This window comes from Lycium ferocissimum, chromosome 5 (assembly GCF_029784015.1).
Source record: "Lycium ferocissimum isolate CSIRO_LF1 chromosome 5, AGI_CSIRO_Lferr_CH_V1, whole genome shotgun sequence".
In the NCBI taxonomy this organism is placed as follows: domain Eukaryota; kingdom Viridiplantae; phylum Streptophyta; class Magnoliopsida; order Solanales; family Solanaceae; genus Lycium; species Lycium ferocissimum.
The window spans coordinates 17,235,596-17,378,603 of NC_081346.1; the positions used below are offsets into that span (position 1 = coordinate 17,235,596).

The following is a 143,008-nucleotide window of genomic DNA, read 5'->3' on the forward strand; positions in this document are numbered from 1 at the left end:
TAATGAATGTGTAATAAATTAGACGGAAGAAAGAAATCTAGGACCAACTTGAAAAGTAAACTCCAAATGGCCCGTAGGTGGATTTTGATAATGTCACTTGAACTACCAGTGAAATGAATAAGGCAACTAGAAATTCATATTTAAAATCAAATTATGCTAGTGATAGAAAAATTATGAATGAGAATATGAAAGTTTCTGAAAATTAATGACTTTAACATCTCCGATTTAAACTACTTTCTCCGTTCATTTTCACTTATCTATGTTTGACTTAGCGCACTCTTAAGAGCAATACGCAAAATGAAAATTTACACTATATGACTCCTAATTATTACTATAAATAATCTAAATAATTAAAATCAATCAAACATACTTTAAAAGTTTTGCATCTATTAATAATTTCTTGAAATTTCTAAATTAAATCACTAATAATAAAACCAAATATTATGTATGAACTAGTAAGTTATCTCTTGATAGGCAAAGTAAAAATGAACATGCTAGCTTTTTCCCCGGGATTTCTAAAAGTAGTAATACAAGAAAAAAAATAGAGATGCGACTGAATTTCTTCTGGAAACAAAGAGAGAAAAAAGAAAAAAAGAGGGGGACAAAGAAAGGGTCAATTATGATGTGTTATATTGGGAAAACAATGGTAAGTACCAAGAAAAGAGAAAAGGGAAGAAATAAAAGAAAGTGAGAGAGAGAGAGGTTGCCAGGAAAAACAAGGCAACCTTCTCTTGAACCACAAGTTGTACTCTTGTATATTTCTGTTTTCTGGATCATCAAATAAAAATAAAAAAAAGGTTGTGTTGTTTCATGTGATTGTGTGAAAGGCGGAATGGGACAAGCTTTTCGCAAGCTCTTCGATACCTTCTTCGGCAATTCCGAGATGAGGGTATTACAATCCCTCATTATTTCATTGCTCCTTTTCTGTACCGTCTTTTATTTGTTGCTTTACATTATTTGCCGATTTAAGCTTAGTTTGTTAGGAAGATGGATTAGAAGAAGCCAAGTGTATTAAGCTGAATTGTGCTGAGCCTTTTCGACTTCCTTTTAATAGAATTAGCCATTGTGTTATAGAATACACCCATCTATGCAACATTATGTTTGTTGTGTATACTTGGAAAACATTAGAGTGGACAACCTTTTTGTGAAGAGTGAATGAGCAAGAAACTGATCCGTCAAAAAGGAACCTTAACATAATTAAGTGTCTGATGGTAACGGATATTGGACTTTTTCATGATATGTACTGTGACGTATGATCCATCTTTTGTGTTAATAATTGCTACTTAGAAAGATTGATTGACATTTTTTTTTTTCACCATTAACAGACCAGTGTTAACATTATTTGTTTTGCACTTACTGGCTACTGCTCATGGTTAGAGACTGACATGTTGGTGTAGGAATGTGAGATTTTGAGAACCTTTAATTTCGAGAAATCTTAGTTTGCTTCAACGGTCAAATCACTTAGAATTAGAATGAAAGGAGCCGTAATGGAGTGTAACAGTCAGAGGATTCATATAGCCATCCCGAACTAGTTGGAATTGAGGTGGAGGTGAAAAAATTTGATGCACGACACTAGCTACCCAAATTAGAACTGCTAACTTGGATGGGTTTCCACTTTCCCCTTCAAGAAAGACCCTAAGTAGAGAAGGTAACCAGTTTAAATTCAGGGTGGCGAAAAACGTCCTTCATAAATTTCTAGTTACCTTCACCATGTCATTGATGATGTGATCGTAGTCAGCGTCATCCCCAGATATGAAATATCATCAAGTAAGATTTTCTTCCTTAGGTTAGTAGCCATTTAGTACAGCGTGCAATGTGTTGAAACATGGAGGGAATGGGATGAGAGTTTCTTCGAGGCAAAACCAATTTGCTTCCCCTAGTGACTATTGTCCCTCTCTCCTAACAAATAACTGCTTCAAATTGGTCTGGTTTTTGTAGCTGGAATTCAATTTCTGCAATAGAAGTGATGCATGCAATTTTTATTATCCATTCTTCAAGGACTTGCTTCTTTGCTACCTAAGTTCACCAACCTGAGTTTCATCTTGTTTCCTGCCGAAGCTCGATTTTATAGATATTTGATTTTTCCGCTTGTATTTGTAGTTATTTTTTAAGAATTTGTTATCTTGTTTCATATTGATGTATCTACTGTTATTTGCTCGTCTCTAATTCTAATTTCAACTGGAACAGGTTGTAATGCTTGGGCTCGATGCAGCTGGAAAAACAACTATATTATACAAACTGCACATAGGAGAAGTTCTATCAACAGTTCCTACCATCGGTATGCCGTCTTAGCTTCTGCTCACTGTCGTGTGGCACTTTGATTGTGAAGTTTGTATTTGTAAACTTCAATAGACCTACTCTTCATAAAAATAAAAATAAATTCAATAGATCTGCTTGGTAATATCTGTATCAGTTTGGGCATGTTCCTTTCTTTTTTGTTTCTCATTCCTTGACAGAGTTACGGGTACATGCGCTGGTGGGAGGTTGCAGGTATCCGGTGGATTAGCCGAAGTGTGCGCAAGGTGTTCCAGACACTATTGTTATAAAAATAAAATTAAATGAAGATGGGAAAGAACTCTTAGGAGGCCACAGTTTATAACTTTTTATTGGTCATCATTAGTTCATTATAATTCCCGGAAAGTGGCTGGTACTTACCACTTCACGAACTTACTTGACAAATTGAACGCTAACCAAAAAGTTAATAGAAGTGTAATGGAAGCTGGCTCCTCTTATCTAACTTACTTGCTCTTTACTTGCAAAGTGCCTCCCTGTGATCAGGTGCAACACTTGATTACATGGCATTCTTTCTACATCTTTTTTTTTGGGGGCGATAAATCACATACTCCCTTCATCTTTTCTTCTGTATGGTTAATCCTTTTCATTTTCGTAAATTACTTTGTTTATCACATCTGGCATCCCGGATTTTATCTTATGTGACTTACCATAGGTTATGGTTTTCTAATTCCGTCATTGCTTATAAACATAATATTTGCACAAGGGTAGTTTGAAATCTTGAGTTTGACGTGAAAATTTCTTCGTGCTTGTAATGTCATAAAAGTTCTCGGAGAAAAATGCCTAAAATACCTGTCACAAGCTGACTACTTCTATCATTCTATGTGTGTTTGAAACCATTATGATAGATGATTATATATGCATTTGTTGCAGGATTCAATGTGGAAAAAGTGCAGTACAAAAATGTAATTTTTACTGTGTGGGATGTTGGTGGTCAAGAGAAATTAAGGCCACTCTGGAGGCATTACTTCAATAACACAGATGGACTGGTAACTGCACCCATTAGATAGAATTTTATTTTTATTTATTTCTTTTGATGAAGTGGTTTCATTGATGGTATCAAGAATATGCAAATAGTACAAAAGATAAATAAGTACAAAAGTGAGTTTGTTAGCTCCATTACGTGGGGCCCTATACTAAAGATAGGGAGCTAATAAAGTCCAAAGAACTGTCAGGGGAGTTTCCAGGGTCTAGCCTCATGGGAGTGGCTTGGAGTTGGTAACTTGGTATTATTTCGAAACACCTTTTTTTCCTTTCTGTCCAAACACCACAACAGATACTGGTAGGGATAAGTTTCCAGATTTTCTTGATGGACCTACAAACTTTCCAAGAACTCCGGCATATATAGGACCCTTGATATTTTCAGGCATGACCCAACTAAGTCCAAAAACTGAAATGAACATGTTCCAAATATCTGCGACAATTGTACAGTGTAGTAGGAGGTGCCGGTTGGTTTCTATGCTTTGTTGACACGTATAAGATCTATTGACAATATGTATGCTCCTTCTGCTAAGATTGTCTTGGGTCAAACACGCTTCAATCAGTGCTGTCCAGCTGAAACAAATCACCTTTGGGGGTAACTTCATTTTCCAAATTAGTTTCCATTGTCAATTATCCACCATTTCATTATGGGCACAAAGAAATGAAATTTTGTGCTTTAACAAAGTAGAGGCCATCAGCTTTATTGCCCTATCTTAGTCTGTCTGATCTAAGTTCATTGACTTTGCAGCTACCTTTCGAGTAAGTTGAGTAGTTCATCAAGCTCCCAGTCCTGCACATTTCTTGATTTCTATTCTCAATAGAAAATAGATACCCCCTTTGTCCCAATTTATGTGATACTCTTTCATATTTAGTCAGCCCCAAAAAGAATGATACCTTTCTATATTTAGTAACAATTTAACTTTAAACTTTCATTTTACCCTTAATGAGATGATTTATAGCTACACAATTATCAATGGTTTATTTTAGACCACACGTTTCCAAAGTCTTCCTTTCATTCTTAAACTTCGTGCCCAGTCAAAAACCCTTACATAAATTGGGATTGTGGAGTAGTATTCTTTGGTTTCTACTCTTAATCTGCAAGTCATTTCTGTAGTTTGCAACTTTGCATTCAGTGGCATCTAACTCCTGATATCACATAGATGCCTGTGGAAAAAGTGAATTCTCCCTTGTATAGTGGGAGGTAATGTTGCCTAAAGGCAAAGAAGAATTTATTGAGAATGATGAGATTAATAATTAATGATTTAACTGTCTGTTCAATTGTATCCTTCTCCCTCCAACTATTGGGGCCAAGTTTATTTCCCCTTCCTTCTCAGCCCCACCTCTCCACAGAGGCACAGACCACACAGAAGGAAACAAGGAACAAGAAGAGATGGACATTTCAAACAAGATAACATATGAATTATTTTAATCCAAATGTTTGGAGTTGGTGTACAAAATAAGTATACAATATTAAATGTATAGGGCTATAGGCCCATTTCCCTATGATTGACAAAACTTACCACTTCCGTTGTCCATGTTTCAATTTCTTGTTTGGACATACTGTCTCTATAAACTAAATACCATATCGCTTCACTAAGTGTTTATCTTATGCAGATTTATGTCGTCGACTCTTTGGATCGAGAGAGGATTGGAAAGGCAAAACTAGAATTTCAGGTTGTTCCTCTAAACCTTAATCTTATGACTCAGGCTTCTTTGTCGGTGACATAATCTATGGCCTTTATCCTGTGTTTTCAGGCCATCATCAAAGATCCATTTATGCTTAATGCAATCATCTTGGTTTTTGCTAACAAACAAGACATGGTAAGTTTCTTTTTGTTCCAGTATGTTTCCTCGTCCATAAAATGCAATTGAATACTTATTTTATATTGTGCTCTTTTTACTTGATTTTTAGAAAAAAAAGTTTAGGCTAAAGCTAGTAAATGAACCCAAGAAAATAGAGGTTCAAAGGTATTGGGGATGTTATTGAGAAATATATCCATTGTTCTGGACTTTGAGATGTTCTGCTGTGTATTTTGTTAACTAAAATTTCCTGTGCACGAGGATGATATACTTCAGCCCTTGACTCCTTGATTACAAAACTTAGCTATTGTCCATGTCTCATAAGATAGGGTCTCCTAAATCTAAGCAGACTTAACACATGTACTCTGGTCCTTGCTTGGCGAAACCAAACTGGTTTTAGATAGTACTCAGTATTCTCCCATAATTAATGTAGGTTAATATGGTCTCCAATGAGCAAGTGCATACGACCGCCCTTATTTCTCTTTCTTGCTTTCCAGTTTCCACCAAAGAAACAGCTCATCTTTTTCCTTTTCTTTCTGTCTTTTCAACAAAACCTTCAGAAAGTTGACCTCCACAATCATTGAATTGCTTGGCTCCATCGACATGATCTTTAACTTGGCTGCTGATTCTTGTGGCTGGGTGAGCTTCTTGATAAGTGTTGTTAAAAGCAAGACAAGATTTTTGTCACTTAAAACAAATAGAGAGTCGTGAAGCAAGGGATCGTGCACCTAAAAGGTGAAGAAGTGCCAAGCAAACCAGGCGAGAATCTTTCACTTCTTTAGACCATATAAGTAAAAAAAAAAAAAAAAAAAAAGGAAAATTTGAGTCACATCTAAGCTTCAGCCTTCTTTTCCCTTCCAGTTTCTAGTGTGTGATGACTCTTCTTTGACTTCGGTTTCCCCAAAGCTTATTTAGCTCTCTTCTTTTTTCTCTTGATCTTTTCTTCTTCTGCTACTGCTTCTCATTTTCTGTTCCAGTTCTCTTTTCTACTAGCTCTCTTCATATGACGGTTTTGCTCACATACGGGGTGATTGTCACGAAAATTAAAAAGAGAAAGTAAACTAAAGGAAATCACATAATATTTTTTCTTTTAAATAAATAAAACGATGATGTATGTTAAACGCTGCAAAGTAATTCTTTGGCCAAATACATAAACAACCCCTTAAAGTTCTCACGATTTTTCATTTCGGCACTTCAACTAATGCTAGTTCCTATTACACTCCAACATCATTCAAAGTGTGCCTATTAAACCCTTTATAACTAAGCACCCAAAATGATATAATGCGTGAACTACACGCACGATGACTTGGCAAAAATGACAAATGAAAAAGAGCCATGTGGCTGAAAAACGGAATAAACTATGGCATTGGAACTTTTTGTGTGGATTTGTTAATATTAGCTTATATTATGTTGAATAGGGGTGTTGGTATTTATACTGTAATGTTAGCAATTACATGCTGAATAAGTAACATTACAACAACAACATACCCGGTATAATCCCACAAGGTGGGGTCTGTGAAGGATAGAGTGTACGCAGACTTTACCCCTACCTTGGGAGGCAGGGAGGCTGCAAAAGAAGGTGCAAAGACAACAATAATAATAGGCAGTAATAGCAACTGAATCAGTAACATTAATTGCATTATTCATGCTATAAATACTGGATTATGTGTTAGGTAACTTTTTGTATTTATTAAATTGTGTGCTTTGCCTCTCAGTGCTTCCTTAAAGTCACGGGACCTTGGTCGGTTTGTTGGCGCTTTTTACCTCTAGAAACATTGTTCCAGATATATTATATATAAATTACTAAAGTATCCTCCTTAATGGTTAGTTGCCTCGACTCTGGGGGTATGAAGCACACGTAAACACCTCAGTAAGAGCCCAGAAGTGGAATACTTCATCCCTAGATAAGCCAAAAGTGGTTTTAGACTGGAGCGTACTGCTTGATTGGTCAAGCTCTTAGTATTTCTGTGCAAATCCTAAACAAGTTTTTAAAAAAAAAAATAAAAAAAAAATATGATATCTTTAAATGTGCAATGCTTTCAACATTGAATAAAACTTTGGATCCGATAAAACTATCAAAAGAAAAAAAAATATTTGGATCCAACAAATTTGCAATCAATCATGTTTTAGCCACCTGTTGTGTGCACCAAGGTTTGTCCTCTGGAGATTTTGGGTCAGTGTAAGATGAACAGTCTATTACTCTCTTAACTGTGATCTGAAAAATTACATACCATTTGAGATGAGAGGGTTGCTCTGGTGGTAGAGCCCTTCACTTCTGACCATTTGGCTGGGAGTTGGAGTCACGTACGGGGGGAAAACAGTGGGCAACTACCGTAGCTTCCCAAGGTGGGGTGGGGTGAGGACTTGAGTAGATAGTGTAGGTTTTAGAAAAAGCCGTACCATTCTGTAACAGAAATTGATCTCTCTATCCTTGTGATGTTTTGAATCATAATGTCAGTTTTAGTTCCCTCTTGCGCCATCACCTGCTTCATGGTTTTACTTATGCTGGTTGTTTATGTTTCTAATATCACTATGTCTTGCAAAGTTATCTTTAGGATGAAAAGTTGTATGGTGGTAAGAAGTTGAAAGAGGGATATGATGGTTATCCACCTAATCCTTAGGAAGTGAAGGTGGAAAGTGTCTAATCCCTCAATAGCAGTTCTTTCTGACCCTTCAAAACGGTGGGAAGTGTCTACTCCCTCAATAGCAGTTCTTTCAGACCCTTCAAAACTGTACGGGGACGAGTCAGATCCAGGTGCTTAGCTGCAAGGGGGTTCAAACGATACCCCTTTACCTATTATACATGTAAATTACAAGTCAAAAATAATAAAAATGCAAGATTAATACAAGGATTGAATCCCCTTGACTTGTAACAGAAGCTTGATCTAGCCTATTTTTATAAAAGTTGGATCCTCTTGATGAAAACTCTGCTCCCCCAACTGGTCAGATACTCAGATTTCTTTTATGTCCCTCATAATCATACTAAAACAACATAAGATGAACATATCATGTATCACCTTATGGCAAGAAATTAAATGTTCATCTTTCCACATGCCATCTCCTCCCTTTAGAGTTGGATAGAACTTTTATCATGTTGAATGTCTTTTTTGCCAGAAAGGAGCGATGACACCAATGGAAGTGTGTGAAGGTCTTGGTCTTTATGAGCTTAAAAATCGAAAATGGCATATACAAGGTACATGTGCTCTTAGTGGGGATGGCCTATATGAGGGATTGGATTGGTTAGCCAGCACTTTGAAAGAGCACAAGGCCGCCGGATACTCTTCAATAGGTCCTTCATCCTTCTGAGTGATCAGGTTTGGACCTAGATTGGGTGTTTTACACAGTTATAGGTACTATCCATAACCTGCTGATCTAACTTCTATGACCTTTTGCAGGCTTACTAAAATTTGAATCTCTTTTTGAGGAGCAATACCGAATACCCGCCTGTTTATAAATTGGAGGATTATGATCTCACCACAATAGTTTTTACCCTTCTCATCTTAGGGCTGTGTTTTTATGCTAGTGGAGTAGATAAGGCACTTGTTTCCTGGTCTAGTGTGATTCTTGATCTTTGATTATGTTGTATATTGAAACTTGGGCCTTACAGTTGATGTTAACCAGTTACTATGAGTGCTTCTGGTGATTCCTACTGCAATATGCTTCCATGTGAATATGGTGACTAATCATCTAGTCTACCGGTTCCCAACAGGTGATTATTATTTATTCTTTTGGTCCATTTTCATTGTGCCAGCTAAAAATTGAATTGGTTAAATTTCTCTTAGCTCAAATTGTTTCATATTTGTTAAAGTTGAGGTGGGGTCTCTAAGGCAAGGCGAACGGTAAGTTCAGGAGAAATAAACGTAGTGTCATTATAAATATTTATTACAATTTATAAACCATTAGAATTATGTACGAGTGAAGTTATAAACATACCTTATTATTGATGTAAGCGTTTCCATAAAAATTTAGATTGATTAGTTTCACTAACATGACACCTGCCTATTAAAAAAGGAAAAATATCACATTCTTTTTATTTCTTGTTTTGGATAAGATGACCACATCACCTGTTCTGCTGGATCCAATTTCTTTTTATTTCTTTTTAGGTTCCCAGGGATAAGTAGGCGTTTGGCCATCAATTTTCAAACCAAAGATTTGAACATGCATTTTCAGTCATGATTTTAATTTTTTTAAATATAAAATTTAACTCATAAGTTTACATTTTGTAAAAAAAACGGAAAAGGCTCAAATATGCCATCCAATTATCAGAAATGGCTCATTTATGTCACTCGTCAATAGTTTGGCTCATTTATGCCATCGAACTATAGGAAATGGCTCATTTATGTCATCGAACTATAGGAAATGGCTCATTTATGCCATTCATCAATAGTTTGACTCATTTATGTCATCGCTTGTTATCAAAATGACTCATCTATGTCATATTTCATTAACGCTGGTTTTACAATATCATATATGACACGTGATCTCCAACTAGATTATGATTGTGGGTGGGTAAGGTGTATGGATCAGATTTTTTATTAATTTGGTATTTAAAATTGGACTGGTTTAATTAAAAGACGTAGACCTCTAATTGGAGGCCACGTGTCATATATGGTATTGTAAAACCAGCGTTAATGAAATATGACATGGATGAGTCATTTTGATAACAGACGATGACATAAATGAGTCAAACTATTGATGAGTGGCGAAATGAAATACCATTTCCTATACCATGGTATGATAAATGAGCCATTTCCTATATGGTTCGATGATAAATGAGCCAAACTATCGACGAAAATGGCATAAATGAGCCATTTCCGATAGTTGGATGGCATATTTGAGCCTTTTCCGTAAAAAAACCCATAAGTTGGTAGATATTTTTAACAATTACTCCATCAATCATTTACCAATCTCATTAGCTTCCACCAAATTTTATTTATGTCTACCAACTTTTTAATTTATATATGTCTACTAATTTTATTTATTGAACTAAAATTTAATCAATTGATGTTGTATTTTTTAGAAAGGTCTTCTAGTATTAATTTTGAGCCGGTTGTTATGAATTAGCATATTAATTTTGTTATGAATTATGACTTGTTCATTTGATAAGATTGTATAAGAATTGAGAATGTTTTGATAGTTTTCACAACTTGTGAGATTTTTATATCTATAAGAGAAAATATTTCTTAAATATTCAAATTGCATGTTCAAATATGATTTCAAATCATGTCCAAATGGGGCCTAAGAATCAACAACTTAATTATTGGGAAATTTAATAATCCAGCGTTTATTATCTGGTCTGACTCTGACCACCAAAGAAATGACGTGGACATGACCTTCAATACAATCATTGTTTTTTCTTTCTAATGCACAACGTAAAAGAGAATCAAAGTTTTGTTTTTTGTAATTTGTTGTAAGGAATGAAATGGGAACACAGTTGGCTGAAGAAAAACTATGGCATGATTGGTTGAAAAAGAGGGTTTTGATCAATTACGATGCTGCAAAAGATTGACTCAACTATGATACTACTGCATGCAGACAAATAACTAAGTATCAAGTCAGAATTCTATGTAAAAGCATCCGCACAGTATAAAGTCAGAATTTTCTATGCATGCACATATAACAATATTTCTCTATAAAAGCTAAATTTTTGCGGAATCGATTTTTTATATTATATAACAATATTTTACTTATAAAAACATCAACCAACTTTATAACATTACGAACTTTGTATAATTACCCACTATATAACAACTATCTTTTTTTTTTATAGTATAATAATTAATCATCTTTATAAAAATAATTTAGAATATTTATGATTATCAATAATAAGAATAAAGATTTTGACCAAATATTTAATTTGATACCTTAATATACTATATTTATGACAGAATATTACATATGAATACATATTTGTAATCTAACAATATCATTGTCTTCTATTTATTTTATAAATAATTTTCAAAAAGGAAAAATATGTGAATAAGGAGTACGAATCCTATTCTTTAGAGCAAGCAAAGACACAAATCTTTGATTCCTTCTAATCTTTTTTAATTAAGCTATAATTATAAATATCTTCCATCAATCTTGAAAGAATTTAATTTTCAAGTAGATTTAAAATTTGTGCCTTAGAGCTTAAAACTTTATACATTCAGTTATGAATTTATTGGAATTGTATTAACTTTCTTTAATGTTTAGTTTGTGAAAGATGCATATCTTTGATATTTAAAATTTAAAATCTTGTTATTTTTATCACATTAAAATAAAAAATAATATTTTATGCATTTTTTTGCTATAACAACCAACTATTATTTAATGTCAAATTTCATTATAGATGTATAATAACCATTCTTTATAACAGTTAAAAATTTCGAACTCAACGATACTGTTATAGCGAGGTTTGACTGTATAACCTTTTCTCTGTTAAAAAAGAAGCGAATATCATGGGTCTCATAGTCGCACAATTTGTTGAAAATTAAGATATCATATGCACAATTCAAGAAGTAAAAGAGAGAAAAAATTACAAGTCATGTATTAGGTACTCCCTCCTGTTAAAATAAGTGTCCACTTAACATTTTTATTTTGATTCAAAATAAATATTCACTTACAAAAACAAGACGGAATTAACTTTATTTTTTTTTTCAGGTTTATCCCTATTTACCTAAGGACAATAAATGAGCCAGAATCTTATCAATTAAGAATATTTTTTTTTTTTTTAGGAGTTGATAATTTTATTTAGGGGTGTGAAAAAGGTAAAGTGTACATGAGAGAGTAGATTGCAATTAGGTCGTAAGAGATTACCTTTATTTCAACATTTTTTAATAATATCAGCCATTATTACTATTTTGCAACTGGAACTATAACCGATTAACTGTCACTATCTCTCTCTCACAATCAATCAATAAATTAAAAAAAGAAATCACAACCACCAGTAACCAAAAAAAGGCGTCTTCACTTTGTACCACACATTACCTGCTGTTAAATCACACAAATCTCATGTTCTACTCCAATTTACTTGGAATTTAGATTCTTCCACACTTGTTTACATTTAATTCCATTTTTCTTCTAAAAAACTTAGATGCATTCATGTCAAAACAACTCCACTATGTTGCGTAAAAATCCACTGTTACTCTTTTTCCCTCGTCAAGGTCTTCGTAGAAATGCGAAATTCCGATGTGTTCTCCATCATATTGTGCCTAAATTCGCTGTTTCGTCTTCGCTAAGCTCCGTTTTGACTTCCGGCAACGCGATTGCTGCCGCGGCGGCGGTTAGCGGCGGTTCCGTTCACGGAGCTGTTTCGTCGGCGATAACTCAGGTTGCCGTTACGGCGGTGGCGATCGCATCTGGAGCTTGCCTTTCTACTAAGGTTGATTTTTTGTGGCCTAAAGTTGATGAACAACCTGGTGAGCTCATACTTTTAATCATCTGCGTATTTTTTTTTTTTTTTTTTATTTTTTTTATTTTTTTTTTTTTAGTGTTAATGGCCAAAAACAGAGGTGAGCTATCACTTTTTTGCGAGTTTTGATGTTCACTTCCTACCTGAACTATCATGATGTATGTATTAAAACACGCCTAGAAGCTGAGTAGGCCAACTATTAGATGTTCCATTTTCCTACCTGAATTATCACCATTTAGCATTAAAAAACACACACCTCGAAGTTGTCTAGGCCAACTATAAGCTGTTCCCTTTTCCTACCTGAAAGGCCGAAACACACCTCGAGGTTGACTAGGTCAACTATCAGTTGTTCTCTTTTCTTACCTGAACTATGACCGTATATGTGTTAAAACACACCTCGAAGCTGACTAGGCCAACTATCAGTTGTTTCATTTTTCTACTTGAACTATCAACTAGGTGTGTTTTAATACCTAGGTGGTGATAGTTCAGGTCAGGCTCTTCCCGTAGGAAGTTTCATCCCTAACAGCTCAAGCCTTGAGATCTGTCTTTTAAAGCCCACTCAAACGAGAAGCAATTGACCAGGAGAGGATCATCGGGAATGGACTAAGGCCCTACCAACCCTTTCTTAATCTAAGGCATCTACCCCTGGCAGAAAAGAAGACGGAAAGAAAGCCGATTGATACCTTAGTTTTGAACCAGCTTCTCCAAAGAGTCCTTCTTTACCACTTTTCAGATAGAGGGGGTGAGGGGGTGGTTTACATACAACCGAGGCAAGGTGTTTTATGAACAACAATTATTTCGAACTATATGGAGCTCGACTTTTACTAAGGGGGTTCAAAAATATAAAGAAGTAAACAAGAAGGAGCCAAGGGGGTTCAACATTTGCTATATATACATAAAAAATAATTTTTAACCTTGTATATTAGTGTAATTTTTCGCTGAAAGGGGTTCGCATCCCCTTGGCCCAACCTAGCTCCGCCCCTGGTTCAGGTAGGAAAAGGGAACAATTGACAGTTGGGGTATATAACTCGCGATAAAGTGATAGTTCAGGTGTGTTGTTGACCATTATCTCTTTATTTTATGAAAAGTTGCAGGAGAAGTAAATGGTCCGTCAGAAGTAAGTGACCCTGTGACTATGCCGGCAGTTTTTGTTTAAGAGAAGCAATTTTGACTGCAGTAGGATTTTAGAAGAATTTCTTTGTTTTTTAAATTTATGTGTTCTGTTAGACTAGAGAAAGTAGCAATTTATATTACACCTTTTAAGTTCAGGGATACTAGTTAATACTAGTTACAGTAGCGGAGATCTGTAAGTTAATTACTTATTTCTACCTTTTGTAGTGGATACCTTTTGCAGTGCCTATGGAGCTTTCTCCTTTGAGAAGTTTTTAATGGGAGCTTTCCCCAAACCTTTACATGTGTTGTGGTCTGAAAACTGCAACTGTCATTAGAACTATTGCCCGGACAATTCTTAGATATTATGCATTTTCTTACATGTTCAACTACTCTAGTAAAAGAGCAGTTACTTATTCCTTTACTTTGTTGCTTCTAATATGTACGTTCTGCACTTTTTCCCTCTATAGAATACATTAACTCTATAGAATTCATTGAAGTGTATGATTTATAGCATATGAAAAAGGTCTTATATTCCATTCTATATTTGGAAGTGCACGGATTATATGTGCCTGAGATGTTGAAAGGAGATCGGAAAGGTTCTTTAGTTATCTGTTTTTTGCAGGATTGAACTTGCTATTATATTAGCTTTTACTTAGTTACACATTTACTTCTTTTTAACTGATAAAGATTATACGCCAGAAGGGTTAGTAAGTAAGTGTGATTCTTCTGCAGGATCACTCTTATTGGATGGAGTAGATGTCACCGGATACCCCATTTTCAATGATGATAAGGTTTACCATCTCAACTTGCACTTGTCGATGACAAATAAACATTTGTCTATAGTGCGACTAAATTCTGAATCTGTGAAGGCAGGTGCAGAAGGCTATTGCTTTTGCACGAAAAGCTCACAATGGACAGCTACGTAGAACTGGAGAGCCGTATTTAACACATTGTATTCACACTGGAAAAATTGTAGCTGTCTTGGTTCCATCAACTGGGAAAAGGGTACAATTTTGTCCTTCCAATGGCAGTACTTTGTTGAACATATCATATAACTTGAAGGTCTATGTGTCTATTTACATATATTTAGCTAGGTTCCTTGTTATCTCATAATTTATGTTGGAAGTAATACATGAACTGCATTATGTATGTCTCCTAAGTGCATTTGCTTATTATAACTGCTAAATTTTTGTAGGCCATTGATACGGTTGTTGCTGGAATTCTCCATGATGTGGTTGATGATACAGGTGAAAGTTTGGATACTATAGAGAGAGAGTTTGACACTGATGTTGCAAATTTGGTAGCAGGTGTTTCGAGGTTAAGTTTCATCAATCAGGTACTGTATGCACTATGATCAGTAATGAAGGATTTTAAGTTACAACCATGGTTGCAGTCATAGCTTGGAATGGTGACATGAGTTTAACTCAGGACATTGTAAATACAAAACTTGATGAGTCAATGATATGCCTCAATTTAATTCTGAAAATTGTGGTCCCTCGAAGCCATATTATCTAGATTACTTGGAATGGGTACAGAACTAGAAATGAATCACTGTATTTAAATAAAAGTTATCCAAAAGAAGAGATAGTGACAACTCCTGTGAAAAAATGTATTTATGCGGTAAATACTTATGATCTTTGAAATAGACTACAGTGTAAAAGAAAAAATTTCTCTTTTAGACGAATGGACATAATATAATTATGGACGCCCTGAAATTGCTACAGAATTGGTGATTTGGGTGGAGCAGTTGATTTCATCTTCCTTGTCTTCTTCATGGTTCTCTGATCTGTTCTGACTTTTAAGTGAAATTTGCCATGCAGCTGTTAAGGAGGCATCGCAGGTTAAATGTGAATCAAGCTGCACTTAGCCATGAAGAGGTACTTGAATGCACGTTAAAATCATATAAAATGTCTAATATGTAGACATCTTGCATGTTGTTAAGATAGTTGACCGTTGCATAGAATCTGAAATAATGTGCTATCTTTTTTGCAATATGCTGGTAAGAAGAGCATCTCTTAATTCATTCTTGTGTGTTGTTTGATATTCTGAGAGTAGTCCTGCTACCAGCATACTCTTCTCATTGATTTTATTTTTTTAACTAAAACTGAATGTATGAATAGATATGGAGCCCGTTTGGCTTAGCTTATAAGTTGCTGAAAACAGCTTTTTTTGAGTGTTTGGCTGGCCAGCTTATAAGCTGCTTTTTTTAAGCTAAGCCAAACGGGCCCATGAATGTCCACCTTTTTTTTTTAAGGCAGTAAGTAAATGACATGTATCTCTTCTCATATTTTATATGTGTTCTCACTTTGAGCTCTGTATTATATCTGAAGTTATAAAACGAGTCTTGACTTCTGAGTTCCGAGAGCAGCGAAAAAAAGGGCTTTGAACTGTTCCTTTTAACATCATATAGTGGATAGAGCATGAAAGCTTTGTTTATTCCTGAAGTTAGTTGGTATGCACTATGCTTTATATTCTTATTTCATTGTATGTTTATTTATTTACAGGCAAATAATTTACGAGTGATGCTACTGGGCATGGTTGATGATCCACGTGTGGTGCTTATCAAACTAGCAGACCGTCTTCACAACATGAGAACCATGTACAGTCTTCGAACCAATAGTTTTAGTTTTTCTCATTAGTTGATTGTGGATGTGGCTATCCAATTTATTTCGATAATTAGGGACATGTTAACTTTTTATTGGAGTTGTTAACTTACTCTATCTTTGCAAATCCTTCATCCTAAACACCGGAGCATGATACTAATATTGATGTGGTTGATTATTTGTTCATCGAAACTCTTCTAGATATGCATTGCCTCCTGCCAAGGCTCAAGCTGTTGCTCAGGAGACACTGGCTATTTGGTGCTCACTTGCTTCAAGATTGGGGCTTTGGGCCTTAAAGGCTGAACTTGAAGATCTATGCTTTGCAGTGCTTCAGGTGTGCTCATGTTTTAGTCATTTATACAGCAAATGCTGTCATGTGAGAAGGCGAAAAAATTTAGTAACAGCATGAGTATATGATGCAGCCTCAAATATTTCTTCGCATGAGAGCTGACCTAGCATCCATGTGGAGCCATCCCAACAGGACAGGCAACACAAGAAAAATATATGGCAAAGCCAGCTCCCTTTTGCACCAGAGAATGAAATGTGTGACTGATGAGCATGAAGAACCCTCAGAAACTGATGAGCAAAACATATGCATGAAGGTGAAGACAGTTAGAAATTTAGTTTCATGTCTATCTTGAAACTTGTTATTGATGCATTGCATTGATAATTAACTGAAAATTTGGGTTTGTTCTATCTGTTACCGGTCAATCTACAAATGATCTTTACTCTGTTAAGAGAATCACCATATCATACAAGCTCATATGCTTCTGGTTTAGTTGATATTGTGTTTGCCTTGTCCCTCTCATTTTTTGTGCATAACTTGTTAAAAGAAACTTCTTATTGGATCTTTTCAAAGCATATCTGGTGCAAATTATCAATAGCATTTCCTACTGACGCCAAAGGTGGGTGATGAAGCATTACAAGATTGTGTTATGCTAAAAGTACAAGCTGATGGTCTTTTCTGAACTTGTAACTTCCTGATAGTAAATTCTGCTTATCTGGTCCTGCACAGTCAATGATTCATAATTTGACTTGAAGAAGAAGAAGATAATTTTACCCAGAACCTTTTTCCTTTGCCCCTATATGGGCAGGGGATGTCAGTATTATTCTTTCCTCCAACAGTTTTCTCTCACTCTGTTTCTATGGGTGGGTTGGGGCAGGTAGTTCCTTCGTCTGTGTTTATGCCTCCTTTTGTAGTACTAATAACAACTAGTAATAAATTTGAGTCTAACTATCCTCAATCTTCAGGTTCTTTTGCAAGCTGTACTTCCGTTTGATCTTTTACTAGATAGAAAGAAGCGTACAGACTATTTCAACAAGCTTGTGGCAAATTCAAGTTTGGAGACAACACCAAAGGTCGTCAGGGATGCTGCTTTTGCCTTGGGATCTCTGGTCATTTGCGAGGAGGCTTTGGAGCGTGAATTATTCATTTCTACCTCGTATGTTTTGCTCATAAATCAATGTAATACATCTGGAATAAAAGAAAAGGTCACATGGCCTATCATATTGCTCTTAACTTTGTGTATCGGTTTATGTTGCAGATATGTGCCTGGGATGGAAGTCACATTATCTGGACGCTTAAAAAGCTTGTTCAGTATTTACAGTAAGGTAGAAGGATAAATTCATAAAGTACAATAATGTAAAGTTGTTGCTTGTTACAAATTATCAGAAAAGTAGAAAATCTATTGTGGTGCTAACAATGCTTTAATTACTAAGACTCTGAGGTCTTTGTTGATCATCTTTCTTCTTTTTGCTGCTTCATAGTCGGATATCTTCTCATGCATTGCTTCTTTGTCATGTATACATTTTAATTTTACTTGACACAGATGAAAAGGAAAGAAATTGGCATAAACAAAGTGTACGATGCCCGTGCATTGAGGGTTATTATCGGAGATAAGAATGGGGCATTACACAGCCAGGCAGTTCAATGTTGCTATAATCTTCTCAACATTGTGCACAGGTTTGTATAGATTGGATATTTTTTGTTTAATATCACCTTTATACATATAGCTGAAATTAGATCTGCGAGCAGCAATGGCACAAAAAGTAAGGAAATGATTTCTGCCCTTCGCGGAATCTGTACATTTATTAGCAGCATACGTGTCATCTGCTTGTTTTAATTTACTTTTCAGATATCCCTTAAACTTTCTCAAGTTCAACTGAGTATGCATGTCGATACATGTACTTATAGAGGTTCAAACTTGACCTATTCTGTTTTTCAAATGTTTAGGCTATGGTCCCCTATTGATGGAGAGTTTGATGACTACATTGTTAACCCAAAACCAAGTGGCTACCAGGTTTGAACTTCTTATTTACTTCAATGATTTACTTGTTTCATTAATTTAGATTTTCCATCTTTGTGAATAAACACTGTTTCAACTGCTTTCCAACCTTGTATTCTCCTCCTGTTCTCAGTCCCTACACACTGCAGTACAAGGCCCAGACAACTCACCTCTGGAAATTCAAATAAGAACCCAGGTATTACATCCTCAAACCTTTTGGTTGATCATTGATAGTTATGCGCTCTCCTTTTTGGTGTTTCCCTTTTATTTACTTTTGTTAGTCGGTAGAGTGATGATTATAGTTATGTTTTATCTAGCTCTAAAATGCTGATCTTGAATATTCAGAGGATGCATGAATGTGCGGAACATGGACTTGCTGCGCATTGGCTTTATAAAGAAACTGAAGATAAGCTGCCCTTGGAAACCAGCGTAACTGGTTCTGGAACAACTGCACCCTCATATTTGTCAACAGATATTGAAGATCAAGGCTCTATAGAAGATGATGGATCACATAAGTATAGCTCGTTGAAAGTGGGACATCCTGTCCTCAGAGTGGAAGCAGGTCACCTGCTTGCTGCGGTTATTGTGAGGTAAATCATCACCGAATTCATAACATGTATCTTAAATGCTTTTCATTTACCTGTACCATGCATAATTTTGTTTTTCACCAGAGTGGACAAGGGTGCAAGAGAATTGCTTGTTGCTGTAAGCTTCGGTCTGGCAGCTTCTGAGGCAGTAGCTGATAGAAAATCCTCTTCTCAAACTAGAAGATGGGAAGCTTATGCAAGATTATATAAGAAGGTACTCTTTGGAAGTTTTATGACTTATCATGTCAGAATAATATGATTCTTATAACTAGCAAGTTCTGTGCTGAACAGTTGGCTGATCACTCATGTCTATTTGGCCTATTCATGTTTTGGTGCAAGTTTCTGCCATGGAAATATAAGTCACATCTCTTAGTAAAATCTTAACCGCTTCTCATTTTCCAATTCATTGACCTTAAAAAAAGAAGAGAGTGAGTTGATCTAGGCTGGATGAAAAGGAACCCTTATATTCCATCTCTTGTATAACCTGATAAGCTAGCTATCACCCACACTAATCATGAAAGTGTCTTTTAAGTTTGTTACCTGGAACTTTTCCTCTTTCATATTTCATTGACCTTAAAAACAGACTGCTTGATAAATACTAAAAGAATTGTGAAACCAATCTTGTCTCTTTAAATTACCTGATAGCTAGCTCTCTGACATCTGTGGTGATAGTATAGATATTTTCACGGTGCCCATAGATTGAGATATTATGGGGGAGGCCATTAGCATCCATATGCAAATGCAGACTGAGCAGCAGATCAAAATCCGTTAGCAGGAGTAGGAGGAAGAAGCTAATCAATCAGAATTGAGACAAGGTGGAGAGACAAAATTGACAGAAAGATATTACGAGTATTGGTAAAAATATGTAATTGGTCCAGTCAATCTGCACCTGATATAGCGACACCTAGCGTTCCGAATTAGCCCTTTTTAAGAATTGATAGATCAGATTCTTTATATTTTAGGGATATAGTGGAAAAAAAAATAGCCCTTTGATTAAGAATCGATAGATCAGGCTCTATATATTTTAGGGATACATGAAAAAATAATAAGTTCTTCTATTACTTATCAACAACAACATAACAATAATGATTATGATGATGACGACGATGATGATGGTAATGCAAGTTCCAATCTCTTCAAATTTCCGTTTACAATATAGATCTGTTTGACATATCAGAAAATTTGCAGGCAAATCAGTTATCTCTTAGTGCCTAAGATCGCCATATTTTTTAACGTTAGGATTACAACATGGTTTTTCAGGTATCTGATGAATGGTGGTTCGAACCAGGACATGGGGATTGGTGCACTTGCCTGGAAAAGTATACACTTTGTCAAGATGGTATGTACCACAAGGTATGGGAAGCCTCAGACGATGCATGGAAGTTTAATTTTAAGAATTCAAAGTTAAACCGTGATGTGATGTTTTTCCTTTGATGCTTCCTGAAGTACTGCTTGGATATGTTTTTATACTAGGATCAGCAAAATTACAAGTCAATTTATTAAACCCATGTGCAGTCAATTTTTGCCGCATAAAATGGGATGTATGGAGTAGTTGAGGCTGAATAATTAACATGTCTCTTTATCTTGCTGGAATCCCGTAACAACTATTACTTTGTTGATGCAGCAAGACCAGTTTGGGCGCCTTCTGCCGACTTTCATCCAAATCATTGAATTGATTGAGGAGGAAGAAAATAATTACTGGGCTATCATGTCTGCCGTCTTTGAGGGGAAACCTGTTGCTTCTGTTACATCTAACCCAAGTTTTGAGAATAAGCTGGGCTATAACTCTTCTAATTCAACATTAAGGGACTCTGGCATCAACAATAAGGTATATTGACTGCTAGTATGTGCCCAAAGTTCAGTAGCAATATGAGGAACTTGTTATGCTCTTATCTTATACTCAGGAGACATAATAATGTCATCAGTGACGATGAATGAAGTCAGCCACTAAACTGTGAAATGGACGTTAGGCATGTTTTTCTGATCAATGTCCATCCAATGTAGGGGAAGAGGCTAACCAAAGGGCATCACTAGTTATCCAGAAGTATTTATTGCTGGCACTGATCAGTGGTCAGGACACCAAAAGTTGCATGTGTGGGAAATTCATTTGCTTTCCCCTTATTATTTTGCTTTTTCCTAATTTATCACTTTGAGAGTAGATGTTGTCACAAGATAGTGTTTTGCTTCACGGTCAGCGAACGATGTGGTGGTTGGGTAAGAAAAGGAGGGAAAAGATAGAGGACGGATTGATTCGTCAAAGTAGTAGATTAACTCGATTGATAATACTTAAAAGCTGTTCTGTAAGGTCACTAAAGATTGTAGAACATGAACTTTAAAAGTACGGAAAAGAGAAGATTGTAGAACATGAAACAGTAACTTGATAAGAAAGCATTTGTGGGTCCTGTCTTTGTATTTCTTTTCAGCCTCAGGTGATCTATCAATTCCTATATCCTTCAATCTTAAACATGTCCCTCTTATGACTCTTAATGGTTCATTTAGCTGATAAATTCAGCTTGCAATTTTGAAAACCTACAGGTATATTTGCTGAGGACAATGCTTCAATGGGAGAAGCAACTGCGCTCTGAAGCAAGTCTCCAGCGAGTGGAGTATGCTACAAAACCATACGAAGCGAGCTCCGGTATGCTAGGCGAGGTGGTCATCGTATGCTGGCCGAATGGTGACATTATGCGCCTGAGCACTGGCAGCACCGCTGCTGATGCTGCTCGGAGAGCAGGGTTGGATGGGAAATTGGTTTCAGTAAATGGCCAGCTGGTAGTGCCCAATACAAAGTTGAAAGATGGTGATGTGGTTGAGATCAGAATGTAGATATGTCTCGCTATGTTCAATCAAGCAGAGTCTGTACATCATGTATATTCATTGCAGCTGTGGAAAAGCGCTCGCAATAGATTGAAGTTCTATGTCCTGGGTCAGAGTAATTCATTGACTAGCTGCTGAGCAAAGTCCATTTGTTTTTCATAGTCGGGCCTTGGAGTGGCTCTTCAAATTGTACATATTGTTAACTTTTAAGGCTCAAATGTAAAAAACTCTTGACACAGGGCGAGCGTTGTACCGTGTTAACAGAATCACAGGAATCCAATAATGATTCGAGTAATTCAATAGCTAGAACAGGAATTCAATGGAAGAATTCGAGTGAATAGCTCAATTTGATGGAAAAGATAGAAATGAGAGAGAAAGTAGAGTTCTTGTATTAAGAATCAAAGTAATATCAAGGAATGATTACAATTGTGGAATCTTGAACTACTTATAGCTAATTCTACAAAACAGCTCATAACCAACTCTAACCAACTTTCCCGCCAATGACCTATTCGAAATATTTCTAACTAACTCAACTAATTAATGGACTAACTAATTGCTGATGTGGACATGAGAAACCTCTGAACTGTTTCTGCAGCTTCTAATATCATGTATCAGTACTCCCTTCCTCAAAAGATCCTTGTCCTCAAGGATCAAAACCAGGAAATGTGGTCTGCAAAACTGTACTGTATTCACAAGTAGCAGCATCAGCTGGGAAATCCACAATTTAACCAAAGCCAAAATGGAGGGATTTTCAGAGGTTATATCATCAATCTTATCTTCATAAACTGCTGCCACAATTTTGTAAATGCTTCCCGAAGTAATTGCTATGTCAATTCTATAACCAAGGATGTCATAGTTTCCAGTAACGTCAAAATTCACCATTGGCTTAACTGACTTGATGTTAAACTCATGGTTAGCAATCAATAAACCTCCAATGTTGATATTATTTTGTTTCTTGGTCTCAACTTCAAATGCTTTACGCTCATCTAACTCTAGTTCCTCTAGCTTTTCTTCCATCAATTTAAACTTGTTGTTAAACCCATGGTTAGTAATCAAGATACCTTCAATGTAGCAGATTTTAATGCAGACAACACTAAGCTTCCCTTCTGAAGTAGCAGGACTGTTTAGCTCATCAGAGAGAGCTACTAAAGGCCTTTTAATCTCCATAACATGCTGTTCATCACGTTCCATTTCCTTGCTTTCATCTACAACCATTTCTATGTGAATTTTTCCATCAAGTGGTTTAACTCCAAATGCTTCACACTCATCTAACTTCAGTTTCTCCAGCTTTTCTTTGATCACAATAAAGGAATGCTCATCATTCATAATGCTATTCAATTCAGGCACGCCCATACCATCAACCCACGGTTCTGCAATTAGTTTAGGTGTTTCTTCTGTTATTAGGACGAACGACTTCTCAATCTTTTCCCATGGCGAGGTTCTCATATCACTCTCAAAGATGACCCATAAATTGCGAGAAGTCATGACCTTGGAAAAAACTAAACCAAAATGAGCTTGCCATGAGAGCACTTCTTTCCAATCACTATAAAAAGATCCTGTACCCATACCACTCCCATTATTCAAGGAAAGCCAACCAAGATGCATAGCTTCCAAAGTCGTCACATCACTCTCATTATCCACATAGAACACATCAAGAAAAAGGTTATTCTAAAGACTCTTTTTGGTTCATTCCATCGGATTTCACTAAACTTCCTTTGTTTCAATTGCTTAAAGAAAAAGACCGGAAAAGAAAAAGGTTTGTGATAAATTATATAAAGTTCATATATAAAACATGCTTCTGTAATAGTAGTTTATTAAGCAGTGACTTTTTTTTTTTTTTTTTGCTTTTCATATAAGGGTTTATTAAACATTATATAAAGTTCATATATAAATTCATATAAAATTTGCTTTTTGTTATAAAACAAAAACTATAAAGTGAATACACAGAAGAAATATATAGAGAGAGATAGGATTGTATTGCTTTTCTTTCTATTCTCAATTGTGTATATCTTTTCCATCTTATACAAATGAGTTACTATATATAGGAGGAAATGGTACTTGGTGGCCAAGTAACAAACTTGGTCACCAAGCTAATGATATAAACTTACCTATCAAGTTTACGTTGCCTCCAAGTTAATGGACAAACAAAATATAATATTTACAACACTCCCCTTTGGATGTCCATTTATAGATGATGTGCCTCATTAAAACCTTATTAGGAAAAACCCTGTGAGAAAAAGTCCTAATGAAAGAAAAAGAGTACACATATCTAGTAATACACTTTAAGAGTCGCTCATTAAAAACCTTACCAAGAAAACCCAATGGGACAAAACCTTGGTTAAGGAAAAAAAGTACGGACGTATTTCACTCCCCGACGAAGACCAAAATTCGGATGTCGGAGTCTTCGCATTCCAATCTTGAATATCATCTTCTCAAGAGTTGAAGTTGGTAAAGATTTGGTGAACAAATACGGGATTGTCACTTGAACGGATTTGTTGCACATCAATATCACCATTCTTCTGGAGATCATGTGTGAAGAATAACTTTGGTGAAATGTGCTTCGTTCTATCCCCTTTTATGAAGCCTCCTTTTAATTGAGCTATGCATGCAACATTATCTTCATATAATACTCGTAGGGTATTTTTGTATCACACTTCAAGCCACATCTTTCTCTCGATGAAATGTATCATCGATCTCAACCACACACATTCTCTACTTGCTTCATGAATAGCTATTATCTCGACATGATTCGAAGAAGTAGCAACAATGGACCGTTGTGGATTGCCATGATATAGCAGTACCTCCGCATGTAAATAGATAGCCCGTTTGAGATCGAGCTTTATGGGATCGGATAAATAACAACGCATCGTACCGCATAACCAACAAGATACGTACTACCTTTGTTAGTATAAAACGAGACCCATATCGCTGGGCTCCTTTAGATATCGCAATATATGCTTAACTCCGTTCCAATGTCTTCGTGTAGGAGAAGAGCTATATCTTGCTAGTAAATTTACGGAAAACGCTATGTCGAGTCTTGTAGCATTAGCAAGATACATAAGTGCACCTATTGCACTGAGATATGGTACTTCAGGACCAAGTAGCTCTTCATTTTCTTCCCGAGGTTGGAACGGATCTTTGCTCACTTCAAGTGAGCGAACAATCATAGGAGTACTTAAAGGATGCGCATTGTCCATGTAAAACCGTTTTAAAACTTTCTCAGTATAGATAAAAAGATTGATGGATAAAGATCCCTTTTGCGAAATGTTCAATTTGCGACCAAGACGAGTTTTGTCTTTCCAAGATCTTTCATCTCAAATTCTTCCTTCAAATATCCAATCGCCTTTTGGAGCTCTTCTGGAGTTCCAATGAGATTTATGTCATCAACATAAACAACAAGTATAACAAACTCTGAGTTTGTTTTCTTAATAAAACACATGGACAGATGGCATCATTTATATAACCTTTATTTATCAAGTACTCACTGAGGCGATTGTACCACATACGCCGATTGTTTTAGACCATATAATGATCTTTGTAATCGATTGAATACATTTCCCGAGATTTTGAACCAAATGCTTCGGCATTTTATATCCTTGAGAATTTTCATATGAATTTCATTATCAAGTGAGCCATAAAGATAATTTCGTAACCACATCCATCGGATGTATTTCAAGGGTTTCATATACAAATAAACCGATGAGATATCGAAATGTTATAGATCCATAACTGGTGAATACGTTTCTTCATAGTCGACGTCGGGTCTTTGAGAGAATCCTTGTGCAACAAGGCGTGCCTTATACCTCACAATTTCCTTTCTCTCATTCCTTTTCCGCACAAAAACCCATTTGTGGCCAACTGGTTTTACACCATTAGGCGTTTGGATTACAGGTCCAAAAACCTCACGTTTGGCAAGTGAATTCAATTTCGATTGAATCGCTTCTTGCCACTTTGGCCAATCATATCTTTGTCGACATTCTTCGACGGATCGAGGTTCTCGATCCTCAATGTCTTTCACAATATTTAGTGCAACATTATATGCAAAAACATTATCCACCATAATCTTCGATCGATTCAAATCTATTCCATCACCAGAAGAGCTCAATGATAGTTCTTTATTCACTTGAGTCTCGGATTCCCTAATATCTTCAGGAATATCAGGATTAATCAGATCTTGAATATCTTCATGATATTCTTTCATAGTGTCATTTTGATCATTTTTCACGTTTCTTTTTCTAGGATTTTTATCCTTAGAATCCAATGGCCTACCACGCTTCGGCGTGTATGGGATCGGAGGCTATGACACTAGTAGATTATCCCTTTGGGACATCAATTCGGATAGGCACATTCTCTGGCGGATATGTGACTTAGTTATCTTCTTCAAATCGGTAAATGCGTCGTTTGATTTGCTATTTTTTGCAAGTGAATGATCTTACGGATCTCCCCGTTCACATATGGGGGCACGTGGATCAAAATGAGACGATGGAACTCTCCACGCAATTTCTCTTTTGATTTCTTTTCTCTCTCCCCCTAATTGTGGAAAATTTGTTTCATCAAATCGACAATCTGCAAATCGGGCAGTGAATAAATCTCCCGTCAATGGCTCAAGATAGCGAATAATAGAGGGTGATCATATATTCCAAACCTTCTTTGGGGGCCCATCTTAGTGCGCTGTGGTGGTGCTACAGGCACATATACAGCACAGCTAAAGATTCAGAGATGAGCAATATTTGGTTCATGACCAAATACTAATTGTGACGGGGAGTATTTATTATAATGAGTCGGTGCTGAGACGAATAAGAGATCTTTGCGTATAAAGATAGCATGACCCCGAACGGTAGTGGCAACCGTGTTTTCATAAGTAGTGGTCTTGCTATCAATTGTAGTCGTTTAATAAATGACTCGACAAGGCCATTTTGGGTATGAACATGAGCTACGGGATGTTCAACCTTTATCCCAAGATAAACAATAATCATCAAAAGCTTGGGATGTAAATTCTCCGACGTTATCAAGACGTATAGCCTTAATAGGATAATCGGGAAGCGTGCCCTATAAGCGTATTATTTGTGCCAATAATTTCGCAAATGCCGAGTTGCGAGACGATACGAGGCACATGAGACCATCTCGAAGACGCATCTATTAGAACCATAAAATATCCGAATGACCCACAAGATGGGTGAATAGGTCCACATATATCCCCGTATATGCTTTAGAAAAGCGGGGATTCAACGTCGACTTTCATTAGTGATGGCTGGTTATCAATTTGCCACGATGACAAGCGGCACGCGAAAATTCACTACTTTCAAGAATCTTCGGGATCTTAAGTGGATTCCCATTTGAATTTTCAATAATTCGTCTCATCATTATTGATCCGGGATGACCCATTCGGTTATGCCAAAGCACAAAAGTTCTGAATCGTTAAACACGGTTTACGATTGAGTGTGCTTCAATTGTACTAAGTTTTGCATAGTACGAGCGAGAAGACAAAGTTGGTAATTTCTCCAAAACATATTTCGGCCGGAGACATTCTTTGTAATAATAAGATATTCATCATTTGTTTCATTTAATGTCTCGACGTGATACCCATTACGGCGGATATCTTTGAAACTCAACAAGTTTCTTGGGGATCTAGAAGAGAATAATGCATCTTCTATAACAAGTTTCGTCCCCCTAGGTAGAAATATAGTAGCTCTTCCGGAGCCTTCAATTAATTTCGAATTGCCAGAAATTATATTAATATTTCCCTTTTTCTTAAACAAGTGAGAAAAGTATTTCTCATCTTTGAATATGGCATGCGTTGTTCCACTATCAATCACACAAATATCTTCATGATTGGTCATTGATCCAAATAATATTTGAGGATTTTCCATATACTCTTCAAAACGAAAGAATAGACAAAGTAAACATCAAAGTAGATATTATGATTAGACAAAGCATTACACACGCTTTATTACATATATTACTATTAAACAAAGCATTACACACACTTCATTTACATAACTATGGAAACATAACCACATTAGCTAATACAAACGACATGTATTACAGATCCATCACCGATCAGATGATCTATTTTCCCTTCAGGGTGTTCAAAGAAATCCACATCTAGATGCATGAGTTCAACATTATCTTCAGAAATGAAATTTGCTTCGGCATTCTTTTCGGACTTTTTGAGGGAGGCTTGATACAACTCAACTAGGTGCTTTGGCGTACGACAGGTACGTGACCAATGCCCCTTCCCTCCACATCGGAAGCATTTATTTTCCGAATTTTTCTTTTACACTTTATGCTTTTCCTCCTTCTTTTACACCGGTGATGAAGGGTATTATTTGGTGCAATACGAGAATCATGATTAAAATTCCTTCCTCGACCACGGCCATGACCACGACCTCTCCCACGCCTAGAATGGCGAAAATTTGCCTTATTCACTTCAGGGAATGGGGCGGTACCAGTGGGTCGGTTTCCATGATTTTTCATTAATAATTCATTATGTTGTTCAGCCACTAGAAGATGTGAGATTAGATCAGAATATTTTTTGAACTTCATCTCTCGGTATTCTTCTATGAGCATACTCGAAGGTGAAAAAGTGGAGAATATTTTCTCCAAAGATATCATGATCAGTGATATTTTCACCACATAATTTCAACTGTAAAATAGTTTTAAACATGGCAGAATTATATGCCTTAATTGATTTAAAATCTTGTAGCCTTAAATGGAGCCAATCAAAACGTGCTTGTGGAAGTATGACCATCTTCAGGTGGTCATATCTATCTTTTAAATTATTTCACAGAGTAAGAGGATCTTTAACAGTGAGATATTCCATTTTCAAATTCTCATCAAGATGATGGCGGAGGAATATCATTGCCTTGGCACGATCTTGGTTTGATACCTCATTTTTATCTTTGATGGTGTGCGCATCCATCGCATTAAGGTGAATCTCGGCATCAAGAATCCAAGACATATAGGTAGTGCCGGATATATCTAAGGCTACAAATTCACGTTTAGTAAGATTTGCCATTAGTAAAGGGAAAAAGAAAGTCAATACCTTCGAGGCTTTTAAAGTACTTGCTCGAGATAACAGAGTCTCGTGCTGATAACGTGTTATAAAATAAAAACTATAAAGTGAATACACAGAAGAAATATATAGAGAGATAGGATTGTATTGCTTTTCTTTCTATTCTCAATTGTGTATATCTTTTCCATCTTATACAAATGAGTTACTATATATAGGAGGAAATGGTACTTGGTGGCCCAGTAACAAACTTAGTCATAAGCTAATGATATAAACTTGGCTATCAAGTTTACGTTGCCTCCAAGTTAATGGACAAACAAAATATAATATTTACAACACTTTTCAAATAATTTGGAAAAAGAGTAACTCTTTTTTTTTTTTTTCCTTTTCTTTTTCAAACTTCGCAAACAAATGAAATTTTGTTAAGCAGTTTTTCAAACAATGCCTTAATTTCTAAACTACAATTAGTCTTCTCGATCATGTGAAAATAGAAATTCTTTTTGGAGCTTTTGGTGGAAAAGTATGAAAGCTTCAACCAGGATCCCATTTGAGAGGTTTACAAGGACTGTTTTAGGTCACTATTTATATTTTGTTCTCGTTTTCTTTTTTTTTTTTTTTTTTTTTTTTTTTTTAAAAAAAGGTCTAATCCCAAGGCAGACTACCGCTTCCATCTTCACGTTCTTCCCCTTCTTTTTCCTGAGTTGGATGGAACACATTTTATTGAAGGATTAGTGATGGAATGATGGTGCCATAGTCTATTTTTTGTTTCCAAAAATGGTGTCATACTCTATGCACAATTAAATTTTGAATTCGTCTTTGATAAATATTTTATAATTAAGGAGAGTAATGCGTCACATTCTAAATCTTAGTGCGAGGATTGAGGGAGGAGGAAAGTGCGTCTATGGTATAGGGCGAACTTCAAGCCCCTTAGCTCGCTTGTATTGGGGAAGCTCACTTCACTTCTTTTCTTTAAATCGCTTGTCATGAGGGAAAAGCAGCAGATAAAGGGAAGGATAGACAGTCCAGCAAGTGTATAAGGATGAAGTGAACATGAATGGAGATGAGGGAATATCTACAATACCTGGATTTAATCAGATACAATTTGAAGGATTTTGTAGGTTCATTGATCAAAGATATATTCTTATAGCTTGTTTAGCCAAACTATTTTTTTTTTTTGGAAAACTGTTAATTTTTTTCAATAAGTGCTTATTTTAAGAAAAGTGAAATGTTTACCCAAGCTTTTGGGAAATATTAAGTGTTTTGGGGAGTAGCGAGAATACGTTTTTCGGTAAAAAAAAAATAAATTTTGCCCAAAAGTACTTTTGAGAAAAATATTCTTAGAAGTGCTTTCTCAAAGCTTGGCGGACACTAGTTCTTTGCTCATATTTTCAAATTAATTAGTCAAACACAAACTGTTTTTCGCTAAAAGTACTTTTCAAAAATAAGATGATTTTAGAAGTTTGGCCAAATAAGTTATTAACTACGGTCTTAGGAAGCCTACATAATATTCTTAAAATTACGATCACTACAAAATATATAAGTAGTGATCTCGGATTGAGAGGTTAATCTTACTTGATACAATTTTATGTAAAAGGTAGAGTTTGAAATGATATATTATGTATGTAGGTGGTTTAAAATAGTACTTTAAATGTATTCCAAGCAGTTCTTGTCCTTTAAGTTAAGCAAATTGTATGTTTTTGGTTTGTTTCAAATATTTAATGAACGCTCAGATTTGACCAGAGTTATGAACCAAAAGATATAATCAGAAACACCAGGAACTCCCATGAAATTCTAGAAGCTACAACCAAGGGCGGATCTACTTGGGGGCCAGGGTGTTCACTCGATCATCCTCGGCAAAAAATTACAGTGTATATATGGGGTAAATTTTCTGTGATTATGTGTATATATTAACTTTTGAACACCCTCGGCAAAAAATAACAATGTATATTTAGCTTTTTTTTTTTTTTCGAACACCCTGAATGAAAATTCTGGATCCGCTACTGACTGCAACACAAAAAATTAGCTAAAACAACACGACATGCTTTAAAAATAGTTTTTAAATAAAAATAGTAGAAATTGCAAAAAACTCCAAAACTCCTTAAAGGACTATTTTGAACCTACCCCAAACACAAGAGACCATTTTTTTTTTCTCTGAGGAGCGGGAAAAGGTTTTGAGGGACCATATGGTATACATTTCAAACGCAAGTCCACCTCACTCCTTCTAAAGTCTTAACACCAAAATCCACTGTTTCTCTTTTCGAATTTCACAAATCTCCAGCATATATTTCACACACCCTGTTGTTGCAGCCATTCATCAATTAAAGGGTAAATTCTCCACTCTTACTCGTACAGTAGAACTTGTAGATTAGTTTTGCACTTTAAATATGAAGATCGCTCTACGTTTTAACTTGTCCGATTCATTTCGATCTAAATTTTATTCGTCTCTAAACAGGAAGGAATCATTATTACATTCCGGCTAAATTAGTAATAGCTGCTTGTCTGCTTTAATTGCTCCGATTTTTTGGTTTTTGAAATTACTGCTCGAATTGTACTTGTTTGTGTCATTTTTCTCAAATTTTGTTTGCAATTTTTGAAGATGGGTGTGGAGAACTATCATGTGATAGAACTTGTGGGCGAGGGTTCTTTTGGGAAGGTGTATAAAGGGAGGCGAAAGTATACTGGGCAGGTACATTATTATCTTCTTTTCAGTTCAGGATAAGCATTCTTAGTGATTTTGCTGGTTATTCTAATTGTTGCTCTCACTTTTTATTTTGATTAATTTCAGACGGTTGCAATGAAATTTATTCCGAAACATGGGAAAAGTGACAAGGACATTCACAATTTAAGGCAGGAAATCGAGGTATTCTCCGTGCTTTTTACCTTTTGGGCGTTTCCGCTTGTGAATATTCATGTTTGATGATGCAGCTAGGTCTAAATAATGTGGTTCAAAGAAACATTTCCTTGGATTTTTCTGAAACAGAATGATTATTCTTGCTCTTTTGATCATAAGTTTTAATTCTCTCTTAATTGAGTTTGTGCCAGATATTTATGTTTCATCTAGATTACTGATTCTGTTGAAGTTTTGCTTGTGCTGTCTCTATTTTCTCATGGAGGTTATTCAAATGGTGCAGATCTTAAGAAAGTTGAAGCATGAAAATATTATAGAGATGCTCGATTCTTTTGAAAGCCCACAAGAGTTTTGCGTTGTTACAGAATTTGCTCAAGTAATTGGTCTCCTCTCTCTATTTCTTTGTCCTCCAACTGTTAGGCTACAATGCAATATGCACATTTCCTCCGTTAGGAGAATGGCTGCATGACTGACTAATGAAAATTATCATATCCAGGGTGAGCTGTTTGAAATTCTTGAAGATGACAAATGTCTCCCTGAGGAACAAGTCCAAGCAATTGCAAAGCAGTTGGTAATATTTAAACATTACATTTCTTCCATCAACTACTAATCTGCAGAGCAATTCCATCATTGGCCCATAATTATATCTTCTTTTTTTTTAATTTCTTTAACTTTGTTTTTCTGTTCATTTTTAGGTAAGAGCACTGCATTATTTACACTCAAACCGTATAATACATCGTGACATGAAACCGCAGAATATTCTCATTGGTGCTGGATCTATTGTCAAGGTTAGTTAGCCTGAGTCTTATGACTTGTTTATCGTATGAACCAGTAGTTTCATGGAATTGGGTTAGTATTAGTCTATTAGATATTACATAAAACACAATTCACAAAGTTTTTCTCATGGATATCATTCTAGTTATGATCTTGGTTAGCCAAGTTCTTGTATTATGATTTTCTCATTCAGAATGTTATGATTTCATGTAAAACTGCAGTCGCAGTAGTTCCTTCTTTTTTGGTTATGATTGTGTATGAGTGACGTCTTTCCTAACGTGCTTAGAAATTGAGTTAGAGTGGATAAGCACAAAACTTGAACAAACAAATACCGTACAGTTCTCTATTCACCACCAGTTCCTTTGTGAGTATAGTTTGACATCAGCCAGTATAACTGGAAGCAGTGGTAGAATGTTGAATCAGGTTCACATTTTGCATTATAGAACAATTGTAACACTGGCAACGCAATTCAGGAGTGGATGTTAAGATACCCACCTCTTAGGTCCAACATATCCAAAAGATGAGTGAGGCAAAAGTGTCTATTTTAAGATGGATATGCAATCATATAAGATTAGAATCACATTAGGCAAAAGGTTCAAGTAGCACATAGATGATAAGATAAGAGAAAGTCGCTTAAGATTGTTTGGTCATGTCCTACATAGACCTTTAGATGCACCAGTCTATAAGTATGAAATTATGATACTTGAAGGTGCTAAAAGGGGATAGATGTAGACATACAATCACATGGCATGGGAAGAAGTTGTCTTGAAAGACTTATAATTCTTAATCCACGCACCCTTAGAAAAAATAGAGCAAAATGGAAGAAAAAGATCCATAGAGGCAATACCAACAAGTTGGGATGTTGATATCCTTACTTTAGGTCCAATCTTCACTTGGACTTGGAGTCCTTTAGAGATTTGTATGCTACTGGAAAATGTTGAGAACTTCTACTGTTATAGAACTTCAAATATTGAGTATTGCATCGGGACGCGTCTAAATGGAGTGACATGGATAGTTAGGGTTTATATAGATTATTATAGCAGATCGCCATTGAGTGAAGTGTAGTTGTTTTATTGTTGTATTACCTTCATACATTCAACAACTATTTTTGCTAGGGATCTAGTCTTATTTTAGTTCCTTGAGGGAACATAATTTAACTTATTCATTGGTATTTCTGTGGCTATATGACAACTAGCCTGCTAAATTTGTTAAAGCTTTATTACAGTATGAGAACTTGTGATGATACTGGAAATGCGTTAGGGCTAGTTTACCTTCATACTTTTGTGGATAATCTGCCAGTGCATAACTGGTACTTGTTGTACTCTGTATTCAGATCAAAGATGTAACCCTATCTTCTCATGTCTCTTCTCTTTTTTCTTTTTTCTTTTTTATTTAACAGCTTTGTGACTTTGGTTTTGCACGAGCCATGTCCACAAACACAGTAGTCTTGCGATCCATAAAAGGTGAATTTCACTAAAGTCATAGTAGGATTGCTTTGTTTTCCTCAGTCTATAAATGGATATCAAGTGGTTGATACAAGTTACTGTTGGTCCACTCTGCACCTGATCCTCAGTTCTCTTTCCATTTTCTTAGGTACACCATTGTATATGGCTCCAGAATTGGTACGAGAACAACCATACAACCACACTGCTGACTTGTGGTCTCTTGGTGTTATCTTGTATGTGACGTATTTAACTTAGGAATGTTTTCAGTGTTTTGAATAACTTCGAAAAGATTCTGTGTGATTGGTGGAAACGAATTGCCTTCTAGCTGGAGGGAAGCTTGACCTTTTTTGTTAGACGAAATAAGCTCCTCTGGTTTTAAGAGAGAAAGAACAAACTTTACAGCTAGGAAGCATTAATAATTAGAACCTTTTAAAACAGGAACCACTGCCTGAATAGGAACATGCTTTTATAAAGACAAGGAAAACAGTTACAGACTAGTTCAATGATACTCTTTATTAGCATCTTTCCTTCTTCGGCAACTTTGTTTCTCCTTATGAATTTGATCAGCCGATTTTATGCAGATATGAGCTTTTTGTTGGTCAGCCTCCATTTTACACTAATTCAGTTTATGCTCTTGTTCGTCACATCATCAAGGTAACCAAGATTACGCTTGGATAGATTTTGGATCTAGAGCTGTGATTGATTAGACCATTAACTTGTAACACACTCATGCTCAGGACCCAGTCAAGTATCCAGACAATATGAGCTCAACCTTCAAGAGCTTTCTGAAGGGCCTACTTAACAAGGTTTCCCTCTTTAAAAATAAAAGCCCTTGCACTACTATGTTTTTAGCTCCCTATTTTGTGATCAAGTCATCAATTCTGTGAATCAGGTACCGCAGAATAGATTGACATGGCCTGCACTTCTTGATCATCCATTTGTTCAAGAAACATTGGAGGATGTGGAAGCTAGGGTAATTAGAGACATTGAAAAGCAACCTACTAACTTTTAAATCTGCCATTTTGGTCTTTCATTAATGGAACAATTTATCAAAATAACAGGAGATTCGTGCTGCAGCAGCTACTGCAAAGGGATCTGATGCAACTTGGAGGGGGAAAGGAGATATTCAATCAACTCAGCTGAATGTTGCAACTCCCGAAAGTAAGATTTCCATTCACATATCAGCATGGACGTCTAATTTGCACAATTCATCTATGTCAAGGGATATCATTGCAGGTAAAAATCATAGTCAAGCTGTAAGCGGAAATGGAAACATTGGGAGCCTTCAGACTGAGGTTCATTTGAAGAGTCCGGATGTCACAGTCAATGCTTCACCAGAGGAGTTCCCTGGTTTCTCACAGCCTGATGATATTGTACAGTCAGGTTAGTTTTGTTCTGATCTATAGAATAGGATAAATCTTCTACTTATGTGATCATGTTGCAGAATCTTGGGGTTTCTATGTGCTTACATAAAATGCAGCTGATATAGTTGTTCTCAACATAGGCAACAACGGAAGAGCTTTATTCTTGTATTAGCTCTTTGCAATTGCAATTTGAGTAAGATATATGACCTGTATATAGGTAAATTTTTTCAATTTTTTTTAGTATTACATCCTGAACTTTGAAATAATTAGGTCAATGTCACTTTAAAAAGTTAAACCATGACACGTAAGGGATGGAATAAACGTAACTCCTGTCATGACTTTCATTTAATTTTCTTTTTAAAATTGATTTAAAAGTGGCTCTATAGTTACTTTCTTTGTTTCTGATCATGCAAGTAACTGCATATTTTCTTGTTCCGCTTCTCTATGAGACAAACAGCCACCAACTGTAGGTTTTTCCTGAGGTACATTAGCTCCTATAAGTTACACTGTATCGCTGTCAGCCTGTCACTAGCATTGAGCTTTTGTCTGTACGAAGGACAGACACACTGTTCAACTTTTTGAAGAATTGTCTTTAGATGTCGTATATACATATAATACAGTATTTGCAATACTATTAGTTATCTGAATTTTAGATGCACAAGTAATAGCTCTTTCTTTCTCTGTCAGTTTCTCCAGCTCATCTATCTTAGCTTCTTATGACATTTGAATTTCATCACAAGTTAGTTCTCGATCGTGCTTCTAACTTTGTAGTTACGTATGATATCCTATTCATATATTTCTGTTCATCATTCTTGTGTTTCTTTCAGAGAGTAGAGGATCAAATGATCTTTACCAATATCCATGATATATGTTGTCTTTTCAGGTTGTCAGGTTTTGGACCGACTGGAAAGCAACTCCCGAACAGTTAAGGGTGCAAAAGTTATTGGTCAAGATAACGATGCATTATCAGCTATTTTGGTTCCGCTAAGAAACTTGTGTGAAGAATCAAAAGTTCCTGGCAGGTAAATAGATCCCTTTAAAAGAGGTGTTTATCATCTAATTTGATTTAGACATGATATTGTATATTTTACTTGATATTTCTAAAATATATGTGTTCAACAAGTAGGTATCATATTAATTACTTTGTAGTTTCTTGATTAATTATTCACCTTGTTTTGTGATGTTCTAACTGTCAAATTTGCCTTCAACTGAGGATACCTTCACCCTGCTACATTAATGCTACGAGAATGAATTCCATCTGCGTGTCTTTAAATATTTAAAGGAGATAGAATAATTTTCTTTTCCAGAGGTTTTGCTATTATGTATCACAATTCACACATATTAGAAGATCAGTTCACACACTGTTTGCTGCTTACTCTTGTTTGAATTTTGGTATCATTTATCAAGCCAAAGTTGGTAACATTTGATGGTTGACATCTGCTTGAAGTAAGCAGGACAAAATTGTTACTTTTGATATTACTAACCTGCTTGCTTCTTGCACAGGGATCATGATATTGTCATAATAAACCAATCACTTAGAATCCTTTCAAACTTAGTTGCAGCCGGTGCCATCAACTCAAGTGGGACTCTTGATCAAATTATATGTGTACTTCTTGGTTTCACGTCTGCTGTACTTAAAACCAGGTCATCTAATGGAGCTGAATTGCTGATGAAGGTAATTAGTGAAGTCACCTTCACTCACCAGATCGAAGTAAAAAGGAAGAGGTTTTGCCCTGCTATGGGTTTCTGTCCTTGTGAACTATAATTACACATCTTTTCCTTGGACTTCGATGAGAGAGCTAAAATCTCACACTTTGCAGCTTCATTCTTGTCCAAACTTTAGTGTTAAAATAAGAAGGAAAAAAAAAAAAAAAACTAAGTTTCACGAGGACTGCATTTTGAATAACATGTGTATCCTTCAATACACATTTCAGTAATATTCCTGATGCCGTTTTGCTTCCTTGAAAATTGATGATTGAGTGGTCCGACTGTAATGCAGAGTTTTTCAGTCACCAAAAAACTGTTAGATATCTGTGGAGGTGCTATTGGAAGCTCATGTTTAGGGCATTGGAAAACGCTTCTTGAATTGTACGCACAGGTTAGGTTTCCTAACATGGAAAATTATGCACTCATGTCAACTTGTATATTTGTTTTGAACTGCTATATGCAAATCTACAGGTCATAAATAGTCTGGATGATGCTTCTGGTCGAGTTCTGTCTGAGTCAACTGGTTGCATTGCAGCTATGTTGTTTCGAGTGGCTCAGGCTCTTAAAGTATCATCTTCTCCACCAACCCTAATAGGAACTCTAAAAGAGCTTCTAGACCATGCTAGCAGTTCTGGCATAGCGGACCTTTTGATTTCGTGCTTAGCCACATCAGGGTCAGGTTCCTCAAATTTACTGCGAGCTGCAGCTGAAGCCTGCAGGGCTCTTTGGTTGCTGGTGGACGCATTTGAACTTCTTTCTCTAAGAGAAAATAGATACCATTTCCCAATTAGCTGTTTGCGAAGTCCTTCTTTACATAGACTTGACATCAAAGACCATGTGCGAGGTCCATTGCTTGGAAGAGATTCAACAAAAATTATTGATGCCATGACAAAAGCATTTCTAAGATCCAAAGCCGTACAACTTGCTGTTTATTATTGTCTGCATCAGCGTCTTGAGGCTTCTATCTGTGGTGGAGTACAGGTGTCTATCTCTTTGCTGTTACTATGTTTTACTGGAACTTGCTTAATAAGTTTGCATTTGTTGGGGAATAATTGCTATCTTGTATAGCAAGCCAAAAAAAAATAAAAATTGCAGTTGTTGGAATTTTGTGTATAGGTATCATATGAAGCACAGTAACTTGGATATTTTATTTTCCCTGTTCTCTCTCTCTCTCTCTCTCTCTCTCTGTGTCTGTCTTAGTTGTATCTACCAATGTCCATCTCAGCTAACATTTACCATCTCTAGGCTAATAATTTTAGATCAAAATGTTCTGGAACAGTTATCAACTGACATTTGATGAAAGGTTCTGTGCTGTTATTATTATTTCTTTAAGCCATTGGCCAATAGATCTATTTGGTTGGTTAAGTACTTTTTTTCCTGCTTATGGCAAGTGAATGCAGTAAAGCGAGACTGTTCTCTCCTACATTTCTCCTAGACATGACATTTATTAATGTAGCATGAAAGGGAAGAATAACGCATGTCCGCTCAAAGTAGCAGGACAAGGTCCATTGAGCTTGAAGAGAGAAGTGAAGTGTGTGCTTCTTTGAAGTGAAACACAAAATTCATGGCATTAAAGTACCAAACATATATGAATTAAGTACTATAATGATCAAATTGCAATTAAAATGACTGTTATCAGTATCCAATATATAATAATGCTGATATTAGTCCAATTCTTCAAAGTTGAAATTCAAAGAACCGACCACTTCTAGTTAGTTTCACTTTGTTCATCAGTATTTGAAGTGCATATTTCTATAAAGCGATACCTCCTTGCTCCGCTCCGCTGCTTTGGTTTGAGCGATGAAGCAACGGTTTTTGATAACGTTGGGCGCATACTCTTTAAAGAAACATCTAATTGGCTTATTATATCTCATCATGAAAATTTATTTTGTTTTCTGTTTTACACATAAAAGAGCACTGTGAAAGAAGGCTAGGTTTTGTGAACGTTGAATAAAGTAGCTTATATTATGCCTTGTTCTGATCTCTAGTCTAGTCAGTAGTCACATGTCAAAATATTAATTTATTCTTCTTTTCAGCTTATTCTGAGGTGTTGCTTGCATAGCGGAATTGTTGGAACTATCCTGTGTGGTCTGCCTAGTTCTCTTCCTGTTACTACAGTCGTGAGTGGAGGAGGAGACGGCACTATTGTTTCAGAGCTTTTCTCTGTACTATCATCAGCTAAGAAATCACGTGGAGGAGAAGCAAACACCTTGGTTCTGCACTTAAGCCTTCTTCTTGCCACCATTGCACAATGTCTAAAGTCGTCAGGAAGGAATTCTGCATTGTTCATTCTAACTACATCTTCAAGAAAGCAGCTCACTCGGCTCTCTGACCTTGCACATTATTTCTCTGCTGATGTGCAATCATTATGCCAACCTCATTCTGCATCTGCTATGCTAGCTCTAGCATCCATTCTGTCTCTTGAAACTGGCTGCACAGTTGAAACTAACATTCTTGACATAGCTGTACCAATGATCCCTAGGACCGCCAAGCTATGTGAATACCTAAGGAATCCTGCTAATGAACAAGATGGAATAAGTATGTTTAGTGGAATGCTTTCACATTGGCATGGCCTAAGGGATGGATCTATTGGGTTATTGGACATACGACTGAAGAAGGAAGGACCATTGGCTGTGCAACACTCCTGCGCAAGTGGTATTCCACAGCTTCTTATTGATTTGTTAACAGGCAACATTACAGAGGTCTCTTCTGAAGAATCCAATTTTTCAAAAGATCAAATTGGGCTATCACCAACCGGAGTTGCATGGAGCATTTCATTGCTATGCCAATGCCTTACTGGGGGAGTGTCCACTTTTCGCCATATATTGCTTAAGACGGAGCACATCAAGGTCATATCAGATTTGATATTGGACATGCATCTTAAGCTAGTCAAATCTTGGAGTGGACCTGGTGGCGGGGTGGATGGGGTTAAGGATACAATAAATACAGTTATAGATCTTTTGGCATTTCCTTTTGTGGCTGTACAGAATGGTCTAGGTTTGCCATCTGCTACTGCTTCAGTGAATAGTGGATTTCTCCTTAATGTCGGTTCACCTGGTGGAAGAGTTTGTCCCGAGGACAAGGACATGGTGAAAGCAATTGAATCACATTTGGGAAAGTATACTCAAATCCTATTGGAGGTCTGACTTTGTATCTTCCCTTCAAATACTTAAAATTTTATTTTAAATAATCTGTACTTCAAGGATTAAGTTTCTGAGTGTCGTTTACAGTTTGTTGGCCAAATTCCTTAAAGGATATTCATGGAAATGTAAGCATGAAAGATCACAAGTACAAGCCAAGCAAATTGCAAGTTGGCCATTATGCAAATTAGGAGTCGTTATATGTCTCATTAGTATATGATTCTCCATAGAGTTTTTAAGCTTTGAATAAGCAAGTCTGTATAACGAGACATGCATTTCCTAGCATCTATCAACTGCATGGAGGGCATACATGATTTCCTCTATACCTCACCTTTTGTCCTCTCTATAGAAAATCAATGAGATAACATATCCTTATTGACATGGATGGCAAGTGACTTTGGCTTGGATAACACATGATAGATATACTTTGTGCTTGCAGGTAGGAGTTCCAGGCATTATTCTTCGGTGTTTGGAACACATGGAATCCAAAGATATAGCCAGGCCTGTTGCATTTCTTGCCAAAATGACAGCTCACCGACCTCTTGCTGTTCAACTATTGGGTAAAGGATTGTTGGATCCTAGGAGAATGAAGCCTCTACTGGATGGTTCATGCCCTGGAGAAGTTGTTCTGGATGTTCTTATGATTGTTTCAGATTTGGCTCGCATGGATAAGGTCAATTCTTAACTGCATGTACTTATACTATTCGTGATTTTTTTTTTTTTTTTTTGGCTATATGTGGAAAATAAGAATCTTTGATCTTTAAAGTTGTGTTTGTATGGTCAAAGTTAACTAAATTTGTAAAACATAAGTTTAAAGTTGGGTCTCAATTTAAGTGATCTTAAATATTAGGGTCTGTTTATTTTTTGTGTTTAAATGTGTTATCTACATTGAACGTAATATCATAGTCCAGTCAAGGATGTTACTCTTAAATCTTGCTCATGGGAAGCAGGTCATATGTTTGTATTGGTATTGAGGAAGTACCTTGTACTGTGAAATAGTAAAGCATAAGTTCTATGTTGTAGACTCATTTGTTGATACTTATTCGATAAAGATGTGCGTAATCATTGAAGAGCTTGATTGTACCATAAGTTTTCCTAACTATGCTGACACTGGTTCTAACTGTACACATGCATCCAGGCCTTCTATGAATACATTGATAGGGCAGCGATCTTGGAGTTTCTGAAGGGCCTTCTAACCGATAAAGATCCTAATGTGCGTGCCAAAACATGCAGTGCTATAGGAAATATGTGTCGACACAGCTCCTATTTCTATGCTTCGCTGGTAATCTTCCTGTATAACCTCAAGTTGCATCTAAATCTAGTTTAAACCAAAATGATCTTTCTTTCGCAGTTTTGATATTACTTTCTACTGAAGTTTTACAGTTCTAGAATTTGTCCCTACTCCATATAATTTTTTCGTCTTCAACTTCTCAACTTTTTTTTTCTGATCTTGTAGGCAAAATGTGGTATCATTAGTCTTCTCATTGACCGATGTGCTGATTCTGACAAAAGAACGCGGAAGTTTGCTTGCTTTGCTGTAAACCTTTTTTTTGCTTTCAAGCTGATAGAATCAAATTATCTTTTTTATCTCAATCAAATTATTGTGATAATTGGTTAGCTGAGGAATATTTTTCTCCATTTGTAGATCGGCAATGCTGCCTATCATAATGATCTGTTATATGATGAGCTCAGGAGATCCATTCCTCAGCTGTCATATCTGCTGCTTTCAACGGAGGAAGACAAAACTAAGGCCAATGCTGCTGGGGCACTGAGTAACCTTGTGCGCAACTCCAACAAGCTTTGCGAAGATATTGTGTCTAAAGGAGCCATGCAGGTTTTTCATGCCCCCATCATATTTTACCTTCGTCATTCCTTATTTGCAGAGCAAATCTAAACCTACCTATTCTATTTAGTTGCAAAGATATTGTTACTAAACCAGAAAGTTTTCTCATATCACTTTATACTAGTTTCAAGTGCCTGGATGGAAATGCCTTCAAACTTCCCTTAATGAAATTGATGGTGTTTTTTTTATTTTTTCCCAGGCGTTACTGAAGCTGGTGACAGATTGTTCCGTCGTAGCTCTGAGCCCCAGTAGAAAAGATACAATAAATGAGTCTCCTTTAAAGATAGCACTATTTTCCCTGGCGAAGATGTGTGCTCATCCACCTTGCAGACAGTTCCTCCGCACATCCGAGCTATTTCCAGTGGTTAGGCAGCTTCAGCAGTCACCAGAATCAACAATAGCTAATTATGCCTCTGTAATCGTCAAGAAAGTTGCAGAAGTTCATTGATTATTGATGTTGCTCGAAATCTGCCAGCCACAGAATTGAAGCTCATTTCTCATGCGCCAGTATGAAAAGGTTGATCCATCCTTGGTTAGCTTATCATGCATTGCTCTTATTCAGTTGAAGCAACCTTCATAAACGGCTTGAGGTTGCAAGTAAATATATGTAACTATGTACTAGCTTTTGAAACTTCTCCTATGTATCTCAAAATACAGTAACACACTTTCAAGCTAGTAAATTTTTTTGGTAGTTGCTCCATTGTCTTCCACTATGGTGTCTTCTTATGCGGTATAATGTAATGCTGTTATTCTTATCGGGAGGAAAATAGTGTAGTCTTCCATTTTTAACATGGATGCAAAGCCCTGCGTATCCTTTCATTTGGTTGCACTGGACTATAGCTCACCCCTATATAGTAACTTGCCTTAGATTTTTTTTTTTTTTTTTCATTTTCCTTTTGTTATTTATTTTAATGTAGTTAATGATGATAACCAACTCCCACAGGAGAATTTGTCTATCAATCCGGAAAAAAAATCATCTATCCATCAACTAAGTACTCTTCCTCGACTCCGTTGGGTTAAAGATAGTTGCTCCTTTCGCTTACAACGATTCCTCATGCTTCAAGCTGATTGATGATGCAGAACTTGAACATGTGTAAAATTTGTGATTAATTGTCCATAAGCATTATCTCTTGGCCATCATTTATCCAAAAACCTGAACTCTAACGCTAGGTCCGTCATGCATGCAAAAGTTTTTTAAAAAATAGCTGCAATACTACTTCCACAAATCAGCACTTAAACTTGACATATCCGTCAACCGAGTGATGTTTAATCTTTTAGGATGTGTGACTATTTTCTCCGGATTCTGTCTCAATTTGCTATTTATTACAGGCTGGGAAAAGAGTATATTTCCTAGCTATCTACCTTTTTAGTTTTGAATTCCGTTCTTCTCCACATCCTTTAAGTAACCTTTATTCACTTCTTATGATTTCAATAGATTCATCCAGTGTAGAGCCTAGAGTTTTGATCCTTCAAGACAAGGTTCAACAAACAACCATTACGGAACTTAGAACTGAGGGGCTTTGACCCAGCTATTAAAAATTAGTACAAACATTGAACTGAGAGTTGTAGGGCTTTAACCCTAAGGGAAGCCCTTTCAAAAATTCTCTACGGCCACAGGCGAACCCAGGCCGAAGAGGGGGTTTGGAAATAGTTTTCAACCAGCAATTGACGCGCCTCGGTTAGTACCTCACTAGCTGCGTCATTGCCCCAAGCGCAAAGATACTTTAATCTGTCTATTGCCTTCGCGTTTTATAGGCCTAGCTCAGATCCGCTTTCTCATCTATTTGCCGATATGGGACACTCTGAGCAAAGCTGTGACATGACTAGTACTAAAATCTAGCCGAAAAAAGGGTAAATATACGTTTCTTCCTAAAGGAACATTTGGGTGCCAAGATTAAGTAGGTCCTTGGCCATATATTTTTCATTTTATTTGCAGATCAAGTTGTGTTTGTTTATAGTTTTTTGCAAAGAATATTTGGATATTTGAATGTACTGAAGTGAAAACACAGTTTTACGTGTTTTTCAAATTTCAACAACTTCAAGTTGTATTTGGAATTTTCATGATCAAACGCTGATTTTCAAATAAAGTGAAAAAAGGGGGAAAAAGTGAATAATTCGAATAGCCAAACGGGTCGTTAGAAAGAATAAGTTCTAGCTATCGAATGCCAAGTTTAGTTGGCAATATTAAATAATGTTCATATTAAGTTATGTAATAAGCTGTGTATTATTTTAAAAGTGATAACATGTAGAATATGTACTTGAATTAGTAATACGTGAATGAAATAAAACAAATATGTCCTTAAAGTAAGTAATCCATGTATTACATTCGTGAAGTGTTATTCAATGCATAAGACTCCTAATACCGCATAACAGTTCCTTTATGGTCCTTTGCCCCATAAATAATGTCTAAATTATATTTTTCGTACAACTAGTATATGAACCAACTGACTCCTTATCTTATCTTAATCATCATACCTAAACACCTATGTTATTAATTTAAACTTGGTTTAAACATGTCCTTGCCTTATGTTATGTAATTTGAACCAGTTGATCTTTAGGGATATAAAGTTGGTCCAAAATTTTGAAAGCAAGAAACAAAGTGTTGGATTAAAAGAATAGAAACGGGTATTTATCTATCATACAGTCTGACATACTTATCAAGAGCCGGTTTGGATTAATGGATGAAAAGTAGGTCATACGCATTTAAGTGTTAAAACACTTTTGGGTCTTGAGATTAATTTTATAAATAACTAATTATGTATTTGGATAAATGTACTACATATAATTGATACCAAAAACGTTGATATCAATTTTTTTATTTAAATGACTAATATGCTTTTAAAGTTATTTACAAAAAATAGAAATTACAAAGTATCTATCCAATAAGAAGAACCCGGAAATGGAATAGAGAATGAGAAAATAGTTCTATTTTAGGAAGAGTATGTTGAGAATTAGAAAAGTATATTAGAGCTAAAATGGCAAAATACTTGATCAAACCAAAAATATTTATAAGCTGAAAATTATAAAAATACTTATAAGCTTAAAATCATAAATTGGAGGTGAATGACTTATGATTACTAAACATGTTGATAAGTTAGAAAGTAATTATGAACTAATTTAAAATTAGCTTTAAACACCCTCGTAGCTCAAAAATTTGACACGTGCTACCTTTGGGCTTTGACTCTAAAATTTAAACCGAAAAAGGATCAGATTTGCCTCTGTACTCTCACAAATAAGCTATATTTGCTCTTCGTTATACTTTTTATTTTTTATTTTATTTTTTATATATGCCCTTATCATCCAACTTTAAGGTCATAACTGCACCAAAACTTTACTTTCGGGCCATATTTACCCTTCGTTCGTTAAATCTCTTGTCCCCACCTTTATTTGCCGACGTTCCATTTTTTTCTCCCAATTTAAATCTTATCACAATTAAACCGACTCACTCATTAAGCCCTACCCTGTAATAAAACAAAAACCTAATTACCCCAGTTGTCTTCTCCCCACACCCCAAATTAATTCCAAACATTAACAGGAGATGAAAATGACATCTTCTAGTCTTGAAAGCGTTGAGTCGAAAAGATTTGTAATGATCTCTTTGATTTTTGTTGATATATGATATCCCTTAGCTGGTTTAGAGAGACACTTTGGGAAGTTAATATAGAGTTTCATATTTTTGCTTTGAATTACTTTACGTTAAAAGGTGGGGATAAGGGAATTTAACAGGCGGAGGATAAATATGGCCGAACATAACAGTGGGCAATTTGCACCATTGCCCTTACTCGGGGGTGGTCTTTAATTTTTTCCCCTCAAATTGGTGGTCTTTAATTTTTGCCCTTCGTTAAAAATCCCTTGATTCCGGATTCGAATCTCCACTCAGTTAAAAATTAAAAAAATAAAATAAAATCACAAAACTTTATCTTAGTTTGGATTTAAGACAGAAGTTTTGCCCTTCGCACAGACAAACTTTACCTTAAAGCGAGTTTGCATTAAGGCAATTTTTTTTTTTTACTCCCTGCAAAACTTTGCCTTAAGACCTAATTTCAAAATATAATTTTGTTATGAAACTCTACTTGCGGTTTTTTTTTAAGTGAGGTTTGACATTAAGTTAATTTTTTTTTTTTTACTCAATTGGAAATTTGTAAATATATCAAAAAATATAACGAAGAACAAATTTACCTCAAATATACCATCCAATTTTTGCCACCGTCAATAGTTCTAATTTTGTTATGAAACTTTATCTTCAATTTTTTTTTTATGCCATCGAGTTACCAAAATGACTCAGATTTTTTATTAACCCCAAACCTCACGTTATTAATTAAAGGGCGAAAAATTAAAGAAATACCAAATTAATAAAAATCCGACAAAAATTAATGACCAGTGCCTTTGAGGGGCAATCAGCACAAAAAAAGGGCAAGCATGGCCCTAAAGTTGAATGAAAAAATGCAATTTCCTATATTCGAAAAAATATAACAAGGATAAGGAAATATATAACTTATTTGTGGGAGTGAATGACAAATCTGACCCTTTACCGAATCTAAAGGGTCGGACAAGGAGGAGTCGGATTCATTTTTTAGATACATTTGGATCCTTAACGAAGAAGCTGAAACTGGAGTGGGCCCATTTGAGCAAAAGTGGGGCCCTAACAGACGCGCCTCACGCGTTGCCGTACTTGCAGAAACAACAACTCGTTCGGTTTTACTTTCTCAGACTGTTAATCACTGAGTCAAATACCCCACTGATTTAGACTTCCCTCTCCCCCTTCATCTAATCACTGCGCCTAAATACAATTAATTACTTGCGATTCTTCAATTCCTCAGTTGATCAATACATCTAATTTTTTCATAAGCTCATAATTATGAATTTCCCCCAATTTTGAATGGAAACCCTAACCCTAGATTTCAATTTTTTTATTAGATCTTCATCTTTTTCCCTTCTTCAATTCCAGTTTTCTCTTTTCTTTTCTGGTGGGTGACCGATCAAAGCCCCATGTAATCTTCACCTGATCGTTGAGTTCTGTTTCTTTGAAGACGAGTAGGTGGCCCTAATTTCATTAATTTGAGACGTATTAATTAGATATTGATTTAAAATTATAAGTACAGAATTGGGTTTGGTTTAAAAATATGAAACAAGGAAAAAAAATGTATTTTTAGTAGTATATAGATTGTAAAGATACTTATTTTAAGGAATGGGAAGCTCAGAAACTGAAGGAGGAATGTTGGAATGTGATACTGGAAGTATTGTTTGGGTTCGAAGGAGAAATGGGTCGTGGTGGCCTGGTAAAATATTGGGGACTAATGAGCTTTCGGCGTCTCATTTGATGTCTCCACGATCTGGAACTCCTGTCAAGCTTCTTGGCAGGGAAGATGCTAGTGTGTAAGTCCCTTTTTGGCTGCCATTTTTCTTGTTCTGAAAGAATTTGAATTTTGTTGAACAATATGACACCAGTGTTTAGACTTGTAATTAAAACAACTTTAGTGGTACTATGGGTTTTTATGACAAATGTGGAGTTTTTATTGCGGAGGAGTATAAGTTTACTGCCTTTTTCCGCTATAACTAGATGGACTTGCCATTGGGATTGCATGTGTGATCTTTCGATGATAAGCATATGTACTTCCTTTTTTTTTTTTCTTGGGGGGTTGGGGGGTGGGGTGATGCTGCAAAGTAAACTTTGGAATAAATGCAGTTATAACTATGTTGGATAATTGATGATTAGAGGCTCTTGGATCATCAAGATAGGTTAAGTAAATTCTGCCTCCAGGGAACGGGTCTAATGGCAAACGTAGTACAACGTTGCATGTGTGGTAGGTGCACGTCACGATTTGAATACTGCTGTGAGCTAGATGTCCGTTATTTTAGTGAGAAAGGGTAGGGGGCAAGATCATTATTCAGCAAGTTTCAAAGCTCAAAAGAATGGATTTATCGTTCACCAAAAGAAATAAGAAGAAGATAGGTAAGTGATTTCTCCACATCCCCCCCCACCCACAACCAAAAAACAAACCGCCAAACAAAAAAAAATGTAAGTATCTTTAATATGCTTCGTGCTTGGCTCTCCTTGTTGGATCCCCGTCTAGTCACTTGCCAAACTATGGAACTTGTCTTATGTTACTCGTACCACTAGTTCTTTGGCATCGGTAGAATAGATTCTCGAGCTGGAGAATTTTCAAGGCTATCAGTAACAGCTACACTACACACTTGGTGGATTCGAATGCCAAGTTTATTTAAAATGGTTGAGGAAATTCCTTTTGATTTGTGCTGAACTGAAAGGAAATGTTGTGCGTAGATTTTGCTAGGGTAATGGGCTATGTTCGCCTTTTGCTTATAGCAAGAATGAAGAAGCCAAAGATACCTAATAATGTCTAATTGCACCATTCACTCTTAATTACTAGAAATGATTTTGGTAATTGGTCAAATACTGCATTTACATTCCCAATGCCCTCTATCTTTATTACTTTTTGGCTAAAAGGTACAAACTGCTTATATTCTTAGTATGGTCTGTCATGGTATTTCTCTCTGTCATACCAGGGATTGGTATAACTTGGAGAAGTCAAAGCGTGTCAAAGCATTCCGTTGTGGTGAATTTGATGATTGTATTAAACGTGCTGAAGCTTCCCAAGGTATGCCTCCAAAGAAAAGAGAGAAATATGCGCGTCGAGAAGATGCAATACTTCATGCTCTTGAACTTGAGAGGCTATTGCTAGAAAAAAAATATGGAGCAGGTTTTTCATCCACTGTTAAGAGCAATAAATCTACTGCTGATTTTGTTGGAAGAGAGTCTGTGACATCATCAGAATACCTGGAAAATGGGAATGGGAGACACATAGAACCTAAGTCCCATCAAGTTTCTACTAGATCTGGTGTCTGCCTCGAGGACAAGGGTGCACTAAATATTTTATCTGCTGAGGTACCCAAAGATCGAAATCAACTTCGTGTGGATGTTGATAATTCTGGTGTACTTCCGAGAATGAGAGGTTTACAGGATATTGCTCTTAGTACTGCTGCTTCAGAACATAACCATTCTCCGTCACTTGCTTTAAATGGTACTGACCAACCTGTGCTTGATAGCAGTGCTCATGCTGTTCATGATGGGAGTAATAATATATATGGCCTGGTTAATTTTGAGAAAAGAAGTATGTCGGAGAAAAGAAAACCGTCAGAAGATGCATTGGTAGAAGATATCCTTGTCAAGAGGCGCGATAGGCGACGCCCTCTTGCTCATGTTTTGCAGGGTTCTGAAAATTTGCCAGTTTCTCTCCCTCAGCCGGACTCAGTTTCCGTTTCTACCTCTGATACAGGGAAGGAGCTGCCTCGAGTTGAATTGCTTACAAAGAATAGCAGGTCTAGGTCTCTGGCAGTTGAACCTAGCAACAGTTTATCTGTTGGAGAGAGTCATCGATCCCAGATTGAATTTCCAACATTGAAGGCCGAAGATAACAATTGTTCTCGTCCTGTTGGCTTGTGTCAACAGAATGGTTCTGGATCAGCAGAGTATACTGAAACTGATTCAACTGAGTCAGATTCTATGGAATCAGATACCGATGATGAGCTGGCTACACTCTCAGGTTGTCCCTTTTTTCTCTTCACCCTTGACTCTTACATGTGCATCATATACTTATTTTATTTTTTTCCAGTTGAAGATAAAAGAAAATACAAATTAAGAAATGAAGCCGAATTAATCTATTGAAATGTTTGACCTTAATAGCTCCCATAGTTAAATATTTTGAAGTATTTGAAAATTACTGGATTATCTGAACTATTCATATTTCTTTCTAATGCCTGAATCACTTTTTGCATGTTCTAATCTTTCTTTAGTAAAAGTGCTGAATTTTTCTGAAGGTGCATTTCTTGTTTGGTGTTCATCCCTTTCTATGCATCAAGTTGTAACTTAACTCCGGAAGTCCAAACACAAATTTGCAGCTTATATTGTATTTTCTGGTTTTTTCTATTAGTATGCATGTTTTCCCATGACCATGTTGTCCATTCGTGCTGGCGTACGAGTCAAAGGTTGTAAGGGGAATCCTTAGGGTAGGAAGTTCTCCAACATTCTTCATAACTAGTGAGCAAGCACTCTGGAGTTATCTAAGCATGTGCAAGTTCAATTAACGACCCCTCCATGTTATCTTAAAGATTTCACCTACCTGCTGAAGCGAGTGAAATTTTTTGTCTTAACTAATGTTATGTGGTTGGAGTTGTGGTATTTTATATTCTGTTCTGCAGTACATTCCGTGGTGGAGTTTATTGAAAAGAGAATTGGAAGCATCCAATAGAATTTATCAAAAAACTTAGTACTCCAATAGAATAATTTAGGTCCCTTTCTTGAAAAAAAAAAGGATCCCTTTCTTGAAGAATTCTCAGAAAGGGATTTTCTCTTTACCAATCAAAAAAAAAAAAAAAAAAAAAAATCTCAGAAAGGGATTGCCAGAATGGACCCTAATTACTCTGGGTCACATTATCAGCTTGATCCTGGTGACCTCCCTTGAATTATGCACTCACGTAGTTTGATGTTTCTTTGAAGGTAACTGATCAAGCTAGTGCTTAGTGCAAAATATCCAAAAGACAAAAAAGACTTGCAAAATAGATTTAACACAGAAAAGAACCTATTTTATTTTTGAGAATGTGAAGAACCTTTTTGAAAGTTCCCAGAAGGCATTATGATCTTTCAACATACAAGGGCTTAACCTTTTTTCGATAAGGTCAAGGACTTAACCTTTTAAGCGAGCACAAGTACTATTGGTCCAATTCTAGTTTACTCTTGTCCCTAGGTGGATCAGAAGGTTGATTCCCTTTTGTAGCCAGGTATTAAACTTGCAGTGATTTAGCCTTCTCAATTTCACTTATCCAGGGAAAAATGCTTTACCCTTCTCAAAGCTAAATATATGGGTTTAAGCGTACATGATAGATGATTGAAGTTAATTGTTGAGCTTCCTTCCATGATACCTGGTCCATATTCTATGGACTTACTATCACAAAAGAAATGTAGCAGTGTACAAAAAAGAAAGAAAAAGAAATGAAGCAGTGTCTGTTGTGCATAACAATTACAGTTTGCTGCTTGCTCAGATAACCTGTTCTCAACCATAGACTGGTTGAATTGGTAGTTTGCTTCATGTTCATACTTGGGATTGACGTCTTGGTGAACTCACATCGATACTAATGCTAGAAGTTAGGTATGTCGCATACAAGGTGCAGATCATTTTTTGTCAATATTTTGGTGTAAAATGGGTGGTATAATGCATTGATGTGGTCGTGAACTGAAAAAATACCTTGTCTGACGCGCCTGGTTCATGTGCCATTTTACCCCCATCACCCTTATGTACATTGCACATCAGTTTATCAAGACAATATGTCATAATCTGTTCTTCTGCACATATTTCTCCTTGAAATTCATGTGGCACTTTAGTAAATGAGATCACCCATCTTCAGGTGGCCTTTTTTCTCCCATTAAATGGAGAGGGCAAGTGAAGAATTATCTGCCTAGGTAGGCTAACGTAGCTTGTTTGATATGCAGATGGTGCTGCATCTATAGAGTTAGAACCCAAATATGTAGGAAGATCTGAAGCACTACCTGAACATGGAAGCATGAGCAGCGAGGAGGTGGATGATTTTACACTCGCAGAAGGCACGTCTCATCCATACCATCAGGAGTCTGTCTCTGCTGGATTTGGGGTGTCTAAATGGAAACTAAAAGGCAAAAGGAATAACCGAAGCCTTAACAAGAGGTTTGTTGATTCTTTTGATGGAGATCTTGCAAGGAGACCCCATATGTCTGCTTTCAAAGAAACGGGAGGTTATGCTTGTCTTCAGGATGATCTGGTTACAAGATCCAGGGTGCAAATGGCTGGATATGGATCTAAAGCTCCGGGTAGAGCTAGCCGAAACATGTTCAGTTGGGGGGATTTGGCTTGGGATGATCAACCTTCAGTTAGAGGATACTGGGAGGAAGCTAGTGAGTGTTTTGATCCTATGAACAGCTACCGTCATGTTGGTGGCAGGACCATGCTGGTAGATGTGGACCTGAAAGTCCAGTCAAGCTATCAGAGAGAACATGTGCCTATGATTTCGCTGATGAGTAAGCTAAATGGGCAGGCAATTGTAGGACATCCTATCCAAGTTGAAACCCTTGCAAATGGTTCTACTGAAAGCTTCCTTGGGGATATTGATGATGATTATCCAGAAACATTGGATTATGATACATCACTCCAACCTACATGGAGAACTGCTCGCAGGACTGCCAGTGTTCGTGTTCCACGGCCACATTCATCAGCATCAGATAATCCTGAAGGAATCAAGCGTGTCCAGGGTTCTGATCATCACAGAAATGTTCGAAAAGCTACTGTAGGAGGCATTCAGAAGGCAAACACGACGAGGAAGATCACTTCCCGGTCTCCCATAGAGAAAACATTTTCAAGAAAGCCGGGGAAAAGGGTTAGTTTATCTTCTAATCAAAAGATAAGGACGCTTTCTTCGATAGCCTCACAGCAGAAACAAAGTAGTGATTCCAACAGTTCTCTAGTGGATGGGGCACTCAAAGCAGAGACACTGCCAACTGTTGTTGCTTGTATTCCGGTAAAGTTAGTCTTCAGTAGGTTAAATGAGGACTTAGTGGGCCGTCGTCAGTAATAATTTTGTAGCAGGGACTAAAGGAAGGCAATACAAATAATAATATACAGTAACATGTAAAATTTTACAAGAAATAATCGTATACTTGCTAGTACATCCATCTCTTGCTAATCTTTTTGTCCAGGCAAATGCAGTCTCGTGTATCTGAGCACAGCTTGAATGTTAAGGCAAAGCAGGTAGGCTCTGCATTGGGACTCTGTTTAGGATGTTAACTTAGTTGTATATCAGGTTTCCTTATGTAATTTTTCTCTTTAGTTTATAAGGTTTGGTGATAGCGTGTGGCGCTCTGAAGTTGAGGCTGGCTAGACAGATTTTAGGTTTTTGGTACATATGAGATTATTATGAATGTAAATTGTAAAACAGAAATTATACTGACTTGGTGCCACAGACTTTGTGGCTTTAACTCTGCAACTTGCCTGCTGAAAAAACGCACCTTTGTCTGCAACATCTGCCTGTGTGCCTTCGCATTGGGATAGGGTTACTCAAATTCAGCTATGTTGTGTGAAGAGTTTGACTCAGTTGAAGGAACGTTATTCATTACTTTCTTTTTGATAAGTTTATTTATTACTATTTTGGAGTACTTTTTTATGTACGTAAGTGTGTTACCCACGGGCATGCATTATGTTTGTATAATTCAAACTTCTTTGTTTAAGAAAACGAATAGGGGCAAACCCCTCTTGGATCCATTGATTCGTCCATTACATGCTTATTGACGTGACATTGTTCTCTTTGAAATATAACTTGCTAAGATTTCTTAAACTACGACCATAATTTCTAGCAACTTTTGGCTTATGCAAGTAAACTCTGGAGACTGGTACACACATGAAGAATATTCACTAACAAAGGATATGCATTGAACGAGGCACAAAATGAAACGTGATTAATACACCATTATGTAACAAACATGGGTTCAAATTAGGCCTAATTATATGTTTTAATCTATAATATACAAGTGAAGAACGTCGAAGGATAGATAATTTTTATTAAAATAATTCGACGTAAAGAAGGCAAAGAAGAAATTGGGGGTTGTAGACAGATGGATTGTGATGACTTGGCAAATCTTAAGCTAAAGTAACTTGTTTTGTCCACAATAAGCCATCTATCACTCTTGCACCTTGTGTGGCCACTTCTATTAGCTTTTTGCACTATGATTTCTACCTTCATCTCTGATTATGTGTTGCGAAAAAAGGGGGGAAAGAATCTCTGATTATGTGTAAATCTCCACAGTGAAACTTTCAGATCGTAAGTTGTGATTCATTGGGCATTTTTGGAAGTGCAATTTTTGTTGGTTTAATTCACACCCCTTATTACCCCCAATTTTCATTGGATATCACCCTCATACACAACCACAGCTCTTGTGCTACAATCACCTTAGAAACATCACATTAACATGTTTATGTCCAAATTCAACCAAACACCATTAGATGACATTTCCTTAAATTGCAGTAAAGGAAAAGTAGACACCATTTCCAAAAATATTATCTCTATCTTGTGTTAGTTCGATGCTGGTTTTTTATTTCTTCTATAAAAAGCTGAAATTCTGTTACTGCGACGAAGAAAAAATATACGTCCAACAGACGGCACAACATATATTACAGTCGAGATTGGAAAGTCCGATGATAGATTGGCCACTCAAATGTGGGATTAATTATAGAACAGGGAATAAGTTCAATTTTGTTCTTATAACTTTGTGAGATTGTTCAAGTTTGTAAACACATTCTACCATTAGAAGATTGCGCCAAATATGTTTATTCACTAACAGCGGAAGGTCCCAACTCCCCACACATGGACTTTTTGTACAAAGAAAAAATGGTCAAGTTTGCCCTTGAACTAAGTGAAAAGGTCCATATTTGTACTTGGACTTTGCATAATTGTGCTGATTTCATTTACTCAGCTAGCATTCGTCATTGTTCTAATCAATTACCATCTGAACAATTAATTCTCCCCACGTAAAAATACTACCTGAAGACCACCGTTACTCCATCACCACTTCAATCCAACAACACAGGCATAAAAAATACACAAAAACCACCCCAATTAATCAATCTCTTTCATACCTCCATCTTTACCATTTTATAAGACTGTCAGTGCTTGATATGATCTCAAATGACGTAAGTCACTCAAGGATTACACCCAAGGCCAAGACATGGAAATCCAAGTCCTACAAGCCATGTGGATGCTAAGAGGGGCGTTGGAGCCCTTTGCGGAGCCACATAAGAGGACCTATGACGTGTGGATGATGGCTTGGGGGAATATTGAAGAGGAAGCCACAAGAAAGGAGGCTACTACACAAAGTGGCTAGAACTGCAATTTATGGCTAAGGAGTGCAACTCTTGGTGAAGAACGCAATTCAAGTTTAAGGGTGCAATTCGAGGCTATAATTGCAAAGCAATTGGGAGTATGAATGGAGGACCCATGTGGGGGTTATTTTTGCAAAGTGCCTCTTTTGGGCCTTTGTTGTAATAAGCTTTAGTATAAATAGACCCCTTAGTCTTCATTTATATTTTAGCTTGAATATTGATAAAACTTGAGTGTTTTGAGAGTTTGTTTAGTTATCTTAATATATTTTTTTGGTTGATTACTAAGTGTGATTTCTTAGTTGCAAAGTGAATCAAATTTCCATTGAATTCATATAGGATTGCTCATTTGTGGAATCAAATCGAGTCTTCTTTGAATTCAAGTAACTTAGGTTCTTTTGATTGAATTCCAATTAGGAGGGTTTAGGTTTAACATACCTAAGTTCCTATATATTTTCATTATCAATTGGGTCTAGTTTCTATCCTCTAATCTTCTCATCCCCAATTCTCATCTATCCCTTTAATTTCCGCTTTGTTTTGTTTGATTTCCTTAGAGTTTCCAATTAGGTTGTTATAACTCCACCTTGATCGCCATAGTGTTGTTACAAATGATTTAGAATCTTAACATTGTGTACTTTAGATTTATTTTAGCACTAGGAGGTTGATGTGAGCTACAACATCGCTATTGATGATATAGTTGTATATATGAAATTTCGATAGAGGTGGAAATTTCACTTGGTGGGGCGTGTTGAGAGTGGTTTATTGAGCTTAGGAGAAGGATACATATAGAGGCGGATTTGAAGTTTGTGGGTTCGGCGTTCTAATTCTTTAAAGTTACTGGGTTCTAAACTAATAATTTATACATATTTGACAAAAAATTTAATACAAAATATATGGTTCGGACCAAAGCTACTGGGTTCGACCGAACCACCGAAGGGCTAGCTCCGCTCCTAGATACATAGGTTTTGAGTGAAGAAGATGATGCTGCTCCCACCAGGCAGTGACCTGGATAGTGACCTCTTCTTCAAAGTTCAGGGACAAATCTTGACCATTTAGTTCAAGGGCAAATCTAACCTTTTTCTTTGTAAAAATGGCAATGTGTTAGAAAGCTTTTTTGTTATTAAAATAACGACATACTTGGACCAATCTTGTAACAATTGTGGTATATTCGACCCCCTATATTAACATAACAATTGTGGTATATTTGACCCCCTATATTAACATAGGGCAAATTTAAACCATTATACAAAGTTCAGGAGAAAATTTGGACCTTCTCCTTATAAAACGTAGATTCATCCGGAGGTGCATTATAGAAAAAACTTGCTTGCAGCCATTGTTTTTACCAAATTAATAAATATCTTGGATACACATATTTTTCAGTAAATCATGATTAATTGATGATATGTTTTCTCACTTTAATTATTAACTACTGATATTAAATTACTTAAGTATGTGCGAGTATTTACTGTGTGACACAATTACATGGCAGAAAGAATAATTAGATATGTAAGTTACCCAAAATGCCCTTAGATATATGCAGATTGCTCTCTCCGTGTATAGGCAATTTAGTCCAAAAAAAAAAAATTACAACGGCTAATCTAATGTAACATAGCCGTTGGGGAAGGGGTTTTACATTGGTACAAACCCTAGAATCCTGACAAATCATTTGAAGAAACTTATATAAATCCATCAATTAAGTGAGCAGAACCACATTAATCAATTTCTCTTGTCTCTCTAAGTTTCTCAAGCAACCAACAAGCGATCTAATTCTCTTTAGAATTCTATTCTATTTGTCTGCTTTTATATTGTTATTATATATATTGTAGTTGTTTCATTTGAATTTGTTAACCTGATTTTGATTTTGCAGGGTTTGTTAATCAGGTTTCCTGATTCTTTTATTAGTCTATAATTTGTTCTTGTCAATATTTTCTGTTTTTTTGTTTGTGGTAACGTAATGGATGCAGGATCATACTCTGCTTCCTCAAATAAGAAACAATCACGATGCCCTCTTCAGGAACAACTTCTTCAACGTAAAAATTCTCGTGATAATGTATGATTACTCAGCCCCCAATTCATTCTCTATGTTAGTCATTAATAATTGTTACAATTAGATGGGTATCTCAAGAATTAATCATTCCAATAAAAAATAAAAGAGGAGATGGGTTTTCATCTACTTTGCCAATGTTGCTTTTGATCTGATAGTAATAACATCTTTTCTATAAATTTTCATTAATTGTTCCATAGTGTGTAACGGATGTCTCATGAGATTTTTTCATAAAAATAAAAGATGATATGGGTTTTAATCTACTTTGCCAATTTTGCTGATAGTAACATCTTTCCAATAAATTGAAATTGAAAAAAGAAAAGGAGAGATGGCTTTTATCTACTTCGCCAATTTTGGTTTTATCTGGTAGAACAATTTTAGCTTGATTTGTTTTCTTCTTTAGCTTGATTGTGGGTGCCCTCTAATCATTTTTTTTTTTTTTTGTGTCAATTGCTTTGGGGTGGGGGTGTTTGATAGTTAGAAGCTCTTTTTTCCCCTTCTATTTTTTGAAATGCAAAACATGAAGACCTTACCATCTGTTTGATTGTTGTCTTGTAACAGTTGGATAGGTTTATTCCAAATCGATCAGCGATGGATTTCGACTATGCTCATTACATGCTGACGGAGGCAAAGAAAGGTAAGGAAAATCCAGCTGTCAACTCTCCCTCCAGAGAGGCTTACAGGAAGCAGCTTGCAGAAACTTTCAACATGAACCGGACGCGCATTTTGGCGTTCAAGAACAAGGCACCCACTCCTGTTGAGGCAATTCCTAATGAGTTTGCCTCTGTTCAACAGGCCAAACCTACAAAACCCCGTCGATACATTCCTCAGGTAGTTGCAAAAGAAAGAAAAAAACAATCTACAGCCAAGATAACATTTTTATCCGTTTACTTCTTTGTATGACAAGTTTTTAAAGGTTTTATTTGTTTTATGTACAGACCTCTGAGAGGACATTAGATGCTCCAGATATCATGGATGATTACTATTTGAATTTATTAGACTGGGGCAGCAGCAATGTTCTTTCTATTGCTCTTGGTGGAACTGTATATCTGTGGGATGCATCTGATGGTGCTACTTCAGAGCTAGTTACTATTGATGAGGAAAATGGACCTGTTACGAGTGTTAAATGGGCTCCTGACGGTCGACATATTGCTGTTGGTCTCAACAATTCTGAAGTCCAGCTTTGGGATTCTACAGCAAATCGACTGGTATGTTAGTTTAAGGGTTTTTTTCCATTTTGGCCTGCCGGCTGAAATTAATTACAGGCGCTAGCCAGAATATACAAAATCTAATTCTGTATATAAAATGAATATTGTGTGTACACTATGTATATTTGTACTTAATACAAAACAGATACACTTGCTGGCTATTATACTTTTGAGTGATCCAAAAGTGTAATTATCTTTAAGTCAATCTTATGTTTGAATTGTTTAAACCAAATGTTCATATGCTAAAATATTTTCATTCTGTAATGCAGTTGAGAACTTTGAAAGGTGGTCACCGATCCCGCGTTGGTGCTCTAGATTGGAACAATCACATTTTGACAACCGGGGGAATGGATGGTCAAATCATAAACAATGATGTGAGAATAAGAAATCCCATTGTTGACACTTACCAAGGACATCACCAAGAAGTGTGTGGTCTAAAATGGTCAGCCTCTGGCCAGCAATTAGCTAGCGGTGGAAATGACAACCTTCTCCACATATGGGACAGATCAACGGCTTCTTCCAACTCTACAACACAGTGGCTTCACAGGCTTGAAGATCATACAGCTGCTGTTAAAGCCCTTGCTTGGTGTCCTTTCCAGGGTAACTTATTGGCCTCTGGTGGTGGTGGAAGCGACAGGTGTATAAAGTTCTGGAATACCCACACTGGTGCTTGCTTGAACTCGATTGATACAGGCTCTCAGGTTTGTTCCCTTTTATGGAACAAGAATGAACGTGAGCTTCTAAGTTCTCATGGTTTCACTCAGAATCAGCTTACTCTATGGAAATACCCTTCTATGGTAAAGGTAGCTGAGCTTACTGGCCACACATCCAGAGTCCTTTACATGGCTCAGGTAAATTCTCATGTGATTGCTGTATCTTTTACATTCAATGCTGGCTCTTGAAAGAAAAATGCTAAAAGGTATTCATTTTCTTGTTTATCGGTTTTGCAGAGCCCAGATGGTTGCACAGTTGCATCTGCAGCTGGAGATGAAACTCTCAGATTCTGGAATGTGTTTGGGACACCTGAAGTAGCAAAACCTGCACCAAAGGCAAATCCTGAACCATTCGCTAACCTTAGCCGTGGTATTCGCTGAATGACAAGGGAAAGTTGCATGCTGAAGATTTCTGTACAGTCTTGCTAATACATATACTGGTACAAAGGACTCTAACTGAAGAAAACAATTGTAAATCCTGAACCAATTCGCCAACCTGAACGAACCGTGGTATTCACTGAATGGTAAGGGAGATGCTGAAGATTTGGACAGTCTTGTTAATACAAATACTGGAACAAAGCTGACCGAAGAAAACATTTGAAAATTCAGTTCTAATATGTACAGAAAAAATTCTTTTTTTCTTTGTTTGATAGTCATATTCGTGCTAGTTAGGGGGATAGTCATTTGTTTGTTTAAGCGGCTGCCACAATTTGGACTTGGTCTCACACCAATTGTGACAAAAGGCCTGTCTAGAAATTGTCCCATTGTACAGTTTTCTGATGATGATGTATTTCTCAATACATAAACATGATTCAGTATTTCTCAATACAAAAACATGATTGATTTTGAAACTATCTTAAGTGCAGTTGAACTGAATCTTTCCAAAAGTATTTTTTTGTATAGGTGAAACTTCGACCTGCTCCGCTTTAGTGGCCTTTGATTAATATTATTTTTGTTGACTAACCAAATTAAAGTATTCTCCTCCTATGAAATTACCAATTTTTCCCAACTTCTAATTACGGTCCCCATCATAAACCAAACTAGTAAACATCTACATCGTCACTGACAACCAACCATTTTTTGAAAAAAAAATAAAAAAATAAAAAAATTAGGTTTTTATTTTTTATTTTTTCATGAAAGCATTTCTCACACTTGGCCTTATATGTAAAGTTTTAGTTTTGGGCAATTTGCACGATTGACCCATATTGACCGGTCTTAAATTTTGTCCCTCAATTCGCTGGTCTAATTTTGGTCCTTCGCTAAAAAAGGTGGCCGAAAATACCCCGAGAGGGTTCGAAATCCAGCAGAGTCAAAAATAATAATATTTACCTATGCCTATTCGGGCGAAGTTACATAAAACCTATGCCGGATACGACAGACTTTGCCTTGCAATTTTTTATTTTTTTTTAGCGGGGGTTCGAACCCAGAATCTCGAGGTATTTTCGGCTATCTTTTTAAGCAAAAGGCAAAAAATTAAAGGCCAACAATTTGAGGGGAAAAAATTAAAGACCCACCCCAAAAGAAGGGCAATCCACGCAAAAAAATGTTTAATTTTCATCTTCCATCAGAAATCCAAAAAGCAGGAAATTACACCCCTTACTTTGAAAATGAGCGGTCATAAACTTTTGAACCGTCGCTTACCCATGGGCTTCAAGGTCAAAATGCAAAACTTCTTGACCTTGAAGTAAAAAGCTCATGGACAAAGGGAGGTCAAAAGTACCAAAAAAGCTCATGGGGAAAGGGAGGTCAAAAGTACCACCCACCTCCAAGATCATTCTCGCAGATCACCCCTCTAAAAAGATATTATAAAATCCAACAAGGAAAGGAGTAAAAGACATTTTGTTGAAGTATGTTCAAGCTGACTTAGATTCCACTATTGTGAAGGTAAAGAAGATCAAGCATCTTCTGTATACCTTATTGCAAACCAACATTTTGCTACCCATGCTGTTCGTAGCTAGCCTGCTTCTTGACCATGAATCTTTTATATACAGTATTCCTATTCTACCAGAGTAGGGTGAAAATCCAGTATGTGCCATCCATTCCTATATGTTAAAAAGTCAAACAATCTACATAAATGATTTGTTCTAACCAGTTCCCAGTTCTAAGGCAACCAAATGCATGTTGCATTAAAAGGCATATAAAGCATGTTGTTTAATGAAGCTTTTGCACCAAATTAAAACAGGTATTCACATCCAGCATTTTGTATTTCAATTCCTCCTAAACATAAATTCCGTTGTCCAGGAAAATAATTCTGAAGTTCAAGAAGGTGAACCCAATAGTGACAGCTTTCCTTCTGCTCTTCCTCACAGTCCAACCCTGTGAAACTAGAGCAAGAACCATTACTAATGACAGTATCCGAAACTACAGAGTTCATACGAGTATGTTGCAATTTTGGATTACATACACACATCACCTCCAGATACAAGCTATAAGGCTACATATTTCCGACAAAATTAAGCTATCACTACCATAGCAAATTTAAAAACAATAACTTTGTATGATACAGCTCACAAATGGTCCACATACAGAAGACAATTCTTTCACCCCTCACACCTCCATTCCTTGTGTAACATACAAGATCTAGGCACAATCATGTAGATATACGTCTCATGTAAGTATCTTCATGAACAAAAACTGGATCCTGACTGGTCTGTGAAGGAAATTGTGGGTGTCCCATTGCAATGCCACCTTGACTTGGAGCTGGTGGATGCCATGGATCGTTACTGTTCTTTGTGGATGTCAAGGAAATATAATAGATAATTCCAAGAGCAACGCTGGCAAGGGACAAGACAGCAGCTCCCGCAAATACTCCAGGCTTTACAACATAGCAATAGTAGTTGCCAAAGTACAAGCTCTCTTCACCATGCTGATCATTCAGCGCTGCGCCCGTTAGCAGTAATAGAAATGCTATAACAAATGTAAACCTGCATAAGCAGCAAGTTTTAGAGACCTTTATAGCATATTCCAATGCATATGAACAAATGCAAATTAGAAAAAAACTTTGGTTGAGGGGCAATGAATCTTAAGGTCAAGACAAAAAATTGAGGTTCAACATCATCATCTAGACCACATTTCTGGAATCACAGCAAGATATCTTGTGCCCTAAAACATAAAACAGAGGTTTAATCTACAAGGACTACATTCCCTGAAGTTTGAAGAGGTTGGGCATGAAAAAAGGGAGACTAATAAAGTAGGCTCCTGCCCATCCCCCTTGCACATCACCACTTCAATGCGGTGTACCGGAACTAGCATCTGTAGGACCAGCAAGGTACCAATGGTTGGTGAAGTAATAAAATGAAATCGTATTATTTGGATTAATTACTGTCCTTTAAAAAGAGGAGTAAGAAGGCCAACACTATTACTACTCGTATCCACAAGCCACGACATATGCTAAAATTATGATACCTCCAAGAATTACTAAAAAAGTTTGCACATGCATTTGTTACAACTTACAAGTATGTGAGCCAACATTACAGATGTAAGGCAAGTTTTTGGCTTCAGTAACGTTGATAGATATTTTATCATCCTTCTATACAAGTCAAAATAGGTCTAACATTCATTCTTTGGTCGATATTTGAACAACATAAAGGAAAGATCAGAAAAATACAAAATAATGACTGGTTTAAAGTAATACTGATGTCAAAGGTAACTGCTGTTTAGGATTTTCGTTGGCTGCGGGGACTTCTCCTCTGTAAATATGGCTTCAGCACTGCCCTAGTGCTATCAATACCAGTGTTACCAATTTCAAAAAAAAAACACTGATGTAAAAGGGTGCCTTTTTCTTTCTCAAAAAAGAAAAAATAAATAAATATTGTGATGTCAAAGGGACAACATCACGGAATAAGCTTGTCAACTTTTGAATGTGGGAATAATGAACGTCTACTTTGCCTTGACAGCAGATATATAAGGTTTCTACTACTTCCCAACACATACCAGGCAGGATTATGATAGAAACTACTACAACGATCATCTGTTATTAGGGTCAGCCTCCATTTGATCCACTACAATAATGAACAACTGAACTTGAATCTGATTAACAGTAAGCCAAATTACAAGGATACAGAGAAACAAATGAATATTCCATTTGATAAATGTATTGCAATAATGACTACTGAACTTGAAATTAATTATGTACAGTTCATAACCAACTTACCAGGATACAACAAAACATATTAGTGCCAGTGTCCAATTAGATCCTGATTGATGTGGGCCTTTCCGGCAACAGACACATCCACTAGCTACATTGACAATTATTTGAGCAACCATAAGCGCCGTAGCAGCAGTCAGTCCAAGACCCAGTGCAGGACTCCTTGGATATACACATTCTGAAGGAGAGGGGAATTGGACCTGAGAACCCTGAAGAATAATTGAATAGTACTGTCAATTAGTCACTCCAACCGTCTGAGAAAGCACAAAAACGTAAACTCTCTTTATCCAAATATTCTAAGGACCCAAATCCCCAATAGCAAACATGAATCCTGTAACCATCCTTAGCAAACGAAATTTAGCATGCAACCGAACTACAATCAAAGATCTCTTTTCTTAGTCCAATTGCGCTATCCATCTACCAACCCCCGCCCGTAAAACTCCTCCCATGTATTTATGAATGGTAGCAGGGCAATGGGTAATATGTTCTGAAAACCAATATAATTAGACAATTTCCTCCACTCTCCACCCCCTAAATATTCATTCCCTACACCCTGCAATACCTCGCCCATAGGCCTGTTGTAGGGGACATGGGGGAGAAAGCAGGTTATGATAAAATGTTTGTATTGTCCAATCAAGTGAAACGTTAACTATTTCCCGATTCAAGAAACAAACATATGGAACTGCAACCAAGAACAGCAGGGGACCAACCCACAGACAGCGAGTGACACCAAGTTGCAAGCCTCTATTCTAAACATAGATCGCACCCAAGGTGTGTGGCCTAGTGGTCAATGAAGTGTGTCGAGAATCATGAGGCCTCACGTTCAAATTACAGAGGAGGCCAAAAACACTTTTTTCTCATCTATCCCAACCTTGGTGGACAGAGTTCCGTGGTACTTGTGTTGGTGGGAGGTAGAAGGTACCCCGTGGAATTAATTGAGGTGTGCTCAAGCTGGCTTAGACACCACGGTTATTAAAAGAAATCTAATCATAGATTTGACAAGGTTTTTTCCAAAAAAAAATAAAAATTGTCTACATATAGATGTCCAAGTCTGAACATTCAGAAACCTCAAAATTCAGCTGAATATGACTCAGACTGAGCCAAAAACAAGAATCCAGGCTTTCACAGTTGCAATAGAAATCACATGAACATTAAATTCTACTAGGAGCAAACATCTCAAGAGCAGAATGGAGTTTCAGCTCAAATTTGACCACACCTAATTTCCCTTAAAAAAGCTCTTTTCTCGTCGGAGCAGCTAAAAATGACATCTTTACAGCTGATAATCAAAGGAAGAGTATTTGTGGAAGGCGTTGTTCTTGTTCATAACCACAAAAGTAAAGGAGCTGCTCTTTATTCAAATTCCTCTTTTCCTTCTTTGGGGTGAGACCCAAATTACAAACAGAGTCACAGGAAAACTCATTTAACCCTCCATCTATTAGGATTCTTCTTTGTCTTAGGCTATAACAATAGATTAACTTTTGTATTAGAAGAACAACACCATGAAATCATTCACATAAGCAGTCATTTGTAACAAAGATTTGACAATTAGTATTAGAGAGCAGAATATACCCATGACTAATTAGGGGGGCACAAGAGGGTTCATCAGTATGTTTACTTCTTCCTTACCAAAAATAGCCACTGCCCATAACTATTTTCCAGATTAAACCCATTGCAAAGGGATGGAATCTAGACTGAACACCTAGGTAAGCAGATAACAAAAGCTAAAAAAAAATGGAGCTCCATCTCCATATTAAAAAAAAAAAAAAAAAAGAATCTTTGGTTTTTTCTTATGGGGGAAAATTACCTTAACCCTTGTAGCCTCAGCAGCAAAACCAGTAACAGCAGATAACAACCCAAGAAATCCCACAACACCACTAATTATTATCACCTTTCTCTCCATAGCCTCTTTATCTCTTGTTTTAAACTGTCGGTGTCACAATCAACAACTGTTCTTTTTGGCTGATAAAAAAAAAAGTAGATAAATAGTTTATCTGTGGAAGAAGAAGAAAAGGTGGAAAAAGAGAAGGGAAAGGGTAGAGAGGAAGCAATGTAAAGCTTGTGAATGTATAAAAAGAAAGTTAATTGAAGTGGCACAGAAACTGGATGAGTTCGTCACACAGAGTGTGTGTGTGTATTTGTCGTTTAGTTGACCCTGACAAGTGAAAATATAGGAGAAGGTTTTATTGCAGTACTCTTCTTTTTTTAAGACAAGTACTGACAATTGAGAGAAGGGGTTAGCAAAATCTAACACACACTTTTCCTAGCTGAGATACAACAGCTGAGTGCCGACTTGTACAAGATTCAAAATAGTACTCCTACTAGTAAAACATTTTAAGATTACGTGAATAATCGAGTAATTATTTCAAACATAAACGATTCTACATAGTACTGTATTTTAGGGGTGTCAAAAAAATATAAAAAACCGATCGAACCTAATCATATCGAACCGATTTATAGTACTTTTTTAATAAAATCGTGAATTTTTATTTAAGCTTATAACTGTCCCGAATAATTAGGGTGATCTTTTTAATTTATACAAAAAATTGAAAAATTTTCGAACCGAACCTAATAGCCTTACATGTATGAAATATATTTTATATATTACAAATATGTTAAATGAATATATAAAATATATTTATAAGTTCTGTTTCAAATATAAAAAAAAAAATTTAGTTACTAAATTTTGGGCCTTTAGTTGATTGGATTTAGTTTCAAAAGGATATATCATATACATAGTCATACGGTCATAAATTTAGATGATTTAAGTAGGCATTTTTTGTTATAGTTAGCACTAACAGAAGTTTACCTCCATTTTGGTCTCCTCTACTATGTTGCTTGATGTATGTGTATCAAATTCAAGCTGTGATTTCTGTGGCCTACAAGCTAATGCTTGTTTTGGCTCAATTCAACATTGTTGTCTTTGGCAAGTTATTCTTCTCCCTGGTCAATTAGTGAGGGTTCACGTAGCGATGATGCCATCGTTGTTGTCTTGCTACTTGATATAACGCATTTCAGTTTAATAATTTTGTGTAGTTTTTTTTAATAGCTTTTACATTAAATATTTCATAAGAAACAAATAGAAGCTTTATTTGATGGTGTACTATAAATAGGTTTGTGGAGGTCTGTGTCGTTACATTTTAATGGTAGTGTTTTTTTAGGTGACACTTTAAAACTAAAATGACCGAAAATTAACCGAACCGTACCGATACCGTAGAGAAACCGAGATGATGGGACGGTCTCGAAAAGTCTAATTTTGGTCATACAATATAAAATAACCGAAAAATTGGGATGGTATAATTTTTTTAAAATAACCGACCGAACCGTCTCATTGACACCCCTACTGTATTTGTTTAGTAAATGGGCCCCAACTTTGTTAAGTATTAGTGTGCCAATTTATGTGATACGATTTCGAGACTAAAATAAAAAAATCAGTAACCGTGATTTATTTCTATGAAATATTCTAAATTATTAATTATTGTGCCTTATAATTTTTTTATGTAATTTCTAAATATGTAAATTATTTTCAAAAATTTTAAAGATTGCATGTCTAGATACATGGTCAAAATAAAAAAGTTTGACTCTCAAATTCGAACTGCATCACATAAATTGAGACAAATGGAATACTAGTAATATATATATATTAAACGTTTTAAAAGAGTGTGTGAAAGTTGAAGGTGTGTTGATTATGCATTTAACCTGAAAAATAGCAAACTTTTGTGAGTGGAAAAAATCACTTTGAAACTGGACAAAACTATTTTTTCAAATTTAAAACTCATCTTTAAAATAAATTAAAAGTCTAATGTATAACTAAATGCTGTTTTGAAAATGTTCATGTCCAAACAAGTTCTTAGTATGAGTGATAAGTGATTAATTCACAACCTTAGAGTCGGAGGTGGAGGGTGCTTAGCATCGAAGCAATCCCCTCTTGTCGATTTTGAATTATTTGTTTTAAACCCCTCTCTAGGAGCTCTCGCTTTTTGCTCAATTGGTGACTCGAACTCACAATCTTACGATTGAAAGTGGAGGACACTTACCATATGAGCAACCTCTCATATCGATTTTTTTTTTTTTTTTGATATTCAGACCATTTTTAAAGTATTTTTTTCCATATAAGCTTGAGTGATTTTATTACAAATTACTTTACTAGAAAATTTCATTAAATTGAGTGATCATTTAAAGAAGGGCAAAGGTGAAGAGCAAATATTCTTCTTGTTAAAAAAGTAGTGGATATATACACCTGTTGTTACATAAATGGTGCAGATATACTTTTTTACAGATGGATTTAAAAAAAAAAATTATCTTATTTTTTCAATTAAAAAATGATACACCCATTTTTTAGTGGACTTATTTTTTTAATGCCACGTGGTAATTATTTTCTGATGGGACGGGTCTGGTTCAGATAAAGAAATATCTCCGTGGCTTTAAAAAAATAGTCTACCTATTCTTTTAAACGAACCAAACCGAACCACCAAATAAAATAATCACGTGGCTTTAAAAAAATAAATCTACTAAAAATAGATAGACTTATCCACGTATTATTATTTTTTAATTAAAAAAAACAAGCTAAATAATTTTTTTTTAAAAGTCGTCAGCAAAAAAGATATATTTGTGGCATTTATGTAATGACAGGAATATATATACACTATTTTTTTAGCAAATAATATATATATATATTCTAAATCGCAAAGTTAAGGATATATTTACACATTTTCCCTTTAAAGAGTTTCTATTAACTTTCTTAATCGCTGGCGAAGAAACGTTGCCGCTGGACAATGACAAATTGTGCTGCATTCTTCAATCTTCATAATGGAGTTCAATAAAGTTGAAAATGATTAGTCCACTTTTTAAGATGATTATCTAATTACTATTGACACATTCTTTTTATTACATTTTTTTTTCTTTTCGTATAAGCATTTGGTACTACTACGATATTGTTTGGTACGTAGACAAAATTATCGTAGGATTAAAATTCTGAAACTAATTTATCCTATCTCTTGGGATTAATTTATCCCATCTAGGAGGTGGGATAAAATAATCTCAAGATTAATGGGATAGGGATAAGATGGGATATCCCATCTTTAAATTTGGTATGCACTTTATACTTTGTTTGGTACAATTAGTGCTGGGATATCCCAGCTAATACCGTATACCAAACGACCCAGTAGTATTTACTTATTTAATTAATTCTGATTAGTATCGTAGCACTTATTATTAAGAATTTTTTCAGTTTCAAGCTTCAAATTCCTAAATTTCTCGTTAAGAGTGAAAGAATTTTATTTATCCTGTCACATTTTTTGGTGCGTTACTCTAATGCTACATTTGTTTGCATACAAGGTCGGATCTAGACAATTCGGCTTTTACACATATATATTAAATATATTAAAATTAAAAAATCTGTTAAATATCAATAAATACTTGAATATGAACCCAGTTATTATAATCCTAGTATTATTATGAATTTAATATGCAGTTCCGGTATTCAGTTGTTTTAATCATTGTACTGAAAAGGAGATACAATACATAATTAGCCCCACGTTTAGTTCAATACATAATTAGCCCCATGTTTAGTTCATAATTAAGCATACAACACTGTAAAAACTGTATCGAATATTACTTAAACTCTATGGAAATTAAGTTAGAAATCATTAAGTTTAATTATAAATAAACTAAATGTAAAAATTTAAGCTAAACATATCTTTTGCAAGATAATCGCCCGAAAGTGCAAAAATTGATTGCAAAATGTATATATAACAATAAGAAAATTAACAATTCTCAAAAGAATAATTAAGGAAACATAAAAAATATCATTATATTGATGAACATAAATTAATGTTTAAAAGATGATGATTACCTTTGTTATTTTTATGGACTGTTCATACTCCCTCCGTTTCAAATTATTTGTCGTGATTTCTAAAAATAGCTGTCTCAAATTATTTATGATCTTAGAATCCAAGACAAAAGTAATTATTTTTTTCATTTTACCCTTAATATTCCAATTGTTCTCGAAGACTATAAATATCTCAATAGAGTAAATAATTAATGAAGAGTAATTATATCTTAATACAGGGTAAAATAATTAAAACCCCTTTTAATTAATATTTTTTAAAAGGCGTGTAAAAGAAAAAAAAAAAACACAACGACTAATTTGAGATGGTGCGAGCAACATACTAAAATGGTACAAAGAATACTTGGATAATGTATCGGGTAACACAAACTTGTTTGTTTTGCTAAAACAGTATATCATGAATACAACGCAAGAACCAAAATGACTACTTTTTTTTTTTTTTTAAATTTCTAAATGGGCAAAGGTGTAAATATACCCCTCAACTTTGTGATTTAGAGCAGATATATCCCTCGTCATAAAAGTGGTGTATATATACCCTTGCCGTTATAAAATGGTGCAAATATATCTCCGCCGTTACAAAATGATGCAAATATACCTTTTTCGTTGACGGATTTAAAAAAAAAAAAAAATCATTTAGGTTATTTTTTAATTTTAAAAAATGTCACGTGACTTTAAAAAAAAAACTACGTATATATACATTTAAGTAGAAATATTTTCTAAACGTAACGATAGTTTTTTTATTTACAAAACATAACGATATATTACAAAACATGACGGATTTTCATATATTTTTCGTTTTTTTATTTTTTTTCCAGAAAATATATATATTTTTTATAAAAAAAATATATTTTTTTTAAAAATAATTTTTATATATATTTTTTAAATATTAATTTTTTTTTTTTTTGCTCAATGGCTTAAAAAATTACCTCATATTTCTATGTATGAAAGTTGTATGAAATGTGTATGTGTGAGCAAAATTTTTAATATAATTTTCATATACAAAATTTTATAATGAAATACTTTAAGCCTTGAATTGTATCGAAAAAAATTGTTACATGTTGTTGTAGTTTTATTAATTTTCTAAATAAATGAAATTTATATACAAACAATGTGAATGAAAAAGTCTTGAGGAAGATATACACATTTCATACTTTCTCATGCATAAAATTTTAAGCATAATGTTTAAGCCTTTATCAAGATATACACATTTCATACGTTCTTCATACATAAAAATCCGAGCGAACTTTTTAAGCCTTGAGCAAGATATACACATTTCATACACAAAAATTTGAGCGATTATTTTAAGTCTTGAATGTTGTATCAAAGTTATATACAATGTTGTTGTAGTTGTATTAATTTAGTACCCAACCCGTCTCAAAACATATCCAACTTTAAATAAAAATGTAAAAATTTTAAGACATGAGCAAGATACAAATCTCTCTCTCTTAACACATTTTTTTGAGCGGATTTTCCCTCTTCCAAGAAATACACATTTCATACATTTTTCATCGAATTTTGAGCAAACTTTTTAAGTCTTGAGGTGGATTGATATGGAAAATTTCATACAACTTTCATACAAAGTTTTTTGACTAAAAAAAAATATTAATTTTTTAAAAAATAAAATTAAAAAAAAAAAAATTTAAAAAAAATAAAAAAAATTTTTTTTAAAAAATGATTTTTAAAAAATAAAAAAATAAAAAATAATTTAATTTAATTTTTTTTTTTTTTTAAATATAAAGCATGTTTTGTATAGGATTTGTAATGTTATGTTTTGTAAATATAAAAAACTATCGTCACGTTTCGTAAATATTTCTCCTTAAGATGTATATATATGTCAAAGAAGTCTACCCATTTTTTGAGTAGACATCTTTTCTAAGCCCTTCGCATAGCCATTTTTTTTTTGATGGGTCGTCTCCGTTCCTTAAAAAAATCTCCGACTTAAAAAAATAAGCATCCATTTTTTTAAACTAACCATTGTATTGCCCATCAAAAAAAAAAAAAATTACTATGTAGTTTAAAAGTATATCTAAAAAAAAATGGGTTAGGTTTTTTAAAGTGGGTGGATATTTTATATCAATTAAAAAATAACCTAAATGATTTTTTAGAAAAAACCTCGTCAACGAAAAGGATATATTTGCACCGTTTTGTAACGTCAAGGGTATATATACACCATTTTTGTAACGAAGGATATATCTGCTCTAAATCGCAAAACTAAGGGGTATATTTGTACCTTTACCCTTTCTAAATAAATCCTTATGTTTAGAATTAAAAGAATATCGAAGGCTCCCTTTCCGGGATTTCGCGTAGAAATATCAGATATGATTAGGATGTGACAATTTTATCTTATGAACCCAGTGTGCGATACTGCATCCACATCTGATAATAGTATGACGATGATTAGGAAGAATATAAATGCTTTGATTATATATATTTAAGAAAATTAACAAGTTCTTTCTTACGCCGATTGATTTGGATACAAGTATCATCAACTCACTGATTCTACTTTCCCCTTCAAAAAATACACACTTGGGCTTCATTTCATCAATGTGCAATAAGCACAATCATTAGTAGTTTTTAGGTAACACTTTTTAAGGTATACTACATCAGCAGGAAAATTTTGAACTCAAAAAAAGATACTTATTGCCTATTGGAGACCATAAACTAGTAATGCTCCAATACCACCAATACCAGCAACAAGACCAATAATGACTCCAATTGGGGGCAATCCTCCTCCAATTGCTCTCCCAGTGTTAACATCATATCTTGCAAACCTCTTCTTTGGTGCTCTGCATTGTGGACATGCATAGTCCTCCGGCTGCATCCAATAAACACAACAAATCACAAACTTTTTTTCTTTCTTGTAGATGGTAATCTATAAAACAGAGCTCAATTATAACTGTGATATAAGGGTAATGGTCATGCGCTTGGTAGGTCTAGTAAGATGATGAGTGTAGGCTAAACCTAGTGAACCCCGGAACGTGAGTTCTTTTACAATTAGATCCCTCTCTAGTCTTTATATAGGCGCACCCTTTGTCCTGAAACAAAAGACAGTGTGGTAGTTGTGCCACTAACGTCATCATCGTATTCAGGATTTTTAGTTTGTGAATTCTAGATCACAATCTTTTTTGTTCATTGAGTTTTGGATAGATTATTTATACATATTAAATTAATTTCTTAACAGAAATACATGGTTTGAGCCAAATCTACTGGGTTCTACCAAAACCATAACTATAATGGTGGCTCCACCCCTGATTTTGAGGAATAGTTCTAGAGAGGAACCTAAGTCTTACATCAATTCGACATAGCTCAAATAGCGATCTTCTTACTACTCTATACTTATTTTGTATTCTCTTATCATGTCTGGCCAAATGTTATTACTATGTTAAGATGCTGACAATTAGAAGGACAAGTAGTGACTTCAGAATCTCTGAAATCGTCTAACAAGTTTCCAAAGCCCCAAAAAAAGAGATCATAATCTTGTATAGAGACACAGTTAAACCAAAGTGCAGAAACTTGCCTGTTCATCGAAAGACTTCGGCAAGGTGTATATGTAACCACAATCGAGGCAAATGTGTGTTGCTCTGGCCTGAGGACAGTAAACTATAGATGATTAGGCAGAAAAACAAATATAAAGGATGAACATGAATAAAATACACATTGAAAGTGAAGATTTTTAACAATTCACGGATCAATACTTGCCTTTTGAGCATCAGTTAATTTCCTTCCAAATTGAGGAGGAGCTGGACGCTTGGGCAGTCTTTTAACATCTACATCGACACCTCTGCATCAAAATATCAATCAAAGATATTCAATACATTGAAATATGTTTGTCACGCATCTTTAGTTAATAAAGATGTCAATTGGCTAGAATTCTGTAATTAGGAAGCCATATCTTATTTCGGGTCATAGGATGGATCCTGCTAATTCTGGATCAACATAAATTAGCATGCAGCTCAGCTTTTCAACCATGCTCTATAGTTTCATACTCAAAAGTTAAACATAGCGATGAATGAAAGAACAAGTCAACAAACAATGACTACAATCAAAGGCGGACCCAGGATTTTAAGACGCCGGGGGCACGGTTATCTTAGCATAAACGCCAACAAAATTTTTAATGACGACTGAGGGATAATACTGTGTCGGACCGGTCACTAATAGCGTAAGCAGTGGCGAAAATACAAGTATATAGGTCAAATATGTGTAATAAATAAAATTTAACACAGTGAAGCAAATGAAAGAGATAACTCAGTGGCTAAGGCTGTGCAACATGTTGTGACAGTGCAGGTTCGAATCTGGGCGAGCGCACTTAAAGCTTATTGTTTCCCTAAAAATAGGCTCAAAAAAATAATTAAAAGTGACATTCGAGTTCGATCTGGGTTGACATGTAAGGGAAGCAGCAGTTGCAACCAACGCGTCCCCAAAGACACTTTCGTTTATTAGAGTGCAGAATTAAATATACACTAATTTCTCAAGGTATATATACATAATTTTTTTCAAAGGGTGGAAGTGCACGTGCACTCCCACCCTTCCATGTAGGTCCGCCTCTGACTACAATGACAGAAAACTTATGCAGACTTCTTGCGCATTGTTAATACAGATTTGAACCCATTATAAAAGATGGTAAAGAAAATATTGACCAGGTATGCATAGTATCTAAAGCAATTTAAAAAATTCAATCACAAACAACATACATATCAGTGCTTTTATGTGGAAAAGACTAGTAGCAAGTCAATAAAGATCATATTTCCAATTGAAATTATCTTCATTTATGCAATTTGTAGAGCCTTTGACAGAACATTGGCTTAGATAACCTCATCACAATGCATAGAGTTGCTTTTACATGTAATTTTAGTTAAGTTATCCAAAATCCAAATACTGAGTTGAAATAAGATTTCTTCTGTTTAGTGGTTAATTTTCACATGAACAAGTTATTAAAAATACTGCCCAATCTTAATTAATATTGTGAAATTTAAAACAACATCATACATGAGCTGCATTAATCAAGATACTTTCATACCAAGCTCCTTTGCTGTAGAAGCAAAACCAGAAGGAATATAATAGCTTATATACACAGGCAGTGCAATTCTATTTTACACGATTAGTGTGTTTTAACATGTTATAGTAGGTAAACCGCCTTTTAGGTAACCTGCCTTTTCCTGGTTACTAAAGTTAAACTCAAACCAGAATATAAGGGCAAGGAGAAGCTAACCTGCTAACGACGAAGTAGACAGAGTCAGGCTTCGCCTGGATGGCAGTTTTTGTGAATCCAAGCTTATCAGCTGGCCAGAGTTCGTCGCCGAAGAAGCTACTAGTGTAGACTACCTGGTCACCAACCTTAAGCCCCGCCCTTGCAGCATTACCACCACCCTCTACACCCTAATTCAAAAGATAAAATAAAAAGCTCTTTAATGTCAACAACTCATTTTGAATTAGACCTTATAGCCAATCACAAGTAACTTTGTATAGAGTTTAATTAATACATTGTCTAAGAAAATTTACACTATTAGGTAAGTTAATAGCCAATTACAGGTAACCTTCTCAGAAGTATGGCTTGATAGCGTGTTTTACATGGTAAATGACCTGTCACAGCAGGTAAAGTAACAGTATCAACTGATAGTGTAAAAACAATTTACAACTTCAGTGCATTAGTCGATCTAGATCTAAATCAGTAGCACATCCAGGAATTCTACTAAGGGGATCAGCAAAAGGCAAAGATGTCACACTAGGATCTGAACTTGTGATGTAAAGCAACTTTTGAAACCGTTGACCACTGCACTAAAATCAGTCCTTATGTTAAAGGGATTAAGCAAAAAAATTGATTTGTGCCTTATTTGCACGGCGAAAATTTTCGTTGAAGGGGATTCAATTGAACCCCTTGCGTGATACGTCTACTTAGCTCTTTAGTAAAAGGATACCTGCCGATTAACAACACTTGAAAACTTGGTTACTGGTACATTAATTGTGATAATTTTTTAGTAAGTGGAAGGATATAAAGTCCGATGATGGAGAGCAACAAATTACTGACCGTAATGATAACTCCACCACCTTGCTTTGGACCGAGGGTGAGTCCCAATGGCTTATCAACTTCCACTTCTATGTTCTTTGCAGCAGCAGCTTTTCTTGCAGTTATCTCAAGGCCTCTACTTCCACCAATGCTACCATTCCTCTTGCTCTCAGCTAAAAACGAACTCGAAACACCCTTTTTGGCCTCTTGTAGTGCTAGCCCTTGAAAACTAGTTTTCTGAAGAGGAAAAATAATTTGACAAAAGAAGGAAACCAAAAAATCCACAATTCAAAATACACTATTGAAAATCAAAAAATTAATTTTACATGTTTGGCCCAAAGAAAAAAAAAAATCAAGCCTGCACATGAGGTTTAATCAGGGGTGGAGTAGAGCTTACACGTTTGGCCGAACCTAGTAGCTTTATTCCGAACCTTGTATTTGTCTTAAGAAATTGATTGAATATATGCAAATTACTAATTTAGAACTCAGTAACTTAGATGAACTTAGAATCCCGTACCCATAAACTTCAAATTCTAGCTACGCTTTTGGTTTAATAGCAGTTTTTGTAACTCGGTTATCATTGGATTATGATTTTGGTCATTGTGATATGTGGTTAAGCACATTTAACTTACAATTAATTAAAATGTACACTTTTGATCACCTTTCTAGTGATTATTCACAAATTTACCATGATTGTAAACGTTTTGCTACTTTAATACTCGTGTTTGTGGTGTTACTTCATATTTAACCGTAATAGAGTTCTGAAATAGTTCAAATATAACATACTTCACACATTTCAAATAACTAAAAGTTAAATAAGGTTAGTTAAATATCACAAGAATTAAAACCAGAAATTACCATAAACTAAGGGACTAAAAGTGCTACCATTCCTAATCAAATAATTAAAAGTTGTGAGTGTAAATGAGATCATCAAACACTTCTAACAACAAATACTCCTTCCGTCCCAATTTAAGTTTCTTTGTTTGCTGGCCACGGAGTCTAAAAAATATAGCAAGATTTTTTAATCTTGTGATTCTACATTAAAGATGTGTGTAATGTACTAAAAATTTCTTTGAATTTTGTGATTTTAAACTTGTCATGTGTGATGTTTGAATTGTCGACTTACCAAAATATATAAAGACACACTCTTTCTGTGACAGATAAAAAAGGAAAGTATATGAATACCTGGGATGGAGTGGTGGATGATTTGTGGGACGTGATGGAAGCATTAGGTTTGTTGATGCTAAGGTTTCTTGAATAAGAAACCGAGCAAGAAGAGGAGGCAGCACCAGAAACAACAGCGGATGCCATGATTTTGGTACGTTAAATTTTCAAGTTAGCAGAGTTGGAAAAATATTGGATTTTTGGATGTGGTGTGTGCGTGCCTCGTGTCAGCAATGTGGTAAACAAAGGTTGTTTATGTGGACAGGACTTTAGTAGAGGATAACAATCTAGTGGCAGATAGCTTGGTCTTACCGGTGAGCCACACGCCCCACTCTACTGTACGTTTTATCTGTTTTAGGCAATTAAAACAGTGTTCCATAACAGACGAGCCTCTTTAAGATATAGCAAAGCCATTATACGCTATTCCTCCGTCCTTGTCACGTTTCGATTTTTCTAGAATTAATTTAAAGTTAGATTAGATTAATTATATATTTATAAATTAAAATCTAGATATTTAGAAACTATACAAAAAAAACTACTCCATAAGCCACAATCATTCTCATATCAAAAAGGTGGAAAAAAATACATTTTAAAATGTTAGTTTGACCATCGCGAAATGAAACATGACAAAATATTTTGAAACCGAGGGAGTATAGTTTAACTATTATGGTTTAACTATTTAGTTATTTTGTCCATTGTTTTCTGCTTCCAAAATAGTATTTTCTCTATCCATTTTATGTGACACATTGTTCATTTTAATTTGTCTTATAAAATAAACTTTTTATATTTAAAATTAATTTATTTTAAAATTATTATTTTTATCTCTAAGTAGATGATTTATTATCACACAAATATTTATAATTTATTTTAGATCAAAAATTTCTTAAAATCTTTTTTTTTTTTTAAAAAAAAAAAAAACCTTTTATTTGGTCAAATCCGATTCACATGAACGAGGAGGAAGGAGTAATAATTCATACAAATTACAAAGGCATAGGATAGTGGCCACCACAAGATTACGAGAATATGTCTACGCAACACCGTTTCCAGCCTCATATAATGTACAACAGATGCATTGGGCCTATTCTTGATAAATTTAGCCAGTTAGGTGTCTACTGCAACGCCAATACAGATTTGGCTTTCAAGTGTACAAAATTGAAATACCAAAATATTCTTTGTTGAAGCTTGAATGTGCTGCTACTTTTTTCGTAAATCGGAAAAAAATCACTATTAAGGACTAATCTTACTTGAAATGACCAAATAATTATTTGACTTTGTAATGCGGTCTAGCAGCCTGATTTTGAAATGACCAATGTGTGGTTCATTCTTAGTATAACCTCAGGTTTACTCATGTATTATTCCTAAAGTGAAAAAATAATACTAGTAATAGAAAAAAAAATTGTGTCTCACACAACTTACACTATTTGTAGTTGTGTGAGAATTTTTTTTGTCTTCCAACTTAATGGATTCAAAAGCGTAAGAATTGAATCTACTAAATTGTGAGACAAAAATAAATCTCACATAACTAATTTCAGTTGTATAAGGTCGTTAATAAAGTTTTTCCTAGTAAAATATTTGCTCTAATAAATACATTTACTGCTGTATTACGTAAAGTGACCTTCCACAGGCTGAAGGTTCATAAGTGTCTTTCAATGGAGAGATGACCGTTGACCAACTTGCTATTGGTGTATCTCCAAGAATTATTTTTAGTGCAGTTCCCACAAAATTAGAAATTCTCTTTCTGTCTCAAATTATATATCATAATTCTCTTTTACATGTCCCTTTAAAATATTAATTAAGAGGAGTTTTTAATTATTTTATCTTTCATTGATAATTGGACAATCATAACATCAATCCATAATTGAGATGTTTGTAGTCTTTAAAAAGAATTACTATTACTAAGGGTAAAATGGAAAAAAGAATTTATCTTGAACTTGTAAAACAAGAAATAATCCGAGATAACTATTTTTAAAAAGCACAACAACTAATTTGAGACGGTGGGAGTACTTATACATATATAAATATTATTGCATGAACAAAATTTAATAACAGGAACACAGTAACCTAACAACTAAGGTTCATACATCAGAATCTCATCAATGCTTGTCAACTTTTAGTATTGGAATGTGAATTTTTTTTTTTTTTTGGCTGGAAATGGTAATGCGTTGAAATTAAAAAGCAGAGTATTTAAAGGTTATTACAGACGGGGAATGCCAAGTCAAGTGTTAAGTCATTCTTATTTTTTACTGCTATTAATATCCATAAGAACACTCTTGCTGAAATGTAATTGAAATGAAAAAAAGGCCTGGAGGTTGCCCCAACTGCAAAAACAATTACCTTTACATATAATGAAGTTTAAACTTTAGAGAACAACAGTGAAACTGAAACAACGAATTTATCAATATCACTCTTGAGTAAATAAAAATGTCATTTTGGTACTGCTTAATTAACTTTAAGGCAATTCCAGTATTGAAGTTTATGGGTTCTGCGTAAATTTCTCAACAAATATACACACACACACACACACATAGGGTTTGAACCTATGTTACTCGGACTCTTCAAAAATATCGACGGGTGCGTGTCGGATCTTCCAAAAGTAGTGTATTTTTGGAGAATCCGACACGGGTGCGACAGAGTCCGAGCAACTTAGGTTTGAACCATAGGACGGGGTTCTACCCAACTCCTTCCCATGCTAGCTCCTCCCTGGATTAACTGATGCTTTATCCTTAAGTTACTGTATCGACATGCAACATTTCTATCAAACTAGTCCACAAAGCTTCTGCCTAGTGATTTCATCCAGCTGTTCGCCCATCTCTACTGTCAGATGGTTTGTCCAATCTCCAACTTGACCTTTCCTCAAGAAATGCCGGTTCTCAAGAGAAATTTGTGGACTGAAATGTAGCACTCCAGTTTGATTTATTTCCAAGCTGCTCAAATTCTCAAAGCTACAAAGCTTTACAATCTCCTGCACAACCTCTTCTCTCTCCTCTTCTAAGCAAAATGGCTTATCCAAGAACTTGGCCAATTTGGTAAGACAGACAATGGGATCTTTCTTCATGTTCTCGTAAGTCAAGAAAAGTACCTTGTCTGGATTTTCCAAGCTTGCCTTCCAATAACCCGAGACATGATCCCAGAAGGGTCCATAATGTGATACCCCTTTGCAGAACAGATCAAATGCGTCTTCGATTGGAAAAGAAGGTAGATCTTTGAGTCTTAATTTTTTCATATAATGCCAATTTGAAACGAGAACATCTTTGGTTTCGTGAAAGACATAAACAATCTTGCAACCAGAAGACATCACAGATGCTGGTAACAAAGAGCAAGGAATGTGGGTCGCGAAAAGGCGACGTGGCAAACATGAAATTCGATAATCTTGGTAGGAAGTTTCATCTTGTATGATGGATTCCAAGAAGGGAATGCAATCATGGGGGCCCTTGGTAAGTAAAGGGTGAGAGGAGAAATCGAATCGATCACGATTCATGAGGGAAAAGATAAGGGCCTTGAACCATGTTGTTCCTGATTTTGGGAAAGTAGCTAGAAGAATATCTGTGGATTGAGCTTCGAAGCGTTGTTGACTTGCGCCTTCTCAACTCCTTTAATAGCTACCGGAGTAAACCAAAAGGACTTGTATTGGTAAAGATATTTAGTGGCCCAACCTTTTTCTTTGGTAAGGGCTGTGAGTATATCACTACCATTTTGATCAGCTTTCTTGTATTCATCATTTTGTTCAAACAGTGAACAATGGGAACTCGACATGTCCATGGAGGAGGTTAAAATCTAAACCAAATTCGTGTTCACCGGCTCGATCCAGAGCTGCACCTACTCATCAACAAAGAGTTGTCCGTCTTTGTTATGAGATAACTGAAGGAAAGATCAGAATGGCTAATTAATCTTATGTTTTTCCAAGTTTCGCAATCAATACTCCGCTATAATTTGCGATCTGAAGCAACATTTTCATAATCGAGATGATTTAAGAATGCACTTCACCATAATATACAATACTTCCAATATTATTTTTAACTTAGCTAGGTACTAAACAATGCAGACTCTACTTTTATCCAATTTCCTTGCAGCATTTTTTCCCCCTAATGGCTAGCACAGCATTAAGTTAATCATTCAGATAACTAAATCAACTCGAGAAAATTCCTCTTTTTATGTTCTCAAACCTACCACACTAGCAGTCCATCAGATACAAGGAGATACAAGGAGTGTCCAGTTAAAATATGGGAAACTTACGTAAATGTACCCTTCGGCCAACTAGTTTACCAACATGGCCGAAGTATATACTACCTATACACTTCGGATGTATATGTTGTGTATAGGTATGTATATTATATGTATATTTAATATAAAGTATACACTACTGTGTAGATATTTTGTAAACTAGATGGCTGAATGGTATTTGACTATAATTTTCTCTTAAAATATTTGCAACTATAACAAAACTAGCTTGAAGATACAATTATCCGCAACTATAGAGCCCGTTCAGCTTTTTTGAGTGTTTGGTTGACCAGCTTAAAGCCATTTTGTGCTTAAAATAAATTCAAAAAAATAATTGGGTCCATTTGGCTTGCAGATTATAAGCTGAAAACAGCTTATAAGCAGCTTTTTTTAAGCCCATCCAAACAGGCTCATAATGTCTCTAACTGGCGTTTTCTTCTACGGAAAATGTAACAGTTGTCGGAGATTCAAACATCACTGCTATTCTACTTGTAACTAAAAACAAAAAGGGGAAAGGGTTTACTTTAGGGATTTTGGATCATCAGATGAGGAATGTGGAGAGAAACAAGGATACTTACTTCTTATACTTTTTGCGACAGATCGTCAATTTCGCCCGAGAAATAGAGAGATTCTGGAAGAACAAATTATTTCAAACAATTTTCTGGTGTTTGAACTTAAATTGTGCAAAAATGTTTCTTCAGAAAAAAAATATCCAAACATTAGACGAAGATTTACTTATACTCCCCCCCCCCCCCTCCTCTCTCTAAATTATTGGTCTTTTTTTTTTATTATTTTATAGGCTCGTTAAGAAATTTTTAAAAAAAACTTTTACTTGTCCGGTAATTTAAAAATACATCTTCACTTTAGTTGTCACTTTTAGTACATCAAGAGACGACAATCAGTTTTTTCTATTTTACCCATAGTATTAATTACTAATTTCAAATCATTTTTCAAGTTCATTAAAAATATGTACTAATATGGATATCATGGTAAATATGGGAGGAAATAAGATCTCTTGGTCTCTTATAATTTAAATAAAAGAAAATGTCTTCTTTAGATTTCTTATGTGTTTTTTCATATGTCTTATGTGTAAAAAAATGAAGATCTCTTGTAAAAAAGTCATAAAACTAAAATTTTTTTTGGTAAAGGATCAAAAATTCATTTCTCCCGTAAATATAGAGGAAAGGAGTCTCTTGCCCTCTTACAATTTGAATAGAAGAAAATAGACTTTTCAGATCTCTTATCTGTAAAAAATGAAAATTTCTTTCAAAAGAGTCATAAAATTAAAAAAAAATTATACAGGGCTAAAAAACCATTTTTTCCATAGTACTAATAGGGGCTATGATATAAAATATGTGTGATTTTATGTTAAATAAGTTGGAATAAACTTTTATTTCAACTTTTAACGTTAGATTTTTAAAGGATTTTGGAGGAAGAGCCTTGAAGAATACCATCCGGTCATTTTGATATTTATTCCGGAAGTAATAATTCCGAGATTGTTATTCCTACCAACTTCCAGTTCCCTATTGAAGTTGTATTAAAAAAAATATATATATATATATATATAATTGCGGTATAACATTTTGAAATTGTTAATTCTAAAATTAAAAATTGAACTAAATGTGAAAATAATCCAATATTTTACCCCCGAAATTGTTAATCTTCTATACCACAAACAAATCTAACTCCTAAGGGAGAAATGGATTTTTGGCCCTTTACAATTTTTTTTTTAGTTTTATGACTTTTTATAGGAGATCTTCATTTTTTACACATAAGAGATCTGAAAAAAATACATACGACATCTGAAAAAGATATTTTTTTCTATTCAAATTTTAAGAGGCCAAGAAGATTCAGAAATTTTACTCAGGGGTTTGAAAAAATAATTAACGCTAAATATATTAATAATGTTGTTTCTAGGAATAGAACCTAGGACGCTAGAGATAATATTGAACACCCCGAACCACTTGAGCTAACCTTTTGCATTTGTTCAGGGTATTCAAAAGTATGTATACGTACATAAATATAAAAAATCTACTATATATACACTGTAATTTTTTGCTGAGGGTGAACACCCTCGCTGGGGTGTACATCCGCCCCTGGCTACAACCAAATAACCAATAGTCAACCATCCGATATTAAATTTGACAAATACAATAATAATGAATCACATTATATGGTTTTTGTGAAAAGTTTTATAGTGTTAGGTATGTCATGTCATACTTGTGTGAGGGTACCTATTATGAGTCCCGCTCCATTTTAACTTTCCCTGTCTCTTCACCCACCACCGTTACTTCAATTCACCTGATATACCCCTCCAGCCATAACTTACTACTCCACTTAGGCTCTTTGGCTAAGCTTAACAAAAATAATGTTTATTTTTCAATTTGTTTACACAAGTCATTTAATTGTATTAATTTAAATAGCACAACAAGACACAGTGAAAAGACTAGTTAATGTCCTGAAATTTGTGTTTCCGTAATTAATTAGTAGCCGTTTGGCCATAGATATCAAAAATAAATTCACTTTTTTTGGAATTTTTGAAGTTAGAGTTGTGTTTGGCCATAATTTTTGAAATTGTAGTTGTAAAAAAGTGAAAAAAGTGCAAAATTTTTTGAACAACAAGTTTTTTGAGTTTTTGTATTCCAAAGTTGTATTCCGGAATACAACTTCAAGTTATATTCGGAATATTTATGGCCAAACGCCCAAAAGTGAAAAAAAAATCCGAAAAAAAGTGAATAATTTTTATGGCCAAATGGCACCTTAAAAGTCACTCCAAGAAGAAGATAATGATAAAAATAAGAATGTTGAATTTTAACTTTTAAGTTACATTTAAGCAACAATAAACATCCATTAAAGTAACTTTCCCGTTACTTCACTAACACAGTGCACAAAAATACCATTATACCAAGTAGGGGTATATAAAATAAATCGTAAATCAGAACCAAATTGATTAATGTACGTTCTATCTGTTTTAGGCAATTAAAAACATTTAACAGACAAGTCCTTTAGAATAATCCATTATATGTTATTCCTCCCTCCTATAATAGTTGTCATGTTCTGTTTTTTGAAAGTTAATTTGAAATTAGATTAAATTAATTATATATTTGCAAGTTAAGATCTAGAAATTTAAAAACTATACAAAAAATACTAAAAGTCACAATCATTCTCATATCAACAAGGTGGAAACAAAGACATCTTAAAATGTTAATTTGACTATCGCGAATTGAAACATGACAAAATATTTTGAAAGAGAGGGAGTATGGTTTAACTATTTAGGCATTTCGTCCATTGTTTTCTGCTGCCAAATGGTATTCTCTCTATCCATTTTATGTGACACATTCTTCATTTTAATTTGTGTTACAAAATAGGATTACACCTCACCTTGTAGAAATATATTGGATAGGGATAAGGTCTGCGTACACTCTACCCTCCCCAGACCCATCTCGTGGAATATACTGGGTATGTTGTTGTTGTTACAAAATAGGATTACACCTCAAAATAACAGATTTGACCAGTTGTATCCTTGCAGCATAGGATAGTTTCTTGGTCATCCATGATGAGATTTTGGCCACCACTTTCTCAATCAATGGCTGCCATTAATTTATTATCACACAAATATTTATAATTTGTTTTAGATAAAAAATTTCTTAAATTCTTTTTTTTTTTTTAATAAAAAAAACTTCATATTTAGTCAAATACGATTCACATGAACGAGGAGGGAGGAGTAATAATTCATACAAATTACAAGGCATAGGATAGTGGCAACCGCAAGAGTACGAGAATATGTCTACGCAACACCGTTTCCGTCCTCATAAAATGTACAATAGATGCATTGGGCCTATTCTTGATAGATTTAGCCAGTTAGGTGTCCACTGCAACGCTAATACAGATTTGGCTTTCAAGTGCGCAAAATTGAAATACCAAAATATTCTTTGTTGAAGCATGAATGTAGTACTACAATTTTTTCGTAAATCGGCAAAAATTCACTATTAAGGACTAATCTTACTTGAAATGACCAAATAATTATTTGACCTTGTAATGCGGTCTAGCAGCCTGATTTTGAAATGACCAATGTGTGGTTCATTCTTAGTATAACCTCAGGTTTACTCATGTATTATTTCTAAAGTGAAAAAATAATAGTAGTACTAGAAAAAAAAAATTGTGTCTCACACAACTTACACTATTTGTAGTTATGTGAGACTTTTTTTTTGTCTTTCAACTTAGTGGATTCAAAAGTGTAAGAATTGAATCTACTAAATTGTGAGACAAAAATAAATCTCACATATGTTGTAAAATCATTCTAAAAGAATTAGTACAATATATCAAAATATGAAGCAAGAACAATAAAGAGATAAAGAGAGACAAGAGATGAGAGCTCTCTTATTCATCCAAATATGTTCAAGTGTCTACAACATCATTCTTAATGCCTCTATTTATAGGGCTGTATTGAGTAACATGAAAAGGTGTCATAAACATGACATTTACTCTTGAGAAGGTGGGGAAGTCAATGGGGGTAGAGGGAGATGAATGAGGAGGTAGTGAATGTGTGGTGTTACTACACTTAATGGTGGAATTACACCTAAGAATTATGAACATACACAATTAACAAATAGTAATATTTACAACAACTAATGTCAGTTGTGTGAGATCGGTAATAAAGTTTTTCCTAGTAAAATATTTAACGGAAAAGGGCCAAAATTACCCCTGAACTTTGGAAAATAGTTCATTCATAACCTTCGTTATACTATGGGATCAATTATACCCTTACTGTTATACTATGGGATCAATTATACCCTTATGTGTAATGGTTGCCACGTGGCATCGTCCCAGCCCTTCAAAAAAATTTTCCCCTCAATTTTTTTTTTACCCATTTAAATAACTCAACCCAACCCGACCCATTAAAAAATTTTATGCTCAGATTGAAACTAATGTAAAATGGAGCGAAACGGACAACACTTCTATCTTGTGCTCATGATTTTTCTCTCAGATCGTTCGAAGCATGGTCACTGTCTTTCTATTTTGCTTGTTGCATTCAAATGTCATCTGTAGCTCTTGTGCAAAGTTATATGAATTGCAGAGCTAGCTATGAAGCACATTCTTGTAGCAATTTCAGAATTATCTAATTGTCTCCTGATTGAAGAATTCATGCATTAGGGCATAGATTATATTCTGCTTATCAATTATTGGGATCTGCTATACAAAAAGCATGAAATTTGTTCTGAGTATCGTTCACTATGCTGTATACTCAACTAAAATCATGAGTAGAACTTTTGAACCATTTACCCAACCAAAGGCTTCATGTTTTCTTCGGTTGGATACTTCCATAAGTTACAAGAGAAAGAAAAAATAAAACATCTCTTGCAAATAATTAAGTTATTTTAATGGGTAAAAAAAATTTTGAGGGAAATTTTTTGAAGAAATTTGGATGATGCCATTTGGCAAAATGGTTACACATAAGGGTATAATTGATCCCATAGTATAACGATAAGGGTATAATTGGTCCTATAGTATAACGAAGGGTATGGATGAACTATTTTCCAAAGTTCAGGGATAATTTTGACCCTTTTCCGAATATTTAATCTAATAAATACATTTACTGTTGTATTACGTAAAGTGACCTTTCACATGCTGAAGGTTGCATAAGTGTCTTTCGATGGATAGATGACCGTTGACCAACTTATTATTGGTGTATCTTCAAGAATCATTTTTAGTGCAGTTCCCAAAAAATTAGAAATACTCTTTCTGTCTCAAATTGTATATCATAATTCTCTTTTACATGTCCCATTAAAATATTAATTAAGAGGATTTTTTAATTATTTTATCTTTCATTGATATTTGGACAATCGCAATATCACTCCATAATTGATATGTTTGTAGTCTTCAAAAAATATTATTACTAAGGGTAAAATGAAAAAAAAAATAGTTTTATCTTGAACCTGTAAAACAAGAAATAATCCGAGATAGCTATTTTTAAAAAGCACGACTGCTAATTTGAGACGGTGGGAGTACTTATATAAATATTATTGCATGAACAAAATTTAATAACAGGAACACAGTAACCTAATAGCTAAGGTTCATAAATCAGAATCTCATCAATGCTTATCTACTTTTAGTATGGGAATGTGAAGTGTTTTTTTTTTTGGCTGAGAAATGGTAATGCATTGAAATTAAAAAGCAGAGTATTTAAAGGTTATTTTTTTTGAACAGTAGAGTATTTAAAGGTTATTACAGACGGGGAATGCCAAGTTAACTGTTAAGTCATTCTTTTTTTTTTTTACTGCTATTAATATCCATAAGAATCACTCTTACTGAAATGTAATTGAAATGAAAAAAAAGGCCTGCAGATTGCCCCAACTGCAAAAACATTTACCTATACATATAATGAAGTTTAAACTTAGAGAACAACAGTGAAACTGAAACAGCTAATTTATCAATATCACTCTTGAGTAAATAAAAATGTCATTTTGGTATTGATTAATTAATACTAAGGCAATTCCAGTATTGAAGTTTATGGGTTCTGCGTGAATTTCTTAACAAATTACTACTATATATAAGTTTCAATAGGAATTTTTTTGTAGTCCTCACATTCCCAAAGCACCTATAGAAATCTTACATGTGGGTGTTGTGAATTGTCCTTGCATATTTTCATTTTTGTCTCATTCATTACTAGAGGCCACTTCCCATATGGGCTTTTATAATTGGTGTGTTGTGTAATTTTTTTAAAATTCTCTTCTTGGTGCTTATTAGATTATTCTTCTAATCCATATTATATGGTGGTTTTAATTTTTATATTTAGTTTTAAATAAATAATTATTTATATAACTAAGCAGGTATTATTTTATTTTATTTTTTAAAATTACCCTTATTTCCGATAAGTGAATTGTTACATAAGTAAGAAATATTAAATTGATAGCATTTAATTAAAGATATTTAAGTCTAGGAGTGAGTGATTTTTTAAACGTTGTGGCCAAACTAAAAACATCATATAATATGAACTGGGGAAGTACCCTGTAAATTATTTGTTCTTAAATTGGTATAATTTAGTTAACTTTGGCGCCAATTTTGTTTTTCAGCTGAAGCAGTTATTAGGTCTTACTTTACATTTAAACATATCTCACATAATATATTCCTCACCAACATTTCCTCTCTATTATTTTTAACTTCCAAAATTTTGCTTCTTTAGTCATATCACATATGCTTACAATACAAAAAGTAAAATTTATTGAATGGTGTTTTATAATATTGAAGATGAAGGTAGCATTATCAGTCAAAATTGAATTAGCTTTATAATCATGTTTGATTAACTAGGAGCTAATCCTTTTAAGCATAAAGTATATATGAAGAATTAAATTAATTCTTACAAAGTAATCCTTTTAAGCATAAAATAAATTATGTACGACCCTTTGATATTTGCTAATTTTCATACCAAACTTGCTTTCTCATAAATATTTTTTTTTGTTAAAAATTATCCAATTATATGACGAAGAAACTTTAATAATTATGACAATTTATGGAGAAGATATTTTTAACCTGCAATTACATTAAATTAATTATGTAGTAAACATATGTGACACAAATTATACTTATTTGATAAAAATTACGTATTATATTTATATTTTGAGTTTGGGCTATATATATATATAGGGTTTGAACCATAGGACGGGGTTCTACCGAACTCCTTCCCATGCTAGCTCCTCCCTGGATTAACTGATGCTTTATCCTCAAGTTATTGTATCGACGTGTAACGTTTCTATCAAACTAGTCCCAGCAAGTTTCTGCCTAGTGATTTCATCCAATTGTTGAGCCATCTCTAGTGTCATATAGTTTTTCCAATCTCCAACTTGACCTTTCCTCCAAAAATGCGTGTTCTCAACAGCAAAATGTGGACTGAAATGTTGCAATCCACTCTGATTCACTTCCAAGCTGCTTAAATTCTGGAAACTACAAAGCCTTATAATCTCCTGTGCAACCCCTTCTCTCTCTTCTTCCAAGGAAAAAGGCTTCCCCAAGAACTTGGCCAATTTCATAACACAGACAACTGGATCTTTCTTCATGTCCTCATATGTCAAGAAAATGACATTTTCTGGATTTTCCAAACTTGCCTTCCAATAACCCAATACATGATCCCAAAAGGGTCCAAAATGTGATACCCCTTTGCAGAACAGATAAAATGCATCTTCGATTGGAAAAGATGGTAGTTCTTTGAGTCTCAATTTTGTCATATAATGCCAATTTGAAACAAAAACATCTTTGGTTTCGCGAAAGACATAAACAATCTTGCAACCAGAAGACATCACAGATGCTGGTAACAAAGGGCAAGGAATGTGGGTTGCGAAAAGGCGACGTGGCAAACATGAAAACTGATAATCTTGGTAGGATCTTTCATCTTGTATGATGTACTCCAGGAAGGGGATACAATCATGGGGGCCCTTGGTAAGCAAAGGGTGAGAAGGAGAATCGAATCGAGTACGATTCATGATAGAGAAAATAAGGGCCTTGAACCATGTTGTTCCTGATTTTGGGAGTGTAGCTAGAAGAATATCAGTGGATTGAGCATTGAAGTATTGCTGCACTAACTTAACTCCTTTAACAAATGTTGGAGTTAACCAAACTGACTGGTACTGGTATACATATTCAGTGGTCCAACCTTTTTCTCTAGGAAGGTTTTTAAGCATATCACTTTCATTTTGATCTGTTTTCTTGTATTCATCTTCAAGTTGATGATGTGAACAGTGGGAAAGGGACATGAAAGCTGAAGTCTGATGAATTATAGACTGATTCAATATTTCAAATAGCTAGAATGACCACAAGGATGGAATGACAAAGTAAACTTTCTCGGAAGATTAAATAACTTTTATTTTGAGTTTTTTTTTTGAAACTGGTAACTTTAACTTTTGTTTTGAGTTTAATAAGCAAAACATAGTTGTTATTCCTTGTGATCTGAGGAAACTTTACTTAATTCAAGATGACTTGAGCATGTGGCCAGATGCACTTTACCACAATAGCACTCAAAATATTTGAATTTTGATTTACCAAAGATTGTATACATTTTACACAAATTTGTTAGTAGTATCCTCTTTTTTCTACTCTTTTTTATATTTGAATGGAGATAGTTTCCTATCCATCCTTTAAAGATCTTTTTCCTTTTTTGAATTGCACTCATCATTTAATGAGAGGAAATTGATTAGTCCTTAATTAACCTGTTCCTCATACCAGTCTTGAAAGTGAGCATTTACTGACCGGACAAACTTGCTATTGAGATCTCCAAAGAATCGTTTCTGGTTCATTTTCCCCAGAAGGGATGAAGATTTGATTTTTGCCTTATAATTTGTACGATTAATACTTAGATGTGCATAAATAACTAGTTCATTAGCAAAGGTAATGAACCACAACAGCGGCTTAATAGCCAAAAAAACACTAAGGTTCATTGCATCAAATCTCATCAATGCATGACAACTTCTAAAATTTGGAGAAACAACTTCTAAAATCTTGCTTTTACTGCTATTAATGTGTGACACCATTCTTTCCGGACTGGAAGTTCAACGGGATAAAATCACTTGAGAATTGCGCCAACTCAGGAGAATTATATTTGCATATGAAAAAAGTACAGATTTTAAGGAACAATGGTGAAACAAGTATTTATCTGTATGACCTGGAGCAAATCATAATGTCATTTTGATACTATTTATCCTATTTGACTAACCATTCATGCCTCAATACTATGCATAGACAGTAGGTCACTAACTTATATATGCACTGGAGCTACAGGGTATTTTATCGACAAGCAAACTTCCTATCAAACTAGTTCACAAAGTTTCTGACAAGTGATTTCATCCAGCTGTTCGGCCATCTCTACCTAATGGTTTCTCCAATCTCCAACTTGACCTTTCCACAAGAAATGCCGGTTCTCAACAAGTTATGGACTGAAATGTTGCGCCCCCGTCTGATTCCCTTCAAAACTGCTCAAATTCTCAAAGCTACAAAGCCTTACAATCTCCTGCACAATCCCTTCTCTCTCTTCTTCTAAGCAACATGGCTTATCCAAAAACTTGGCCAATTTGGTAAGGCAGACAATAGGATCTTTCTTCATGTCCTCATAAGTCAAGAAAAGTACTTTGTCTGGATTTTCCAAGCTTGCCTTCCAATAACCCAAGACATGATCCCAAAAGGGTCCAAAATGTGATACGCCTTTGCAAAACAGATCAAATGCATCTTTGATTGGAAAAGAAGGCAGTTCTTTGGAAAAGCAGGTAGTTCTTTGGGTCATATTTTTTTAAAATAATACCAATTTGAAACGATAACATCCTTGATCTCGCGAAATACATACACAATTTTGCAACCAGAAGACATCATAGATGCTGGTACCAGAGAGTAAGGAATGTGGGTTGCGAAAAGGCAATGTGGCGAACACGAAATCATGGTAGGGAGTTTCATCTTGTATGATGAATTCCAAGAAGGGAATGCAATCACGAGGGCTCTTGGTAAGTAAAGGGTGGAAGGAAAAATCAAGCCGGCCACGATTCATGAGGGAAAAGATAAGGGCCTTGAACCATGTTGTTCCTGATTTTGGGAAACTAGCTAGAAGAATATCTATGGGTTTAGCTTTGAAGTATTGTTGCGCCCTCTTAATTCCATTAATAGCTACTGGAGTAAGCCAAAAGGACTGGTATTGGTAAATATGTTCCATGGTCCAACCTTTTTCTTTGGGAAGGCTTGTGAGCATATCATTGTCATTTTGATCAGCTTTCTTTGTATTGATCATCGAGTTCACGCTGAGAACGATGAGAACACAACATATCCATGGAGGAGGTTGAAACTTGACAAACTCTAGACCAAGTTCGTGTTCACCAGCTCGAGTTAGTGTTGAACCCACTCATCAACAAAAGCTTGTCCCCCTTTGTTGTAAGCAAACTGAAGGGATGATCAGAAAGGATTAATCTTTTGTTGTTATGACTTTTAGCAATCAAAACTCAGCTGTCATTTGTGATCTGAAGCAAAATTTTCATAATAGAGCTGATTTAAGAATGCACTTCACCATAATAATACTTCCAATATTACTTTAACTTAACTAACTATTACACAATGTAACACTGTACAATCCAATTTCCTTGCAGCATCTTTTTCCGTAATGGCTAGCACAGCATTATGTTAATCATTCGGACAACTCAATCGAGTCAAGAAAATTCCTCTTTTTATGGTCTATAAACCTACCGTACTAGCAGTCCAGCAGACAGAAGGACTGTCCAGTTAAAATATTAGCAGTTTTTAGCTAAAATTGTCCCTTATTTATGGGAGCAGGTTTATTTTGGTCCTTCAAATAAAATTTTAAGTATCTTTAGTCCCTTAAATTTGCTAAAATGAGCACCTTTATCCAACTAACAAAATGGACTTAAAAACTAAAGGTGGCTACCAAAAAACATTACTAGAAAGTAAATTTACCATTTTCCAAAAAAAAAAAAAAAAAAAAAAAGAAAACATTACTAGAAACACGACAACTGACCAAAAAACCGACGGACTCGGTCAGTTTGATCCCAATAAATTTTTGTTAATCAACTCGACCGAGCTCGGTCAATGTTTTTGCTCCAACTTGTAGTCCCTACATGGCGGAACCATTTTGTTGGAAAAATTATATCATGTAAATCGATAAATTATTTTTATATATATTACGTAAAATTCTCTTTGACTTTTTTTTTTGCTAACAACTATGAAAGATTACCATTAACAAACAACTATATAACACCTAGAGAGCACCTAATTCCACAATCACCTTCTAGAAAGGGTGTTATGAAAGCCTCCAACAAAACAGGAAATCCAGTTGCATCTCAATCTATGCGAAAAACCTCTACATCTGTGAGCTTTCTTTGAACAACTAAGTCTAATCTATCTATAATATATCTCTTTTAATGTGTGCAATTACTTCATTTTTTGTGTATTTATTTTTTATATTTTAACTTTTTTTAGTAAAAGTATTGGTTCTGCCTATTGGAAAAGCATGCTATAAACACAGAAGCAATTCGAAAAACAGCTTACATCTAATCTAGACAATTAGCAATCTCAAGATACAGAATATAAACTGAAATACCTGTCTTCCAGTTCCACTGTCTTGTGTTGTGTTACTCTCTTCTGTAATTCCGGACTATATAATACTCGTGTGGGCAAGTATTTCTCTCCATCCTTTAAACAGCTTTTGCTTTCTTGAATTGCACCCATCACATGATGAGAGGAAATTAGTTAGTCCTAATTAACCTTTCCCCATCCAAGTCTTGTGCAAAGTGAGCATTTCCTGACCTGACAAACGTACTATTGAGAACTCCAAGAACCTTTTCTGGTTCATTTTCGACGGAAGGGATGAAGTTTTGATTATTGCCTTACATTTGTACGATTAATACTTAGACAATGCATAAGAACTTTTGATTTTTTTTACTGCTATTAATATGTGTGATGTAATTCTTTATGAAATGAAAGCTCAATGGGATAAAATCACTTGACAATTGCACCAACTGCAGAACAATTATATTTGCATACAATTCATGCCTCGGGACCATGCATAGACAGTAAATCACCAACTTATACCTTGGTGCTATAGGGTTTTGTATAGACAAGCAAACTTCCTATCAAACAAGTCCACAAAGCTTCTGCCTAGTGATTTCATCCAGCTGTTCGCCCATCTCTACTGTCAGATGATTTCTCCAATCTCCAACTTGACCTTTCCTCAAGAAATGCCGGTTCTCAACAGAAAATTGTGGACTGAAATGTTGCACTCCAGTCTGATTTATTTCCAAGCTACTCAAATTCTCAAAGCTACAAAGCTTTACAATCTCCTGCACAACCTCTTCTCTCTCTTCTTCTAAGCAAAATGTCTTATCCAAGAACTTGGCCAATTTGGTAAGACAGACAATGGGATCTTTCTTCATGTTCTCGTAAGTCAAGAACAGTACCTTGTCTGGATTTTCCAAGCTTGCCTTCCAATAACCCGAGACATGATCCCAGAAGGGTCCATAATGTGACACCCCTTTGCAGAACAGATCAAATGCGTCTTCGATTGGAAAAGAAGGTAGATCTTTGACTCTTAATTTTTTCATATAATGCCAATTTGAAACGAGAACATCCTTGGTCTCGCGAAAAACATACACAATTTTGCTCCCGGAAGACATAACAGATGCTGGTAACAAAGAGTAAGGAATGTGGGTTGCAAGAAGGCAACGCGGCGAACACGAAATTCGATAATCTTGGTAGGAAGTTTCATCTTTTATGATTGCTTCCAAGAAGGGAATGCAATCGTGGGGGGCCTTGGTAAGTAAAGGGTGAGAGGAGAAATCGAATCGATCACGATTCATGAGGGAAAAGATAAGGGCCTTGAACCATGTTGTTCCTGATTTTGGGCAAGTAGCTAGAAGAATATCTGTGGATTGAGCTTCGAAGCGTTGTTGCGCCTTCTCAACTCCTTTAATAGCTGCCGGAGTAAACCAAAAGGACTTGTATTGGTAAAGATATTCAGTGATCCAACCTTTTTCTTTGGATAGAGCTGTGAGCATATCACTGTCATTTTGATCATCTTTCTTGTATTCATCATCGTGTTCACACTGAGAATAATGGGAACTCGACATATCCATGGAGGAGGTCGGAATCTGATAAAATCTAAACCAAAATCCGTGTTCACCAGCTCGATCCGGAGCTGCACCCACTCATCAACAAAGGGTTGTCCGTCTTTGTTATGAGATAACTGAAGGAATGATCAGAATGGTTAATTAATCTTATGTTGTTCCAAGTGTCGCAATCAATACTGCGCTATGATTTGCGATCTGAAGCAACATTTTCATAATCGAGATGATTTAAGAATGCAGTTCGCCATCATATATAATACTTCCAATATTACTTTTAACTTAGCTAGGTACTAAACAATGTAGACTGTACTATTATTATCCAATTTCCTTGCATAATTTTTCCCCCTAATGACTGGCACAGCATTAAGTTAATCATTCAGACAACAAAATCTACTCGAGGAAATTCCTATTTTTATGTTCACAAACCTACTACACTAGCAGTCCATCAGATACAAGGAGTTTCCAGTTATAACATGGAAAACTTCCATAAATGTACCCTTCGGCCAACTAGTTTACCAACATGGCCGAAGTATATACTACCTATACACTTCGGATGTATATGTTATGTATAGGTATGTATATTATATGTATATTTATACACTACTTATACACTGTGTCCATATTTTGTAAAGTAGATGGTCAAATGGTATTTAGGTCTTAAAATATTTGCAACTATAAGAAAACTAGGTTGAAGATACAATTTCAGGATCCACAACTATAATGTCTCTACGGTAGAAGAAGACCGGAGTTTAATTCTACGAAATGTAACAATTATCGGACATTGAAACATCACTGCTATTTTACTTCTAATTAACGAAAGGGTTTAATTTAGGGATTTTGGATCATCAGATGAGGAATGTGGAGAGAAACAAGGATACTTACTTCTTATACTTTTTGCGACCAGATCGTCAATTTCGCCCGAGAAATAGAGAGATTCTGGAAGAACAAATGGTTTTGTCACTTTCTCTTCAACAAATCGAAAATTATTTCAAACTTTTTTTCCGGTGGTTCAACTTAGTGGGCGTTTGGCCATAAAAATTATTCACTTTTTTTTCTAGTTTATGTACTTCTAATACTGAAAACAAAATAAATTTATTTTTCAAAAAATTTCAATTTTTTTCACTTTTTTACACTACATTTCACTAAAATCTATAATTTCAAAAACTATGGCCAAACACAACTCCAACTTCAAAAATTCCAAAAAAAGTGAAAACGTTTTTGATATTTATGGCCAAAGGGGCCCTTAAATTCTGCAAAAATGTTTCTTCAGGAAAAAAAAAATCCAAACATTAGACGAAAATTTACTTATACTCCCTCAAATTATTTATCATTTTTTAATTTTATAGGCTCGTTAAAAAATATTTTTTTTAAAAACTTTTATAAAAACACATTTTCACTTTTAGTATATCAAGAGACGACAATCTCTTTTTTCCTGATTTACTCGTAGTATTAATTACTAATTCCAAATCATTTTTTAAGCATGGTAAATTTGGGAGGAAATAAGATATCTTGGCCTCTTACAATTTGAATAGAAGAAAATGTCTTTTTCAGATCTCTTATGTGTAAAAAATAAAGATATCTTGTAAAAAGGCCATAAAACTAAAAAAAAATTATAAAGGGCCAAAAATTCATTTCTCCCGTAAATATGGAGTAAATGAGTCTCTTGCCCTCTTGCAATTTGAATAGAAGAAAATAGACTTTTCAGATCTATTATGTGTTTTTCAGATCTCTTATGTGTAAAAAATGAAGATCTCTGGCAAAAGGGTCATAAAACTAAAAAAAAACAAAAGTAAAAGACCAAACAACCATTTCTCCCGCAAATATGTACTAACAGGGGCTATGATATAAAATATGTATGATTTTATGTTAAATAAGTTGGAATAAATTGTTATTTTAATTTTTAGCGTTTTTCAAAGGGCATTAAAAGAAGTCTTGAAGAATACCATTTGGTCGTTTTGCTATTTATCCCGGAAGTAGTAATTCCGAGATTGTTATTCCTATAAAATTCCACGTTCCCTATTGAAGTAGTATTAAAAAATATATTATAATTGCGGTATAACGAATTTTGAAATTATTAATTCTAAAATTAAAAAATGAACTAAAAGTGAAAATAATCCTATATTTTACCCCCGAAATTGTTAATCTTCTATCCCACAAACCAATCTAACTCCCAGAAGCGTTTGGTTTAAAACTATTTTATCTTGAAATTATAGTCAGGATGATTGATTATAAGTAGATTGTAGCCAACCAATTTGTAGTCCCAACAGCTATACGAAGCTTCCAACAAACTGCAATAAGATCAACAATTCACTCCAATTAAGAATTATTTTCATTGTCCTTTTGTTTGACATATCAACAACCTCGTTCATGCCTGCTACAACCAGTAGTCAACCATCCTATATTAAAGTTGACAAATACAATAATAATGAATCACATTATATGGTTTTTGTATGTTTGATACGTAATGTACTGTATATACCCTCTACTCAAGCAACTTGGGAGGCTTTTATTTTGTTTCATTCTATATTCGATATCCATTTTAGAATTTGGCTTAACTTGAATTTATACCAGAAAATTCCACTGTAGCACGTACGCTCTTTACCAAAAATGATTTCATCCACGGAGCTCGAATCCAATTTTCTTATTAAGAATGAAGGATACATATGAGTTATGACCCTACATAACCTTTTGGTAGTATGTTCTTTCATTTCAACCTCACTAGTCGTGGCATTATGCTAAAAAGATTCTTTTCCCACACGTCCTAAATATTTATGCTCTATGACCTAAGATGATTAAAAAGTTTCAGAATAAATACTGCAAAATTAAAGCTTGAAACTAGTAGTTTGGCGATCAATGTAAGATATCCCATTTCGGTGGTTTAAAGGATGGGTGGACTCCGTATATGGAGTTAGGCAATTCTCCTATTGGGTTGAGTTAGGTCCCAAGATCCATTCTTTACAATCAATCCATGATAACCACACATTTGAGTGAGTAATTATTTTTTAGTTTTAAGACCTCTTCCTTTTCAGTTCCAATAAATAAATAGATAAATTGTGGCTGCTAAATTGGGCATTCCAGCTGATTAGCTATTATGTTTTATAATAACATGAGTCCAAAAAAAATTCAAATTAATTGTTAATTAGTTATTCTTACCCCCGTAGGGATCTAGTCAAATTTCAATTGGTTATTCGAACTTTCACTCACTTGTTAGTGAATCCCCACATTGTAATCCCTTCCCCATTTCCTCTTCCCCAACCCCTATGTAATAAAAACAATTTATTTTTTTTTAAAAAAAAGTTATTCTTACCCCCTGGTCCACGACGGAACTTCAAACGTGCCAACTTTTTTTATTCATTGGCTCACAAGTCAGACAGAAAGAAAAGCGAGTAGCATGAAATATTTACTTTTTTTAAGTAGAGCGATGCATATAAGTAATCCACAAATGGAAGAAATGGAAAGATGAATGAATAATTCAGATTGAATACAATTCTATGATAGTTGCATTGTTATCCATGTACAGTTGAAGTGGATATATATAGAATAGAATTACTTTAAAGGAAGCCATTAAAATCCAAAGGGTTAATCAATCTTTCGACACCTTTCCAAAGATTGTTTGACAAACTTGGATTGTCCAAAGGTTGTTTGACAAACTTGGATTGTCCACCAAATGGGCACGACTTAACTTAGAAATTTCAGTTAGTAGTTTATAGTTCCCATTTCCCATTTTTCAGGAGGAGTTCATCTTTTATACACCAATAATGTAAAGAAGCTTTAAACTATAAAGTTAAATTAAAGGTGGATGCAACTTTTTAATATTGGGTTGATCGAAATTCAATATTTTTAATGCAAATCATAATTATATGTAAAAAATTATTAAACTTACAACAAATATACGATCTAAACTCATAATTATTAGTAAAGTGCAATCCCGACTTCAACGTTAAGGACATTAAAGGTCGAATTCTTCTAACATAAATCTTGCAACGTAATTAAAAAAAAATGAATCTTAGGCCTAACTCAATCCCCAAAAGCTAGTTCAAATGGAGGAGGATTATCCAATTAACATAAGGAGCCCAGAGATCTCGTCCCCGTCTGATATGTGATATTTTTCTTCATCGCCGCCCACCCCCCCCCCCCCCCCCCCCAACTACCAAACACTATCCAGACTGTTGTACAATCATAGACAGAGGGTATTCCATCACAACCCCCCCCCCCCCAATCGGTCGGGGAGCCCACATCGATGCGCCTGGCTCGAATACCATGATAAAAAAAATTGATTTTGGGCCTAATTTAATCCCAAAAGTTAGCTATATATAGAATAAATATTGTCCAAGTTCATATAACGACCAATTTCCTATGCATATTCGATGTGGGTGTCTTAACACTACCTATCACGCTCACACATCGTTAACTAGAATGTGGATAATGTAATGGACTCAATATCGGTGAACCAAGAATTGGGATGAGTCTTGACTCTGATACAATAATCTTTAATTTAAGTTGACTTACGATATCCGGTAGATTTTCATGTCAAACTTGATATGATAACTTGGAAAAGAGATTAATAACAACCATAATTAATTAGATTACAACGATTGTCTTAAGAAATTGCAGTATTAGTATGTATATTAAACTCTTTTAGGGTACAGTGTAAGAAAGAAATATTGGCGTCTGACTCTTTTTGGGTGCATTTCTCAAAAGTTGAAATTCTTTTGATCTCATTTTTGTTTCCCAAATATATTTTCTATGATATGGAATTTCGCATATACTCTTGCAATGCTAAAAGCGTCCTTTCATTGGAAAAATGGTTAAGATGAGACTTTTCTTTTTATTTCTTTTTTTACCCGACAGTAATGGCCCGTGTTATACAAGTTTAAATTTGTTGTAAACATTATAGTGTATGTCCATTTTACTTAGTTTGGTCATTAAGTTTTTATGGCTTGTCCTAGAAGCCTTTTTCAATCATGGCTTGTCCTAGAAGCCTTTTTCCTTTTATATATATAGAGGAGCTTGTTTGTATTGAAAGAGAAAAAAAGGAATACACAAAAACAAAAGTTAGTAGAAACAATTGATATAGTACTACTGTTTTTTACTACTGTTTTCTATCTCTCTCTCTCCGTGTATCTTTTGCCTTTTAATTTGAAGCTTAATTTTTATTTGATATCACGTTATCAGCACGAGACTCTGTCATTTTGAGCTTTTAATTTGGAAAGGTAAGAAAAATTCTATTCCAGACTTTTGATGTATCATATCACCGTCGGCAAAGGTGAGCAAAATTATTTCCTTATCTCTATCTTAACAAAGTGGGTTCCTTATTAAGGAGCTTTGTTACCAAGCTAATAGGTGCTTATAATTACCTGCCAATTTCTTCATATATTTGCTGGCTCACTTTTAAAAGAAGCAAATTTTGGTTACGTTAAAAGAATTGATGTGGTCTTGAGAGTTGTATGGTAAGAAGACACAACCATTCAAGTATTTGGTTTAAAACTATACGATGAAGACGGTAGGTCAAGGTGGTAACAGGTGAAGTAATCTAAGCCTTTCTTAGTTGCACTACTATATTTGAAGTAGACCGTGGACATCTGGACCATTATCCAGGAAAGTATAGTGAATTACTGTATGTTTTGTGGCAGTAACATATGGTTGGTAATAAGGATGGCCCACAAAAGGATATGGCTATCATGAGTTTGCTACTAATAGTGCGACTCGTTGGTTCGTTTGATCCATGGGAACCTAATTGGTTCTGGACCATTTATGCCTCAAAGTTGTTCCTGAAGAACAATATTATTATTACAAGGGATTATGATGTTAATTTTATACCCCTTAAATGACTAAGAATGAGAGTTTATACAAGAAATATATGATCACTCGAAGTGATAATATTTATTAAATATCATTATGATTAAATTTATTTATGTCGATGACCACCAGAAGTGGGAGTATTTTTATGGGCTTATTGTTGGAACTAAACATGTATGCCTCATTTGCTCCTGAAGTAGCAATATCTTAAAAGAGGTTATAAGCTATCACGATTTGATATACTTAAGGCACGTTCAAATAATTATGTTTTATTCCTGAAGAATGAAAACTTTTGATAAATGTTGCCAATACACTACTTAAAAAAAATGATTTTCCGACAAAAAAAAAATGACAATTTCCGACCTCATGAGGTCGGTTTTGGGCAAAAAATGACCTCAAAACCGACCTCAAAATCAGGTCGGAAAATAGTGGGTCGGTAATGTTTTTTTAGTCGGGTATTAATTAAATAAAATACCGACCTCATTAGGTTGGTAAATTATATTAATAACATAATGATATGAGTTTACCGACCTCCTGAGGTCAGTAATTTATATGAATATATGATATATTGTTTTAGATTTCCGTTATCGTGAGATCGATATTTTATAATTTTTCCAAAATATTTGCAGAAACCCGACCTCATGAGGTCGGTAAATTGTAATTTTTGGGAATTTTTTTCCAGAAAACCGACCTCGTGAGGTCGGTAATTTACAATTTCTATAGATAATTTTACGGAAAACCGACCTCATACGAGGTCCGTAATTTACGCTTACGGAATATTTTGCATAAAAACCGACCTCACGTGAGGTCGGTAATTTGCAATTTACGGGAATATTATGCATAAAACCAACCTACGAGGTCGGTAATTTGCAATTTCTTGAAAAATTTTGCAGAAAACCGACCTCATTCTGCGAAAAAAATGGTAGTATCCAGCTGCTATTCCAGCTGCCCTCCTGTCAAGATGAAAACAATTTTATATTCGACTAAAACTAGCTCAAATAGCTACCAACAATTCACCAAACTACTAAAAAACATAAAACATTAAGCTACTTCAACAAACACATATATCACAACCAACAATACGTCAAATTCAATTCGAAACTACTTCAAAGTTGAATCAAAACGTCATTCAAACATTCCGAAGAGACATTAAGCTACTTCAACATTCGCAAACATCTACACAACATTAAACTACTTCAACCTTTGCAAACATCCACAAAACATTAAACTAGTAGATCTACACTAAGTTAGTCTACAACATTAGACTAAGTTAGTCTATAACATTAGACTACTTCACCCCTCGCAAACATCCACAAAACACTTACACAATCCACAAATCCACCACAACATTAACATTCAAACATTCGTTTGTGTGTTTGACATGTGAGTCCCATCATCATTCGCACCACTAGATTGAGTATGGGGGTTACGAGCATCATCAGGACACGAGGGAATCCCCCTCGAAGCAAGTAATGCGTCTGATTGGGCCCTCATACCATCAAACTGCAGGTCCCTCCGCCTCTCTCTTTCCTCTGAGGCCTGTAGCTGGCTAGATAGCTCAGCAATCTTTTGCTCCATGGCCATAGCACTCACTCTATCTAACGACTCGGTATTGGAAGAATGTAGGCCTTCCAGGGCCGACCTGTATTGACGAAATGCACGATGTGGCATTCCATAAGTTGTGCCAAACCTAGTGGGACCACCAACACTCCCAAGCCACCTTTCCTCCATTTGTTCTTCTGTCAGCTTTGTGTTGGGTGGCTGAGTACGAAGAAACTCCGCCTTTGAAAGTTGATATTGATTCTGAAATTAGAAGGTAAAATTAGCAACCAACTTAAATCTCGAATTCAACAGAAAAAACTATCAAACATTTAGTAAACAACCAAAATAGAACATGGTTGAAATGAAATCAATATTACTAACAATGCAACTAAAACATGGTTGAAATAAATACTATTAACAATTCAACTAAAACATGGTTGAAATCAATACTACTAAAAGGAAAACAAATCAATACTACTAACAATTTTTTCTTTCCTTCAATATCAACTTGCATTCGGGGAAAGCCAACCTGTATAATTTTTACTATTACTTAAGGCACAAGGAAAAATCTACTTGCTTGCGACTTCAAGGATTTTACACTTCTTTCCCATTTTGTTGCTCACCATGAAGAAGATTGTATTTCGTGTCCTAATGACTTCAAGCTATCACATTCACCTGAGAGTTCTTTCAAAAACTTCTCTTAAATGGCCATTGAAGTTTCATAATTTAGCCATGAAATAGTTATCACATTTTCATAAGGTATACCATCGATTTGCAATTCGTAATATATGTATCACAATTTGCTTCAGTGGATCTATTATTGAAACATCACTATAACTTGAACAAAAATAAAGATCAAGCATAACAATGAGATAGGAGCCGGATCCCCGTTTCGTAAAGTTTGTTGGCTGCATCTCTGGTTCTTCCTTTCAACATGTTCTAAACTTGGGTGGCACATCTTATATGCCAGCTCAAACTATTATTCAGTTTACTTCAATCCATATACAAACTAGATGAAGTAGATGAAATTACATCTATAGAGAAGTGACTACACTGGTGCAATCAATCAGCTATGCATTAACCAATCAATTTTCAAGTAAGTCACTCGCTACAGACAACTTATTCTAACAAACAAAAATAGAAAAATAAAAAAAAGCTTACGTAGGTCCGCTCAGCCCGTTCCTCACACCACTAATCTGGATCATTAATGTTTGTCTTCTTCTTCACGTGGTGTGGACATCATCGAGGGGCTGCGGGAGGCGCCTTAGTAAAGCCCTGGCGTGGAGACATATAGGGCCGACCAAAGCTATATGGAGGTGGAAGACTATATGCAATGTCGTTCATAAGGGGATCATAAGGCAATGGAGCACCGCGCGGTGGGAGACGTGGCGACGGGCTTGTCTCTCTAATCACAAGGTTTTCTGGGGAACCTGCGTCTCCTTAGCCTTCTTCGTTTTCTTACCCCTTTTTTCACCTGCCATCTATACAATAATATATGTAAGTATCGCAAATATAAATTAATAGACAAGGGACAGCTTCAAAATTTGTTTACATAATTCACCTATTTAACTAAAATCAACGAACTACATAGTACAGATTATTTGAAAATAGACCAGTTACAAGTTAAATATGTTGAGCCAAAAAAAGAGTCTCCTGGTATCACTGAAGGAGGCAATGAATACAAGCAACATTAAGAAGGATCATAACTCAGTAAAAATACCAAGATTGTTGGCCAAATTGTGCATCAAGAGTGCACACTTGGGACACTGTTTGGCCATAGCAATTACAAGAATTTTCAAGCTGGTGAAGACAACGATTGATCATCACACGGTTTTCACATCACAGTTAGGACTTACAAATGCTACGGATAGCAGCCACTCACTTGTCTTGTTCTTTGGCCTTCTCGTATATGCATCGACCAATTTCTTGGTTTTCACTAAGTACTATGCAAAGTCAGAAGGAAAGATGCAGAGCAAAAGTCCTGGTTTTGCTGGTTTTCACTAAGTACTGTGCATGTTTTTTGATTACATGCACATCTAAGAGACACTATCAAAACTGTTTCATTGAAACATACAGGTAAGATCTTAGAAAGGAGATATCAAGATCCCACATTTGTGTAGATGTTATATATAAACATAAATAAGGAGTGAACATTTTTTCTTCCCCATCACCAGAACACTTGAATAATTATCAAAATCTCCCCCAAACATTATCTTTCATTCGCAGGGAAAGTAAATCAAACTGCTTCGTATAGGAATTTTTTAAGGGAACATGGAGAGTTATAAGGTAGTTAGGGGGAATGGATGACTAAGGACAGGAACTTAATGGTGAAAAATGATACCATTGATAGTTTGACAGAGATGGAAAATACTAAGAAACAAAAAGGGACAATCACAAATCAGCAGCTGAAACTGACACTGTGTCTTTTCTAATTACATGCACATCCTGTACCTTCAAAAATTCTAATAAAGATTGATTTTCTTACATGCACACCTTGTACCTTCAATAATGCTCAGTATTACTTTATTTATTTTAATTTTCAATTTGTACTAGTTAATTCTTTGGCAATTTGTAGTATCAAGTTAAGACAAGATAAGTCTTAATTTGGTCATTAGTTTAATTTTGCTCTTATTATTAGCCTTTTGGCTACATTTGTAAAGAACTTCTGGATTTTGCTTTTTTTTTTTTAAAAACACCAGTATGCCTAGTGGACTATAATGCACTTGTGAAATATTAACATGGATGAGTTCATATATATCTGCCAACTGTTAAAATTCTATAGTGGAACATACATTGCATTACCCATTGAATAAGCTTATTCTTGTAGCATTATTCTAGGAATTCTTGATGACATTAAATGCTCGTCCTATTCTAAAGTGCGAACTTGGCAAGTAGATCATGACATAAATATGACATTCTAATGTAAATTCTTATTCTTAAAATCATAAAGAGAAACGTATTTATGAACATAGAAAAGAAATGCATTTATGAGCATAGAAATTACAAAACAGTCTATGATCAAGCATATACGCCACACATTGCAAATAGCAACAATAATATCCAAATACAAAATCAGGTGATGCAAAATCTGCTTCAAAACAAAATCTCAGGATGTAATTACGGTCTTCATTGGCTTTGTTCCAGTCGAGCACTCATCCCACCAAGTTAATTTGTTTCCTCCAAGTCAAGTATTACAATTTTACCGTATCACTTTTCATACCAGCTGTATAAGTTTCAAAAGACATTTTTTATCAGCGGATTAGTTCAAGATTGCAAAATCAAAGGTAATACCGTAACTTTATTGGTCAAGTTATCTATTTAATTTCCTAATAAACACTCCACATTCACATTGAGAATGCATTAAGAGGGAGTTTGGGTCAAACCATGAATCATATTAGCGTTCTTTCGGGATTAAAAGTCCATCCATCATCTTGTAAAGTCCTCCAAAGGTACTAAAAGTACTCTCATTTTGCTAGTCTGATAGAATTTTGAATTTGCATCAATTTCTCCAACCACATTTAATTTGTTATGTAGGGTGACTTTTCAGAAGTTTCAGCGGTAATAATATAATTTGTACTCTCATTTTCTTAGTAGATAGTTTTACTATGTTATCGAGATTTTAGAGTCATATAGTAATTAAATGGTAGGATTTTCACCCTTTTAGATGATGGCTTCCAAATTGGTCAACATGAAGTTTGAGCAAACAACCACACTAATCTAGATCCTTAGCGGTCATAATCAGTGGTCAGGATTGGTAAACCAACAATATCCTAGTACCCAACCTTCAATATATGTTTATAGAATTGAGATTGATTATATAGCATTCTACATGAATTACACTACCAATAAATACGCAATGTCCTCAAATTGAATAGTACTTCCTCCGGATCAAAAAACGAGTCCACTTAGCCATTTGCACACCCCTTAAGAAACTACTCACTCCAAGAAAAAAATATGTAAATTGACTAAACTACCCCTAATTAAATAGGCATTGGGATTTGATCACATAACACTTAATAGGAGAAAATCTGGAAAGATAAGGTTAATTGTTTCTTGATTTAATAAGTGGATACTTTTTTTGACTAAAAAAAAAAAGGCTAAGTGGACACTTTTTTTTATCCGGAGGGAGGACCAGCTAAGGAGGAGAAGAAAGGTGAATAAATATACAAGTCAACTGCAGGCTTGGTGAATATTTGAAGCAGAGTCCCATGATCATCTTTGTCCACCAGGAATCTCAATTATTCACATTTTTGTTCTTGCTCAAAGGTCAGAGCTCTTCAAATTCTTATAGCACGTTGGGAGACACAAAGGCATGAATTCATATCCAACACCACTCTTTTTCCTCATTTCTTGGAAAGTTCTGAAATATATCCCCAATTAACAAAGCTAAATGTTGTTAATAAGTCTGAATTGACTCTTCCTTTTGGTTACAAACACCTATTCATTTAGCGGAAGAAAAAAGTTTTCAACACTGTTTGATAACACCATTAACAGAGCAGACTAGAATGCAATGAAACTGAAAATAAAGTACGATTTAGAACAGCAAGATCGAAAGGGAAAGTGAAACCTTATGTGTTGGCGATTCATTTCAAGGTTAAAGGACACGCAAGTTAGATATGATGTCAAAAGTCTGAAATCCTTACTACGTGAATTCAAATAATAGAAAACCGAAAGGTTGAACTCACCGGAAGCTAGAAACTTAGAGCCCTAATTCCCTAATCTATTGCCAATGTAACCCATTTAACAGAGAAATCACAAATAATGAACAATGGAGATGATAATAGAGCCAATCCAAGCGCAACAACAGCTTTGAGGAAGAGCACACGATGAAGATGAGTGTTAATCTTCTAGAGAAGTAGAGAGAGAGAGACAAGGAAGGGGATAGCGAGATGCAGAAGGAACAACCCAGAAAATGAGGGCAGGCTACAAACATGGAAAATTGGTTAAAAGACACGTCAAATTACAATAGGCAATTAGCCGAAAAGACTAAAATATCCTCAACTTTGATATTATTGCCATGATAAAGCAGCCATGTCGAAACTGGTAAGACCTCAAAGCTCTTCTAATATAAATTTTAAAAAAATTATGTAATAGAAGGAAATGTCACTTGCATCTTAATTTGAAAAGTTGCAACACATTCTAATTAGAGAATATTGTTAAAAATCATATAAAGAGACAGCAACTTATATTTCATTTCAACTAATACAAGACACTTAAAATTCGTAACACTTCGAAATGAAAATTTGTTGATTACTCTCTCGTAGTAGTATATTTTAAATAAAACCAGAATTGTAATTACCCTTAAAATTATTTTTCAGCAACCGACTTAATTAATTTTCCAACTGCTAGTAAACTAGCTAGCTAGCTCAACAATCAACAAATATATATGTTAGCCTGTTGAGGGTTAGGTATACTTCAATCTTTAAAAGTTACATAACTTTTATTTTCGAAAGATTACGTCTGTAGATATTCTTCTTAAAGTAGGAGTGACTCCATATCTAATCAGCAAATTCGATCTTTTAAGGAAGCAGATAAATTAATACAGAAGAAGAAATTATATTGGAAATAAGACCAAAATAAGGTTGAAGATTGTTAGAAAATGACAAGGTGTTCCTTTATGTTTGGATAAATTCAAAGTATTTCTTCAAATATTCCTTAACAATTTTGGTCTTATAAATGTTTCAAAAGAGAACATTTTTGTATCTGTCAAATATGTAACAAATCCTATAGGTTGGGTTTGAGAGAAACTGCGGGAAAAAAAAAGATTTAAATAGAGACTCCCATCAAATCACATATTCGCAACATAAAAATGACTAAACAGTGAACACTATAAATAAATGAAGAATAGTAAAAATTACACCTCAAAAAGCTTTACCAAACTCTACGAAATAGAACAAAAATAGAAGTAACGGTAAAAACTACACCTCTAAAATGAGTTATTGCTAAATATTTTTTCCCCAAAATTCTTGATAAATTTAATAGACAAAGTACGTAAATGTTTGACATAGATCAAAACTGCTCACGAACCAAAACCGTCCAAAAATTATATTTATAGAACTAAATTAAACCTACCCTAAAATAATGGGACTGCTTTTGATATTATCTCTAAAGATTTGGGACAATTTTAAAAACCGCGTGTTAATTCAGGATAATGTTGACGCTTGGCAACAAGAAGATAGGGTCCACCAAGGACAAGATAGTCTTTTCACAAAATAACATTTCCTTTATCTTTATGTGACAATGATAACACAACGTCGAAACGGAGGTAACGGTGTCCTTGTCGTACATCACGACTTTTCCCTTAATTAATCTAATTATTTATAATAAAAATACCCGGAATCCCGGTTTTAGATTCAATATTCCATTAGTGGACAAAATTAAAAACGGATTAAGAATTGGATATTCTGTTAACGTACTAGTTGCCGTTAAGTGACGGTCCAAAATTTGACGGATTGTACTGGGTAGGTGCGAACCAATGAAGAGACATTTCATTGAACAAAGAACAGAGAGAGACTCCTCGTTTTTTTAACTATAAAAAGGGGAATAAGCAAAGAGTGTGATCATCCATCATCACATTGGGGCATTGCTCTTTTATCTCTGTGAATTCAGATTCTCTTCAGAAATTTTCTCCATTTTTATTGTTCTTGTTTTAGTGTGTGTATTGTATGGCAGCCAATTTGCAGAGCCGTGGACTCGTGAGTTTGGGGAAGCGAGTCGTGAACCAGATCAGTTACGCAAGTGCTCGAACTACTGCTAACTCAACTTTTCTCTCTGCCAGGTATATAGCTTTAAATTTATCTGTCTGTTTTGTTTTTTTGCTTTCTAGTATTTTCTGGTGCATTTATTCGTAGAGATGAGCTTAATGCTCGATATAATAGATGTTTAGTGCTCCTCGTTTTTCCTATTTATGTTCTGAGAAAACTAAGCTAAACTACTATAGCTTTGTTCCCTTGGTGACGATCCTCTAGTCCTCTGCTAAGCTCTGTCAAAATTGACGGATTCCACGATACTCCTTTTGTTTCTCTCTAATCTTGAGCCTAATTCAACCCCAAAAAATAACTTAACATGCAAAGATTGTCCAAGCCGTTTTAAAAAGAACACTCATCTATTAAATGTCCGGTGTGGTACTCTTATTTTGTGTTTAGACTGGCCATAGCATGAAGGATCTTAGATTTATGGTTTCCAGTATTTGGTAGTATTACCGAATACGAGATAATTTCAGTGAGATTTACAACTTGAACTAAATTTTGTGTTTACCATTTTTAGTTTGTTTTTTCAGATCTAGCAACAAGCATTATGTTGTCTTCTAGCTACCTGAGATTTTTGGTCCGATTTGTCATGGGAATTGGGATATCCCTTTTTTTTTTTTTTTTTTTTTTTTTTGTTGGGTTTAACCGGAAAGTTTGGGTAGTCGTCTCTCTGATCTTGCGGTTTTCTATTCTGATTTTATTTCCCCTTTGATGTATTTCCATAATTACTGATAAAAAATTAGGATATTTTCACCAAAGCACTATTTTGGGTATGTACTCCTGGTCCCAACAGTCACGTTTTTCCCTTCCTTGTTGCTCAAGTATATAATAATAATACTCCAATAATAATAATAACCTTAAGGACAAGCTTGGCCATGAAAATTTTACCTTTTTCCGGAAAATTATTATACTTTATTTGAAAATCAATGTTTGATCATGAACTCAAACCCTGTTTTCACTTTCACTGCAATCAAACAACCAAATATTTTTTTTATAAAAATTATAATCAAATACAACTTAACTTTAAAATTTCAAATAAAATGAAAAATATTTGATTTTCATGACCAAACGCCTACTAAATATTGGGTGCTGAAGTGGAGGGCTAATCGGATAAGGACTTCTCACCCACCATTATATTTACCCCCAATAAGGCAATTGCCTGTTACCGGGGCATCTTTGGAATTTCCGCTCACAGATAATGTTCCCTGAGCCTTGTACACGCACATGTTACAATTGATCTGAGCCGTTGATCTATTCAAAATTACGAAATATAATACTAGGTTATACAGTACCTGCATGCATTTCACGGTAAGATTACGGTTAACATTATGATGTATTTACTCCATTTCAATTTATGTAACTCAAGTCTTTTTTAATCCGTCACTTTTTATATTATGTACTATTTCCGTAGTCTCACTTTATGTAACACATTTGTCTTTTTTATCCATCACTTTTTAAACCAGTGTCTAATTAAATGGAGTAGTAGTACAAGATAAATTGCCACGGAGAAAGAATTATTTTATTACTAGTAGTACAATAAATAAAAAGTTAGTGGATGTAAGACGTACCCGTCTAACTGGAACTCATAGAAGATTGGAAAGAAAAGAGGAAAGTTAGGAAAAGTAGTAGGTGAGGCTGGAGCTATAGGGTAGGCCGCATCAAATCAAAGCTGGAGATAAGAAGATTAGATAGAAGCACTTGACTAGACATGTGGGGCTGGAGCTATTTTGCCTTTTTGAAGCAGCAATACTGCTGATTATTACTTGGAACTATTCGTTCTTGGTGCGGGTTGGGGAATGGGACCTCTGTCCTTCATGTGTCCACCACGTTTGATCAATTATTTTACTAGATATTTTGTCCCATTTTTTTATTAGGACATGGTTATATCCTTTTCGCTTGTGACTGGCAAAATGCTTCTACCAGCACTTAAATTAGTCTCTGCATAGTTTGCCTTAAAATTAAAGTTTCGTCGGTTGCAAATTAATAAATCTTTATTAGGAAATGTCATAACCACGTGAGTATACCCGACATTTGGGCACGAAATATGTTGGGCATGCATGTGTAGCAACAGTCGATGCATATCAAATTTTAGGACGAGATAATTACAATGCCTAATGTTATATACGTTGTTGAATTAAATAGTTGATTGTTGTTATGCAGGAGGGGAGTGCAGACATCAGTGTACGACAAGAACCCAGAGGATGATGTGCGTGATTCGGTGGTGCCAGATGAAGTGATAGAGCCACATTCAGAAAAGTACTGGGCTCCTCACCCACAAAGTGGGGTGTTTGGGCCTGCGGCCACTGATAGTGCTGGCCGTGGCTTTCACTCCTCCCCCGCCACTGCCGCTGCTGCTGAATCCGTCTTGGAGGAGAAGGCCTTCTTCCGTCCTCTCGAGGACTTGGACAAGCCCGATAACCCTTAACTTTTCATAGTTGCTCCTATAACTATATATATTAAGTGGGGATTAGTAAAGCTGTTATGCGTGTGGTTATGTGAGTCTGTGTTTTATCAAGTTTTAAGGTGCAGTATATAGACTACTATTAGTGGTCGTTTGGTTCAAGGTTATCCCAGCGCTGAGTCTGTAATTCGTAAATTTATACCTCAGAAGCGTATAAAAATTGGCACTTAATAATTTTTACCTTATACCTTCTTAACCCACTTATATGATTATTTTATACCATCTTTTATATAAAATAATCCCACTATATGGATAAATTAGTCCAAGTTATAATCCTTGGGACTATTTTACTAGCAACCAAACGACCCCTTAGAGTAAAGCTGCACTGCTTTTGAAGGTTCATATGATAATGTAATATGGGTGTCTTTTGTTAGGGTTACGTAACGGCTGATCTATGCTATAGTATCCCTATGAACTTTTTTTGCTTTTAGAATATTGGGTCACTTTCAAAATCTTATCATCAAGAATTGGGAAAGGGATTTGGTAGCTATGTTGAAAGAGATAGGAAGGCGATAGGTTGTAATTAATACTCCTATATGGATATGCCATCATAAAGTTGTAAGCAAAGTTAGGAGAAAGATAAGATAGAGAGATCTAGAGCCCGTTTGGATTGACTTATTACTATAAGACTAGAGAGCCTAAGTTAAAATGTCTTTATTTTTTGAAATCAATTTATTTTTTTTTTGCTTTATAACGTTTTCCAAAGAGAGTGGACAAGTAATTATTATTTTTTGAGCTTATTTTAAGACAAATGAAGTTAAAACACTCAAAAAAGTAAACAAATTTTGCCCAACTTATAGAAGAGAGAGGTCTAGACGATAACTCCAAAGAGAGTGGACACCTAATAGGAAGTTAAAGGTAGCCGAGAAGAGAGATCTAGACGATAACTCCTAAGAGGGTGCACACCTAGTAGGAAGTTAGAGATTCCGGGATTTTTGTGAGTAAAAAAAAAAAAAAAAAAAAATTAAAATAGCACTTTAATAAAAAATAAAAAAAGCTAAGTTTCACGTTGAAAAGGATCAAACTGTAAAGTTAAAAGTTTGGTTCTTTTTGTGCGTGAAAGATGGCAACAAAAGATGCTCCTGCTTTTGTTTTTTGGTCAATTTTTTTAAAATTTAATGTTTTTTTCGTATTTTAACGGAAGGTTAGTCATATTTGAAAATATCTAATATTAATATTTTATATAGAACTTAATATTTTTTTTGCGTAAAATAATGTCGGCTTATTACATCAAGTATATTTAAACGTTTGGATCGTCGTTTTAGGGGTTTTATAAAGTGTTTCGAAGTAAGTGTTTTTTGTTTGAAAACTTGTTATTTTTAAATTTAGGTGTCATATTTCATAGGGTTTTGATTAATTTAGGACATCGCACGAGTTATTATTAATCGATAATAAAAATTAAGATAACTAATTATCATTAAAAAAATAATAACAAAAAATATATAATATTAACATAAAATGTACACTTTATTTATAAATACACAATTTTAGATTTCATATCTGGGAGTCTTTAGAGTACGGCTAGGCCTAAGGCCAACCCCACCACCCCCACCATCATCTCCATCCCCCTTCATTCTCTTAATATGTATATGCTCTATGGCATGATCATTCTTGCTTCCCTTCCTTCCCTTCTTTCGACTCGGACCCTAGTTCATAACATGCTTCCTATAGGAGATGACAGTGGTTGGTTGGAGTGGGACAACATCATCAGGAGTCTCGTCAATCTGATTAGAAGACCCATCCACAGGCATAGAAGAATGAACATAAAATAACATATAAACAATTTAGTTTAAATTTATTCTAAACTAAACATGAAATAAATAATTAATTAATAAATTATTTTATTTTATTACAAAAATCTAAATTATTTTATTTTATTATAAAAATCAAACCTGTGTGTCGACGCCTCCCCGAATGGCCGGTGAGAGGGCTCCTAAGTTCGCTCTTCAACGATCTCCTCCCCGAGTAGTCCCGAGCCGTAGGCTCGGAGCCGAGGACGGGTCCACAAGTCACAGAAGAATGAACTTGAAATAACATATAAACAATTTAGTTTAGATTTATTTTAAAATAAACATGAAATAACATATAAAAAAATAATTAATAAATTATTTTATTCTAAAAAAATCAAACCTCGCGTGTCGACGGCCTCCTGAGATGTCTAGTGAGAGGGCTCCCCGAGCGGCCTCCGGAAGCGGAGATGCAATGTGCCGTATCAAACACGAAGTCCGGATGTAAGCCACTCGTAGATCACGAATCGGTGGACGTGGAAATGAAGGCCGGCGTATAACCCGACAAAGGGTCCGACGTGTACTGCAGGTGTACGTGAAGTAGAACGGCCGAAAAAGAAGTCGATGGGATATCCGTAATCGACTCGCCGCCACCTCTCGATGGCCCGGCCGCCTCTTCGGCAACCACAACCACCTGCTGCCTGAGGTGGGGCAGCTACCTGCGGCGGGGCACCGGGAACACGCTCACCGAGACGCTCAAAGTCATATGGCTGTTGCATACCAGTCTCGGCAAGCTCAATCATCGGTGTTGCATACGTCGCTGTCTCGGGGGCCTCCGTATGGGCAGTGCTCTCATAGCGCATCTTCTGAACGATCCGTACTTGCATATGTTTGCAAATATTAATAATAAAAGACTAAAATAGTAGCTATGTGGTCTAGCGGTTGGATCCAAAATATGAACATACCATCTGCGTCGTCATGCGGTCTAGCTGATCCCTAAATGATAGGTTGTGGTGCGTCTCCGTATATCGGCGTACGCCTCGCGACCATCTCCGCGCGTATGGCATCGACATAGCAAGATAGTCAGCGGGAAGGTAAGCAGGTGTGGGCTGAGAAGGTCTCAACCTAGTTCACACCCATAATCTGATATAGTCATTAAAAAAATATTTTATCAGTTGTCGTTTCAAAAAAAAATATTTTGTGTTTAATTACACACACTTAAATATATTACCTGAAAGAGCGAGCAAAATGCAGGGTTCTCTACCCTCGTGCCCATAGAACATCGGCAGAATCCTCGATACATATAGCCCAACACAGCAGCGCCCCAACTATCACATCCTAACTCAGCGAGATCGTAACTATACCGAAGATACCTCAAGCTCACATGCGAACCCGAAGTGTTCGGGAACAAGATGGCCCCGAGTATAATGAGTAGGTATAGACGCGCACGTCGGTCAACATTAGCCCGAGGTGTGTCCTCTCCAATTGGATGCTGCATGTCTATGAGGCGTAAGTGAGCATAAAGGGCCGACAACAAAACTCGACTCTCGCCCGAAAAATCATTAGCTGGAGCCTCGAAACCGATATGTCACTACCCAACCCCGTAGGCCGTGACTAGTGCTCGAGCTGAGCACCCGTACACACCCATTAACAGAAACAGCACACAAATAACTTATATATATACAAAGATCAAACGTCAGATCATAACTAGCATAACCAGATCTTATACATACAGAAAAGAGAAACGTCGCCCCAAAGCTGTCACAAATATATATATACATATCGGGCATAAGCCGATAAGGCCGTCTAATATGGGGGACGCCGTAACACAAACCACACCGACACAACTGTACAATGATTACCCACAACCCACACATATGTCTACAGACCTCTAAGAGTAATAACCGAATCATATGACGGGACAGGGCCCCGCCGTACCCTTGAACAAACATATATACATATAACGAAAGTTCTCCTACCAAGATATAGGCTCCGTAGGTTGGATGCTTATATATAGCCGAACGGAAATCCTAAGTCGCGGATCACCAAAACGAGACTGCACTGCGGCATGAAAATGGTCCTTATCAAAGTGGGGGTGATCTAAACGAAATACGTACATTTTAGTATCAAAGCATGAAATATAGAAAACGAGGTCATAACCGAAGTAAGGAGTTATATTAAAGTGAGCATAATAACCGAATACCAAAATGCTTGCATTTGTAATACAAATCATGCACAAGAGGCATGGTAAAACAAATATCATAATCGTTATGCCAAAATGCTTACTCTTGAAACACAAATCATTATATCAATGTCATGTATCACATCCCATACCATTACGGGACTTTAAATCACGAACATGGTCGCCACCCCGTCTTTGGCGCCATAACACATCATACTTCGGAATATTGCATAACTCCGCAACACATCATACTCCAAAACACATCATACTTCGGAACACATCGTACTTCGTAACACATCATAATTTGGAACATATCATACTTCGGATCACATCATACTTCGTAACACGTCATACTTCGGAACATATCATACTTCGGAACATAACATAGTGCGCACGATGACATAACCGGCCCGGGACTCGGCGAAAGACATAACAACGGAATGCACGAGCGAGTCGTAGTAACTTTATGCAAATAAATCATCATTACAGACTCAATAGATAAGTAGACTAACCATACTCCGGGGTCGGGGTGATAGCCATATGAAGTTCTTTCAAAAGTCGTTAGAGCTATACAAAGAAAAGTCTCGGGGGCCCACGGACAAATCTCAAATCAATCCGAGCCCGCCTATGAAAGTTAGAGCCATTATACGCTATAGAATCATCTACGAATGTATCGAAGCGATCCGAGCCCTTCTATGAAAGTTAGAGACATTATTCAACATAAAACCCTTTAGAAACAAAACTTTTTATGCAACCTTTGAAATCCAATCATACCAAAAGACATAAAGACCATAGCTCGACTATATTAAGAATGCGAAAGTCAAGAAGTGAATAAGAATCGTAGACATGCTCGGATCGTAAGAATAGAGTTACCCCGAGGCTCGAATCATAGCCTACTTACAACTAAGACATGCCAAAAGAAAGAAAGGATAGGCTTTACATACCTCTTCCGCTCCCTAAGCTAATCCGAATTTAAGTCTCGGACTTTCCAAAATCTACAATAACGTCATTGGACACCAAAAATTAGTCATAGGCACTTAGGAATCCAATCCCAAGCTAGCACCTTATCTACAGAAATTTGAACAAAATTTCCCCTATAAATTCAACAACCCCGAGAATTCAACTCTTAACCAAATCTTCAACAACAATACCAACAACCATACTAACAACATCAACAATTAATTCAAAACGCATTCTAACGTTAGTAACTCCTTTCTACATAATTCGACAACATTCCATTTATATTCAAATCAACCACATATAATCAAGCCAACATCAATGCTCACACATTCAAGCACTAATCCGAAACCATTCAAACATGACTCAAGAACACTCCACCCAATCCACACAATATTCAAAACAACCCAACCAATATGCAACATAACCCGAAACCTTCCAAATTCAATAAGAACAACAACAACACATTTCTTTCTTCCAAATTCATGAACTATACCAATAATCTACATGTTAACAACATCATTCTCATAAATTCAAGAAACTATATTAGAATCACATTAACTTCCAAAACAGCCCACACGATTACCACTTCAACTTGGATCATTAAACCTTCATTTTACATCATAAAATCCACAACAACAACAACCACCAAAACACTAAGTAAAATTTGTTCATCCTTGTCATGCCAAATGTGAATTTATACGGCCAAGCACCAACATACAACATTTCATGATTTTCCTCCATTTCCACACACTACAACACGCATAAACCATCCATAACACATGTAAAAACATTAAACCTTACCTTTTCCACTTAGTTCTTCAACTTGGCTAGGGCCGTGTCTTGCAAGAATGAATGGTTTGCTTGCTCCAACAACTACTCCACGTCAATTGTGACCTTCCAATTGGTTGAAAACCTAGAAGAAAATATTTTTTTTTGATCAACTTGAAGGCATCAAATTCGGCTAGCCATGGCCGAATATGATCCTCACTTCTCCTCCATGTCTCTCCAAGTTTCTAGAGTATGAAAAATGATGAATTATGACTTGCTAGTCATTTAATATCCACATATATAATTCATCCATGTGTACCATGGCCCACACATGTATTTGAATTAAATTTGGCTCCACCTGCCGTACTCCACTCATAAGCCACACTATTCCTCACCTTGCTATTTCATGAAAAATAATTAACTTTTCATAATTCACTTTTAACCCCAAATTTTCCTTAATATTCCATACCAATAAAATCATAAGCAACTTATGCCTTAAAACAAAATCGAGGTCAAAAGTCTCAACCTCGCATCCCGAATAGTCTTGTCCTTAACTTATCATGGTTAGCTCGGATTATCCCAATGTACAAAATACGGGATATAACATCGATAAGCCTAGTCAACTCATCCCGGTAAGGCGGCAGCACCTGAGGCTCATCAATATACAATGGGCGTCCATCAACCTGTAGCCCATAAATGACCTCCATATCCTGGAGGGTAATGGTTGCCTCACCAGTGCGGAGATGAAATGTGTGCGTTTCCGGTCCCCACATCTCAATCAAGGCCGTCACTAGCGACCTATCGTGTTGTACCCGACCAACTTCGACGTACCGGTAGATACCGCCCTAACGTAGTATATCCAGGACGCGAGGATGTGGGGGGCGAGCAGCTAAGATCTCCCACGCTGAGTCCCCTAAGCCTCAGGCTGTAGGTTGGATGTCCATATATGCTACGACCTATGCTTTTAGCCGAAGATATAGTACCTCCTTTGTAAGGGTCTCGGACCAAAATCAGGTGGTGATCTATCTGTTTTATGCATTTTAAATCAATTATTAACAAGCAACGTTAGTTATGTAATCTTTTATCGAAAATTATATTAAGGATTGTAGTGATCCATATGTTTTACGCATTTTAAATCAATCATTAACAAGTAGTATTAGTTATGTAATCTTTTATCGAAAATTATATTAAGGATTGTGGTGATCCATCTGTTTACGCATTTTAAATCAATCATTAACAAGTAGTATTAGTTATGTAATCTTTTATTGAAAATTATATTAAGGATTTTCAATCCTAAACTACGGGTTATCAATCCTAAACTAAGGGTTTTCAATCCTAAAATAAGGGTTTTCAATCATTAACAAGTAATATTAGTTATGTAATCTTTTATCAAAAATTATATTAATGATTATGGTGATCCATCTTTTTTACGCATTTTAAATCAATCATTAACAAGTAGTATTAGTTATGTAATCTTTTATCGAATATTATATTAAGGGTTTTCAATCCTAAACTACGAGTTTTCAATCCTAAACTACGGGTTATCAATCCTAAACTAAGGGTTTTCAATCCTAAACTACGGGTTATCAATCCTAAACTAAGGGTTTTCAATCTCAAACTAAGGGTTTTCAATCCTAAAATATAAAGATTAATAATTAATAAATCAAATAATTAACAATTAGCTAGCAAACAATTAGCATAAACAATTAATAAATAAACAATCAACTAACTAATCAAACAATTAACAAACTATTATCATATATTTAATAATAAACAATTAACTAAATAATCAAACAATTAACAAATTATTAACAAATAAATAATTGGCTTAACAAAAACTAAATAAATAATTAGCTAGTCTAACTATTGAAATAGCTAATCTAACAATTAACAACTACTTAAGTCGCTAATGCAACAATTAATAAATACTAAATAAACATTAATAAATAATTAACAAATTAGGAACAAATAAACAAATAATTTTTTATTTTTTTTTAAAAAGGGGCAGTCCCAAACAGCCCCAATAACGCAAAAAAAAAAAAAAAATGCACAAAAGTTTTTTTTTTCCCGAAATCCGCAACAATTACACAATGATCATGCTTAGGGTAATAATATATTTAACAATGTAATAGAAAATTCGTAGTGAAATATCTAGATTGAAGCTTTTTTTGAGTTTTCGAAATGAGTTCTACGCCGCTCTATTCCGAAATTCAACCTTAGAAACTTATTTCTACACTTCAATATACCAAGAATACTGACTTTCGAGTTGAAAAACAACACGAAAATGACATTTTAAGGGCTTGGGGACCACTGAAATAGCCTTTAATGGCGGGTCTTTTTTTTTTTTTTTTTTTTTTTTTTTTTTAACTGGGGATCCTAGTGTAAGGATTTGTGCGTGGAAGCGACCAAACTCTTATCTTTACAGTCTTTTTACGCACCAAATTCGTGCGAAACTTCATTTTATTTTTTTATTTTTAAAGTGCTATTTTGATTCAATTTCTTTTTTTTTTTTTAACCCACAAAAATCGCGGATTCAAAGTTTAAGGTAACCAAAGGTAGGGACACCACCTAGTGGGATTTTGCACATTCGCTTTAGCAATGAGGCCTCGAAAATATCCTACTCCATCGTACACAATTTTTTCCCAATAACCAAGTCTACATCAATATTGTCCTATCCTCTCCAATCCCGTACCACTACGGCAACCAACAATACCTGTGTAGGGATGAAGAGTTACTCCACCTGTCCCTACTCTCCAATTCATTGTCCCTATTCTGCTTTTTGATATTCCTATCATCTTGTACTATTCTTCCATCTGGGACCAAAGATAATGAGTCGAGGATCGGAAAAGCGAAAGAACACTCAAGTAATTTTCACTTGATTTAGAATCTAATATATTGCTATGTCTCGCCATTATTAATTAAAGACATTACAAAATATTAAAATTATAAATTGAGGAGTAAATGAATTCCTTATGCGGTATTTCATAGTTACTTTTTAAGAGCCTTAACTTGACTTGTTATGAGTCAGATGAAGTTCATATTTTCGAATGTGAAAAACAAGCAAAGTAGTACTACTATTTACTAATTGTGAAGCTTTATAATCTTCAAATAATAGAAAAGTATATCTATACTAGGATAGTACTTGTCAAATACTCCTAGTATAAGATAAGTTGTTACAATATTGGTCTACTTGTCACGTTAAATGCTCCTTCCGGCAGATTTCGCTAACCACATGGTGAATATTTTGAAGATTTAATTTGCACGCAAGAAACGTCTCTAAAGTGCATATACCACACAACTAACCAAACTCAGTCCGTCAGTCGCATTAAATTTGTTTTGACAAAGGCAAACTATGAGCGGTCCTAGCAGAGCGCCGGCCCCCACAGGGGCATGGGCCTATCATGGACCAAGTAGCTAATTAGCCTCCGACGTTATAAGTAGCTAAAAGTTTATAAAAAGTTTAAATTCTAATCGAAAAAAAAAAACCGACGTAATTTAACCAAATTGAATAAAAAATTGACATATATATTTGGTTTTATATTTGATTTTAAATTTTAAAAATACGATATATATTTAGTTTGATTATATGGTTATATATATATATAAATATAGATATATCAATACCGATAAATTATATACATAAATTTTATAATTATTTATATGTATAATATTAGTTTTTCATAAATAATTATAAATATTTTATACCTTATATATATATATATATTTGATTTTTGGTCTACTTATTATTACATGATTATATTTAATATATGGGTAACCAATATATATATATATATAAAAATATTTATAAGAACATACTCATGTCTTTAAGTCTTTATATATATTTATTTAAGTTAAGTTATATATACCTATATATTAAATATTTATATCATGTTTAAGTTATATATAACTTATATATTGTTTTAATATATATATATTTAGCTATATATTTCTATTGTATATTTTATTTTATTTCAGGTTGTTTCTTCTTTTTTTTTTTTCAATATTTATACCTTTCTTTTAAAAATATACTTAAATAGGAACCATATTCCTATAATTCTTCTAATATTTTTCATATGAAAAGTAGTTTTTTTTAACTTGCAAATAATACAGCGTTCATGAAATAATAAAAACTTCAATTTTGAACCATTTCAACATTTTCCGCCAACTCAAGCATCATTAATACCTAATACTTCTTCCGTGGGTAATCCTCCTTCTAAGCTTTTTCAAGAAATCAATCGCGAATGCTTACTTGCAAGACTAAAGCCGGATAATGAATGTCTAAGGTCTCAATTTGCTTCTTCCGTGGATAATGATAAAAAACATTTGAAGTTTGGGATCATTACACAAAGTTTTTTTATTTCATATATTTTCATTTTAATTTTAGGTAGTCTTTACGTTTAATTGATATGTATGTTTGTAACAACTAAAAGCTAAAAAAAATTTCTAACTCATCAAAATCAATAGTGAGTTAGTTTCTATGCTTTACTTTATTTCCAAAATTTGACCAACCAATTTTTTATCTAAGACATTTTTAAACAAGTGTATTAAGATGAAAAAAATACTTAAATTTGATTATCATTTTAAAATACTAAGTTAGTTTTTAGCTTGTAAAACTTTAAATTTATATATGTAAAAGGTTTAGCAACTTTGGGTAACTTTCTAAGAGCTCAACACTATCACTAATAAAAAATATTTCTACTTATGTATTTTTAAACTATAAATAAAATTTATCGTTTGAACCAAAAAAAACATGGCTTTTTCAACTTTTTAATGTTTTAAATCTTCCGATAAAAAAAGAAACTCATGGCATTTCTAGTTTTTGAATAAACCGAAAAAAAAAAAACCAAACCGACAATAACCAAAAAAATATGGTTATTATTTTATTTGGTTTGGTTATGGTTTTTAAATTTAAAAAAAAAAATAAATTGGTTTGGTTATGATTATGGTTTTAATCAATAACCGATCCAAACGGAACCATGAACACCCCTACATTTCACTAGAGTGAACTTCATTGTTTTTCAAATCTATAACATCATCTTACAAGTATTTGATATTCGTTTGGGGGTTGGGGGTGGGGCGCGGGGGAAAGGGGACGTCATGCCGGAAACTTTTATTTGAGACTTGAGGGTAGAGTACTTCCTACCAAAAGAAACTCCATTTATAAGATATGAACCCTAAATTTCTGGTTAAGGAAAAAGAGGTCTTTACCATTCTACCACAATCTTTAATGGTAACAGAGTAAATTTAAATTCAAATGTTTTATAAACATATAGCTCCTTTTGTTTGTCAAATGTTTAACTAATATGAAATGTGACGCACCCACAGCATGACTTTTCTCTTTGTTTTTAAAGGCACTTTAATTCTTTCAATTCAATACTTAAAAGGAACCATAGGGTTATGATCTTTTCATTTTTCTTAGTGGGGAGGGGGAAGTGGGAAGGGCAGCGTTCAGGAAATCAAATCAACAGAATCATTGCCACATCAAAATACGCTTTTAAATTGCAAAGCATTGTTTCAGCTACATGCTTGAAAGACATAATACGATCAAAGCAAAAGGTGACCATCCCTGGTAAATGTAAATGGTGATGGCAGGCACCAAATTTGCTTAAGAGTTTATAAAAGTAGTGTATTTTATTATTTAAAAGAGAAAAAGATCATTGCTGGCTAGGAAATCGGGGACTATCCTCTTCAGGAACTGACTATTACTCACTTTGAAGACTTGATGTTAGCAACTCATGCAGAAATTGCTATTAGTAAAGAAAGCTAGTGACGTCTTGCTTATTTGAATTAAACTATTTGCACATTCTGCATGAATATCAAGTAGGCGTTTGGATATGATTTAGTTGAGATTTGAAAAAAGAAAAAGTAGTATTTAAAGTTAAAATTGAAAAAGTGAAAGTTCAAGTTGAGTTTGAGCATGAAAATATAGTCGAAATTTTGTGAGTGGAAAACTCCTCAAACTTATTTTTCGAGTTCTATTTTCAAGTTTGAAGTTGAAATAATATACTTATTAATTTGATAAACAAACACTTATTTGAAATAATCTCCAAATGTGATTTCAAAATTTGAGCTAAAATCTAGGACCAAATGGGTACAAGCTCCCCATCTTCAGGCTAATGGGCCGGGCCTCACTAATTGCAGGGGAGTGTGGAGCCTCGAAAAACACCGTAAATTAAGCATTTTTTTTGGGCGGATGCCCTTAAAATTTATCGTTTGAACAAAAAAGACATGGCTTTTTTAAATTTTTTAATATTTTATTTCAAATCTTTAAAATTTCTTTCGCCTAACAAACCGACAATAACCAAACCGGGTTCGAACCCATTTGTTTGGTTATTTTTAAAAAAAAATTCGCAAGGCAAGTTTAAATTTCGCTATGCTTTAATCGAATAACCGATACTTTTGTTAAGGAATTACACAAAACTTATTGTTTTTCATTTGGTATACTTGATGCCTTGGGGGTTGGGTAAGAGGGGACGACGAAACTTTTAATTTGAGAATTGATCTAGAGTACCTTTGAACCCTAAATTGTGCATATGCCCCCTACCACAATCTTTTAATGGGAAGGAATTTAAATTCAAATGTTTTATAAACATATAGCTCCTTTTGTTTGTCAAATGTTTAACAATAAAAAATGTGACCATACTTATGCCTTAAAGGCACTTTAATTCTTTCAATTCAGTAGAACCATATGGTTATGATCTTTTCATTTTTATCTCTTTTAGTGGGGAGGGGGAAGTGGGAAGGGCAGCGCATAACTTTCAACAGATAATTGCCACATCAAAATATCAGCTTTTAAATTGCAAAGCATTGTTTCAGCTACATGCTTGAAAGACATAATAGTTCCATCCCCATTAAATTTGGTGATGGCAGGCACCAAATTTGCTTAAGAAGGATTTTATTATCAAAACAAAGAGAAAAAAGATATTGCTGGCTAGGCATACCTTATGCCAACTCACTTTGAAGAAAGCAGAAATTGCATTAGTAAAGAAAGCTAGTGACGTCTTGCATAAAAACTGTAATTCCTTAACAAGTGTATGATTTAGTTGATAGCGAAATTTTTAAAGTTAAAATTGCCTTGCGAATTTTTTTTTTAAAATTTTATTTTTCGCGCGTGGTTCGAAATCCAATATACTTATTAGTTTGTTAAACAAACACTTAAAATTTAAACATTTCAAAATTTGAGCTAAAAACGACCATCTTCAAAGAAATGGGCCGGGCCTTCAGAATTGCCCAATTAAGAGGAAGATCCTTGGCCCAATCTTTATTCTCTACAGGTTCCAATTCATTCTCAGTCTGCCTTCACCATGCCTACTCTGTAAAGACAATTCTCCAGATGATTTTTCAGTTTTGGGATGTAAAAGCTTAGGTTCCATTTTTGTTCTTAGAACCAAAATAGTACAGCACCCCTGGAAAATGGAAATAACGTGTGCATTTTCCTGCTTTAGTCTTCAGATGTACTTAAAAGCCTTCTCCAGTTAGTCAAATATGTAAGCATTAGAGATACAAGCTACAAAAGAATTATAATGCTAATAATTAGCTAAAAGAGATTTTGTGCTCTTACATACTCCTATATTTATGTTAATGATAACAATGTTAACACGACTCATTCTTACAGTAGTGCTGTCTTACAAGAACTCTTATTGTCAACATTTTTTTTTCTTCTTCTTCTTCTTCTTATTATTATTATTATTATTATTATTATTATTATTATTATCTTATTTTTTACGAATCAGAACGACAAAGGGCCCAATTTCGGTGGATCGTAAAAGCAAAGTGTCAACATTGATATTCCTTTAAAAAGTGTAATATGATTGTTGGTATGAGAAAACATGTTATATGAAATATACACCAACGTCGGGGATTTGTTTGGTTCTTTTCTTAATTTATTTATGTTCATTGCAAAACACTGTGTACTTGAAAATATGTTATATGTATATATAAAAGGATATTATTTGGAGGCAAAGGAAAGCTATGAGGATGAACATAATTAAAAATCGTTGTATTCCAATGTTGTCTTGATCTCAGTTATTATGTTTATGTTTATATTGAAACAAAACATCGTCATGTCAAAAATTTAAGCGAAAACAACAACAAAAAATTCATAAAAATAAAATATTTATTTGGCCTTGTCCCTCATAAACTAATTTCACTTTTACCTAGTCCGATCGAAACTATTTACCCAAGTATCCCCTTATCCAAAATCCTTCCTCCATGCTACTATCTCATTATATTTATATACCATGATGGTATCATGGAGGACTAAGAGTAGGGGGTGTGCATAGTTTGGATAAACCCGAATTCGAACATTTTGGACTTATATTTTGAAATTTTCAGATTCTGAATTGGATTTCAGATTCAATTTTTAATTTTTTTGAATTTTGGATCGGAATTCAGATTTCGGATTTGGAACTTCGAATTTTTGAATATCCGAAAATCGAATTTCTTATACCTTATGTTTAACCTACCCGACTATCCATTAGATATATATTAGCGCATTACTTATATGTCCAATCTAATAAGTCAAATATACCCTACTCAAAAGGATATATTGGTTAGGGTATAAAAGACGTTTAATATTTAAAGAATACTTTAATCAACTAATATTTATATTCCCGGTTTTATAATACTATAGATAATAGAGTTTAAGGCAAAGATAAACTAATTGGCTAATAGATTAACTAGCACCCCTTGGATCGGACCAAATAACATTTTCCAACATTTAGGATTAAAGTTGGACATTTTTTAGGGAAAATAACACTTTATGTCTTTTGGAGAAAATATTTATCCAAAATGGCCCATATTCCAAATATTTTCCAAAATGACCCTTTTATACATATATACTTTTATACAAAGTTTTATATAAAGCTTTTATATTATCTACGATATCGTATAAACATTGTATGTAAATTAAATCATGTATACAAACATTCAGATGTAAATTAAAAACATGGCTATGTAAATATAATATTTTATGCTTGATTGTCTGTTATTAGAGAACTATCCGCATTTTTTTTATCTTATCATATAAGGAACGGAACGAGAAATCCTGAAAAACTCTATTTGCAGTGTCTCTCTGCCTCATAAACCCATCCGTATAAAATGTGAGACATATATATGAAACAACCCGCCAACAAAAAAACTACAAATATCTTCTCAATTCACAACAGCAAATACACAAACAAGCTCTCTACTTAGCTTCGATTCTGTATTCAATTCAAATCCCTACCATGTCAATAAGACAATTTTAGTGGCATGGCTTCATCTACAGCACTGCTTAGTATTGCTCCACCACAGTTTAACTCCACAACCAAATCAAAGGTACAAAGAAAAACCCCTTTATGTTGTTCTCTAGATTCCTCAAATTCTGCTACTATTACTACAACTAGTGTTAGTGAAGACAAAGATAATACTCCCAAGAAATTTACTTATAGTAAAGCTTCTCCATCTTCTAGATGGCCCCACTTGAAATTTACAGACACCCACCAAACTGTTCCCGTCCCTTCAATGAAAGATGTTGAATTTGATGTAAATATAGATAATTATGAGGGTAAGGAGGGAAAAATAATGGAGAAGGGAGAGGAATATTGGAACTTTCAATTGAATGATGAAACACAAGAGGTTTTGGGTAGGCCAAGTAGGACTAAAGCAAAGAAAATGACGAAACTTGCACTAAAAAGAGCGAAAGATTGGCGTAATAGGGTTCAGTTTTTAACTGATAAGATATTGGGGTTGAAATCTGAGGAGTTTGTAGCTGATGTGTTAGATGAAAAGATGGTGCAAATGACCCCAACTGATTTTTGTTTTGTGGTGAAATGGGTTGGTCAGTCTAGTTGGCAAAGGGCATTAGAGGTTTATGAATGGTTGAATCTCCGAAATTGGTATTCTCCGAATGCTAGAATGCTTGCAACGATACTCGCTGTGTTGGGTAAGGCGAATCAAGAAGCATTGGCTGTGGAGATCTTTATGCGGGCAGAGCAAAATATTGGGAACACAGTTCAAGTGTATAATTCAATGATGGGTGTTTATGCTCGAAATGGGAGGTTTTCGCGTGTTCAAGAGTTACTTGATTTAATGCATAAGCGGGGGCTTGAGCCGGATCTTGTGAGTTTTAATACGTTAATTAATGCACGTCTTAAATCAGGTCCTATGACACCGAACTTGGCGATTGAACTTCTTGATGAAGTGAGGAGTTCGGGTGTTCAACCTGATATAATAACTTATAACACTCTGATCAGTGCTTGCTCACGCGAATCAAATGTTGAGGAAGCTGTAAAAGTTTTTAATGATATGGAAAGTCATAGATGCCAACCTGATTTGTGGACGTATAATGCTATGATTTCAGTTTTCGGGAGATGTGGAATGGATGGTGAGGCTGCAAGGCTGTTCAGTGAACTGGTGGCAAATGGCTTTTATCCGGATGCAGTGACATATAATTCACTGCTTCATGCATTTGCTAAGCAGGGGAATATTGAGAAGGTTAAAGAAATCCGTGAAGAGATGGTGAACATGGGATTTGGAAAGGATGAAATGACTTATAATACCATCATCGACATGTACGGGAAACAAGGCCGGCATGACCTTGCATTGGAAGTCTATAGGGATATGATATCTTCTGGTCGAAGCCCTGATGTAGTTACATATACTATTCTTATTGACTCACTAGGGAAAGAGAATAAAATGGAAGAGGCTTCAAAAGTGATGTCTGAGATGCTAAATGCAGGGATAAAGCCAACAGTGAGAACTTACAGTGCCTTGATTTGTGGTTATGCAAAGGCAGGGAAGAGAGTTGATGCAGAAGATATGTTCAACTGCATGGTCCGTTCTGGAATTAAACCAGATCACTTGGCATACACAGTGATGTTGGACATGAATCTGAGGTCTGGTGAGACCAAAAAAGCAATGTTGTTGTATCATGATATGGTGCGCAGTGGATTCGCTCCTGATCTTGCTCTATACGAATTTATGCTCCGAGTTCTTGGAAGAGAAAATGAACAAGAAAATATCAAGGTTGTGGTTAAGGACTTGAAAGAGTTGGGTAATTTGAGTCCGCAATCCATTTTATCTGTACTTATTAAGGGTGAATGCTATGACTTTGCAGCCAAATTGTTGAGATTAGTTGTTGAAGAGGGTTCTGATTTTAATCATGATGACCTGTTGTCTATTTTGGGTTCATACAGTTCATCTGGGAAGATCTCAGAAGCTATAGAGTTGCTAAATTTTGTGAAGGAGCATGATTCCAGGTCCAAGAAGCTTATAACTGATGCCTCGATTGTTATTAACTGCAAAGCTCAAAATTTGAATGCTGCTTTGGATGAATACCGCGAAACAGGTGAAGATGATTCATATAATTTCAGTTTTTCTGTGTATGAGTCCCTCATCAAGTGTTGCGAGGAGGCTGAACAGTTTGCTGAAGCTTCTCAAATATTTTCTGATATGAGGGCCAGGGGTGTAGAACTTTCTCGGGATATTTGTGGAATCATGGCTGTCATTTACTGCAAGATGGGTTTTCCAGAAACAGCTCAATATTTGATTGACCAGGTGGGAGCAAATGGCATGACCCTTGGGGACACCTCAATTCATGTAAGTCTGATGGAGGCATATGGTAAGCTGAAAGAAGTTGAAAAGGCAGAGAGTGTTGTGGCAACTCTAGAACAGCGCTATGGTGTTGTGGGGAGGACGGCTTGGAATGCATTAATACAAGCTTATGCTTTAAGTGGTTTCTATGAGAAAGCTAGAGCTGTTTTCAATACCATGATGAGAAATGGTCCATCTCCTACGGTGGATACCATAAACAATCTCATGCAAGCGTTAATTGTTGATGGTAGATTAAACGAGCTGTATGTTCTGATTCAGGAACTACAAGATATGGGTTTTAAGATTAGTAAGAGTTCCATTCTTTTGATGCTCGAGGCATTTGCACAAGCTGGTAACATATTTGAAGTGAAGAAAATTTACCACGGAATGAGGGCTGCTGGGTATTTACCCACCATGCATCTTTATAGAGTTATAATCGGGTTACTGTCCAGGACAAAACAAGTGAGGGATGCTGAAGCCATGCTTTCTGAAATGGAGGAAGCTGGATTCAAGCCAGATCTTTCAATATGGAATTCACTGCTCAAGTTATATACTCGAATTGAAGATTTCAAGAAGACAGTGCACGTATACCAGAGAATTCAAGAAGCTGGACTCAAACCAGATCTGGATACTTACAATACTTTGATAATAATGTACTGTAGAGATCGTAGACCTCATGAAGCAATTTTGTTACTGCATGAGATGAAAAGGCTGGGTCTTTCTCCTGAGAGAGACACTTATAAAAGCCTGATTGCTGCATTTTGTAAGGAGCTGATGCTGGAACAAGCTGAGGAACTCTTTGAAAGCCTGAGGTCAGAAGGACATAACCTCGATCGTTCTTTTTATCACTTAATGATGAAAATGTATAGAAGCTCTGGGAATCATTCCAAGGCTGAAAAGCTAATAGAGAAGATGAAGGAATCAGGGGTGGAACCATCTGATGCTACGATGCATTTGCTGATGACTTCATATGGTACTTCAGGCCATCCAATGGAAGCTGAGAAAGTGCTGAATAGTCTGAAGTCGAATGGTGTAAATCTCAGTACTCTACAATATGGCTCTGTTATTGATGCCTATCTCAAGAGCAGAGATTACGATACTGGCCTTTTGAAGCTTAAGGAGATGATTGGGGAAGGTCTAGAACCAGATTACAGGATTTGGACTTGCTTTATCCGGGCCGCTAGTTTATGTGAATACATTACCGGAGCCAAAACTCTTTTAAATGCTGTCGCTGATACTGGTTTTAGTCTCCCTATCAGGCACAATTTGAATTTAATTTTCTTTTCATTATTCAGGAAACTTCTATTTTGTAGGTGTGTGGGTGTCTTTTCAGGGATTCCATTTCCTCACTTCAACTAACTGTTTGTCTCATATAAGCAGGTTTCTAACAGAGAACTCAGAGTCTCTGGTGTTGGACTTAGACTGCTACCTGGAGCAAATTGGAGCTGCAGAGGACAAAGCAGCATTGAATTTTGTAAATGCTTTGGAAGACCTGTTATGGGCGTTTGAACTCCGGGCCACAGCCTCATGGGTTTTTCAGCTGGCTATTAAAAGGAGCATTTACCATAATGATGTTTTCAGGTACATTGACTTGGCTTGCGACGTAATAGGGAAACCTATACTTGTAACTGCCGTGTATTCGATTTACAGCTTAGATATTCCACTTTTAAAAACTACATGGCATCTGGAAACCTCTTGACTTCATTCTTTTTGTTATTTGTTTTTTATGGAATATAGAAATCTTCCAGACGAAATTTGATTTGATTTGCACTTCTTACTCGAAGAATCTGATATCATTTGTTGAATATTTTGTTCATAATTGTCTCTTTCAAAGATTAAAATGCCAGTTTCTGCGTTCTACCTTTTCCTGAAATCCTTTAGGAGTTGTCTTGAAATCAGACTCAAATTCCTGTTGAAACTGCTGCTGTAGGATAACTATTAGATAAGGGTTTCTTAGGTAGACATTAGAGCACCCAAATGGTCGTTGGAACCCAATCTCCCCCACCCCCACATGGGGGGTCAAGAAACTTGGGTTCAAAGTGATTACCCAGGAATCCGGCGCTAAGGTAGGTTAAGGTTTCACTCTAGGCTTGCAGCTTATCTTTGGGGTTATTCCACCTAATCATATGTAGAACTGCTACAGTACACTCTCTGTAGCTGCTATTATTTACCTGCTACATTGAATGACACCTGTGCTACAACTTGACCTTTTTTCTTCTTTTTCCGGTGTCTACAACACAACCCTTTCTATTTCGATTCAGATATTATTAGTTAAAACTACGAGGAGGCGAAATCTAGGAGCAACTCCATCCAAAGGATTAACGCCAAACAGCATCTTTTTGCTTTATTTTTGGTGTAGATGGAACTTGTAAATGAGGCAGAATCATTCCGAGAGATGCTATCCCTACATGTTTAGAGAGGATATACTTTTGCTCCTCTGTACAGATTTCCAGCACCTTCTTCATGTTGTTATTAATAATACCTTACCATTTTTTAAAAAAAAGGGACCTGAAGTAGTTTTAGAACATTTAAAATTGTATGTTATTTTCTTCTATAAAAAAAGATTGTGAGTTATTTTTTGTTTCCTGTGCTTCGCACTTCAGGCATTTCGTTTTCTTTGTTTCTAGCTGATGGTCACTCTTTTGTTGTTTTGACTATTTCTATTATGCTTCTAATGGACTACTCTCTTTGTTTCCTTTTCTTACTGCTGGCCGTGCCACTATTTCTTTGAAAATTCATATGGACTGAAAGACAATCTTAAGAGTCCAAACAAATTTCTTTCTGCGCGACTGCCCCTTGACTTGATAGGGGAAGTAGAACATAGTAAATCCTTCTTTCTTTCACCAAAAGAATTTGAGTGGGTCCTACTCTTTTGAAATTTCATATGTAAGTCGCCATTTGGGTGAAGGAGTCTGCAGATTTTTCTTTGAATGGTAGACTCCTTTCTGCGCGACTGCCCCTTGACTTGATAGGGGAAGTAGAGCATAGTAAATCCTTCTTTCTTTCACCAAAAGAATTTGAGTGGGTCCTACTCTTTTGAAATTTCATATGTAAGTCGCCATTTGGGTGAAGGAGTCTGCAGATTTTTCTTTGAATGGTAGAATCCTTCAAATTCTCTTACGCAAGTCCTTGGAGAGATGACAGTTTCTTTATATTGTCTCTCCATTGAAGAGACTGTTTAAAATTGATGCTAGTTAATGTTGCATCAAAACCAAGATCAAGGAGGATCTGCATAAATATTTAGTCAAGATTGTGGCATGCATTTCAAGACAATCTTTTATTTGAAACTTTACTAGTTTAATTTGCATTTTTATCTAATTTTCTTTTGATGTTCATCTTATTCTGCAGGGTGGCTGACAAAGATTGGGGGGCCGACTTCAGGAAACTGTCTGCCGGTGCTGCTCTTGTTGGTCTCACTCTATGGCTTGACCATATGCAGGCAAAGTTTTCCTTTAAAAGCTTATGTTCCATGACAATATCCCAAAGAAAAATAACATTTTCTAGCTCTTTAAAGCTTCATATTTTCTATATAAAGATTCTTTTTCAATTAGGAGATTTGTGAACTAGCTCCTCTCTGCCGATTTCTATTGATGTGTTCCAAAGAAAATTGCTTAATTGCAGCATCATGGAATTTGGATTGTGATTAAATTCGCTGGTCTTATCAGCCAATCCCCACAGCTATATCTAACAAACTTGACATTCACTCAATTCCCTTTTTGTTCTTTGAGGGGATAAATCAAAGTCCTTTTGCCTTATAGTTGTAGCATTGCTTAATAAACTAGCAAATATTTTATTTATTTATGTCCTTGCTTGATTCTTGTTACAATCATTTCTTGATCGAAAAATAATAATTTATTCTACCAGTGAACAGAGCTTGACACAATCCTACTGTTTCTGCAGGATGCATCGTTGGAGGGCTTTCCTGAATCTCCAAAATCTGTTGTACTGATTACTGGTAAATCTGACTACAACAAAGTTTCTTTAAATAGTACAGTGAAGGCATACCTTTGGGAGATGGGTTCTCCATTTCTACCTTGTAAAACTCGGACTGGAATAGTTGTTGCAAAAGCTCATTCCTTAAGAATGTGGTTGAAGGATTCCCCATTTTGCTTAGATCTTGAGTTGAAAAATAGACCTAGCCTTCCGGAGATGAACTCAATGCAGCTTATTGAAGGATGTTTTATTAGACGTGGCCTTGTTCCTGCTTTCAAGGACATAAATGAAAGGCTTGGGCCAGTAAATCCGAGGAAGTTTGCGAGGCTTGCTTTGCTGTCAAATGAGAAGAGGGAGAAAGTTATTCAAGCTGACATTGACGGGAGAAGGGAAAAGTTAGCCAAGTTGAAGAGTACTGCGTTCACAAAGAGGAAGAATACAAAAAGCTTCAGGATGAACAAATTTGTCAGGGTGTCCGGTCCTACAAAATGATGGCTTTGCCTGAGAAATTGATGCTCTTGTCCTCTGCGGGATCAGAAGTTCCATAAATTCTGAGTGATATTGCATGTTAAGTTCCAGAATATAGTCTGAGAAACATTCTTTTCTTAGGATGAACGGTATAAATAGCTGACTGAGGAAGGAGCATGGGAGATGTCAGCGTCACAGCATATGCAAGTTTAATCAAGAGGAGATCAGATCACAAACTTCAAACAATTCCAGAGTTGCAAGGGAAATTCAATCATCAAATCTAACAGAAATCATATAGCAGTTTTCCCTTCAGACATTTCTTGCTGTCTGATTAAATAATGTCTGGAGCTACTCTCAGTAAGTTTCCCCACTGGTTCAACTCCCTCCCCTGCACCAGCCCCCACTCTCCAAATATGATCACAATAATCTTCTTCAACAAAGACTCCCATTTCCCCATTGTTTTGTATCACATGCATTCGAACTTTGCTTCCAAGTCTACTGCCAAATATTTTATCCGCCCAACTGCTCTTGTACATTAAGGAATTAATTAATTTTCTTTTACTCGCAGAGTTACTTATATCTAAGTTATCTGTGTATTTCTCATTAACGAGGATCACAACACGTATGGCCCCTAAATAGTGGTTGTCAACCTGATATATTGAGCCCATGAGAGTCTTGCCAGGTTGAATTGGATGGAGCTTGAGAAAGCCTCAAGGCCATGAGCTCAAGGAGTCTCTGCTTGCTTGTAAATTACTACCTGTCTACAGCACTGGTGTTGCCTGTGCAGATACTTTATCATGCTCTACACGACTACATGCAATGGTGAGTAGGTGAAGTCCCCATGCTATCTATGCAGCTCCAGCTTGCAGGTTATGCTTGGGGATAGAAAGTATAATTAAATGTTGGCAGGGGGGAGTACTAAATGTGCAGTTTTATCTTTGAGCCAAGTTTTGTATATTGCTCCCATGAAAAACAGTCCCCCTTTATGTGGTCAAAGAGAAAAGCAAACCTTGAAAGGAAATGTTCATTGATCTTTCGCAGTTCTTTTTATGTTATTTTATTCTTGTTTGCTATTTCATTCAAAGAGATCTCCTTCTCTTCTTATTTGCATTCATCTTAGGGACAAATAAGTGTATCTGGAAACTTGCTTAAGGTTGATCCATGCAATTTTCTCAACTTAAATGAAAATTCTCATTAAAGTTCCAATTTAGTCCCTCAAGAATGTCAGATAAGGTGCGGTTTTGTGTTGGTTGTAATTGGTAACTCCGATGGCCAGAAGGATTTTGTTGCTTATAAATTGTAACTCTGTAAGAGTACATCATGAAGGTCCAGTTACACGTACATAACTAAAAGCTTTTCGAATTATGAGATTCAAGACATTTATGCAGTTAGCTCTGTTTGCGCTATCAACTTATTAGTAGCTACCACGTATCTCAGTGTCCCCATTGGGGTGCAGAAACTTGTAAAAGCAATTGGTCTTCCACTAAAATAACATCCTTCTACCCTTAATTGAATGTCACGGGGAAGTTGGGAATGTATTTTTTTTTGTTGTTAAAAAGCATTAATCCTATTAATAAGCTTTACGCGGCGCAAATTCAGATTAGTTCTACGATACCAAATGATTAAAAAATAGCAACTGGCCGAGTTTGCCTTTCTGGAAAGTTTCGTCATCAACTATCGAAATTGTTAAAGGTTTATTTTGGGGGTATTAAAACCACTCATTATATAAGTATTTCTTTTTATTCTAAAAATATCCTCAAGGTCAGATAAATAGAGAAAACGACTGCGACGTGCACTGCGACGTGCGACTTTGTAAATACAACCGGCCTACTTGTGGCTGGGTTTGAAAATATTGAATGATTGAATGCAATTAAAAGTTGACCAATTATGATACATTATCCTCAAACAATATATAACATCATCATCTTCATCACTCAATGAAAATTAATTTGTTATCATTACTGACGGTTGCTCATTGACTCACAAAACCTTATTATTATTCATTTTGTTAAAGTACTAGTAATAGTTAGTACTTTAAATCCATTTACTTCTAATTAATTATTCTATCAATTTTAATTTATAATCTGCTATGGTGCTAAATTCTTTTACATAATTAACAGGAGACTATAACAGGAAATTAAATTACTAAAAGATATTTGACCTGAGGATTAATAGATGTTTAACTGGATCAAAATTGCTGCGAGATCCTTGCCATTCGTAGGATTGTAAGCTTCTCGGAACTAACCTATCTGAAAACAATAGAGCTGACTACTAAGTTCAAGAGCTCTTAAAAATAGTGGATTCACCCTTGATGTTTAGGCTAAATCTAATATTGAAACTTTTAAAATCAAATATTAAAGTGAGTATTATCAGTTAACGTGTTTTCTTGATATAGAAATATAGACTATTTTTGTCAAGCTTTTTGGAAGTAAAAAATGTTCATTTTAAAGAGTTGAGATGTTTGGTCAAGCTCTTAGGTAAAATATACATGTTCTTGAGTCATTTTTCGGAAACTGAAAAAGGTAGCTTCTCCTCCGAAGCACCTTTGAAACTTTATTCAAACACAAATTATTGTTCTAATATTAACAAAAATATTTTTCAAATTAATTAATTAAACAAAAGCTACTATTTTCCAAAAATTTCTGGTTGGAAAAGCACTTTTTTCAAAATACACAAATTTTAAACGTTTGGCCACACAACTAATAATATACAAATATATATTTTATATTTACTAATTTGGTATAAATATTTAGTGGAAGCTAAGCTTTTTCCAAATTAAAGTATGCTACGATGTGGCGTCAGTGACCAACATTCTTCCGTCTACAAGGAAAGGGAGAAGTTAAAAAAAAAAAAAAAAAGGAAAACAAATACTACTAGTAAAGTCTAAGCAAGAACGGATAATACCAACAACTCAAGTGGCGGAGTTAAATTAAGGGGTTCAAAATATAAAAAAGTAAACACATAAAGAAGTCAAAGGAGTTCAACATGCACTATATATACATTAAAAATAATTTTAATCATATATAAATAATTTAATTTCCGCCTAAAGGGTTCGGATGAACCTCCTTGGCCCTTCCTCCCTCCGTCCCTGTGAACGAGGTTGTCCTCCACTCTTAATCAGAGTTCTTGAGTTCGAACTCTGGGTTTGAAAAAAATTCTATTAAGAAGCGTTTCCCTCTTAAATGGATCTTAAGTTGCGCGAATTCAGATTATTTAGGCCTCCAATGGGGGTATCGAGCACTGAGAAACCAAAAAAAAAAAAGGATAATTAAATCTGTTTTATGTTAATTTTTATGTAATTGAGTTCTAAAAGGGATATGGAGAACTGAAAAATCGGAGAAAAATTAAATCCTTTTCCTAATATTTTTTTAAAAAAGTTGGAGACCAAAAACAACCAATCTTGAGATCCAGTTGACGACAGCACACGTCAGCAAACCAATTTAGAATCTCAATAATTTAGTAGTTGAATTCAGATCACACTAATACACCATTAATTTCCTTACCAAAACAAGGGAATATAAGCATCTAACAAAAAGAATCATGCAACTCCCTTAAATCCTTATCATAGGATCCAAAAAAACAAGAACCCAAAAAAAAAATGGCAACAGGCAATGCATATCTTGGTTCATTAAAACAAAGTTTTCATGAACAAACAAACAAACAAAGATTACTATCCAATAAAGGGTACTCAGAGTTAGGTGTAGGTGGTGCATCTTATACAGAAAACGAGAATTTTCTACAACGTCTGCGTTATGGAGTTTATCAGTACTTTAACAATGTTAAACAAGCTGCAATTAAAGCAGTTCAAATGGGTCGTAATGATCCAAGAAAGATTATCTTTTCTGCTAAAGTGGGTTTTGCTCTTGCACTTGTTTCCATCCTTATTTTCTTTAAAGAACCACTTCCTTATATTGGTAAACATTCCATTTGGGCGATACTTACTGTTGTCGTCGTGTTTGAATTCAGTATAGGTACGTAAGATTTTTTTTTTTTTTTTTTTGCATCAAATTTGCAGCTTTTTTACTCTTCCTGTTTCCTCGATTTATGTGATAAGATTCGAACTATGAGTCTGTTTGGATTGACTTATTTTAGGTTTTTTTTAAGCCAAAATAACTTATGTGTCACTTTTTGCTTATCGAGATTTAACAACAACAACATAACCAGTGTAATGTAATCCCACCAGGTGAGGTCTGGGGAGGGTAGAGAGTAGGCAGACCTTACCCCTACCATGTAATGGCAGATGGGTTGTTTCAGATAGACCCCCAACTCAAGGAGAGAAAAAAGACCAGCAGTAATAATAGTTTTCGCTTATTGAGATTCAAACTTTGTAAATTTTGACCAACATTTTAAAACATATTTTTTTTTCGTCGTACGGACATGAGAATAATTGCAACTTAGTTTTTTTCGTATAGTTTTTGAATATATAAATTTTAATTTTATAATATTGAGTTGATCGAATCTAACTTAGCTTCAAAGATTTGTCAAATTAAATCTCGAGAAATGGAAAAGTGCCACATAAATTGGGACGGAGGGAGTATATGTTTTGTTCAAGGGAAGGAAAGGGTTATTGCTGATTTGAGATTATTATAAATTTAATGTGTAGGTGCGACACTTAGCAAAGGATTTAACAGGGCTTTGGGGACATTATCTGCTGGAGGATTAGCTTTGGGCATTGCTGAACTGTCTCTTATGGCTGGAGAATGTCAAGAGATTGTGATTGTGATCAGTGTATTTATTGCAGGTTTGGTTTCAATATTAGTATTTAGTTTACTCCAAGAATATCATAGAAATTTTATAATTGGTTTATTTATGAATCTTGATGAAAAAGGTTATGTATCCATTTTGTTTCTAATTTTATCTTGTTTTCTCTGCTTCTCTTTACTAGCTTAGAGATTGTAAAAGTAAAGTGAGCATCAACTAGCCTATTGATTTAGCTAGAAACTTGGTCAAAACAGTAAGTGATTGAATACTTTTGCATTATTAGTTAATAAATTTAAAAACAAAAGACAAATTGGACAAAAAATGGAAGTTTGACAATATGTCAAGTTTCCAATTTTGATGAAACTTGAGCACATGATTCGTGTCTCTCCGTTAATTAGGGTTCAATTCTTGAACTGTTCAATGCAACGTGAATATTACTTAATTTATGCTCTTAATAGATTTCATGACTTCAGAATATTGAAGGGGGCAAAAGGCCAAAATATCATAATCATGGCATGAAGGCAGCAGCTTATGCATAAAGGCGTGAACTTGCTTCTTCATATAATGTTTATAGTAGAAGTTAAATTTGCAGTTATATTGCTTTTCTCACTTTCTGCTTGGGGTAGATTTTTTTTTGGAAACTTAAGTTAGAAGGATCTTTGAATAAAGGTGATGAACAAGGAAAGTAATATAGAGAGGATCTTCTTCCAGCGTGGAAACTGGGTGACATGAAAAAAAAGAAGAAATTGAAAAATCTGACCTAATAACTCCTCAAAATAAGCTCCTACATTAGGTGCAAAGCCGCAACTAAAGCTTCATTTGATAACTATGTAGACAAAAGCCTAATTCTTCACTCTTGAATTGAGTGAACCTTTTGAAACATATATGCTCCTCAGGTTCTAACTTCGTAGAAGAAGAATTAACCACTCAGTATCCTTGATAGAATGCTTAGATTCAATAGCTTACTGAAGAACGTTGCATTAACATAGATTTCAAGACAATCACACATATCTATTACACTGGTTGAAACTTCAAAGTAAAGGAAAGCGTTTTTCAGCTTTTCTCACCTCACGTACCTTACGCATCGATATTACAACCAGAATCACCATTTTTCTTCTTGTATCATTTATAAGTGTTAAATGAGCCATCGAGAGGAAGAGTTTACTTGATTACTACATGGGATAGAAGCTAATAAAGCCATTTACTATATATGTTCCAAGGCTAATTATCCTAATCTGTAACCTCTCCGTCTTGCTCCCATAATAAATAACATACACACACACACACTCTCTCTCTATTTCCTTGTATGTTTTGGTGAAAATATGCATGTATATATTTTTCGGAGGAAACAATTTCTATACTACGCTAATCTCTACATTCTCTCTTCCATTCAGGATTTTGCGCGACTTATTTGAAACTGTATCCTGCACTGAAGCAATATGAATATGGATTCCGGGTCTTCTTATTGACATATTGTATAGTGCTAGTATCGGGGACTTCAGATTTTGTTAATACAGCTGTTTCTCGATTGTTGCTAATTGGGGTTGGAGCTGCTGTTTGTTTGCTTATAAATGTCTGCCTCTTCCCCATTTGGGCTGGTGAAGATTTGCACAAGTTGGTGGTGAAAAATTTTAACGGTGTCGCTACTTCTTTGGAAGGTGAAGATTCTTTCATCTGTTATCTTTAATTTTGTCTTGGGACATAACATAAACCTGATAACCTGATATTCTTGACTGATATCTGCCTTGCTTCTTTTTTAGGTTGTGTCAATGACTATTTGCAATGTCTTGAATACGATAGGATACCATCAAAAATTCTTCTTTACCAGGCATCCGATGATCCTATCTACAGTGGTTACAGGGCTGCTGTAGAGTCCACCAGCCAAGAAGAGTCTCTGGTAAACCTATGTTGCTATTGATGCTTAACTGTGAATATGCGCAGTTTCCTTCATTCCAAATTGAATGTCCTATTCTGGCACTATATTAGGCTAAGGTCTGGAAGTGTTCAACTTTAAATAGGTAACATGTGGAGGCTGGTAAGTTTTCTGTATTAGAGAAATTGAAGAATAAAGGTAGAGCACATGTAACTTAATAGAGTAGCTTTACGTTATTTTGGATGGAAAGAGAAAAAAGATGAATTTGGACATTCATATGGGATGGTGGAAGAATACCTATTTTCTCGGGTTGCTAATTTTAGCATCCTTGTTCAGTTAGCTTTTGCTGTGTGGGAACCCCCTCATGGACGTTACAGAATGCTCAAGTATCCTTGGGGTGAATATGTTAAAGTCAGTGGTGCATTAAGGCACTGTGCTTTCATGGTCATGGCAATGCATGGGTGCATGCTTTCGGAAATACAGGTATGGTTTTTTCTAATCTTCTTTAACTTAGCTAAAGCAATAGGCAGCGTAGATTCTTTTATTATTCTATATTCCATAAATTTGAAGCCTAACTCATATCTGCCACTTCTTCTTTTTTTCGTTTTTAGAATGATATGGAATTAGGCAGCTTATGAATAAATAGGTATAGTTTAGATGTCTATGAGAGAAGTACGTCAATTAATCAGCATATGCATAGGAGAGAAGTACTTAAATTAATCAGCATACTCGACCTGTGCAGTTCTACATAACTTTTTTTTATAACGGTGGTGTGCCAGTTAGCTTACATGCACCTCGACTATTCCACCAGGCCTGCTACCTCTCACCAGCGTAGGTACTGGGTAACTTTGCCCACCAACATTTAGACATATACGAAAAAATCACCTAGCATGTTAGATTTGTACCCTAGTCTCCAAGGTTTTCACCCACTCCATTGACCGCTAGACCACACCCTTGGTTGCAGTTTCACACAAACAGATACATAGGAACTATACTAAAGTTAGTACCTGTCAAGGGTTTGCCCTCCCTCTATGGGTTAAACATAAAGGTGTGCACAGAACTATTTAATAATTTCTTCATCAGATGAAAACTCAATTGATTCTTCAGTACTGAATGTTTTCCAAATTGTAGACATTAGTTAAGTAAGTATGTTGACAGGGTTCATTTATTTAACTAACCTATTTGGGGATAAGAAGTAAGAACTCAACCGTGGAACTGCAGTTCTGGTCTGCTATTTCATAAAGTGTTCAGAGTTTGCTCCTGTTTTAATAATTTTACAGAGTAGTCAAATATCGACTATAAGTTTTTTTGTGGCATCACAAAGATAAACACCATCAGGGCCGGCTCGACCATAAGGCAAGTAAAGCCATGGCTTGGGGCCCAACTTTTTGAGGACCCCATTTTTCCTAAAAATTATTATATATATATATCTATATATATATACAAATTTCCCGCTTTTACTATTCTTATTATTAAATATTCTAATTCCGTACTATTTTAATATGCTTTGCCTTGCGCCTAAGGTCTATGGGAAATAACCTCTCTACCTCCCAAGGTAGGGGTAAGGTCTGCGTACACACTATCCTCCCCAAATCCCACTTATGAGATTACCTGAGTATGTTTTTTTAAATGTTCGAATTCCAAAAAAGAGATATATATATTTTGAAATAAATAATTAAATCTCAAAAAGGGCCCCTAGATAGCCATATTATCAATTGAAAAGGATTTGTTAGAACAAATAGACTATAAAACAGTAGTTAATGACTTCACATCTAAAACAGCTTGAAAAGTATACTTTAAATGAAATATATATACAACGATCTTTCATTTCTTAAAAACAAATTAGGCCTCTCTGTGAAGTTTGGCTTTAGGCCCCCGATCTTGTTGAGCCGGCTATCAACACCATGCCACTGGATTGTTTAATAAATAAATTTAAGAATTACTTACTGAAAGTAGATGCCCATCTTAGATCCAAAGATAAGTTGAGGAGATTTTAAACCTTGAAGCTGGTTGAATCTTAGGTCGAACGTTTGGCCTTTAATACAAACACCAAGGCACTGAGGCTTTTCGCTTCTTGAGAGTGGCAGGAAAACGGAAACCTAACGGAGGGGTGGAATCAATAACGGCTAGCTACGCCAAATCCTTAATTTGAGGATATATATTTTATGCTATTTATGGAATTAAATAAGTAGTAGTAATAAATAAGTTACTACTTTCTTTGGATCTTGGGAGGATACGAGAATCGAATCCGCATAGCAAAGTGATACATAAATTACTAACAAAGATATGAATGAATGTTTTAATGATCAGGGCTAATAAGTTAAAAATTTAGTATAAGCAAACCAGTCACTCAATACTTTGAACTAGATCTTGACATCTGAATTAGAAATTTGAACTGGTTGAGCTTTTACTCTTATATTACATATGTAATTTTTCTTTTACCCTTCATTAGCACCTTTCTTCGCTAAAGCTCATGCTTTAATTGCACTTTGTACTTAATGCCCTATGTACTTAATGCCCTACCTGGTCGTGGGGCTTTTCACCTTTGATACTTCTGGCTGAGATTATCGATTAAGCATCATTTCTGAATGCCAGCTTGGCTGAACCCTTGCATTTTGGCTGTAACCTTCCCTTCTGTTATTTAGCAAATTTTCTTTTTTGCAATAAGTGTCCTAAAAATGTTGAGATGACCTTTATCCGTTAGTGACATCCTTTTGCTTCCTAAACTGTTTGAAGGAAGCTTATAAAGAAGTATTTATGCAGATAACCTCTTAACGTCAACTTCAACTAAGTAACATGACACAAAAATTTCCTCTAGCTTGATGGAAGTTCACCAAGCAATGCTCTGATCTCGAAGGAGTTTTGTCCAACTATGTCATCTCACAAATCGCATTAAATTTGGCTATTGATTCAAAATATGAAAGTGACCTTATAAATACAATTTTCAGATTCTCTACTTAATAGACATAATATACATGTTATATCCATTTTAATATCTTTTCCTCTCTTTTTTTTTTTTTTTTTTTTGATCAAGTAAATGTCTTTTCTTTGACACCAGTGACAGCTAGCTGCATGAAATATATAAGACTGATCTTGCAGCTATATTTCCTGTTTGAACTTGTTATGGTCCTGTTCTTGATTTTAGATTAAAAAGATTAAGAATTTATGCTCTCTTTGTGCAATTTCTTTTTTCTTGTAGGCAGCATCTGAATTGAGGCGGACTTTTATGAAGGAGATTCAGAGAGTTGGGACTGAAGGAGCCAAAGTGATACGGCAGCTTGGAGAGAAAGTAGAAAAGATGGAGAAACTAAGCCCTGGAGACCCTCTCAACGAAGTTCATGAGGCTGCTGAGGATCTCCAATTGCTGATTGACCAAAAATCTTATCTTTTAGTTAATGCAGAGAATTGGGAAAGTTCAAAAAGACCTAAGAAGTTTGAAGATCCTGAACGCCTTCAAGAACTGAAGGACAATGAACCTAAACCCATGGTAATTAACTCCCTCAGTGAAGCAACTCTCCATCTAAGGTCTGCTCACACGTTGAAACACATGGATACTCTTAATCCAAATGTAAGCGTCAACTTTTCTACTTCACAATGGGGTTCCTCAGCAGATGTGTTTGCGCAGCAGACAATGTGGCCTTCACGGCTTTCACTTATTGGAGATGTGATTTTAAACGAACGTGAAGTACGGACTTTTGAAAGTGCTAGTACGTTGTCACTGGCAACATTTACTTCCTTGTTGATTGAGTTTGTTGCAAGACTCCAGAATCTTGTAAGTGCATTTCAAGTGCTCAGTGAGAAGGCAAAATTTAAGGAACCTGTAGATGCATCTGATACAAAAGAGGCACCTACTCTTTGAGGCAGGTTAAGGCTTGGAATGAAATCTGCTTTTTTGAAGTTAGCAATGTTTTGAGATGATTATATTAAGAGTTGTAGAAATGTCAAGGACAGATTTCTGTTCTGCAGCATGTTTTCGGAGACTGTATGAGCTGTGAATCCAGGAGATAAAGATTTCCTTGACCCAAAAAGTGTATTAGTGCGTGAAGTTACATGTACATTAAGATTTATATTTGTTTCTGATGAATCCATAAAGCATGCAAGATTTTTAAAGAACATTAGCTGGATAATATGGCCTTGTTATGATATTCAGATTGCATCACTAAAAGATGCTTTAAGAATGACCTGCGTGGATTCTGAAGTAATTTGCCAAGTTATAGAAGTTGCCATTCTAACCATCTTCTTTATTGGAAGTTTGTGTTTTAAACACCCTAAAAGGAGATGAGAAAGAAATTACCACCATACATAACATTAATGTGTAACTTTATTAGTGTGAATTATAAACTAAGGTAGCAGCTTCTTTTATACATTCACAGTTTACACAATCATACATTACCCTGAGAGCTATG

The 143,008-nt window shown here is 35.1% G+C and overlaps 13 protein-coding genes, 1 long non-coding RNA gene and 1 other non-coding gene across 17 annotated transcripts; 8 read left to right on the forward strand and 7 right to left on the reverse strand.

Moving 5' to 3' along the window:
* Positions 1-679: 679 nt before the first annotated feature.
* LOC132056277 (uncharacterized) lies at positions 680-8,728 on the forward strand. Its single transcript, XM_059448396.1, has 7 exons — positions 680-889; positions 2,188-2,278; positions 3,166-3,281; positions 4,888-4,947; positions 5,029-5,094; positions 8,188-8,387; positions 8,469-8,728. The coding sequence occupies exons 1-6, from the start codon at positions 833-835 to the stop codon at positions 8,377-8,379; spliced, it is 582 nt and encodes a 193-aa protein (XP_059304379.1). The 5' UTR covers positions 680-832; the 3' UTR covers positions 8,380-8,387; positions 8,469-8,728.
* Positions 8,729-11,969: 3,241 nt separating this feature from the next.
* On the forward strand, positions 11,970-22,124 carry LOC132056278 (probable GTP diphosphokinase RSH2, chloroplastic). Of its 3 annotated transcripts, none has more exons than XM_059448398.1 (18): positions 11,975-12,473; positions 14,312-14,370; positions 14,453-14,584; positions 14,775-14,915; positions 15,400-15,456; positions 16,084-16,178; positions 16,384-16,516; positions 16,605-16,784; positions 17,434-17,624; positions 17,727-17,793; positions 18,012-18,145; positions 18,416-18,482; positions 18,601-18,663; positions 18,813-19,057; positions 19,139-19,268; positions 20,315-20,407; positions 20,679-20,882; positions 21,590-22,124. In XM_059448398.1, the coding sequence occupies exons 1-18, from the start codon at positions 12,149-12,151 to the stop codon at positions 21,878-21,880; spliced, it is 2,607 nt and encodes an 868-aa protein (XP_059304381.1). In that variant the 5' UTR covers positions 11,975-12,148; the 3' UTR covers positions 21,881-22,124. The 3 variants fall into 3 exon arrangements, with proteins under 3 accessions (XP_059304383.1, XP_059304381.1, XP_059304382.1); XM_059448399.1 differs by having other exon boundaries at positions 12,335-12,473; positions 14,449-14,584; XM_059448400.1 differs by lacking the exon at positions 21,590-22,124 and having other exon boundaries at positions 11,970-12,473; positions 20,315-20,393; positions 20,679-20,875.
* An 8,921-nt stretch (positions 22,125-31,045) lies between these two features.
* On the forward strand, positions 31,046-42,714 carry LOC132056279 (serine/threonine-protein kinase TIO). The gene is made up of 23 exons (XM_059448401.1): positions 31,046-31,208; positions 31,480-31,569; positions 31,669-31,743; positions 32,015-32,107; positions 32,228-32,302; positions 32,427-32,519; positions 33,905-33,968; positions 34,099-34,183; positions 34,532-34,604; positions 34,688-34,756; positions 34,843-34,923; positions 35,012-35,111; positions 35,187-35,333; positions 36,198-36,336; positions 36,818-36,989; positions 37,314-37,412; positions 37,493-38,002; positions 39,058-40,161; positions 40,601-40,834; positions 41,300-41,443; positions 41,618-41,698; positions 41,807-41,995; positions 42,204-42,714. The coding sequence occupies exons 2-23, from the start codon at positions 31,480-31,482 to the stop codon at positions 42,450-42,452; spliced, it is 3,966 nt and encodes a 1,321-aa protein (XP_059304384.1). The 5' UTR covers positions 31,046-31,208; the 3' UTR covers positions 42,453-42,714.
* An 859-nt stretch (positions 42,715-43,573) lies between these two features.
* On the reverse strand, positions 43,574-43,725 carry LOC132058622 (U4 spliceosomal RNA). Its single transcript, XR_009415348.1, has one exon. It is a non-coding gene; the product is annotated as a U4 spliceosomal RNA (small nuclear RNA).
* A 2,943-nt stretch (positions 43,726-46,668) lies between these two features.
* On the forward strand, positions 46,669-53,307 carry LOC132056280 (uncharacterized protein At1g51745-like). Its single transcript, XM_059448402.1, has 3 exons — positions 46,669-47,380; positions 48,530-49,566; positions 51,510-53,307. The coding sequence occupies exons 1-3, from the start codon at positions 47,193-47,195 to the stop codon at positions 52,619-52,621; spliced, it is 2,337 nt and encodes a 778-aa protein (XP_059304385.1). The 5' UTR covers positions 46,669-47,192; the 3' UTR covers positions 52,622-53,307.
* Positions 53,308-56,518: 3,211 nt separating this feature from the next.
* On the forward strand, positions 56,519-59,739 carry LOC132056281 (cell division cycle 20.2, cofactor of APC complex-like). The gene is made up of 5 exons (XM_059448403.1): positions 56,519-56,968; positions 57,524-57,793; positions 57,901-58,170; positions 58,440-59,021; positions 59,121-59,739. The coding sequence occupies exons 1-5, from the start codon at positions 56,873-56,875 to the stop codon at positions 59,262-59,264; spliced, it is 1,362 nt and encodes a 453-aa protein (XP_059304386.1). The 5' UTR covers positions 56,519-56,872; the 3' UTR covers positions 59,265-59,739.
* A 1,317-nt stretch (positions 59,740-61,056) lies between these two features.
* On the reverse strand, positions 61,057-65,261 carry LOC132056282 (protein MODIFYING WALL LIGNIN-1). The gene is made up of 3 exons (XM_059448404.1): positions 64,835-65,261; positions 63,037-63,239; positions 61,057-61,807 (listed from the first exon to the last, which is right to left on the reverse strand). Exons 1-3 carry the CDS (start codon positions 64,928-64,930, stop codon positions 61,474-61,476), a joined length of 633 nt encoding a protein of 210 aa, XP_059304387.1. The 5' UTR covers positions 64,931-65,261; the 3' UTR covers positions 61,057-61,473.
* A 6,094-nt stretch (positions 65,262-71,355) lies between these two features.
* LOC132056283 (uncharacterized) lies at positions 71,356-76,375 on the reverse strand. Its single transcript, XM_059448406.1, has 6 exons — positions 76,065-76,375; positions 74,901-75,116; positions 74,085-74,251; positions 72,575-72,656; positions 72,393-72,461; positions 71,356-71,690 (listed from the first exon to the last, which is right to left on the reverse strand). The coding sequence occupies exons 1-6, from the start codon at positions 76,188-76,190 to the stop codon at positions 71,520-71,522; spliced, it is 831 nt and encodes a 276-aa protein (XP_059304389.1). The 5' UTR covers positions 76,191-76,375; the 3' UTR covers positions 71,356-71,519.
* Positions 76,376-78,362: 1,987 nt separating this feature from the next.
* Positions 78,363-80,994, reverse strand: LOC132056286 (flavonol 3-sulfotransferase-like). Its single transcript, XM_059448409.1, has 2 exons — positions 80,840-80,994; positions 78,363-79,901 (listed from the first exon to the last, which is right to left on the reverse strand). The coding sequence occupies exon 2, from the start codon at positions 79,519-79,521 to the stop codon at positions 78,799-78,801; it is 723 nt and encodes a 240-aa protein (XP_059304392.1). The 5' UTR covers positions 79,522-79,901; positions 80,840-80,994; the 3' UTR covers positions 78,363-78,798.
* Positions 80,995-87,897: 6,903 nt separating this feature from the next.
* On the reverse strand, positions 87,898-92,520 carry LOC132056284 (flavonol 3-sulfotransferase-like). The gene is made up of 2 exons (XM_059448407.1): positions 92,344-92,520; positions 87,898-91,172 (listed from the first exon to the last, which is right to left on the reverse strand). Exon 2 carries the CDS (start codon positions 89,006-89,008, stop codon positions 87,983-87,985), a length of 1,026 nt encoding a protein of 341 aa, XP_059304390.1. The 5' UTR covers positions 89,009-91,172; positions 92,344-92,520; the 3' UTR covers positions 87,898-87,982.
* A 189-nt stretch (positions 92,521-92,709) lies between these two features.
* LOC132056285 (flavonol 3-sulfotransferase-like) lies at positions 92,710-94,878 on the reverse strand. The gene is made up of 2 exons (XM_059448408.1): positions 94,748-94,878; positions 92,710-93,984 (listed from the first exon to the last, which is right to left on the reverse strand). The coding sequence occupies exon 2, from the start codon at positions 93,872-93,874 to the stop codon at positions 92,876-92,878; it is 999 nt and encodes a 332-aa protein (XP_059304391.1). The 5' UTR covers positions 93,875-93,984; positions 94,748-94,878; the 3' UTR covers positions 92,710-92,875.
* Positions 94,879-105,360: 10,482 nt separating this feature from the next.
* On the reverse strand, positions 105,361-106,226 carry LOC132058263 (uncharacterized). The gene is made up of 2 exons (XR_009415229.1): positions 105,892-106,226; positions 105,361-105,566 (listed from the first exon to the last, which is right to left on the reverse strand). It is a non-coding gene; the product is annotated as an uncharacterized LOC132058263 (long non-coding RNA).
* Positions 106,227-107,758: 1,532 nt separating this feature from the next.
* LOC132056289 (late embryogenesis abundant protein At5g17165) lies at positions 107,759-110,849 on the forward strand. The gene is made up of 3 exons (XM_059448412.1): positions 107,759-107,984; positions 110,116-110,504; positions 110,732-110,849. Exons 1-2 carry the CDS (start codon positions 107,872-107,874, stop codon positions 110,378-110,380), a joined length of 378 nt encoding a protein of 125 aa, XP_059304395.1. The 5' UTR covers positions 107,759-107,871; the 3' UTR covers positions 110,381-110,504; positions 110,732-110,849.
* Positions 110,850-125,294: 14,445 nt separating this feature from the next.
* On the forward strand, positions 125,295-132,506 carry LOC132056287 (pentatricopeptide repeat-containing protein At3g18110, chloroplastic). The gene is made up of 4 exons (XM_059448410.1): positions 125,295-128,886; positions 129,008-129,208; positions 130,976-131,066; positions 131,528-132,506. The coding sequence occupies exons 1-4, from the start codon at positions 125,306-125,308 to the stop codon at positions 132,050-132,052; spliced, it is 4,398 nt and encodes a 1,465-aa protein (XP_059304393.1). The 5' UTR covers positions 125,295-125,305; the 3' UTR covers positions 132,053-132,506.
* A 2,916-nt stretch (positions 132,507-135,422) lies between these two features.
* LOC132056288 (aluminum-activated malate transporter 4-like) lies at positions 135,423-142,747 on the forward strand. The gene is made up of 6 exons (XM_059448411.1): positions 135,423-135,999; positions 136,632-136,769; positions 138,124-138,387; positions 138,490-138,626; positions 138,939-139,085; positions 141,802-142,747. The coding sequence occupies exons 1-6, from the start codon at positions 135,627-135,629 to the stop codon at positions 142,459-142,461; spliced, it is 1,719 nt and encodes a 572-aa protein (XP_059304394.1). The 5' UTR covers positions 135,423-135,626; the 3' UTR covers positions 142,462-142,747.
* Positions 142,748-143,008: the final 261 nt, after the last annotated feature.

Bases quoted from the DNA above. Each gene is read 5' to 3' on its own strand.
- LOC132056277 (XM_059448396.1), top strand. From the start codon at position 833: ATGGGACAAGCTTTTCGCAAGCTCTTCGATACCTTCTTCGGCAATTCC. The intron at 2,279-3,165 runs GTATGCCGTCTT...CATTTGTTGCAG, and splicing joins ATCAACAGTTCCTACCATCG to GATTCAATGTGGAAAAAGTG. The intron at 3,282-4,887 runs GTAACTGCACCC...TATCTTATGCAG, and splicing joins TCAATAACACAGATGGACTG to ATTTATGTCGTCGACTCTTT.
- LOC132056278 (XM_059448398.1), top strand. From the start codon at position 12,149: ATGCATTCATGTCAAAACAACTCCACTATGTTGCGTAAAAATCCACTG. The intron at 16,785-17,433 runs GTGAAGACAGTT...CTCAATCTTCAG, and splicing joins AGCAAAACATATGCATGAAG to GTTCTTTTGCAAGCTGTACT. The intron at 18,483-18,600 runs GTTTGAACTTCT...TCCTGTTCTCAG, and splicing joins CAAAACCAAGTGGCTACCAG to TCCCTACACACTGCAGTACA.
- LOC132056279 (XM_059448401.1), top strand. From the start codon at position 31,480: ATGGGTGTGGAGAACTATCATGTGATAGAACTTGTGGGCGAGGGTTCT. The intron at 31,570-31,668 runs GTACATTATTAT...GATTAATTTCAG, and splicing joins GGCGAAAGTATACTGGGCAG to ACGGTTGCAATGAAATTTAT. The intron at 40,162-40,600 runs GTCTGACTTTGT...TTGTGCTTGCAG, and splicing joins ATACTCAAATCCTATTGGAG to GTAGGAGTTCCAGGCATTAT.
- LOC132056280 (XM_059448402.1), top strand. From the start codon at position 47,193: ATGGGAAGCTCAGAAACTGAAGGAGGAATGTTGGAATGTGATACTGGA. The intron at 47,381-48,529 runs GTAAGTCCCTTT...CTGTCATACCAG, and splicing joins GGCAGGGAAGATGCTAGTGT to GGATTGGTATAACTTGGAGA. The intron at 49,567-51,509 runs GTTGTCCCTTTT...TTTGATATGCAG, and splicing joins TGAGCTGGCTACACTCTCAG to ATGGTGCTGCATCTATAGAG.
- LOC132056281 (XM_059448403.1), top strand. From the start codon at position 56,873: ATGGATGCAGGATCATACTCTGCTTCCTCAAATAAGAAACAATCACGA. The intron at 57,794-57,900 runs GTAGTTGCAAAA...TTTTATGTACAG, and splicing joins CCCGTCGATACATTCCTCAG to ACCTCTGAGAGGACATTAGA. The intron at 58,171-58,439 runs GTATGTTAGTTT...TCTGTAATGCAG, and splicing joins ATTCTACAGCAAATCGACTG to TTGAGAACTTTGAAAGGTGG.
- LOC132056282 (XM_059448404.1), bottom strand. From the start codon at position 64,930: ATGGAGAGAAAGGTGATAATAATTAGTGGTGTTGTGGGATTTCTTGGG. The intron at 63,240-64,834 runs GTAATTTTCCCC...ATTATTCTTCAG, and splicing joins CTGAGGCTACAAGGGTTAAG to GGTTCTCAGGTCCAATTCCC. The intron at 61,808-63,036 runs GTAAGTTGGTTA...CTGCTTATGCAG, and splicing joins ATATGTTTTGTTGTATCCTG to GTTTACATTTGTTATAGCAT.
- LOC132056283 (XM_059448406.1), bottom strand. From the start codon at position 76,190: ATGGCATCCGCTGTTGTTTCTGGTGCTGCCTCCTCTTCTTGCTCGGTT. The intron at 72,657-74,084 runs GTTAGCTTCTCC...ATTTTGATGCAG, and splicing joins GTCTACTTCGTCGTTAGCAG to AGGTGTCGATGTAGATGTTA. The intron at 71,691-72,392 runs GCAAGTTTCTGC...TATTGGATGCAG, and splicing joins CGAAGTCTTTCGATGAACAG to CCGGAGGACTATGCATGTCC.
- LOC132056286 (XM_059448409.1), bottom strand. From the start codon at position 79,521: ATGAATCGTGATCGATTCGATTTCTCCTCTCACCCTTTACTTACCAAG.
- LOC132056284 (XM_059448407.1), bottom strand. From the start codon at position 89,008: ATGTCCCTTTCCCACTGTTCACATCATCAACTTGAAGATGAATACAAG.
- LOC132056285 (XM_059448408.1), bottom strand. From the start codon at position 93,874: ATGGATATGTCGAGTTCCCATTATTCTCAGTGTGAACACGATGATGAA.
- LOC132056289 (XM_059448412.1), top strand. From the start codon at position 107,872: ATGGCAGCCAATTTGCAGAGCCGTGGACTCGTGAGTTTGGGGAAGCGA. The intron at 107,985-110,115 runs GTATATAGCTTT...GTTGTTATGCAG, and splicing joins TCAACTTTTCTCTCTGCCAG to GAGGGGAGTGCAGACATCAG.
- LOC132056287 (XM_059448410.1), top strand. From the start codon at position 125,306: ATGGCTTCATCTACAGCACTGCTTAGTATTGCTCCACCACAGTTTAAC. The intron at 129,209-130,975 runs GTACATTGACTT...CTTATTCTGCAG, and splicing joins TACCATAATGATGTTTTCAG to GGTGGCTGACAAAGATTGGG. The intron at 131,067-131,527 runs GCAAAGTTTTCC...CTGTTTCTGCAG, and splicing joins TATGGCTTGACCATATGCAG to GATGCATCGTTGGAGGGCTT.
- LOC132056288 (XM_059448411.1), top strand. From the start codon at position 135,627: ATGGCAACAGGCAATGCATATCTTGGTTCATTAAAACAAAGTTTTCAT. The intron at 136,000-136,631 runs GTACGTAAGATT...TTTAATGTGTAG, and splicing joins CGTGTTTGAATTCAGTATAG to GTGCGACACTTAGCAAAGGA. The intron at 139,086-141,801 runs GTATGGTTTTTT...TTTTTCTTGTAG, and splicing joins GCATGCTTTCGGAAATACAG to GCAGCATCTGAATTGAGGCG.